The 144,179-nt window shown below is 39.9% G+C and overlaps 4 protein-coding genes across 7 annotated transcripts; all 4 read right to left on the reverse strand.

The window, feature by feature from the left end:
- Window positions 1-10,628: 10,628 nt before the first annotated feature.
- phf2 (PHD finger protein 2) lies at window positions 10,629-64,623 on the reverse strand. Of its 2 annotated transcripts, none has more exons than XM_017450747.3 (22): window positions 64,088-64,623; window positions 47,021-47,106; window positions 46,165-46,279; window positions 44,441-44,601; window positions 43,386-43,527; window positions 40,817-41,003; window positions 36,767-36,929; window positions 34,902-34,989; window positions 34,504-34,610; window positions 28,322-28,413; window positions 28,102-28,191; window positions 27,603-27,950; window positions 27,386-27,502; window positions 26,477-26,592; window positions 25,961-26,139; window positions 25,687-25,760; window positions 20,558-20,724; window positions 17,171-17,445; window positions 15,007-15,102; window positions 14,782-14,891; window positions 13,464-13,755; window positions 10,629-13,097 (listed from the first exon to the last, which is right to left on the reverse strand). In XM_017450747.3, exons 1-22 carry the CDS (start codon window positions 64,183-64,185, stop codon window positions 13,009-13,011), a joined length of 3,192 nt encoding a protein of 1,063 aa, XP_017306236.1. In that variant the 5' UTR covers window positions 64,186-64,623; the 3' UTR covers window positions 10,629-13,008. The 2 variants fall into 2 exon arrangements, with proteins under 2 accessions (XP_017306236.1, XP_017306235.1); XM_017450746.3 differs by having other exon boundaries at window positions 17,171-17,466; window positions 64,088-64,622.
- Window positions 64,624-68,555: 3,932 nt separating this feature from the next.
- LOC108255069 (constitutive coactivator of PPAR-gamma-like protein 1 homolog) lies at window positions 68,556-92,998 on the reverse strand. Of its 3 annotated transcripts, XM_017450719.3 has the most exons (17): window positions 92,215-92,996; window positions 88,958-89,204; window positions 88,345-88,427; window positions 87,021-87,149; window positions 86,850-86,940; window positions 84,854-84,951; window positions 83,925-84,121; window positions 82,131-82,212; window positions 81,802-82,023; window positions 81,447-81,618; window positions 78,752-79,001; window positions 77,373-77,487; window positions 74,590-74,799; window positions 73,610-73,799; window positions 72,946-73,084; window positions 72,225-72,321; window positions 68,556-70,506 (listed from the first exon to the last, which is right to left on the reverse strand). In XM_017450719.3, exons 1-17 carry the CDS (start codon window positions 92,686-92,688, stop codon window positions 70,219-70,221), a joined length of 3,084 nt encoding a protein of 1,027 aa, XP_017306208.1. In that variant the 5' UTR covers window positions 92,689-92,996; the 3' UTR covers window positions 68,556-70,218. The 3 variants fall into 3 exon arrangements, with proteins under 3 accessions (XP_017306208.1, XP_053530010.1, XP_053530011.1); XM_053674035.1 differs by lacking the exons at window positions 68,556-70,506; window positions 72,225-72,321; window positions 72,946-73,084; window positions 73,610-73,799; window positions 77,373-77,487 and having other exon boundaries at window positions 74,601-74,799; window positions 92,215-92,998; XM_053674036.1 differs by lacking the exons at window positions 68,556-70,506; window positions 72,225-72,321; window positions 72,946-73,084; ... (1 more) ...; window positions 74,590-74,799; window positions 77,373-77,487 and having other exon boundaries at window positions 78,986-79,126; window positions 92,215-92,998.
- A 4,287-nt stretch (window positions 92,999-97,285) lies between these two features.
- Window positions 97,286-113,684, reverse strand: cass4 (Cas scaffold protein family member 4). Its single transcript, XM_017496465.3, has 7 exons — window positions 113,368-113,684; window positions 104,341-104,685; window positions 103,395-103,478; window positions 103,147-103,233; window positions 101,682-102,998; window positions 101,453-101,539; window positions 97,286-101,150 (listed from the first exon to the last, which is right to left on the reverse strand). The coding sequence occupies exons 1-7, from the start codon at window positions 113,371-113,373 to the stop codon at window positions 100,740-100,742; spliced, it is 2,337 nt and encodes a 778-aa protein (XP_017351954.1). The 5' UTR covers window positions 113,374-113,684; the 3' UTR covers window positions 97,286-100,739.
- An 18,571-nt stretch (window positions 113,685-132,255) lies between these two features.
- Window positions 132,256-139,690, reverse strand: cstf1 (cleavage stimulation factor, 3' pre-RNA, subunit 1). The gene is made up of 6 exons (XM_017450500.3): window positions 139,605-139,690; window positions 138,093-138,281; window positions 136,987-137,264; window positions 136,429-136,626; window positions 135,539-135,929; window positions 132,256-132,916 (listed from the first exon to the last, which is right to left on the reverse strand). The coding sequence occupies exons 2-6, from the start codon at window positions 138,259-138,261 to the stop codon at window positions 132,657-132,659; spliced, it is 1,296 nt and encodes a 431-aa protein (XP_017305989.1). The 5' UTR covers window positions 138,262-138,281; window positions 139,605-139,690; the 3' UTR covers window positions 132,256-132,656.
- Window positions 139,691-144,179: the final 4,489 nt, after the last annotated feature.

A 144,179-nucleotide genomic window follows, 5' to 3' on the forward strand; every position in this document is an offset into this window, starting at 1 on the left:
AGACAGCTCCAAGGTGCACAAGGTCCAACATGTACGGGGCGAGAAAAAGAAAGTCATACTACGTACGGTCATTTTGTAACGTTGTTAAAGGTTTCGCCACATGTGATCACATGCACAAGGGGTATCCAGGTGATTTTCACTGTCCCCTGGCAGTCTGGATGGGTGATGGAATACTTTTTCAATGTACGACAATATGTCTTGACATGGTGTTAGTCATGGTAGTGGCGTCTTTTTGGTGGAAGCAAAAAAGTCCTTGCAACCTTAAGCTTTTTGTGTTCATTTCTTGTTCTATTGCTATATCGACCAAAATCATAGAGTTGGGCAGGGCAGGATGCAAACAGGAATGGGTTACTTGCGCTCATGGCTATGACACATTTCCATTTGTGATAGCATTGTTTACATTTGGTAGTACAGCGATACAGAAACATCTACGGTTTGGTTTTTTTTTTTTTTCTTTCAGTCTAACAATAAAGTCGAAATGTTGGGCTTACATTAGCTTGGGTGTTTGTTTTTATTAATAGGTATTTTCTTACCTTCATAGCTGTTTATGTATGACGAAACATAGTCTGACGCCTTTCTCCAGCTTACTAAATGGAGCTTTGCAAATGTTTTTACACATTGTTGATGTTCATTTTTTTAACCCCAGTGTCTCCTGCAGACACTGGGGGTAAAATAAGCCGACTATCATTATAGTAGACGAGCCGGAAGCAGGGGTACCGCTTTGATTATGATGTTTGACGAGTAGATAATTTCTCCAAACCATTTTAGTGAAGTCCTGTTGACTTTAATTTTAAATCAATAAATGCATCAGTAATAATGTTCCTAATTGTAATGTAGTTGTATTTATTGATGTATGTAAATTTAAATAAATATTTAAATGGAATTAAGCTTTTTAATTCACTCATTTATTTATTTATTTATTATTTTTTTTTTATTTTTTTTACATTGTTCCACTTCATAAAAGACAGCATAAAAATTGGGACAGCATGCATCAGGCATTCTGGGTCAGTTGTATGAGATCTTCAAGTTATACATTTTAGTTAGCCCTGCTGTGTTGTTTTAATGATTAGATTAGTCACAAAACAATTCATTGCCAAATTTTCCCCAGATATTCTGAGTTCATTGAGTTTCGTGCCGCATCTTTGGTTGTTTAAATCCTCATATCTCCCTCTGCTGGTGACCTTTGTGGGGGTTGACACATGCAGCCTTTCCCTTAGCAGAAAATTCTCCATTTTATGTTAAGAAAATACACCAAAGCAACAATACAAAACAATTAATTCATTGGATAACTTTGCATGAAAACAATTCGTGTTTGATTTGAGGCAGGAATATTTTTCTTTTTTATATTGATTAATGGAACAGGAAGTTACCAATTCATAACAATCTGTTAATCCTAATAATCTTCTCCACTTCATAATCATAACAATCTTCTCCACTTTTGGGTTTTCTATTCTATAAGAAAGTTATTATTATTATTATTATTATTATTATTATTATTATTATTTTAAACGAATAACGATGTATATTTTTTACTGTTTGTTTTTATCGCAAATAAATAAATAAATAAATAAATAAATAGCTACTGTATCACAGGGATTTATTCTGCTGGTGTAGAAACAGTATTGTTCAGTAAAACAATGTAGTACATGCAGTTTGCATATGATCACACGCTTTTAAATAATAATAATAATAATAATAATAATAATAATAATAATAATAATAATTCATAAACTATGTAACTCCTAGTGTAAAACTAAGGCAACATTTGACATGAATAAGGCAACATGAAAATGAATAAATAAATAAACATTAAAACTAAGGCAACATTTGACATGAATAAGGCAACATGAAAATGAATCACATGAAAATGAATAAATAAATAAATATTAAAACTCGCAACATTTGTGTAAGGTACATTTGAGAAAGATGGACCATGTGTGTACTTGTGTCTGAACCCTGTGTCGTTAAACCAGTAGGAATCGCTTTTCTATAAGCTAGCAATTCAGCAAATTGCCTCGGATTGCGTCTGTTTTGTAAACGCTTGCGTCCTGACAGCTCATTTATTTTGGTTTCTGCACGCGCTATTTATAGATCTAAAGCAATGCATGTGAATTCCCTTCTATCTATAGTCTCCATGCGCGCTCAGGACCATTACTGCTCGGTTTCGACGTGTTTATTTACCCAGAGGGCACGAAATTGCCACCCATTCACGCTTGGCACACCAGACGGCAATCCGTAAACCACGCATGGTTAGGACACTGACACGTGAAGAACCGAAGCGGACTGTAATTGCTCTCCGCTTTGCAACCTACAATTCACACAACACCTCAGCCATCTTCTTGAACCTTTCCTCTACGGCACAGCACAACACAGACGCGCATCAACGTTAGCCTCCACCTGACGTGTGAAGCTGCATGCGCATGCGCAAAAAGAAAGAAAGAAAAGCGTGCCGAAGCGCGCGCGTTTCTCCTCGCTCGGCCGCGCTCCATTTGCCCGTCACCATGTCTCTGAGATGATCTTCGATGATTAAAGCGGCTGGGATGCTCCAGCTGCGGCGTTGTCTGCGGTAAACTCTGCTGGAATTACACTCGAGGTGATAGGAGAACTTGAATGATTTAAAGCACCACGAGTCTGTCAGAAATGGAGATGTTGTGAAGAAAGTGTCCTTGGGTCTGTTTTTATTGGTCTCCTTGATGATGAAATGGCAAAATGAAGTGTTTATCTTGAAACAGTGATGCCTAAAGTGGGGTTTATTTATTCATTTGTTTATTTTTATTTAGTTGCAGCCAAGTGGAAAGCACACCATTATCAAAATAATTCTATTTATAATCTTAGTAATTGTCCTGCTTGACTGTTGAATTTAAATGGGATTCATCTGATAGCCTAAGAATTAACTTTGACCTGTTCTTTCAGTGGAAATTTGAGGAAAGAAAAGCCCTCGTAAATAGTCAAAAAAAAATATTATTGGACACACGTGAATAATCTTCATGAAATAAATCTATACTGAGTTGTGTGTGTGTGTGTGTGTGTGTGTGTGTGTGTGTGTGTGTGTGTGTGTAATTTATTTTACAGTTATAAGAGCCCCTGATCCTAAGCATTGATGCGAGAGTGGTGCCATCGCTGGCTGATTTCCATGCACATAGTTTTGGAAAATTCTGTTATAGTTTAGCAGATTTAGATCAAATGCAATGAAACGTGGCTGGTTTTCTACTCTTCCCTTACTAGCAAAGATTATTCCATGTGTCCGACCTGCATAGAACACCCTGCATTTTAAATCTGTCAGATTGAGCATTTAAGCAACCCAGCATGTTTATATCCCTTGATTTCATTCCCAAATCTCAGTCTTACCACAGCACAATTCCCAGATTTGAATGAACACATACAGCACTGAAATTCACATACATTCATCAGTCCAGTCAGACTTTTATAAAACAGCGTCGGTGTTAACTCAGTTTTGCTTCTTCTATAAAAAACAAACAAACAAACAAATCAGAAGGGGAGATACATGCTAATCTGAAAGGACGCATGGAACAGCGTACTGCCAAAGCAGAACACTGACTGAAGATAATGGAGACATTGTGCACTAATGACTTGGCCAAAGGTGGGGTATTACTACGCCTGTCAAGGCACCTAAGGAGACACAGGGGTCTGAGGCTGCTGCTGCTTCCTCTTGGCCTGCAATTTAGTTTAAAGAACAAGCTCCATAATTATTTACACTTTAAGAGGTCAAAGGTTAGGCAGCAGAGCTTGGCGAGTGGGCACCTTGCGCCTGCTCCATGAAAGGCACTGGACCAAACCAAGACATTTTCTATCCAGAAAATTAGTTTTAAATAAGTACTTGTTTTCTTCTCACTGTAATGAAAAAAAATAATAATAATAAAGATAATATACCTAAAGTTTCGAATGGTAGCTGAGACAAAATGTCTGCTATATGTTCATATATGATTAAGAGTGATCCAGGAGTCTTCGTTATGCTATAATCACTTTCTGTCTAATTAATGTCTACTTTTATGCCGATGAAGTGGAGAGACATCATCAACCCCACCTTGGCTAGATGAAAGCTAGATAGACGTGATCTTCCTGCCAGAAGTTCAAACTATTTCTGCAACAGATTGTCGTTCAAAGTGCCGCTAATTGTTTAGCTGGAGTGTGCAAATGGAATCCTTGTGGTAAGTAGGCGGAAATGCTCGCTTTTTAACATTCCACTTTAAACACCCCAGATTTGAGGATGTAATACCTGCTGTCAGTTGTGTTGGTCTGCCTCACATCATCTGGAATGTCTTTAATAGGAGCACACCACATATTACTCTATAACATAAACCCGAGTGTAGCGAGAGAGCAAGCGAGTTAGGAGGATTTAGGCAGAGCATTACAGCCTGTATGCATGTGACCACATCATTTCAAAACTCCCTACACTTCCTCTGTGTGAAATCATGGCGAGTTTTAATACCACTGATTGGCCAGCTTTGAAAATGAGGCAGTGTTCTATATCAGAGCTCTTGACGACATAACTAGCCTTTTAATATTCAGAGGAAGTACTGGGGGTCAGGGAGCTCGCAGCCGCTTGACCCTGTGAGTTCAGAGGTCATAGTGCCAAGGGGCGGAGAGAAAGTCCTAATCATTTAGATATCTGTTACACACACACACACACAGGGGAAAGCCAATCTGTTCATTCCAAACATTGTGTTTGCAAAAAGCAAAGTCTGGCCCTAGTAACTTCGAATGCAAATGATGATCGAGTGAGTTTTAAGTTGCATTTAAATCACCATAACTAAAAATCTTGCCAAAAATACAGATCATTTAAACCAGCTGATCACTGGCATGTGTCCGTCGGTGATCTAATTATGAATTTTAAATGACTGATTTAGTGGAAATTTAAATGTTCTCAAATGAATCCGGTTGCTTTTTTCCCCCCTGTCCTTTTCAGTCACAGGAACTGTCTTACTCCTGGTAGATTGAATTGGTGCTTGCTTGAGTGTGTCTGAAAATGAGTCCTTTTGAAAGGCTATCTCTCAGACACTTGCTGATGCGTGGCATGGCATCGAGTTTCACCTAAATACCCGGGTAAACATGTGGCTTGCGCACAGAAACAAAGCCATGTCCTTCAGAAGCAATTTCCGTCTCGTACTGCCACATGTAAACGGAGTAATTGTAGTTGGGAGACTCCCAGCACCAGCTGACTACGACCCTGCATGCTCTGAGAGAAATTTTAATTGCAGTCTTTAGTTGGAGTAGGGCTGCAATTTTCATGTATTTGTGTTGGTTGCACATGTATGTCACATGATTGCTTCTTTTATGTTCTTAGATGCTGGAAAAACAAAGGTAGTAGCTGCAGTGTATTTCATTAATAAATGTCGATTTTTTTCTTTTCAAACAAACTCTCGCTGGAATAGTAGACAAAGTTTCTTGAGAAGCATGACTTTCTGGATGGAGGGGCCTTCATTCATTCATGTTCACCGTTCTCAAAATAACCATGGCTAATTACCCACCAATGACTACTTATTCGAATTAACTCTCAATAACTCTTCTGTTGTTATTTAAAATGCTACTTCTACCCTGAAGTTACAGCTAGAAGTGTTTCCTTATGGACGTGGGGATTGCTTACATAAGAAAATGGATGGTTTCATATGTATGGGTTTTTTTTTTTTTTTTTAAAAAAAAAAAAACAACAACAACAAAAAAAAACAGTTGTTTGCATATGGAAGCCTCAAGCCTAAATTTGTAGCATTTGGTATTTGGTGTGTTTACAGAGATCTAAAAGGTTGAGATTATAGGTGTTTATTCATGTCAGATGGATGTGATCACACTGCAGTGTGAAACGCCTCACAACCATGCACATGAATGGGGGTCAGGAGGAGTTGAGCGACTTAATATGGAAAACTGGTTGGCTAATGGAACTGAAGATACGATTCATAAGATTTCTACGCACGTCTTTCTCCACACTGTAGTACTCCTGAATGTGAAAACCTCTTTAGAGTTAGGTGAGTGAATCCAAGCCTTTTACATGCACTAATCATATTATTAATGCTTTTTTTATGCAGTTGTCATAGATAGTGGATATTCTGATAACGATGGAAATAAATGGGGGGGGGGGGGGGGTATGAGTGGACAAAGAGTAGTCAAATGCTGCATTGTCCAAACATACCAGGTACCAATTCTATAGATCCTTTCTACAAACAAAACAACTGGCAGTTATACTCTGGGGAGGGTTTTGAATTGAACTATTTTCTAGTATGTAAATGTTCTTTCTTTTATTACGAAAGGGGTTACTTAGTTGCTTACTAACCAGTTCTACAACACTAATTGCCAAACCGCTCACATATTTTCCTTTCCTGGCATACAGCTGTTTTGGTTACTTAACATAACCAATTAATGTAATGAAATCATTGTCGACTAAGATGTTTTGGTGGACACCAAGTAATAATTCATGCCGAAATGTTGCTTTCCATGTTATTCTAATGTCTGTGAAACGTGTGCGTTCTCAGATGTTTATTTGCCTGCGTTCTGAATTGAATGAAATAAACTGGCAAATTTAGAAAGATTTAGAAGTCTAAATGAAGGCCAGCTATTGGCAGGCAAACATGCGAACACACAACTGGAAGTACTGGAAGTGGTCTAGTAAGGGGCCCATGCTCAGGCAAAATCAAAGTGGCTTTATCACGAACTACAGCCTTCAAGCATTGAAAGGACAAAAAGCTGCCAAGCTGTGGAGCACCCATAAGCCCTGAATAATGGTGGTCATATAGAGACACCTTCTCTGACCTGCTGGTGCAATTAAAGCATCCTTCGACAGGCAGTTTTGGCCACACCACTGAGGACTGTGTTAATAGCACATCTGTGAACACTACCCTACAAGAGTGCATACAAGAGCAATGAGATCAGCTCACACATGACACACAGCAGGCCTCATTCATGCTGCTCTGATGCTGCCCAATTATCAACCCACTTGTCCTCCTTCAATGAACTCATCATTAATTCCTCCCAGGCAAAAGGGTCAATTTAAGCTTCACAAACTTCAGCAGGTATGTACTGCATTATTTTCACTTTTCACAGACCAAAAGAGAAGTAATACTGGCGTAAATGCTCTCATTATAATCACTTTATGTGAGCAATTATAATTTAATAGGCTCCATATTTCATTTTCACTAAGTACTCAAGCTGCACTAAGCCAGCAGTGATCCTCAACTCAATTTCTTTTTCTTCTTTCCTTTGTAGGGAAGCCCTGGTCTAATGCTTTTAATCAGTGATGCTAGGCAGAGGGAATTTCCTGCAAGACTTGGGGCCACCTGCTGTTCCCAACAGAGCAGACAGAACCAAAATGTCTGTCTGAATATTATTATTATTATTATTATTATTATTATTATTATTATTATTATTATTATTATTATTATTATTTTAAATACATCATTGATGTGGTTGGACATGCATTAAATATTATCCAAGACTGGAGAAGAACATGTAATGTAATTACAAATGTTATCAAAATATTGTTGATTGTATTTACAGTATTGAACAAGATCTTTAAAGCATGACCTTCATAAAAAAATAAAAAATAATAATTAATTACAGGGCAACATACTGTATGCTGGTGAAAATTAGAAACGATCAATGGGAATATATATATATATAAAATACAGACATGAATACAGTCGAATAATAGAATTGTGCAATATATCATAAGTTAAGTATTTGACCACCATGGAAAAAAAAGTCTGTGGATGCAGTTGACTTGTACAGGCAATTTATTATTATTATTATTATTATTATTATTATTATTAAGCATTAGTATTAGTAGTAGTACATTCAAACATACACAAAATGATGTTTAACTGATGACGTGTACTAAATAGTGTTTTCCTGAGTAGTCAATAGTCAGAATGATTTTGGTATTTGATATTTGATATTAGATTAGCGGGCGCACGGTTAGCACGTTCTCCTCACACCTCCAGGGTCGGGGGTTCGATTCCCACCGTGGCCCTGTGTGTGTGGAGTTTGCATGTTCTCCCCGTGCTGCGGGGGTTTCCTCCGGGTACTCCGGTTTCCTCCCCCAGTCCAAAGACATGCATGGTAGGCTGATTGGCATGTCCAAAGTGTCCGTAGTGTATGAATGGGTGTGTGAGTGTGTATGTGATTGTGCCCTACGATGGATTGGTAGCCTGTCCAGGGTGTACCCCGCCTTGTGCCCCATGCTCCCTGGGATACGCTCCAGGTTCCCCCGTGACCCTGAAAAGGATAAAGCGGTATAGAAGATGGTTGGATGGATGAATATTAGGTTAGATAATGACTTGCAGTAGCATGATGGTGCTAGCTAGGAAGTTGGCTAGAGAGTTCCATCAACATGTTCTGGGTTTTGTTTTGTTTTTTTATTTCCAAGGAAGCTACAAAGAAATGATTAGACAAATACATTTTTGAAAATAAAAATACAATTAAAAAAATTATTTCGATATTTTAGAAGAGTTATATTTGAAGAGTTTTATCACCTAAAGGGAGATTAAACCACATTCTTATTCTTTACTAATCTGTCATACTTTATCTTTAAAAAAAAAAAAAAAAAAAATTCCTCTCTCCCTCTCTTTTTTCTTTTCTTAAAAAAAGAGAAAAAAAAACCCCTAACTGCTAAAGCTGTGTTTGCTAAACAGTGCAGTGCGGAGACAAACAAACCAGTGGCAGGAACAACCCGAGGCATGATGTAAACAGTATAAAGGCTTGATGTGAAGGCCATAAACAGCGTTAATACTTGGTTGCAGGGTTTGAACATGAATTTCTGCTCGGAGACGTGGAGATGTTGATGTCTGGGTTGGGCGTTTTCATGTTCACAGTGTAACGTCGTCGAACAATAACAAGTAGGGCCGTTTATCCCAAATTATTTTGAAATTGATGTCATGCTCATAAGATTTATGTGAGAGCGGTTGAAATGGCAGAGACCGAAGAGAAGTAAATCGAGGGAAAACAGCTAAACAGGCCACGTTTTTACAATGATTATTTACTTGTTTAAATGTGAAGATATTCCGCACACATTTTCCACTTATTAATTTAAAACGGTTGCATACTGTTTTATGCAACCCCAAACACAGTAATACAGAACAGCAGCTCAGCAGTTGGCTACTTATAAACCAACCAGGTCTGCAACTAATCCCAGTTAGCACATTATTACCTGTATAAGTGCACTACATGGGTTATTAAATAATGGAATTTATGTACAGTAGGGAGCCATTTAGGATGCAGTGTCTAATTTCACCTACATGATTAATTAACCCCTCTTTTCTGAACGAAAACCCATCTTTCTGAGCTATCTATCGCCACCTGCTGGTAGATAAACGGTAGAATTTCTCACAAACGAAAAGAAGATTCAGAGAGAGAGAGTGAGTGAGTGAGTGAGTGAGAGAGAGAGAGAGAGAGAGAGAGAGAGAGAGAGAGAGAGAGAGAGAGAGAGATGAACCAAATAGAAACTTTTAATGGCCACTGCAAACCCCAATCACCGCTTTGGTATTAATGAAAATTAGCCTATTATAAGTATAACTATAATTTAGTGATATTATAAGAATAACCAGCATTTCCGTTACTTTTACAGAGCCTGACGTGAACTTGTGTTTGTTTAACATAGCCTGACATTTTTGAATTGGCCCACCGCAGACTCCGGCTAAAGCTAATGGACTTTTAACAGTGTTGACCTTGGCGTGAATGTAGTACTCACTGGCGCTCTTACTCTCACACACACTCTTACTCTCTCACACACACACACGCACACTTTTCTCTGCTTTGGCTCCCAGTGGCCCCTGCAGTTAAAACCGGAAGTGTCTGTTTTAGAGGAAGTCGTTCCTCTGGGCCGTGGAGACCTGAGCGTAAGAACATGTCGGTAATTTACTCAGCATGTTGTGGAATAACGTAAAATCATCAGGTTGTTAATAGAGAATAGAGCACTACATGTAATGGAATATTTCAATATGAACACATTACTTGCACTAAAAGACTCCTTTGTGTTACAGTAGACCTGTGCTATCCGGGCTGACCCCAAAGACAAGCTTTTTTAAGGGTTTTACATGTTTGTGTGTGTGTTTGTAAGTAAGAAATCACTGCAGGACGTGCCGTTAAAGGAAAACAATCAGCAATAGAGTGATGTTAATGAATTATTTAAAACGTCAGTACATCCTGAAGTGTTATATCCCTCTTATACCACAGCAATTTGCCAGTGATTGTAATTTTGAATGAATTCATTGATCATACTTTTTAACCATTCATAGTTATCACTTGTGTTTAGTAGCTATAGGAAAACGTCAATCCCTCTTCAGCCTCCGTGTGAATTACGTGTTAGTGTAGAATTGAAACAATAGAACGAGCGCGTTCATAAAAGACTGATTTGAATTACAGCCAGCGCCGTTGTCACTGGCATGCTGTTATACAAAACGAATCGACACCTTCTGACCAATCAGATTCCAGCGACACCGTGATATAGTAAACCTTGCTTATTAAAGTCACTTCCAACAAGCTCTTATATCAACTAGTCCTTTTAAACGATGATTGATAATAAATAATAAATAACCTTTACGCATAAGTCATTAAAAATGACCATCTGTGCAAACATCTAGGGAAAACTTCAGTAAAATCGATGAAGTATCACATCACCACAATAAGAGGTATCATTCACTGCCCTGGTACAGTGGATGAGTTTAATTGGTTTGAACATATAAAAATAAACCACAACAAAGCAACACACATTTTTGTACAAATAAAACCTGAAATAGTTCCATTGACAAAGATCGATCCGAGTGCTTTTCACTCCAGAAAAGGTGGATACAAGATTTACATTGATAACTAAAACACTGCAATTGATCAGCAAACCTTGTTGAGAATGTACATATTCTGTTATCAAAATAAAGTTCATGGCATAAGATTTTTTTTTTTAAAAGAGCTGCATGATGATGATGATGATGATGATGATGATGATGACGATGATAAAAAAAATAATAATAACAGTAATAATAATAAACACTTAACATTTCAAATGAATGACCTGTGTCAGTTGACAAAATGAAAATTAAAGGCAAAAATGAGTTTTGTGGAACTCAACAAGGCATTTTAATGATAAGTTTCCTATGGGGCTTTCACACTGATAAAATATTTCAAACAAAATCTCATAAGAATTATACAAGTATAAAAGGCTACAAACATTAATAAATTACATCACCGACACAGACAACACTTCACAAGGTGCTAGTAAAAGAACTGTGACTCCCAGTACGGGCAGTTGAACCCAAAACATGAGGCTGGTTGTAGAAACTTTAACCTTGACTTGACATATCCCCCCCGTCTAAGTTGTGTAAGTGATTCAGTTCAATACATGTAGTTTTGTTTATGTAAGGCCATATGAGCTGTTATGCTATGATGATGCTTTTGTTCTCCAGGCAACACCTTTGTCTAACAAAAATGTTCAAAATAAGATGGTTAAAATAAAAAAAAAGCTCAGCTATCGTGTATCTACGGGGAAAAGAAATAAAAAATAGAAAGAAAGGACTATTTCTATATCTTTATATATATTTTTCTTGTTTACACTTTGCAAAAAACTAGTAAAAATGTATAATGAAGTATTAAGGAAAAAGGATACAAAACGTATTCATTTAAAAAGCTATATACAGGCTACATTCTACATACTGTACTGTGAAGCAATATAAATGCATATTTCAGTCTAGGGTTAATGGGTGCTGCCTGTGAGACCAACAAAAGAGAGAAAGTATCCCTAACGTAGTGATACACATCGATGTGGATGAGGCTTATCAGAGCTCACGGTCCCATGTAATTAGTGTTTTCGTTTAGATCGTTTTAGGATATGGATTAAAAAAAAAAAAAGAAAAGAAAAAAGAGAAGCTACATTTGCCAACGTTACAGTAACATGGAGCTCAATTCATATAAAAGACATAAAATTTACTCAGGGACAGACATCATGATGTAAAAAGAATTAGGGATTTTTTTAAAAAAATGCTTTGTGAGTATTGCCAACAGTTATCGGTATGACCTATTAGTGTGTCGGACATCAAATTGATCATTCTTTATAACGTGAGACAACCCTATTTTAAATAACGAACCTGATGTGGTTAATATATGATGTGCACGTACTGAGTTATCGGGACGTTTTATGAATTTGATGATTTTGGTTCCATGGAACCAAATTTGGCTGCTATCGTCTGTGAAAAAAAAATCTTCTCATCAGTTCATGGTTCACAGTAGCTGTTATAAAAAGACATTTAAAACTACTCACAATATCACAGTTTTGTGCTTTGTTGATGGATTTTAAGTGCCTTTTGAGATTCCTACATCTATCTATGACGTACAATTATATTAGGTCAATAAATATCATCAGTGATAGTGCTCAGCACGCAAAAGTAACTCATTCTAAAAGATCCTTTCACCACAAGACACTAGGAAATGTGGTGTGGTGGACAGACATGGGGCAGTCATTTTGAAAATGAATGAAAAAGTGTTCGGTAATACTTATTCAACATCAAAAGACAATGATAAGCCACATCCAAAGAGTAGAAATGAATTCCTGGATTTGAACCCCTGTCCCAGCCCTCTAAACCAATGCATGCATGCAACTGGATACATGCAAGGGATACTTTCTTTATCTTGGAATGACTGCTATTTATTATTTTATAATATCTTTGCAACCCCTGATAAACTGACAGCTGTAGTAAAACGAGACAAATTCTTCTTACAAAATATTAATAGCAGGTATTCTGTACATTTTTTAATATCTGAAAGTTATAAAGTATAAGTTGAAGCAAAAACCTATTCTGACCTAAGCTCTTCTTAGAAATCGAAAAAGTCGCGTGACTCGCACACTCCCCTTCCGTCTTTCAGTTCTTGTCCACAGTTTGAGGAAGGGGGAGGGGAAAGAGAGAGAGAGAGAGAGAGAGAGAGAGAGAGAGAGAGGGAGGGAGGGATCGGATCGGCTAGTCCATTGTGTCCATAAGAACGTCAGGAGAAAATGTCAAATCCCCTCCACTGTTCCTGTTACAGGAGGAGCTTCCCGTTCCGATGGATCTTTAAGATTTTTCCGAGTCTTTGTTTGGCTGTTGCCATGCCTTTCTTTAGCCGCTTGGCTGGGAGAGAAACAGAATAATGTTACAAGTACGTGTAAGTCTGGAATTGTTCTTATTTACCAATAAACCACTAACGCCTACAATGACCAAATTTTGACTTTAATAATCAATGTAACGCCAATCAAATAACGTGGATCCTGATCGTCAGTATTTACGTGTAGATACAATCAAGAATTAAAATAATTCGTTTGGCAGAGGTTTTATCCAAAGTAACATATGCGTGAGGCAGAATACAGTCTAAGCAGACGGCTGAGCAATTAAGCTGAAGAGCCCGACAGAGGCAGACGAACAGCCCTCTACTGTGTAATCTTAAAATGCGAGATACGACTGCTCAAAAGCAAGAACGGCAGAGAAATAGAAATTTACCTTTGGCATCTGTCGAGTTGCCACGTTCCACTTTTGCTGGCTGTGCTGAGGCACTGTTCGGAGATGAAGTGGAGGGACGTCTCTGATTGAGGAAGACTCCTGGAGCCATGGGCTGCGAGCCGCTGGCTGCCTTGACTGTTCCGCTGCCGTACTCCTGGTCGGCTGCGTTGCCCTCAGAGTCCGGGGTTGCCTCTGGAGAACTGCAGTCCTGAGAGTGTTTCTGAGGCTCCTCTACAGCCACGGGCTTCTTTTTGATACTCTTCTTTTTCTTCTTGATCTTCTGCTGCTCTTCCTGTAACATGCGCAAAGTGAAACAGGTCAAAAAGCAGCACCGGAGAGAGGAGAATGGGCTCCCCCTACTGAGTCTTGGTGCCTTCCAAAGTCCCCCCCCCCCCCCCTTCTTAGAGTTTTGTAAAAAAAAATAATAATAATAATAATAAAAAAATAAAAATTAAAAATTGAGTTTTGAAATTTTGTATTGTAAAAAGGTATACAAGTCAAATTTCTATTCTATTGTACTGTGTATTGAGATAAGGTCTTGGCTGACTCAGTTCAAATAATCAGTGATCTGCAATCAGAAAACCAAAATCCACGATCATTCAGTTAAGGTTGAACAATATTATAAAAACCAGAGCAGAGCCCTTAGGGCATTCTAGGTCGTTGGAAAAGGCCTAAAAAAAATTCCGGGAACTAAAAAGTGCATGCTGGTATTACCATTTGTATTTAATCCCTGCAAGGACTGCAACAGCAGTCTAATTTTTTTACTTACGTATTGGATAGAAACGGATGGCTTAAAAATCTTAAAATGCCACCAGGACAATAATCAAGTTCAGGATTTTCTTTTCCATGGTTTGGAAGCTGAAACACTCAAGCTAGCTCACAAATTATTAAGTACTTCAGGAGCTTTATAGAGGGCGCTACACATCTGATTAACCATCACCTATTAGACGTTTGTGTTTATAGTGCATTCCGTAAGGAAAAAGCTCACTCTTCCAGAAGAATGCACACTACACGATCACTACACCAGGTGTGAGAATCTAAAACCAGTGCAAGGAAGTAGCTAGCCACTTTACTATGTTTCTATTAAAGTAAATTTATTAAGAGTTGTCCAGTGGCAGTTAGACTTGGTCATAAATTTGCTCTCAGTGAAGAAACATGTGATCATCAGGAACGGCCATGTTTTAATTTTTAGTTAGTAGTGGCTATTCGTCCACGGTTTTCCTCACTGCTCTATTTTATATTATTTTCTTGTGCCTCTCGACAGTACACTACAGATTATGATATGTGACGGCAAAAATGGCAGGTGGAAGTTGTTAACCTGATGAGAGAGTTTGGCAGCAGCGGCGGCCAAGCCAGTCTCTATGGACGCGACCCTGGCCCCTTCACGTGTTGGTCTTTCCTGTCGTGGTACAGAAGGCCCAACACGTGCTGTAAAACACAACAGGAACAAATTAAACATTTAACACCTCTCACACCAGAGGCATCCTTTACTTCCAGCAAACCCTGAGGGGAAGATTTAGGGCAGACATGATATAATCCATACCTGTTGGACTGTACGGAGTGTCATCTGAGCTTTTCCTTTTCTTTGACCGTGATTTGAAGATGGGGCTGTCCTCTTCAGACTCCAGAGAAGGGTAAACTGAAGCACACACAGTTGAGCAGATGACAGTACTCATCAAAACAATATTGAAGCATACCAAAAAAATTTGCGGAAAAAAGTATACATTTCAAATGTGCATTTAATAAACTCTAGTACTGAAGATTTTCCAAAGGGATAGAGGCTTAGCATAGAACAGATGCAAGGCAGCTGTTTAATACGCTGCCCGATGTACCTAGTCTCTTTGAACTCCTGCAAGAAAAAACATGCAATTTCCAATAATTATCAAGGCTGAAAAAAATCTGTTTACAGTAGAGAAAAATGCCAGTGTGCTTGACAAAATGCTCCCTAGTGTGATCTAGATTGCAAATATGTGTGCTAGTAATGACTAATTAGGGTATCAGATCAAAAAGCATTTAAAACAACAGTTTAAAACGATGGCTAATGGATTATTAACGGGGCTACTAATGGTCTTGCTGTTTTTGGAAAGGGTTCACAAGAAGCGCCCAGCTGAAAAAGTAGTTCACTGGAATTGAACTCAAAGACAAGATTTGGAGATCCTTCCATGCGGAATAAACAAAACGCCTGTCACTTGGCTCTAATGAGAACCTCCGAGTCTAAATCAAAAAAACGCAACTGCAATTTTAAATGACTCTGTTTCTTTTGGTTCTGCAGGAATGTTCATTTCAAGCACTGGAGAGACAGAACTACAACGTAGCCTCAAATAGGCACCGTATGTACCTACTTTCAGTTCAAATATACACTGAGATATTTAGTAAGAAAATATGGTTAATGTTTAGGTCGCATGAAAATCTAGCCACACCCACGTGTTGTATTTAAGAAGCAAAAGTCTAGAAAAAGTGTTAGAATTTGTCCCATTTGGAAGGCAGCAAGAGGAGAACCTTCTTCATATTATTTTGGCCAGTTTAAAAATCATAGGGAATTTTCAGGTTAAGATTTCACCCAATGAAAAGAGTTTCAGATAAACCATACTTTCATTCATTCGCTCATTTTGAATAACAGCTTGGTTAGGGTCGCTGTGGATTCGGGGCCTATCCCGGGAACACTGGGTGGTGACACACTCTGAATGAATACCATCCATCCACCGCTTTTCCTTTTCAGGGTCACGGGGAACCTGGAGCCTATCTCAGGGAGCATGGGGCACAAGGCGGGGTACACCCTGGACAGGGTGCCAATCCATCGAAGTGCACACACTCACACACCCATTCATACACTACGGACACTTTGGACATGCCAATCAGCCTACCGTGCATGTATTTGGACTGGGGGAGGAAACCGGAGTACCCGGAGGAAACCCCCGCAGCACGGGGAGAACATGCAATCTCCGCACACACAGGGACACGGTGGGAATCGAACCCCAAACGGCAAACGTGCTAACCGCTAATCCACCGTGTGCCCCTTGATATATTCATTCACACCTTGGGACAATTTAGTGTAGCCAGTCTACCTACTGGCACCTACAGGTAGGAGGAATCCCACATGGAGAACATGCAGAGAAACTTTATACGGAGAGTATCCTCAGCTCAGGATCAAACCAGAGAACGTGGAACTGTGAGACTCACATTACCCGCTGCACCATAAATCACTTACCCTCCCCTCAAGACATGATCTAGTTTAAAGGTGAATCACCTTAAATGCTGCAATGCACACAAAGTTCCACTCTGCGCACATATAAACTTGTCTTTGGGAATCACGATCACTAATATAAATGTTGCTGAAAAGCTCTTGTGGTGCCAATTTGAACCAAACAGGGCAATGGACACAACAAAAAGCTCCAAAGCCTATGTTGCAGTATGGGGCAGCTGTGGCTCTATGTTGCAGTATGGGGTAGAGCGGGTTGTCCAATAATCGTAGGGTTGTCGGTTCGATTCCCGGCCCACGTGACTCCACATGCCGAACCGTCCTTGGGCAAGACACTGAATCCCAAGTTTCTCCCGATGGCGAGTTAGCGCCTTGCATGGCAGCTCTGCTACAATTGGTGTGTGTGTGTGTGTGTGTGTGTGAATGGGTGAATGAGAACCAGTGTAAAGCGTTTTGGAACCGCTAAGGTTAAAAAAGCTCTATAAGTGCAGACCATGTCAAATCTTACCATAGTCTGAGTCCTTAAAGCAGGCGTCCAAGTGGTCCTGGTCATCGTCGTCATCGAACATGTCACCACTGTCCACGCTGCTGCTTTTACGTGGTTTTTTGGGAGGCCGTTTGGCTGAGGGACGCTTGCTGTTGCTGGCTGCTGCAGGCTTTTTGCTGGCCGTCCCGCTGTGAGAGTTGCTCTTGGCCTGGCTGTTGTTCCAGGCTGGCTGCAGGCAGGTGTCCGAGGACTGCAGGTTCGCCATAGACAACATGCCCTGGATGGCCTCCTGTGTACTGGGGGATGCAGGTGGCTGACTGTAAGTCCATCGACACACATAACAAAACACAACTGCATTACTCTCAAGTTGCCAGTGCAAACACAAAAAATTCTAGGGTTTAGAGTGCAGGAAAAGGAGCCAGAGGAACATAAAAAGCACCAGAAGCTATGCAGATGGCTGTTAGTCCAGTGAGGAACCATACAGTGCACATATTACTTCCAACTTGTCAGTGAGAATTAAAAAGCTTTTCAAGTTTTAAAGAGGGAGTAAAATCAAGCCGAGGTTACAGAGAAAGCATCGAGTACGATGAGGATTGATGGTGTGGCTTGGGACGATGACAACAGTTCAGCTAAACTCGCTGAGAAAGGCTTTTCCACTATAGGCAGTGTGTGTGGTGCTGCTGCTGGGATTTCTGAGTTCGGGTTGATTTTGTCATGAATCTGTAACTGTTTGGGGGGGAAAAAAAAGAAAGCTTTTTCGACATGGAAAAGAGTGGAGGCTGTGAAAAGAACTAGGACTAATGGGATAGGTCAAAAAGTTGACAGACAAGTCCAGGAATAGCCAGCTAGAAATGCATAAACACTCAAAGTCGAGGGTGTGTCTGCATGAGCAGCATAAAAGCACAACACATGCCGCAGTTTGGATTCAAGTCACTGTATAACCTAAGGGCTAGGCAAATTCCAACTTTTCAAATGTCAACTATTTACTACAATCTCATTACATTTGCAGTGAACTGCGTGGAGACTCTGAGATGTCCCAGCTCATTTGTTCTTACCCTAAAGTTTTATCATTATAAGGTCAAATAAGACTACTAAAGTCACTATACTTACTATAGTTGTATAGTTGTTTTTTTTTAATTGACTGGTAAGACACCCAGTTGAACTTACACTTATATAACAGACTATTTGGTTTCACTGATTAGTAACATAAAGAAACACACTTGGCATAATATTTTGATGTCTTTAATTTAGGCACCACTAAGCCAGTTGTTGTTCATTTGAGTTATTGAAGCCAGGTGTTTTCATCCTTGTGCACGATATAAGAACAGTGCTTCCATCTGCCTCCTGCCTGTGGAAACCAGCCGAAAAATACAAATTTCTCCTGTCCAGATTACCACCTATTAAGTCATTAAGCAGTGAGCTGGAACAATGAAGGGGGGGGGGGGGGGGGGGGGAGTGCTTGTTTAATGTGGTTGAAATTGAGTGCAGTCATTTCCTCCACACAATCTGCAGTCTTACAAATTCGAGAAAAAATAATTTGAGAAATTAACATATTTCAGCAATGTTTTCTTTCCCTTTTGCTTAGCTTTCTGCCAATTTGCCGATTTCAGCTCAGTTGAAATAGACCATCAAAAACGGTTCAAAACAACAAGCGGTAAAATGAAGAAGAATGGCCCCAAGCATCCACTGCATTCTGACAAATTAATAGTGGAGGAATATCAAACAAATAGTGGTTATTTATGTAAACTGCTGACAAAGTGGTAACTATTCATATAAATACTACAGTGTAAACTATTACTTCAGATAGCAGTAGACTAGACATACAGTAGTGGAGGATAACTGCCTGGATGTGAATCCATTTCAGTACATGCATTCATGGGGGAAAAGAAAGCTTTTGTTCAGCCTGAAAACATACCTACTGTATTTACACAAATGCGTACATTTCAAACCACGCGTAGTAGTTTTCACACGTCACTGCATTCAGAAATAGGTCGGGGCAAAATTTAGAACGCAATACAAGCTGCATAATGCGAATGTGGGTGGGTTGTCCTATGAAGATATGCTGGTTGCCTGATTCATAATGTTCCTAACATAATTGATCCTTTGCCAAGCAATATGCTGTATGGTGAGTGATAATGATATGCTGTTGGAATTCGATGTGATATGCGCATTTTTAAAATGACACTCAAGTCTAAACCGATTGCCCGATTCCGTTCGCCTTAATTCCTTCTTTTCACCTTAGAAAGCTTTATATTATAAAAGAAAGCGTATTTCTTATAATCCAAATGTGGGGGTGTGTTCAAGCGTTGCTTGCGGAAAGGAATGAGGGTTCGGAGAGAATGAGCAGGTAATGAGTGATTGTCCACACCTGTGTGTTAATGGCAGCCTACTCATGTGCCTGTCTTTCCTCAGTCGGATGTCGATGACCCGGGAGAGAAGGAGTGATGTGGAGCTGAGTTAAAAGCGGCAGACTGAGCACAAACGTCTCTGCTGCACTGCCCGCATTGAAAAGCACTTTTTTGCGTGCCATTCACTGCCTGCATCCCGTCTCCTTATTCCCAATCTGGGTATAAGTTTTAACAATGTTGTTTTGTCATTACAGTGTGTAGAGATCGCAATGTTCCCTCAACGTGTTCGGCTTTTTAGCGTCCGCTTTCAATTAGACAGTCGTGCAAGAAAACCCTTGCTTTCGCTTATGGACAAAGAAAAAAAAACAACCTCGATTCGAGCTGACTTCGTCCCGTATATATACCAAACTACAACCACAAGCCTCTGAAAGTCCAAACTCTTCTTGTGCCCCTTTGATAAATAAAGTAATGTATATCTATATCATTAACTAATTCACTGATGCTCTACTTCTGTTTTGAGCTTCTGCGGTCACTTTCTACTGCTGCGGATGGTCTTAAACATCTGCACTTCCCAAAAACAGTTTATACCCAAGTCTCACACTTGCTTCAGCTTTTCTATCCAGCTTCTCGCCTGGATACTCTAGACTTGTACCAACAAACTGCCGCTTCTGCGCTCATTACAGGACTCTTATTCACAATATGCTCATCCTTTCAACACACTCAGTACCGTTTGACTGCGGGTGTAGAAGTGTAATGCGTTATAACTCCACTATACGGTGGTCCCTTTTGGGTCTGGTTCCTTTTACAAGGTTTCTTTCTCATCTCATCTCGGGGAGCGTTTCCTTGCCACTGTCCGCTCTTTGCTCAAGAAGGATCAAAATCTACAAACCGATTTCTTTAAAGCCCATCATGTCTATTGTGAAAAGTGCTATACACATAAAGCTGAACTGAACTGCATTACCCATCGGATATCAAACATGACCAATAATCACAGTGTTAATAAGCACAAACATGATTTATAATTATTTTTGCAGATTTGAAGAGTTTAAGGATGGTGTACCTGTTGTTGTAGTCAATGCCGCCCACTTGCTTGCTGGCCTGCAGGAGGTCTAGGATCCCTGCTGCACTGCCCCCTTTCTTTTTGCAAGCCTTGGAGTTACGGCCTTTGACCTCTGGCTTGGCCTCTGTGTCTATGTGAAGTGACTCCTCGTCTGAAGAGTCTGCACTCTGAATGAAAAGACGCAATATACTGTAAACGCACATACGGTCTTGAATGCTAAGGTATTGGAGTTTATTGGGCTTTCAGATATACTTCTATGTGTGTTTGATATTTATATTATGACCCAAATCCAGTGGGTAAAAATAGTTTGCAAATCTCTTTGTTTTGCCATACGATTTATGGCCAAACAAGTCTGGAATATGATCAGATCAAATTATGATCAATTTATTGCACTAAACACCAGCCCTAGACCAAAATAACCATTACGTTTGTAGTAGCGCTTCATGTTAGCACTTTTGACTAGCGCCATAGAATTTAATGAGGAGAGAATGAACACCGTGCAGCGTCTTTAAACCGTCCGTTTTTGCTGTGGACTTTTGTTTTTAAATAAGCCATGTTGTCAGTTTCCTAATCAGTGGGGTAAATGAAATGAAAAATCTGCGCAAAGTATGGATTTCCCTTTTCTTTAGACCTGTAGCTAGTCTCTGCTTTCAGCTAAATAATTTACACAAATGCATGTGACTGGATAAACAGAGATCTGCTACAGAAGCTAGGCTGGCTTACATTTAGAAAACTGGAGTCACTTTAAAAAAGCCCTTTTTTTTCATGTCTATCAGCTCTGCTACAGTATTCTTTCAAGTACTACGGTCTACTGAAATACTTTGCCGGGTCAGCATCCAGACCACCGTCCAGCAGTTGATTACAGGATATCTATGGGTTCACTTCTGAGCCCTGACAAGATGTTTAGTAGCTCTGTCAAGCTTTTCAAAAACATACAAGCGATTAATGTGAACTTCTGATAAAGAAACAAGGTTATAATGCGTCAGTTTTTAACCAACATTATGCTCATTGTTGCAGACAACTCGATATATATCTTTTGTATTCCTTAAAATCAAACGAACTTGCTCCTGAATTGAATCTTCTAAAATGCGTACATCCTAAAAAGTGATCAGTGATTAAAATCTAATCCTTTAATGCCGATGGATTTTAGTGGTTTCGTTGATCGTTTTTTTTTCGTGTATTACATTGCGGACTTCTGCATGCAAAGATACCTTAGCGTATGACTTGGTGTTATCTGTAGGAAATCAGTGGAAGTTCTTTAAAAAGGGAAGCGGTTCTGGAAATGCCCTGGAATATGTAGACGTTTTCAGCCACTGTTTGATTAGTTGGATGATTAGTGAGCACCAGAGGAATTTGCATTGCTCTATTAGAAAAACGAATTATACAGCTCAGTGCATCTTTTCCCTCATCAGAGGTAACACAAGCCAAGGCTTCGTCAATGACTTGTTTATCCACAGTTATAAAGAATATTCACACATCTCCTTACTTTTCTGCAGGAAGCTGACATTAGTAGAACCTCCACTAATTTCCTATAGATGACACAAAACATGCTTGTTAGGAGTGAAGAGAATGTTATGTCAAGTAATAACTATGGTACTGTTGCATGCAATGGTCAAATATGTGGAAATTGATTAAATCCAAACCCTATAGGATACTTTTTTATTTATTTATTTTTTTAAAATCAATTTGTACATCAGGGAAAACCTGAGAATTTTTGCATGAGATTTTTTTGAGGACCTTTGTATCATCAGCATTAAGAGAGTCTCCTTTCTAAAGGTTGGGCACATACCACTGGCATTACCTTTAGCATTGGTAGGTGTTGCTACTGAGAAAAATATGTAAGGAGTGAGAGGGAGGGAGTGTGTGTGTGTGCGTGTGTGTGTTTTGACTACAGTCATGAGAAAATCAGCAATCCCAGCACCACCGAGCTCATCAGACCCTTGAACAAAGTCTCAAATAAAATGATCAAATTTACAAGCAAAATATTAATTATTAAAATGTATAAAGTACATTGCAAATTCAAGTAGTGAGAATTGTTCCAAAAAGATAACGTCTGATTCATACTTGCATTTTCCTTTAGATTTTTCTGACGCAGTTTTTTGCTTTTTTTGTTTGCCTTTTTTTTTTTTTTTTTACAGGGGCTAGGGTTTAGAAGAAGACGCTCACCTTAAATCTCTATCGGTCAACTGATTTTGGAATGGGAGGTGCTCTGAAAATTAGCCACACCCACCCCATTAAAGGTGGCGCATCCTCTGACGTGGCAGAACGAGCAAAGCCGAGTGCTCAGCAGCAGGGAAACTGTATTGCTGACAAAAATCATATGTGTAGATACTGAATTGCTTGGAAATGCATTCACAAATATTTCTTTATTTCTTTACCAAGTGACTTCCTTCCATCCAGTTGAGTAGCAGTTTAAAAAGATACCAAGGTGACGAAGCTGAAGCTGGCTTCTTACTCACCGGCTTCTTATTCTGATTTTTTTTGTTCCCACTTTCTTCCTAATTCCTACACAGTTATCTCTTCATTATGAAAATGATGACAATTCTGCATGAAACTGAATATAATATACTGTCAGAATGCTCAATATGAAGAAATTTACTGTCCATTCATGCCTCTTCTATACCGCTTATCCTTTTCAGGGTCACGGGATAACCTGGAGCCTATCCCAGGGAGCATGGGGCACGAGGCGGGGTACACCCTGGACAGGGTGCCAATCCATCGCAGGGCACAATAGAAATTTACTGTCGAATTTTTTAAATAGTGTCCTGTGAACTTGGTATTTGAGAGCATTTCATATGAAAATAAGTGTAACATTATATATATTATTATGTATTATATATATTACATGTATTATATATTTTAATATTATTATAATAATGATATAATGGTGTAGGAATTAGGCCGAAAGTACAATTTGCCTGCATCTGATTTTCTGAAGTGCAATGTTCACGGGCCCATTATTTATAAAATCCTACAGTTATTTCCTCATACTGAGTATTTCTACAATACATTTTACTACTACACTTATTTTCAGATGAAACGGTCATATTTTGGGGATTTTTTTATAATGAAGAGATAATCGTGGCATGAATTATTTTCTTTTAACGACACGCACTGTGAAGGTTTGTTCCTTATGTATGGTTCGAGGCTGGAGGTGACCCCACAAAGCGACGCGCCCTTTCAAACACACCTCCTGACTTTTTGAAAGACTGTGTCAAGGCATGCAAGTTGACTGTAAGCCAGTGCAAGGAATATTAATTTGGTTTTAAGTCACGCAGAGTATGCATATGGTGGTACTAACATAATAAAACATCCTTATATGTTAGTAGTCCTAAATTTTAAATAAGGAATCGAAGAAATATAAGGTGGTGAAGGCTTGGGGTCGCAGAAATTTCATAATGTCCACTTGGGTTCGTTTGCCCAAAAAGTTTGGGAACCCCTGAGCTAGTTTAAATTGGTTTTAATATAATTCAACTCTCTTGTACCAGATCCCTTGTAACAGATTTATTTCCAGATTCGTCGTGAATCTTTAGTTATGTTTTACATGATAAACGTCCTGGAATTTAGTTTGATAAACGCTTTCAAATTACAGTTTGAAAATTTATGCTGCGGTGAACAGTTGTTTATACACAGATAAAGCTTATCCAAGGAGGGTGAAGAGACAATGACTACGTTTACATGGACAGCAGTGATCTAATTATGGACGTTACTCTGAGTAAGATAATAACGTGATTTAAGGGGTTTACATGAGTCGCTTTTAGAATACTCCTGTCATGTTCCCGTTTTACATGTTATAGAACATAATTAGATTAACGGCACACGTCATTACGTCACCGCGCCACGCCGTCCGACGTCCCTCCAGAATTTCACGTATCAACATACAGTTGGTCTTCGTTATGGCTCCTTTTATTGAATTTTTTTTACGAAAGCTTCAAGTGCGGTTGATTTTGTCGTGCTGTACGTGCAAATAGACGACTGCTTGAAGCCGTGGGCTGCGTCCCAAACTGCGTACTTACCATCTATATAGTAGCCGAGATACATGTATTTTTCCCCACTACAGGCCTATAGTAGGTAAGTACGCGGTTTGGGACACAGCCGTGCTCTCTTGTTCTCCGTAAAACAGTTGAGCACTGCCGTGTGTGATCGTGTCCTGTCGCAAAATGCGGTGAAAACTCACACACGACGTTAATAGTGTGATTAAGGTGTGTACATGTCTGTAATACACCTCCATAATGCGACTAAAACAGGAATACTGCACACGTCTTAATGCGATTAGTGTTTACTTCGAGTGTGACTTTAATCAGATTAAGGTGATTAAAAATGGCTGTTTACATGCTAGTTTCTAATCAGAGTATCGTCTTAATCGGGTTAATAGTGGATTATTGTTGTCCATGTAAACGCACTGAATGTTTCTTAACTACAGTGATGTAATGTACAGACAGGTCAACGTCTGTGTAATTAAGCCTTATTATTAATTCATCTCTTAATAAGTTTAATAAATACTGGTCTTTGTTGTATTTTATATAGAAAAGTATTGTCTCTCTGAGTGTGAAGGGACCACCAATTCAATCGGTTTCTCAAAGAATTCAAGCTTTAATCTGAACTGGGACAGACATATTGTGTAAAACATTCAATTACATAAGTACGATTTTCAGAAAAGTTCTCTCGGTGACCCCTTAAAGCCTTGCACTGTCTGTCTTTGTGTATGTTGTTGATTGTGTATGCTGTCAGTTCACACCACAGATATTTCCTTCATCAATCATGTGGTGACACTTTCCTCTGCCCTGTGGCTTTCTCTCTTTGAATTCCTCTGTGTGTTGGTTTAAGTTGGAACATTAAGGGGAATTACTGCAATGCCTGAACACCCACCCAGCGCTGGGATCTGGGTGCCAACACATATGATCTCTATTGCGGAGAGCATATTTTAAACACACCCAGAAGGAATCTATTAGTTACTTCATGAAATAATGGATGGTGATTAAGTCCCAATTTTGAAGAATTTGAAATTAATCAGCATCTTCAAGTTCATGGCATTGTCTGTTTAGAGAAAAAGGTTGCGGATGTTGATCCTTTAATTGTCCTTGGCTTCAAGTCCTCTAAGAAGAACTATAACGGATCCTCATGCTTACCTTAATATCCGAAGATTGCAATTTTGGCTTTTTTGATGTCTGGATGGGCTCCGATGTCCGGATGTTTGACAGAACTGAAAAAAAGGCAAAAGGTAACCTTTAAAAAATATATATATACCCCTGAAAACTAGTGTAAGAGATATAACTGTGTCCCAAAGGCTTTATAATTCATTTCCTGAAAAATGATCATCTCAAGTACTAACAGTAAATTGTTCCATATGGAGTAAAATGCTGCTTTTTATTCTGTATAACTTCCTACACTGGCACTACTCACAGGAAAAGTCCCTTTTAACCGGAGCCTTTTTCCTCCTGATGGGGAACTCGTCAATTTTGAGTTCGCCCTCATCTGAGACGTACTCATACTCGTCTCGGACTGGCTTGGCTTTGTCTTCTTTCACGTTCTGTAAGGAGCCAAACAAACTCGAGTTGGTCTGCGGCTTCAGTGTCTTTGCCCTGAAGGAAACATCACGCTGTTAGAACCATCAACAGAGCATCCAGAATGGATCAGAGCGTCAGAATGAATCATAAAACTAACGAGTGACAGATATAATTGCAATTTCATGAGAACTACCGGGTCAACACTTGCCGGACAGCTTCGAATGTAAAACATGCGTACGCATCCTAGATTACAATTCTCAATTCGTCCTAGATGTAGAATGTACTAAATCCATAGTAGCCCAATTTGTGTAAATGCAGCACCTACATCTGAATCATGGGGACAAACTGAGAACATTGAGAGAATATTAACGGTACATTAAGGCCATAAAACTGTACACGGTGATATACATACCCCAGCAATTTCTTGTGAGACATTGTAAAGGAAAATCTATTGTCTCTATGTCCTAGCGGTGTTTTTTCAAATTTGTGCTCTTCCTCCATTTTTAGTAATGAATCTGGTTTGCTATTCTGCAAGAGAGAAACAGATCACACCAGTCAGGCTTCATTCTGAGAAAGGTTAGAGACATCGAGAGCTAGATCGATAAAATCAGAGCGCCAGGTACTGAAAACTCTTTACTGTGAGATATGTAACACAGTCGAGATCTAAATCAGTCTGGTTAGTCCAACAGTTGTTTCAGTGTTGAAAGTGATCAAGAATGAAAGACAGAACACATGAGGTCTGATGACCATGGTGAACATATAGCCAAGACTCTCTCCATCTGTAAGTGCTTGGGGAGCTGCAAAGGAGCGTTTGGAAGGAAAGACTTGGAGCGACTACAAACATCCCAGGGCCGTTTGGCATTGACTTTTCCATGAAACCAAAGCTTTCTAATGTCTTCCGTTCACCAGAATTAAGCTTTTCCTTCAAAAGCCCTCCCATGTCATCTAACAATAATCACACAACATGCTTACGTTTTGCAGCAGAAATGGGACGCATATGTAAATACTTAGTGAGGATGTCAGGGATATGACATAGTGTAAATGCATTAGGTAAAAACTCTGAGCTGGGGTGAAGGGCTGCTGCCTTTGATGAGTTCCAAACAGAAAGGATGACTGAGCCACGGAATTATTTCTGTTGATTGCTTTAATCTGAGATGTGTAAATCACTTTTGGACCAATCCCCCGCTTCCTTTCACCACTTGGCAGGGGTTTAATACAGTTTGCATTAATGTTCAAAGCTGGCTCTGGACTGATTTTACGTTAAAGGCATGCTTTGTAGGAAACACCAGGTTCGGCTCTTTTTAATTGTAGGTTTCCTTACCTTGTATTTCCACTTTGCTTCTGTTTTGTTCTTGTTGGGTTCTCGCATCTCAAACTTCTCCACATTGTTCTGTTTATTTGTCTCTTTTTCCATGAAGCTCATCACACTCTTTGGAGCCTGGAAAATTAAGATTAGGAAATGACTAAAAGAAGTTCTCACACTTTAAATGATATCAAAATGTAGCTCGGGTCTGGCTGATTCTGTGGGTCACGTTTACTTTTTTAGGCTGATCCATCTTGCTGAGGATGTCCTTTGCATGGGACTCAAGAGCTGCCAGGCTGGACGGCTTTTTCTCTGGCAGGCCACCTTCTTTCACTTTTTTCACTTTCTTCTTGCCACCCTCCTTCACTTTGGGAACTTTGGGTGGCTTTGGGGCCTTGGGCATCTTGGGTGGTTTAGGTGGTTTTGGAGGTTTGGTGGCTTTTTTCCTGGTTGGTTTGTCCCGAGGTGGAGTGGACATAAGAGATGGAGACACTGGCTCTTCTGGTTCTGAAGGGGCTGATGGGGGTTCCTCTGCTGGAGGCTTGGAGTTGCTCAACTCACTCTTTATGGCTTTAGTTGCATTCTGAATGACAAGAGACACCATTCCTAGACTGTTTAGTTTACTGTAGCAATAAGCTTACTGATGCCAATAAAAGCTGCTAAGGTAAACATGTAAGCAAAATATGTATACAACATTCACTGTAGTTCTTAGAGGTACTTTAAATATATCTCACCTCAGCAATCCGAATCTCTTTGGCAAGGTCTTTAATAAGCTGTGTGGGTTTCATGTTTTCAGGAAGCTCATCTTCATGTTCGAGAAGGGCCTTTAGCGAGGGGAAAAAATCATTAATGAACCAATCCAGACACATTTCCAGTTTAGACAAATCAGATCAATTATAATAATAAAAATAATTTGAAAATAAATAAATAAAAAATAAACCACACAAGACCTACCTGCTTTTTAGTCCATGATCTAAAGGCCCCATTGATAATTTTGGCACCGTGCACAAGGTAAGCTGCTGGTTGTTTATTTGCCTTATGTAAACCTGCAAGATAAATAAAAGGGGGATAAAAACTTACTAGAACTAATTAAATACGTAGGTATGCTGTTAAATTTTTTTATAATAGAACCCCAATCCAGAAAAAGATGGGACAGTATGGAAAATGGCAAAAAAAAAAAAAAAAAAAAGTCATTTGGAAATTCAATTCACCCTGTACTATATTGAACACATTATTTGATGCTTTACTTTTTGAAAATACACTCTCATTTCAAATCTGATGACTGCGACACACTCCAAAAAGTTGGGACGACTGTTTACCACTGTGTAACATCACCTTTTCTTTTAATAACACTTATTAAGCGTTTGGACGCTGAGTGAAGACACCAGTTGGTTAAGTTTAGAAAGCGGAATTTTCCTCCATTCATCCATTATACATTTCTTCAGCTTGTAATCCGGGCAGAATGTGGGTTTGGCGCTGTCCTGCTCTGGATGGAGGCATATGTTGCTCAAACATATCTTTCTGCATTAATGATGCCCTCACAGATGTGCAAGTTACCAATACCATGTGAACTGACACGCCCCCATACCGTGACAGACGCTGGCTTTTGGACCTGACGCTGATAACAGCTTGGATGGTCCTTTTCCTCTTTGGCCCGGAGAACACGACGGCTGTTTTGTCCAAAAACTATTTGAAACGTTGATTCATCGGACCACAAAACACGATTCCACTGTGTTACTGTCCATCTCAGATGAGACCGAGCCCAGAGAAGTCGGGGGCACTTCTGGACAGTGTTAATGTACGGCTTCTGCTTTGCGTAGTAAAGCCTTAACTAGCATCTGTGGATGCAGCGGCGAATGGTGTCGAGTAACAAAGGTTTACCAAAGTATTCCCGATCCCATGTCAGGATCTCCATTACACACTCATGACAATTTTTAAGATAGTGACGTCTGAGGGATCGCCTGAAGGACTAGGCCTCCTTTGGAGGCTTCTTATATACTAAGATTAGATGATCGCCTCACCTGTTTCACATCACCTTCTTATTTCAACTTCTCACATCACTTTTAACCCTAAATTGCCCCGGTCCCAATTTTTTCAAAATAAACATTTATCTTTAAAAAAAAAAAAAAAAAAAAAACTATGCAGTTGATTAGGTAAACATCAAATACCTTGTCTTTATATGTTTTTTGTTTAAATACAAGTCAAAGTACATTTACAAATCACTCCTCTTGTTTTTATTAGCGTTTTCCATACTGTCCCAACTTTTTCGGAATTGGGGTTGTATAATAGAGCGGTATTTTTCATGATGCTCCACATGCATCACAATATTTACATAAAACACCATCAAAGCAGGACACGGTTTTTAAAATATATATATATATAGTCAGAAAATCATTTTTATTTAAGGGAACGGCTTGACCAAACAGCAACAAATGGGCGCTGGTAGCCACATAACAACATAATTCCAGGCGAATAATCCTAAATGATGTCTGTTCGAACTTGCAGTTTGGACGATTACCAATGTATCTGAAATGTTCTTTCATCATTAACCACATAAATTCATCACCAAGAGGGAAATAAAGCAATTTGTAGAAAATGTGGTCATGGGTAGGTTATTTTACATTTTGTTATAATAGCTAGCAAGTTACTGAGCTGAGCAAACCCAATCCAATGGTGCTCGATTTGAAATGACTATAAGAAAGAAAAAGAAGAAAAATGACAACGACTCTAGCGATATATCTAATAAATGTTTGTAAATTGAAGGCCAAAAATATCATTTTATATCCCACTATTAAAACGATGGCAAATTCTGTATGTTTGATATCTCTGTGTTCTCACTGTGTATCTTCTGTATTGCTTTAAGAACTACACTTGACATACTCATTAGAAAATAGCAAATGGGGTGACCCCTTTGACACTGCTAAGTAATTCCGAACTACTCCCTAGAAACTTGAACTGGTCCCGCAGTCGAAAGCATGACGCTCCACAAAAAGGCATGGTGATATTATATCAGAAATAAAAATAGAGTCCACTGGCAACTGCAGCCATTACTGTCCAATAACAATGACCATTCATACATCAAACTGATTGCTCCAATATGCCGAGGACTGAAACAGTTGCGTGCCTTTTTCTGAACACACGCTTCGACACTGATTACATTGGACTGGCTACATGGCCATTACAGGAAACATGCTGCTCACTGCATTAAAATTAACAACAAGAACATAAAGTGAAGGCTGAAAAGAGTGGACGGAGGGGTCTGGCAATGAGCCAGGAGGCCTGTTGGGGAAATGAGTCACACACACACACACCTGAATCACACATGGATCTCAAAAAGATGACCCTGAAAACTGACTCCCCTTGCCGAGTATCTGAACATTAGATAGGCCAGGGAGCGTGTGTTGTCGTCAAACCATCCAGCTGTGCGCGTACTACTGAGATCTGGCAAAATTAAGAAACGTGAGCGCAGTGGAGAAAATGGTGGAAAGATAAATAGAGAGCAGAAGGCCAGCTGAGAAAAGTTTAAACACCGGGTTGTAATGGAGCAAGTGATTCTGTCTTTTGAAGCTAATCATCTGTGAACTCCATGATGCACTGATCTAACAACTGCAATAATATTCTTTGCTGTATGAGTTCTCCTCATCTGCTCAGCAGGCCTCAGCTGGAAACAGGAAGATCTCTTATGACCCAACTTCTTTTGTAACTTTACTTGCCCTCGATTTGTTCTTGGAGATATAAATAAAGGAATTTAGAGATGTAAGAGGATTTTTAAAAAAAATAATAATAATAACCATACAACTGATCATAAATTACTTGGAAGCCACTAGTATATTTATAACCAGACTTACTCGGAGTTTTTAGGGCTTTAGTAGTACAGCAGAAATAAACTGTTCCTCGTGTTCACCTATTTTTAAAGCAATATGATTAAAATTTTTGGAATTTCACCGTCTGATATAAGATGAGATAAGATAAGATAATACTTTATTAATCCCCAGATGGAGAAATATAAGTCCAAACCACATTAACTAACTCTAAACAGTATGCCTATAAATTAATCGCCACAATGATATATATTGAGAAGCTATTTAGTACGACAGTATGGGGTTTGGGATGTGGCACAAGTATTCATTACTCTGAGGTTATAATTAAATGCTGCCATTTCCTCAGTATTACAGAAGCATTATGAAAAGAAAAAAAATCTTTAATGTGCTCATTAATGTGACTGTCACAGTTACTGAGTACCAGATGAAAAAACAAAACCAAGTCAAGTTGTTCCACTGTAATCTCCCAGCGTGTTGCTGTGCTGGCTAAAGTCTATCTTCATCAGAGATCTCGGTGCATCTGTGAAGCCAAAAGACCACTAACTCTAGCAAGCTAAAATATCACCTCTGCTTGCTGACAACATATGTTAATAACTAAATGATCTGTGTTCTCCGTGTATTTTATTACCTAAACAGTGCATTTTCTTCTCCAGCCTGTCAAAGACATTACACACAAGCCAAGCTAGTATTAGCACGCTAGCGAGCAGACGCCCCAGATGACTCACTCTTGCACAATGATTTAAACAGAGTTTAAATGACAAAAATAAAGAGAAACACAACAACATCTCCTGTTATGTTCGCAAGCTGGCTATCATGAGTTCTCTAGCTGAACAACTTCGCAACTGTGTAACAAGGAAACATCTTCGGACTATCGTTCACAAGCTCCCAATTAAAAACAAATCAATGCCATTCTTGTTCAGCAAGTAAACAGCTAAAACATCATCAGCCCTGGATCTTTTTTTAGTATAATATTAGTCTCTTTCAATTTTCCACTACTGTTTGTTTACACTCTCACACTCTCTCTTTCCTGATTTGCTGTGACTTCTGTCTGTCACTGTGAAGTCAGCCTTCTTTTGTGCCTAAGGTTGGAGTGTGATGATGTTTGACATATGACATATAACACATGATAGCATAACTATAAATTTCCCTCCAATTTAGTGCTGACTGTGAATTACTAATACAGGATTGTCTGGGAGACTCACAGCAACTGAACATCATCCATCCATCCTTTTTCTGCAATGCGTATCCAACACAGGGATGCGGGAAGATGGAAGTTTATCCCAGGGAGCTTTGCCCCATGAGGCGGGAGACACTGTGGGCAGGGTGCCAACCCATCACACAATCACACACTCTACAGACAAGTTGAAGATGCCTACAATGGACTGGGACTGGGAGAAGAAACCGGAGTACCCGGAGCACGGGGAGAGCATGCAAACGCCACAAACACAGGGTGGTGGTGGGAATCGAACCCCCCAACCCTGGAGGTGTGAGGCAAATGTGCTAACCACTAAGCCACCGTGCCCCTGCTGAACATTATTTTCTACAGTTTTTTTTCTATCCCTTAGTAGAAAATTTTAACCACGGCAAACTGAATAAGCACAATACAGTTTTTATTTTATTTATTTATTTTAAGGAAATAAACATTATCCCACACCTATCACTCATGTAAAAAACTATCTGCCCCCTTAAACTTAAAATCTGGTTGTGCCACATTTAGCAGTAATAACTGCAACCAAATGCTGCCGATAACTGGAGATCAGCCTTTCGTAGCGCTGTGGTGGAATTTTGGTCCATTCTTCTTTGGAGAACTGCTTCAGTTCAGCCACACTGGAGGGTTTTCGAGCATGAACTGCCCGTTTAAGGTTCTGCCACAGCATCTCAATTGGTTCAATTCAAGACTTTGACTAAGCCACTCCAAAACTTGAATTTAGCTTTTTTTTGAGCCATTCAGAGGTGGACTTATCACTATACTTTGGATCGTTGTCTTGCTGCGCAATCCAGTTGCGCTTCAGTTTCAACTTAGGGACTGAAGACCGGACATTCTCCTTTAGGATTTTCTGGTAGAGAGCAGAATTCATGTTTCCCTCAATTATTACCAGGCCCAGGCCCTGAAGCAGCAAAGCATCCCCACACCATCACACTACCTCCACCATGCTTGACCGTATGCATGATCATCTTTTTGTGAAATCTATGTTTGATTTACGTCAGATGTAATAGGACCCCTGTCTTCCAAACAGTTCCACATTCAACTCATCAATCTGCAAAACATTTTCCCAAAAGGTTTGCTGCACGTCTGGGTTAGCAGCATGTTCTTCTGGGTTAGCAGTGGTTTTCACTTCGCCTCTCTTCCATGGAGCCGTTTTCCCGCAGAGTCTTTCTGATAGTGGAGTCATGAACAGTGACCTTTACTGATGCAAGAGAGGCCTGTAGGTCCTTTGATGTTGTCCTTGGCTCTTTTGTGACTTCCTAGACGAGTCGTCGCTGTGCTCTTGGAGGAATGTTGGAAGGTCGGCCACTTCTGGGAAGGTTCACTACTGTGCAGAGTTTTTCCAGTTGGAGATAACGGCTCTCACTGTGGTTCTTTGGAGTCCCAGCGCCTTTGAAATATCTTTGTAACCCATTCCAGACAGATTTATTTCAATCACCTTCTTCCTCATCATTTCTCTACTTTCCTACAACTTTGGCATAGTGTGTTACTGAGTAAGACCTTTTATCCAACTCCATGCTGTTGAAAAGTTCTATTTAAGTGTTGATGTGATTGAACAGTGTTTGCAGTAATCAGGCCCGGTTGTGTCTAGTCCAGCTGAATCCCGTTATGAATGCAGACTCATAGATTTAAGGAATTACTAACTATGGGGGCAAATACATTTTCACACAGGCCCAGTTGGTATTGGATAACTTTTTTGCTTCAGTGAATAACATTATCATTTAAAAACTGTATTTTGTGTTTACTCGGGTTGCCTTTGTTTTATCTTAGATTCTGTTTTCATTTCCGAAACATTTTACATGTTTTTACACAAAAACAGAAGAAATCAGGGCAAATACCTTTTCACGGCACTATATGTCATTAACTAAACCTGTTTTGCATTATGTCAAGAGTATAAATATTTCAGATTACTTCACTGTAGCTATACTGTCCAGCCTTCACAGCACAAAATGATACTCGATAATACACAAACGCTAGATTCACTGCTCGCTGGTACTAAGCGTATTAGATCATTCGATTGAAATGAGTTTTACATAGGCTTGTATTTGTTCAAATGAGCTCATAAATGATCTCATCCCCAACACATCGATATACAAAGTAGCACTCACTTTTAAACCTCTCCAGGTAGTGCCTCCCCACGTACCAGCACGCTGTCTCGAAGTTGGGAAATGGAGTGAGACTCGCGACCTTGAGTCTTTTTTCCACCTCATATGCCCTGAGTGGAGAGAAGCAACTTGACATTTACAACGAGGATTAATGAAAAGTGCACTCGAATAGGCACACTTCACACCTAGATGTTCTTGAGTCTGACTCTAACATTTCAGCACCATCAGGGTTTTACACTCCATTACTTTAGTGCTCAGCATCTCATTTTTCAGTACAGATCTACAAGTAACAAATCTGGAGAAATGTTTTCCATCGTGATATACCACACACGTTATGAAAAATAATGATCACCGTCACATTGCCTTTAAAATATTGTACTGAAAGGAGAAATGTCACGGACCTCATCTGCATCTCCACACTTAGATTGTGGACGAAGTGTCCAGCGAAGGCGAGACAGTCCACGGGCGTCAATACTGCATTAATCCATCCTGCAGGGACAGATAACACGAGTTCAGCAGGGTTACACCACTTTCATTTCACTATGACACAACTATCCAACAAAGTGATCAAGGCCTGACATTCACTGTGTGAAGAGTTAGCTAGCAAAAGTTTAGACATCTTTAGGCAGATGTACTTGTTTTTGTTCTGTTTTTAACCACGGTGCTTCTTAAACTGGCTCCTTGCTCGACAGGATTTTTGGAGGAACATAATCTAGGCAAGGTAGAAAATAAATCAAATATTCTATGTTGTTGTCGTTTTTTTTTTGCTAAAATATGTTTATGGTTGAGGTATCAAAGTGTGTTATACGTAGTACAATCCAACTTTGTCCAAATCGTTTTGGCAGAATTCAGCCACAGTGAAATCTAAAGGGTTTTGCCAGACCACCACACATTTACTAGCAGTGAAACAAGTGGACTCAGGTTGTGGTTAAATCTTGAAGACCTTTCATAACTCATTTAAAGGCTTTAATCTACTCAACCATCAAGATCATACTAATTGACTTGCTTCTATTACATATTCAAAATGACCTGGATGGGTGAAAAAGGTTGTAGACATATTTTCCTTTTATATACACTATATAACCAAAAGTTTTTGGACACCTGAGCATCACACCCGTATGTGTTTCTTCCCCAAACTGTTGCTACAATGTTGGAAGCACTGAATTGTAAAGAATGTATTTGTATGCTGTCGCATTAAGATTTTTTTTTCACTAGAACTAATAGGCCCAAACCAGTCCCAGCATGACAATGCCCCTGTGCACAAAGCACAGTCCATGAAGACATGGTTGGCCAAGGTTGGTGTAGAAGAACTAAAGTGTCCTGCGCAGAACCCTGACCTCAACCCCACTGAACACATTTGGGATGAACTGGAATGCCGACTACCTTCCTAATGCTCTTGTGGCTGAATGAGCACAAATCCCCATGCTCCAAAATCTAGTGGAAAGCCTTCCCAGAACAGGGGCGTTTATTATAAGAGTAAACGAGGACTTCATCTGGAATGAGATGTTCCGAATTCCACAAAAAGATCATCATACCTATGTCAAGCATGGTGGAGGTAGTGTGATGGTGTGGGGATGCTTTGCTGCTTCAGGGTCTGGGCAACTTGCAATAATTCAGGGAAACATGAATTCTGCTCTCTACCAGAAAATCGTAAAGGAGAACATTTTGTAGTGGCCTAGTGAGACTACTGACTTGAACCAATTGAGACGCTGTGGCAGAACCTTAAACGGGCAGTTCAAGATCGAAAACCCTCCAGTTTGGCTGAACTAAAGCGGTTCTGTAAAGAAGAGTAGGCCAAAATTCCACCACAGTGCTGTCAAAGACTGATCTCCAGTTATCAGAAGTGTTTGGTTGCAGTTATTGCTGCTAAAGGTGGCACGACCAGATTTTACGTTGAAGGGGGAAATTAGTTTTTCACACAGGTGATAGGTGTTGCACTTTTTTTTTTTTTTGCTTTAATAAAAAATAAATACAAACTGTACTGTGTGTTTACTCGGGTTGCCGTTGTTTTATGTTATATTTCGTTTGAAGATCTAAAACTATTTAGTATGAGGTATACACAAAAACGGAAGAAATCAGAAAATACTTTTTCACAGTACTGTATAATAAATGTTACAAAACTACAGAGTAGTTCACGTTCTATCCCTAACCCTAGGGTAAAATAGTTTTCTACTTTCTGGAAACACTCCAACACATTGCTTTCCACTGACTGACTATTACACATGCAATGGCTTTATGATTTTCCCAAATTCATCATGTTAATCACCTGATGGAATGAAGAGTGTCTGGCCCTGCTTCAGCGTGCATTTGTAGCATTTGTCCACTTGGTCGGCGAAGAACATCTCGCAATGGTTGGAGGAGGATCTCCAGCGCTCGTAGAGAGACAGGTTGGCTGAGGTGGGCTTGATCAGGAAGAAGATCTTCTCACCCTGAGGATGAAGGCAATATGTTACATGCTATGTCGCAAATGTTATAATTAATGCCTAGTAGTGTTCTACAACCATTTTATGTCCCAAAAGCTGGAACAAATGGAATCCATTATAAGACTAATACAGTGTAGTTCCTGCCTGTATTCCCACAATGCACTGCAAGCATATGTCAATTTTAATCATAGATACTGAAAAGCTAGTTGCTGCTCTGGGTTAAAATTCCCGTGTCTACTGTGCTGCAGTCTTCCAGATTGTCCCCACTGAGTTGAAGTGAATTCAGAGCATCCATAAATGTTTGTGCAGCATTAGGATATAATAATGGTTGTTTCCTTTTCACAGGAGAGTGTTGTATTACTGTTTAATGCTGTTTAGCTTCACATTGACTCACAGTTCTTAGCTAATGTTCATAACATTTGGTAGGTCATGTGAGGTTTGCAACTGGATTTGTAATTGTTTATCATCATGTAACTATGCTAGTTTTATATATATATATATATGACTTGGAGCGAAATATTCCGAAAAGCAGCCAGTAAGAGTGCAGCCTAGGTGGGAACTTCTTTAATACTGTTTAAAAAGCATCTCAAGGGAATTCCTCAAGAAATCGGTTGAAAAAATGCCAAGAATACATTTCTGGAAATTCTCGGCAAAAGGGGTGCCTACTTTGAAGATGATACAATACTCAATTATTTTGATTTATTTTGGATTTTTTATCACAACATAATTCCCGTAGTTCCATTTGTGTTATTCCAGAGTTTTGATGACTTTATTATTATTCTAAAATATGTGTGTGTGTGTGTGTGTGTGTGTGTGTGTGCGCTCAATTATGCACTGCTACGCATGTGGTTAGGGAAAGAGTTTCAAAAGTTGATGTTTTTTTAAACAGTTTTTTGGGGTGGTCTGCCTTGGCGGTCTAGCAACGCTCGTCACTGTCAAAATGTTTGAGATGGCCAATCAAATCAAAGAAGGTGGGGCTTTACCGTTCACAGAAGCCGCCTGACGCTTCAGTTTTAAAGTTGAAAGAGACTGAGGTAAGATGTAAGCTACGTAGCTAAAGTTTCAAATTTGTTAACTGTTTTACGATAGAAACGTTAAACCAACGGTTATATTCAGGCGTGCAAACGCCTGAGAGTTATCGTCCCCAGACTTAAACTAGAACGTGTGGAAACGTGTGCATTTGACTCAATTGTGTTCTTAGGTTGTGGTTAGGACGGTGTCTTTTATCCATCCATCCATCCATCTTCTATACCGCTGATCCTTTTCAGGGTCACGGGGAAACCTGGAGACTATCCCAGGGAGCATGGGGCACAAGGCGGGGTACACCCTGGACAGGGTGCCAATCCATCACAGGGCACAATCACATACACACACTCACACACCCATTCATACACTACGGACACTTTAGACACGCCAATCAGCCTACCATGCATGTCTTTGGACTGGGGGAGGAAACCGGAGTACCCGGAGGAAACCCCCGCAGCACAGGGAGAACATGCAAACTCCGCACACACAGGGCCACGGTGGGAATCGAACCCCCGACCCTGGAGGTGTGAGGAGAACGTGCTAACAACTGTATTTTCATACTAGTCTGTATGTCCTTGTCAGGTTTATGCTCAAAAACACATAGTTCACCTAAAAATAAAAATTCTGTTATCATTTACTTGTCATTCCAAACCCAAATACTGTTACTTTGCATCACATAATAGAAGACCCCCCCCCCACACACACACACACACACACACACTCTTTTCCACTCTATTACAGCTCCATTCTATAAAATGGTAGAAGATCATGAGCTTTAAAGCTGCACTATAAAGGTACTGTAAAAACTCTACTCCAAGTGACCATCGTATGGACTGCTTTTCTGTATAGCTACGTAAACATTCTTCAAAATTCTCCTTTTGTGCTACACTGAAAACAGCACACAGGTTTGGAACAGCTCAAGGGTACGTAAAGATTCTTTTCAAGTACTTTTGTCTGGGGGTAGAGAGTGAGTAAATCTAAAATATAATAAACTATCTAAATCGAACTTTGTTTTTGTTATGTAATACATACTGACCTTATTGTAGTTATTTTGATCCTAAATATAAAGGTCTTGCATTATATATTAAAAAAAAATAACGTATAATATAAAAATGTGGACCTTTATTATATATAGAACCAAAAAAGGACTATTACATTTGTGACCCCACGCCCACCAAATGGTTCGGTCCCCCGAATGTTCAGGATGTGGTTACAGCCTTGTCCGGACTGACCCAGACTGTTATAGATTAAGTAGTCTATACTCAATAACAGTCTGGGTCAGCAGATCTCAACCCAAATGAACTCTTCTAGGAGGTGGAGGCTTTTCCCTCGCCCCCATACTAACATAATTCCACTAAATGGTGGGATTTATTGTTTCACCCCAGCAGTAAAGCTCCACACCTCGGAGGAATCTACGCCAAGGCAAACTGAAGCTGTTCTGGTACCTTGTGCTCTATTAAAATACTTGCTGTTGGTGTTTCCTTTCCCTGTTTCCTTTAGTTTGGGAGTTTACCTCCATCTTAGCAAGAACTCACAGAAAGCGTCTCACAGCTCTATATGACGTCTGTGTGTTCTTGGTGTCAGAAACACGGTGTTATGTATTTTTTTTTTATTGGCTGTTTCAGTTCGGAAACCTGTTTATTTTCGCATAATGATTTCTTAACTACTTTGACCCTGTCATTCTGCAGGATTAAATGTTACCGCTGTTAGCTGTCATAAGAAAGTGGAAAGTTTCTGGTGGCCTGTTTGATTACATATTACAGCATTAGGTCTGTGGAACAAGTGAGTAGCACAGTCTTCCTTTATGTTTACAGAGAAAACCTTGCAAATTGAGTCGACGAAACACTAAATGAGTCAGAGCCGAGAGTTTTTAAACTAAGAAACTACTGTCTTATTTTGTCAAAGGAAGTGCTTTAAACCTCACAGTAAAATAGATGGTAGTGGGATATGAGCGAAATTATAAGTTATCGTAACGACCAGCTTAACATACAGACATTACAGAGTGACAAGATACCGTCTGCTTCAGTGCTCGTGCTCCTCCAGTGAAGTTTTTAAAAATGATAATGTAGCACGTTTGCTTCAAGACTTGTTGGATTAAGGAACTGAATAACTTTGGTTTTATATGGCATGTTAACAGACCAACAAAATGGTATGACATTGGATGTCTTATGTAGATAAATAAAAACAAGTCGAATGGATCCTCCTCCGTTGCAGCACTTTTTATTAATTGATTCATTTGTTGGTTTGTTTAGTATTTGTTTACATCTTTCACATCACTATCTATCTATCTATCCATCCATCTATCTATCTACCTACCTACCTAGCGACAGATGTACAGGGAGTCCCAAAGTCATGCTGAAATCATTCTCATGGCCGGATCGTGAAGCTGTCGCAAGGTTGCGACGGACTTTAACAGGAAACATGGAAAGCACATCACACACGACACCGTCGCTTATTATCAAACAAACTCATAAAGACCGGACGTGTCGCAGACCCACCGTGAAATGGACGTCCGCGAACATCCACTCACAAAAGCACAATCGACATGGTGCGTGCATACATAGCCCACTATTTATGGGCAATTTTGGGACACCCTGTATGAATTCATTTCCCAACCTATTTATCTATCGATCCTAATTATTTATCTTTTCATTTATCTATCGACCCTACTGATGGAGCTGGACTGTAAGAAATGCAGAAATGTTTTTGTCAATGCTGACTGGTGCTAATTCATATACACAACAAATCTGTATCTGCTACTTCCACCAGCAAGCAGCAGCACTGACTTGTTGATTGATTGATTTATTTATCATCATCATAATATATAATAATGTTAAAAATGTAGAATATACTCTATGGATATTCACCTTCAGGACATGGTACCACACGGAGGCACCGGCACACTCGATGTGGAAATCGGTGTAGCTGTCCTTCACGCAGATCAGACAGTATTTGGTGACTTGGGGCTTCCCGAGCAGAGCATCATCCGGCCAGTAGTTTGCCACCCATGACAGCCTCCTTACAATCTGCGGACTCTCAACAATACTAGCCATTCTGGGGGGAAAAAAAGACACACGGCATATAAAGACAAAATGTGCTCATGTATATTTTAACACTGTATTACATTAGTGTCCACACTGTTTGGGTTCTGTATTATTGTAAACGTAGACATCACACAATACAGACACAGAGAGTCACGTTGCAGCAGTGGCTGCACAGTACAGGAATTTGTAAGCTTAATAGAAAAATCCACCCTGAATGATTTGCATGTTAATATTTACCGTTAAGATGCGATCTGGAGTGGCATCCGGGATTAGTTGGTACTGAAATCTGTTTAGTTTACACTTCTTTCGAAGACATGTTGGTCTATTTTCGGTTTAGTTAACAGACTCCTACATTACGCACGATTAGGTTCAAATACCTATCGATAGTGGTGTCGGTGGCCTTTGATTCATCTCTACCTAAAGAGAGCAGTGCAGCAGCGCTTTAGTCTCTTATTCTGTCCAACTCTGTCATCTTCTCATCTGTACACTCGGCTCAAAAAGATCAGCTTACATAACAAGCAGGACCGTCCCATTCTTCATTAGCAGCATACACATACACATACATGGTGCTACAAACACACTGCACTGTAGCTATTAGACTTAGTACCCAAGTGCATTAACGGTTTAAACTCTAGCTGCGTTTACATGGACAACAATAATCCACTATTAACACGATTAAGACGATACTCTGATTAAGAAACTAGCATGTAAACAGCAATTTTTTATTACCTTAATCTGATTAAAGTCACACTCGAAGTAAACACTAATCGCATTAAGACGTGTGGAGTACTCCTGTTTTAGTCGCATTATGGAGGTGTATTACAGACATGTACACACCTTAAGCACACTATTAACGTCGTGTGAGAGTTTTCACTGCATTTTGCGACAGGACACGATCACACACGGCAGCGCTCGACCGTTTTACGGAGAACAAGAGAGCACGGCTGTGTCCCAAACCGCGTACTTACCTACTATAGGCCTGTAGTGGGGAAAAACACATGTATCTCTGCTTCTATACAGACGGTAAGTACGCGGTGTGGGACGCAGCCCACGGCTTCAAGCAGTTGTCTATTTGCACGTACAGCATGACAAAATCAACCGCACTTGAAGCTTTCGTAAAAAAAATTAAATAAATAAAAACCAAAACTGTATAGGGTACCATAACGAAGACAAACTGTATGTTGATACGTGAAATTCTGGAGGGACGGCGTGGCGCGGTGACGTAATGACGTGTGCTGTTAATCTAATTATGTTCTATAACATGTAAAACGGGTACATGACAGGAGTATTCTAAAAGCGACTCATGTAAACACCTTAATCACATTATTATCTTACTCAGAGTAACGTCAATAATTAGATCACTGCTGTCCATGTAAACGTAGTCACTGTTGGGTATATGATGTAACTAAACCCATGTACTAGCAATCTAAGTAACAATAGATGCTAGATTATTATATTGCGTAAGCAGGCAGCTAAATTTGACGCTTGACGGTTAAGGCTCTGGGTTACTGATCGGAAGGTCGGGGGTTCGAGCCCCCACACTGCCAAGCTGCCATTATTGGGCCCTTGAGCAAGGCCCTTAACCCTCTCTGCTCCACCGAGGCTGATCCTAACCTCCTAATATGCTGGGATATGCGAAGAAAAAATAATTGAACTGTGCTGTAATGTATACGTGACCGATAAAGACTCATTATAATATTAGGCTAGCTTATATATTCTAAACCAGTAGCCTAAGTAGCAAGCTAACGAAAGCTTGCTACATACACTGGTTTGTTGTGGGGAGCACGGTGGCTTAGTGGTTACACGTTTGCCTCACACCTCCAGGGTTGTGGGTTTGATTCTCGGAGGTTTCCTCCGGGTACTCCGGTTTCCTCCCCCAGTCCAGAGACATGCATGGTAGGCTGATTGGCGTGTCTGTAGTGTATTAATGGGTGTGTGAATATGTGTGTGTGTCCAGGGTGTACTCCGCCTTGTGCCTCATGCTCCCTGGGATAGACTCCAGGTTCCCCGCGAGCCTGAAGGACAAGCGGTATAGAAGATGGATGGATGGTATGTTGTGTAAGACGGTAGCCAAGGTCGCCAACGGACAAATTGTGAACTTGTATTAACTTCACTAGCATGTGTTCGGTGCTGCAAACTCTTTTCAGGAATTTTTACCGTATTTTTATGGGTTTAAAATGTATTTATTTTTATAACAATAGAAGGTGTTTCAACAAGAGATAGAAAGAGAAGGTCACGTATCGCTTTTGAGTTTTATTTACGTCACGAAAATACATTTCTGGACAGTTTTGACTATACGAGTGACATGTTTTAATAAGAAAGCTTTACAAGTGAACCTGTAGTTTATTGTTTGCGATGCTGTTTGAACACACCATGCCGTTAACGTGCTCACCTTGTTTCTGAGAATTCCAGATTGATGACGTTTAACACTTTCTTTCTGTTTGTGCTGTAATAATAATCCACAAATTCTTTTAACTTCATCTTGCTGTCTGTCTGTTTAGTGACATCGATAACGTCCACGAGAACATCAGGCCCTGGAATAGGAAAGAGAAATATTTCATTACCATTGATTATGATTCAAAACACTGACTCAGCATTACCCGTTTCAGAGTTAAACCTTTGTGATGCACTGGCGCCCTCTAGTGGACACTAATGAGGGCAGCTTCATGTATGCCACTGTAAATAATGATCAATAATTCATATTTTTAAGTCGAGGTACCAGGTAACAGGCTAAAAATAATAATATATCTTTTTAACAATTACAAACTGCATTTTAATTACAATACCCTTTTTAAAAACAAATATTTCATGAAGTTTACGGAATTATCTTAAAAAAAATAAAAATAAAAACACACACACACACACACACACACACACACACACATACATTGTGGCAAGTGCATACTGTGCATAATTTTATAGGATAAATGTCCCTTAAAATCAAAATTACTCAAAACTTAAAAACCCTATGGCAAAGTCTGGCTTTAAGATGTATGACCCATTGGAGCTGTTAAGAGAATCACTCAGCCATGTATCATAACAATATAATAATCATTTGGGGGGTTTTTCCCCTAAACATTGCATCAGCTAATGTTTTAGTGACATGTTAATCTATACTGGAATATCACACTGTGACCTGTATTACTATTTCGGGTTTTCAAATCACAGTACCTGTACATCGTCACACCCCTATAAAATATATATATATATATATATATATATATATATATATATATATATATATATATATATATATATATATATATATAATTTTTTTAAACCTCTCTCTATAGTTCTCACTGATGCGTTTCATTATAAGAAGCAGGAAGCTCTTAGAGTCATCAGCATATCTGGATATAATTACTGAGTTCTCACATCTATGAGTTAATAAACAGATATGAAACAAACCTTAAATAATATGAACCTTTGAAAGATCTGAGTTCTTACCAACATAGTTTTCGACGTCACTGACGTAGAAGGTAGGAGCAGGCATGGTCATCCCAAGACCCTCTTTCTTCTGGATCAGGATGGGCTCGTTGAAACCATTTTCTTCTAGATAGTCCAAGGTCAGCTGATTCCCACTGAGCTTGACCACCACATCTTCTGAACTGCAAGGAAGCACAATGCTACAGTCTAAACGGTGCCAATACTACTTCACATACTGGAGATTCAAGAGCTCACTGTAGAACACTTACGAAAGAGAATTCTGTTGTATGAACACGACAGGAAATTTGTCTCTGTCCTAATGGATATGAAGTGACGCGTCTCAAACCAAACCCTATTCACTGTATGGATTGTGGCTGATATTTAAATGGTACGGTGTGCTATTAATATCATATAGCCAGAATTGAACATCAGTCACAGTGCAGCCATTATTAAATATGCCAGGGTTATTACGAATCTGTCACACCCCGCACATAGTGTATTTCAGGTAGATATTTCCAATTTCTTACATTCAAATCTTCACAATTCAAAAAGTTTTTCTTCCCCAATGCTGACAGGCTAAACAATTCCTAATCCCCTGATAACATTTATGGGACTATGACCAATTTCTACTTCTATACATAATATGTACAGTATCTGACAAAAGTGAGTACACCCCTCACGTTTTTGTAAATATTTGATGATATCTTTTGATGTGACAGCACTGAAGCAGTGACACTTTGCTACAATGTAAAGTAGTGAGTGTACAGCTTGTGTAACAGTGTAAATGAGCGGACAGCAAATGTACACTGTTCCACAAGCTGTACACTCACTACTTTACATTGTAGCAAAGTGTCACTTCTTCAGTGTCGTCACGTGAAACGATATCATCAAATATTTACAAAAACGTGAGGGGTGTACTCTTTTGTCAGATACTGCTCAATTTGTATTTCATAGGAATCTATGCCATGTATTGAGTATGAGGCATACTCTAATATGAATTATGAATTGTGTATTTGTATTTTATCTGTATCAGCACCATGTACATGTATCAATCCTGTACTGTTGCTCTGTATGCTTTCCTACTTTTGTATGCTCGGTGATAATGTGCCAATATCCGGGCAATGTGACTTTAAAGCGCATTTTTTAAATAGCAGTTACAAACTCTTCAGGGTAAATTTCTAAAAATGCTTTTAAAAAAAAAAAAATAAATAAAATTTAAATAAAAATTCTAAAAATGTACATCCTTAAAATTGCATATTTTATTTAAATTGTCAAATTTATTTTTTACTGAACTTTGTATTTTTCCTAATGTTCCATGTGGAATCATTTATTTTTAGACACATTAACAGCATAGTGAAATCAGTTTTTCCAGGGTTTTTTTTTTTTTTTTTTGGTTGTTTTATAACAAGCCTACTGTATATATTGTGCATCGTAGAAATGTCTGTGATACACTTAAAGTGTGTGATAAATTTTTCACGTTGCTGTGTGTGCAGTTAAGACTTTTCTATTCTATTCTATTCTGCATGACCTTGTTTTTTTGTTTTGTTTTGTTTTGTTTTGTTTTTGTTTTTTTGCACGATCGTACGTTGAGGTCAGAATTATGATCAGAGAACGCCATGCGTTGATGGTCACAAGGCACTGAAAAACTTGCACATTGCTGTTCTAGATCTACACATTATTAAAAAACAATATTAATCAACTATAAAGTATTTATAAAGACGAATACTGAGCAAACGCAGCTGTACCTGGGGAACGTCCTGCTGCGCAACTCCTTTATGAACACCTGACTGCCATTCTGAACCGGTTTGACGTCTCCGCTTTGCCCCGTGTCGTGTTTATTCCAGTTCTTTTTCTTTTTCACTGCAAAGAAAAGTGCCCAGGCAGAGAAATCTGAAGTTCCTGAGAAGAGGCGTTGCTATTGTGCATTTACTGCACTCACTCACTCGCTGAATTCATAATTAAAATGACATTTTTCACACACACAAAAAAAAAACACCAATGCAATATTATATTCAGAACTAATTCATAAATCTATGCACTCACGTATAAACGATTACATGCAACAGACGGAAAGGCGGTTTCCGAGGAAAAGGTTGAGAGATAAATCGCTCAGAGGACCAAACCAAATCATTAATAGTATCAATAAACTGTAATCACTAACAATAAGTTGTTATTTGCATGTACGCCTATGAAGGTTGAATTATGAATATGAATTATGTCAAACACAATAAACAATACAGCAAGGGCTGCGCAATATAACGTCCGTTAATGATCACAAATGAATTATAATTCTATCACTGAGGGTGGGAATATATAAATGAATCTTCTCACAAATCCCAAATCTAAAGCCAGTGTTGTTTGTTGTGAGCAGCTGGCGCTACAGATCACAGTTTCCGTGCTTTTGAGGAATCACAGCATTTACATAAATAATCAGCAAAACTCTAGTCTCATCTCCCGACGCCTTCCCACGGCGTATAGAGCGTCTCTCGCTCGTAATCCAGCGAAGGAAACGTTCCAACACAGTAACACGAGGAAATTTTAGAACCCAAACACAGTTCCAAGCGCGGTTCACTGAAGCGGTGGAGGTTTGAAAGTACTCACAGGTGGATTTGCCGTGTGTCTTCTCGCAGTTGGGGCAGTGGTAAATGTCGATGTCCGGTGCATCGTCCTCATCCACTCCCACACAGCTACAACACAATGAAAACATAAAAACATGGAGCAGCGTGAGACATTTAAAGTCGACCGAAACGTACAAAACAAAGTCTCCAAATTCAATTCACTTCAAACATGAGCTTAGAATTGGATATTACTACACTGGGGCGTTCAATTATTATTATTTTTTTTTTAAATAATAAAAATCTCGGCGCATGTAATCGCATATACTCTATTTATTATACCCAACACATCATGACTTTCGCTATACTCTATACGAGCATGTGGCCATTCGTAACATCTCAGCCAACGTGAATAATGAACCGTGAAGCTACGTCGTATAAAAAACAGCAAAACAAATCATTAAGGATTAGATCTATACTCGCATCTATATGCATCTCGTAACTGCAAATCACACGATCCGAACGCACGTATTATATTCATAGTATACAACACACAGGAATTAGCATTATGCTATGTAGTGTGCATAGTAAACACGCTGTATCATACGCCAGCTGCTGTTACTGCACACATACACACCTTCACAGCTAGAGGCAATTAAGACTCACGACTACACCTACACCATCATGGTTTTGGGAGGTGAGAGGAAACTGGAAAACCCGGAAGAAACCCATACGGACACGGGGAGAACAAGCAATAACCTGAGCTCAGGGTCGAGCCTGGAGCACTGGAGATGTAAGGTATCAGTGCTACCCATTACACCAACTGCCATCCACCTTCAAATTTTGTAACACTTTAAAGACATGTTTGTCTTTGTTTCGCTTAAGCTTGTACTTTTTAAAGCTAAAAGGAATGAAATGCACGGTGAATAGTTCAGTGAAAGATAACCGCGACAGCAAAATATACAAGTTCCTAGAAAGACCCTGAACTCAACTCGATTCATTCACCAGTGTAAAGAAAAAGAAAACGCTGAGTGTTAACAGGACTCTCCATGCAAACCTTCCACATTCCTGACAGAAGAGGGAGCCATACAGAGCAGGAAGTAAATATTGCATTAGGAGTCACCCATGTGGGCTGCTCTCCAGCAGGATATTACTGCCATATGCCCCGAACATAATATTTTGTGTTCACTTTATTCAGAGTGGGAAGTGTGGACCTTAAAATGGAGAAAGGTGAGAAGCCAGTATGAAGCATAAATAAAATCCTTTATGCATTCTAATCACATGTCAGCAACATGGGTCCTCAATCATCAGCGTCTCAGAGGACACAAGCGCCTTCACTGGGAAATACAGGACACATCCTGAATCAGGTAGCAGGTTAGTATCACCGTTCACCTCTCTTCTGCTCTAACATCAACTTTCACTGCTTCAATCAAAACAACTATTTGTTCAACTGGGCTTCCTGTTAAACAGCTTTGCAGATATATATATATATATATAGTCAACTGCAGAGTTATTGGCACCCTTGGTAAAGATCCATCCATCCATCTTCTATAGCGCTTATCCTTTTCAGGGTCACGGGGAACCTGGAGTCTGTCCCAGGGAGCATGGGGCACAAGGCGGGGTACACCCTGGACAGGGTGACAATCCATCACAGGGTACAATCACACACACACACTCACACACTCATTCATACACTACGGACACTTCAGACACGCCAATCAGTCTACCAGAATCTCTCCACCTCCAGGGTGTTTGGTCCTTTTCTTGTGGACTCTCCTCTTCAGCTCACCCCATATCATATTTTCAGTGGGGTTTAGGTCCGGGGACTGAGGTGGCCATGACAAAAGTTTGATTCTGTGATAACTTCTGTGTGGATATGGACGTATGTTTTGGATGAGTGTCATTTAAATGTAGCTTATTGTCAGAGGCAGCGAGACGGGAGTCTCACAGTGATGCCATGTATCCTCACAATATTCCAAGGGCCTTTGGATTAAACACTGCCCCACAACATCAAAGATCTCCCACCATACTAATCTGTAGGGACTGGGCACATTACAGTTTGTACTGTAATGGAGTCGACCAGCAGCCAAGCAAACAGCATTTAAAATGATTTTCTAATTATCATTACCATTGAAATTACTTGTAAAGTGTTAGATTTGATGCTTTGTTGTACGTCTAATTAGTCGCATAATATTCCGCCTTTTTTTCTTTCAGTTTTTGACCGGCTAAACGCTTTTGGTGCCACCGTTAACAGATATAATTACTGATGCGAAATGTATTCTTGTCTAACGTTGGCTACCGTAAGCCAAACATACACTGACAGGGTTGATTTCACCTTAACAAACTCGAAACATATTCCATTTCCCGGGACCGCATCCTTCAAGAAGTAAAATCGAGTTAAGAGAGGCGCACCGAGCAAAAGATTACAAATGTGAGATGGGAGGAAGGGGTGGGGCTTCCAGGGGTATCAGGAGTCGGAAACATCTGGGGATCTGTCAATCATTCCCGATTCCTTCGTCGATCGGCTGCCGCTTTTATCGCGGAAAAAAAAGTCTGCTCTTTCGGGGTGTTTTATGAGTCATAACTCATAGCAGTGTAAAATGTTCAATTTAATGTAGGCAGGTCTGCGTTTGCCTTTAAATGAAATCTAACGCCTTCTTCTGGCATGCCTTCCAAATAGTTCGTTTTCATGGACGCGGTGCCTCATTGTAAATTTTGGAGACTTGGTGAGCGTAAAATAATGCCATCTTCTGCAGATCTCAGTGATACTTCGGTGAACCATCCTACTCGTCCTGTGCATAGGAGCAAAATACTTTCTGTCACCTCTTCCAGGCAAGTTTGTCACAGTTCCAGTTATTTTAAACTTCTTAAATACTGCCCTAAGAATGGACGCCTGATTTAATGTAGGCCAACACACTCTTAGTCTCATTTCATTTGTGTATTCTCTAACGTCCCCCTAGCTGATGAACAGAAGGGAATTGGGTCTCTATGTCATCTCATATTTATTCCCGAGTGAAACAGGAAGTCATGGTTGACCATTTATGCTTTCCCAAAGACCCAGGTGAAGAAACTAAAATATACACAGGAACATGCTTCAGTTCAGAATAGCGTTACTTGTACTTCTGACACATCTGATTGTGTTGAAATCTATATCTTGTGATAGGGTTCTTTTCTTAGTATAAATTTACTTCCTTTTTTTTTTTATTATTATTCTTTTCAATTCCAGATTGAAATTTCAGTGTCACATTAACCACAATTAACCACAAAGACGAAACCAAAAACCTCAACGAAAATTACAGTCAGCTCTCAAATGATTGGCACCCATGGTAAAAAATAAATAAATAAATAAATAAAAATGGGTAAAAAGGGTTATGGGAAAAAAAAAATCCTGAAAGTTCGCCAACAATTCTGAAGCTTCTGCACTGAGCGCAGGATGCTTCGTGGTAATGCATTTTCATAGCTCTCTTGAGCATCAAGAACAGTCATAATAAAAAGCATGCTGCTGGAGAATCTCAGACAGTTGTCTAAAGTTAGCGAGAGGGGAAGATGGTGACTCTAGAATGCTTTTTATACATTACTAATGCTCACTTACAGCCTCGGTAATAACAGGAACTCACCGGAGCACATTTAATAAAGATAGAACAGCAATAAATGTTTTAAGTAACTGATAATTGCTTCCAACTGGGCAAGAAGATGAAAGTGAAACTATGATGAATCAACCAGGCGATGCTTTAAACACTTCACCGTGTAGGACTAGGTTGCGTTCCCTATACTGGTGTACATCTTCCTGATCGGCATGGCTGGTGGAGCTGGAGAAAAGCGCGTTGATGAATTATTCACTCGACTGGCAAGTCCCTCTACAAACCTCCTTCGCCTTCCACTGAAACTGAAAATGCTTGATCTCAGACATAATAAGCGATATTTTTCTGTTATGACTGTGCTACATATTTCTGACTCACTCCTGGTCACATGGTTGGTCACAAGGGAATAAGAGTGAGAGTGACGACATATTTCTTTGAGGTTTAGCACTAAACTACATCTCTAAACAGTGGACAACTCCACTGAAACTTAACAGTTCTCACCAAGTAGCCTTAAAATGAATAGCAAAGTTATATCTAGGGATGAGAGTTTATACTGTAATAAGGGAATATGAAATACTTTTACTAGGAGAGATCAAGGAGTGCACGTCTACATACCCAGGATTATCAGAGATCGGCACAACCAAGGGTTAGTAATGCAAGTGATGTAATTAACCCATGCCAAACTTCACATATCTTGTCATGGTTGAACAATTTCCTGTTCCCAGGTGTACTAAAGAATGTAAAATATCAATGGGAATACACTTCAAATATATTTTTCTCGTATGAATTCATAGGGGTGTCAATAACTGTTGCGAACCTATATTTAACATAGTTGTGGGGGGGGTTTTGTTGATAAACCGGTGTTGTGTTTGTAAAATCAATGAGAGTATTTTTGTGATTTTTTTTTTTTTTTAAATATGTGAAGGGCACTGTATATATGATTTTGTTTTCTGGTGTATTTAATAACTTTACATTTGTACCCGTGTATGTTCTTTATTTTGTATTTGCTAAGAGTAAAATCTGCCTTTAAAACCACATATATTAAAATTATGGGTTATAGATGTGCAATTTTTTTTTAAAAATAATAAAAATAAAAGCCCACATACAAAAATTTTCAAAAATTCAAATCGCAAAAAAGTGCAGCTTTTATGTAAATTAGGCCAAAGGTGAAGTAGACACTTTCAGTGGGCCTGAAATCACTTAGCAATTTTAGCTGTCTGTCACGATCCATGAAGTGAAGAAATGTGGAGTAGAGTTAAGCAGAGACGAGATGGAAGGTATGAACCGTAATGTGCATCTATGTTCTACTGCGTTTTTTATGTTCTACTGAAATAGCCAGATTCGTATTAAGCAGCTAACTTTGGCTGTCAGCTGTTAAAAATTGCCAGTAAATTAAAATGAACACTAGAGCAGTGGTTTTCAAAGTAGCGGCCACCAGGGGGCGTCCGGGGGGCCTCAACAATTTGGTGTGAAAATAAATAAATACATGATTTTTTTTACATGATTTTTTTTTCAGACACACACACACACACACACACACACACACACACACACACACACAATCAATTCCTAATGTAATGTAATGTAAAGATGTAAGATGTAATTATTAATTTTTAAAAAAGAGGGATATATTCAGAAGTCTGTATTTTTAATGTGTTTTAAAGACATCTTGGAAAAGGGGGGCCTCGGTCAAATGTTAATGCCATTTGGGAGGCCTCGCCCTGGAAAGGTTTGGGAACCCCTGAGCTAGAGCAGTACCTAAATAGTTACGCTGGGCATAACTAGCATCGAGTGTTTAACATCTTCATTAAACTTGCTATTGCAGTAGAACATAAAAAAAAAGTTTTTAATTTGTTTGACCACTATGAAAGTGTTTCTCTGGGAATCCGGATGCTTCACCTCTGACCTACGTTCTGTATTTTTGTGATTTGGATTTTTGAGATTTTAAATTTAGGATTCAGATTTTTGTTGTTGTTGTTGTTGTCTCAAAATCTATAACATGTTATTTTAAATTCTATGCTTAGAAAGACAAATCTTACCCCTAGCAAAGCAACGCAAAAAAAAAAAAATCATTTTTTATTTACACTGTATATTTAATGTGAGGTGTATATAATTGAAATATCCAAAATCATGATATCTTTCGTCAGTTCCAAGTTAGCTTGCAATCTACATTCCTCAATCATCACAAACTCACTTCAAACCCGTCCAGTGGTTCAGTATCGCAACCACACGCGCGTATCTGATTTCTGACGCTGTACCACAAAATGATCTTCGAACACGGCCAAAAGTACAATGCAATAATGTCGTGTCCTCCATATTTATTTGCACCCTTCATATAAATGAGCAAAAATGACTGTATGAAATAAACACAATAACCTCAAACAACAGGAGAAACTATATTCTGTGTTTCTGTGTATTTCTTCTAACAAAAAAAGAATCATTTTCAATAGTATTTTCTCTGAAAAACATATTGCTTTTGGTTTGCTCTCAGTCTCCAGGAACTCTGTTGTTGTACTTTTCTATTTACTATTTACACAAAACGTGTCTTGTCTTGTCTTGGTTTAGTCTGATTGAATAAAAAGGAGAAAATCCCAGTATATTATCCAGTTATTCATCTTACACCATGTTACTCAGTAAATATTGGGTAACTAATGGTTAATGGTTATTAACCAGGAAGTTACAAGAGGCTAAAATTTAGGAGTGGACCCACCCAAATATCCTGAGACTTTAAGGAATTAAGGGTGTAACCTAATCACTCTCTGATATTAGAATTAACAGGGCTCACAGTTAGTGCAACAGCAAAGTGTTCACCCTATGGATTGTTTTCACAAGTGACTGACCTACGCACTTACCCACAATGCAACACGTTTGAACTATGCAGCCATTTTGAATCCCTAGCTAAATACCCAATGCATTAGTCATGTCATGCAGATTGGCGTTCTTGCCTGAAATTCAAAATATTTCAGTGTCATTTCTTTTTTTAACTCTCCAATTAGTTAAAAAAAAAAAAACAACAACATGAAATACTTGTGCAAACGTCCTACATCCAACTCTCTCACCCCAAGTGACAATTTACCTAAATGTACTTTAGGAGCAAGATGGGTGTGGAGATCTCTCCTGGAAGATCTTTGCTGTTTGCCAATACTGTTGAGATTTTTTTTTAGATTAAAATTGTATAATTAAGTTTCATATCAAATTTTGATTAATCCACCACGTCTACTGAGTTCTGAGGATGAAACAGCGCACGGCATTTCATTTTACCCTAACGAGGTAATGTAATCAATATGCTGTAGTTTGGAATTCACCACATACATTCGCATTGGCAAAAATTTTATGTGTCATGAGAGTAAAAAACAAATATCGAAAGAGCAAAATGTTTGAACAGACGATTGTTCAATCCAACTTGGTTGTGATATGCTTACAGTTAACAGCAGCTTTCAATAACGTATGCCTTTCTGCAGATAATATCTGAGTCTCAGGGCCCTGATTCTGACTGTATATACCACATGTACTAGGGCTGCTCAATTATGGCAAAAATCATAATCACGATTATTTTGGTCAGTATTGAGATCACGAGTATTAAACACAATTACTCATAGACATTGGAAACATCATGCCTTTGATGAACTTTCACAAAAAAATACTGCATTATTAACAGTGGATTTTCCTAGAATATAATTCAACTTAAAAAAAAAACTGTAAAACAAAATTTAAATATTTACACACACACACACACACACACATATATATATATATATATATACACAAATATATATTACACACATATTATATATATATATATATATATACACAAATATTACATATATATAATTATGTGTGTGTGTGTGTATATATATATACTTGAATAACGTAAAAAATAAATTAGATCGCTATGCCTCTACATGTACTTCACTTACTTATTCGAGGTATGGATTGCTGCTTACATTCGTTCATTTTTTTTATGCTTTCGCACTAAATTTCTGCGTTTCCCGCATCTCTTTTTACTGTACTGATGTCTCTCTTGTAAGCTAGCATAGCACGTCGCGTGATTCATTTCTGTGAACGGCTTCGGCAGAAATGAACTTTGAACTTCCTTAGCCAATGAAATTCTGTCTCCTGGTTTAGAACAGCCTGTAGTTTCTAACTATTACTGAGCTCTAGAAAGGAAATGACCAGACTTATTCCAGCTTTCATGACACTAGAGGAAATGATCCCGAATGAGCCCAGTGATACCAAACATTATTTCTTTCTGTTCCACATCGGACTCCTTGGAACCAGATCGTTTCCAAATGGCTGAAATGGTTTAACCTTTCTTGTCGACCAAAGGCTCTGTTTCTGTCATCTTGGCTCAAGCTGAACTAAAAATGCCACAGCCTGGCGGGGAGTGAGTTTGGCCTTTTAGGGAGGGGCGAAAGCGCATCGCTGGAAAGAAAAATGGCACGTGGTTTTTAAAAAGACAAGACGAGAACATTGCGAAACGGGACGTGGAACAATTATTGTTTTCATACTTTCATACATTTGAAACTTTTTTTAATTCCTACTAACAAGTCTTACAGTCATTGAGGAAACATTATTATTAACTTAGCTATGTAACCCATATTCTACCAATTGATTAATTTATCGTCAGTAACAGCTTCATCCTGGTCAGTGTCATGGTGGATCTGGAGTCTATACTGAGAACAAGTGTGCAAAGTGGGAATACACCCTGGATAGGATGCCAGTTCATTGTAGGGCACCATGCACAAAGGGCAATTTAGACCAGAATGTTTGTGGACAGTGGGAGGAAACCGGAAAATGCTGATGAAACCCACATGGACAAGGGGAGAACACACAGTAACCTGAGCTCAGGGCTGAAGCAGGGACGCTGGAGCTGTGAGCCAGTAACACTACCCACTGCACCACCGTGCCACCTATATCACATATAACAGCTTACTTTACAATTTAATACAAAATCTTTAGAATCATATGGATTTTGGCTGGCAGCCATTTTGTCAGTAGTAAAGCTAACGTAGATTCGCTTTGCATCATGTGATTACAGTGAGCCTATTGCCATCAAGACTACACCGTTGGAATATAATGGCTCAGGTGTGATGTACTGTAAAAAGTAGAGTGTATTACAAATGATAAACTAGCTACACACTAAATGCTAGTGTTTGGTCCCTATTCTCTATTTCATCTTATTCCGTACAATGTACAGTGTCCTGCACTAAGATTGGCACCCTTGATAAATATGAGCAAAGAAGGCTGTGAAAGAGGGATGTGACGGTGAGAAAATGTTCTCACCGGTTAATCGACGTGTGAATGCCCCTGTGGCCATGTGTGTTTTACTTTCACTTTCGAATTAGCGGCAATTCGGGGGCAGCAACGGCTTGAATGGTGGGTTCATTTTTATTCTTAATGAAAAACGCAACGAAACAGTACAATGACAAACTCACTTATATTAAACACAGAACTTCTGAAACCCAAAAATCAGTTTTTACTTTTAGTGTCCATTGTCTAACTGAACTAAAAAAGCAAAACTACAGTTCGGGCGGTGCCGCAGTGGACAAGTGATGCAATCAGAGTGCGTGTGTGTGTGTATGTATGTATATATATATATATATATATATATATATATATATATATATATATATATATATATATATATATATATATATATACACATACACACACACAATGGGGGAAATAAGTATTGAACGCATCAACATGTTTTTCAGTAAATATATTTCCAATGAGGTTATTCACATGAAATTTTCACCAGACTTTGGTATTAACTCAAGAAATCTGGAAATATATAGAAATCCAAACATTAAAGTCCACGAATGAAGTTCTGTGTAATAAAGAGGAATGAGACGGGAAAAAAGTATTGAACACGCTAAGTGAAATGTATTTAATACTTAGTGGAGAAGTCTTTGTTTGTAATGACGCTTCAAGACGCTTCCTGTATGAAGAGATTAATGGTCGCAGTATTCAGGTGTGATTTTGGTCCGTTCTTCTAAACATATTGTCTTTAAATCTTGTTCAACTGGATTCGAGTCAGGTGATTGACTGGGTCATTCTAACACCTTGATTTATTTCTCTGAAACCAACTGAAGTTTACACTTGTAACACTCAGTTTGTGGATTTTTTTTTTAAATAAACAAAAGAAATGGTACTGAAAGTTTGCCCCGCCCCATCCGATTAATCGAAAAATAATCGCCCAATTAATCGATTATGAAAATATTCAAAATATTCGTCAGTTGCAGCCATAATTTGAAGTTTATTCCCATTGATATTTTACATTTTTTAGAACACCTGTGTGACTAGGAACAGGAAATTGTTCAACCATAACTTCCTGTTTCACAGGCGTATAAATATGAGGTAACACATAGGCCAAATTCCCTTAGTCATTCATAACAATGGGTAAGACCAAGGAATACAGCTGTGATGTGCAGCAAAAGGTTGTTGAGCTTCACACAATGGGGCGTGGCTATAAGAAAATAGCACAAGCATTGAAAACGCCCATTTCACCATCAGGGCAATAATTACGAAGTTCCAGTCAACTGGAAATGTTATGAATCATCCTGGAATTGGACATGTGTCTGTATCGTCTCAACACACTGTGAAGAGGACAAAAAATCTCCAAGGATCACAGCTGGAGAACTGCACAAGTTAGTTGTGTCTTGGGGGCAGAAAGTCTCCAAAACTACAATCCGAAGTCACCTACATCAGGGGTTCCCAAACTTTTCCATGGCGAGGCCCCCCAAATGGCATTAACATTTGACCGAGGCCCCCCTTTTGCAAGATGTCTTTAAAACACATTAAAAATACAGACTTCTGAATATATCCCCCTTTTTTTATATTAATAATTACATCTTACATCTTTACATTACATTACGTTAGGAATTGATTGTGTGTGTGTGTGTGTGTCTGAGAGTGAGAAAGAGAAAACATACTAGTGGGAGGGACGGGCAGACCAAATTGTTGGGGCCCCCCAGGTTCCCCCTGGTGGCCCCCCAGACGGCCCTCACTTTGAAAACCACTGACCTACATCACCGCAAGTTGTTTGGAAGGGTTTCAAGAAAAAAGTCTCTACATTCATCCAAAATCGTCAGATGAAACAAAAAAAAAGAAGCTTTTTGGTAATAAACACAGAGGTGGTTTTGGTACACAGAGAGGTAGCCGTATGGAAAAGTCCCTCATGCCCACGGTTAAATATGGAGGAGGATCTTTAATGTTTTGTAGCTGTTTTTCTGCCAGAGGACCTGGACATTTTGTTAGGATACATGGCATCATGGACTCCATCAAATATCAACAGATATTAAATGAAATCCTGACTGCCTCTGCCAGAAAGCTTCAAATGGGCCGTGGTTGGATCTTCCAGCAGGATAATGATCCAAAACATCATCAAAATCAACACAGAAATGGTTTACTGACCACAAAATCAAGATCCTGCCCTGACCATCCCAGTCCCCTGACCTGAACCCATAGAAACCCTGTGGGGTGAACTGAAGAGGAGAGTCCACCAGCGTGGACCTCGAAATGTGAAGAGATTCTGTATGGAGGAACGCTCTCAGATCCCTCGCCATGTATTCTCCAACCTCATCAGCGTTATAGGAGAAGACTCAGAGCTGTTATCTTGGCAAAGGGAAGTAGCACAAAATATTGACTAAAAGGGTGCCAATAATTGTTACACACCTATATTTAATAAATATATTTTATTGATAAACCTGTGGGGGTTTCTTTTGCAACTGTTGTTAAAATTATTTTAACAAGAGATCAAAAGGTTAATCAATAGAGACAAATTTTCACAGCCTTCTTTGCTCATATTTACAGTTACAATCAAAATGATTCAACCCCCACTGGAAATCAGGTTTATTATCAAAATTTCAGACTTTCAGCTGTTTGTGATGAACAAATCAAACAAAAGCAATTGAAATAGTTCGACACAGCAAACGCTTCAGGTGGTTTCCCCAAATTCAACTGAAAATGCTACTTATAATGATTTCTCCAGTCTCAAAATTATTCAGCTTCTTCATGGCGTCCTTTTGCTGTTATGACCTTCTGCAAACGAGATGCAGAGCTTCAGGCAGCGTTCCTGAGGAATCTTCTCCCGTTCCTCATGAGCAATGGCCTCCAGTTCAGTAATATTCTTGGGTTTGCGTGCTGGACCGCCTTCTTCAAATCCCACCAGAGATTTTCTATTTCTAAGTCAGGTGACTGTGATGGGACTGTAGAACCTTCCAGGACTTCTGCAATCAAGAATGGGGGAATTTGAGGTGTGCTTGGGATCATTGTCCTGTTGGAAGGTCCGATGACGCCCAAGCTTCAGCTTCCTCACAGACAGCATGATGTTTTCTCCTAGGATTTCCTGATACTTCAATGAATCCATCTCGCCTTCCACACGCTGCAGGTTTCCAGTGCCAGAGGATGCAAAGCAGCCGCAGAGCATCACCGAGCCTCCACCATGCTCGACTGTGGACAGAGTGTTCTTTCTTCATTCTTCTTCCTCCAGACATACCGCTGATCCATCGTACTGAAAAGTTCCAGTTTTGTTTCACCGCTCCACAGAACAGAATCACATAACTTCTGTGGTTTATTTATATGATTTTTTATGAGCTTGTGTTCTTGGGTGAGTAGTGGTGAACGTCTTGGAGTTCTGGCATGGAAACCTTCTGCGTTTAGTATGTGAAGTATATTAGTACTGTGCTCACTGAAACCTCAGTGCCTGTTACACTAAGTCTCGCTGCAGGTCTTTTGCAGTCACTCGAAGGTTTTTCACAACCTGCTTTCTCAGAAATCTGCTTGCAGCCTTAATAGCTTCCTTTTTCTGCCCTGTCCGAGTATTTCATACATTTTCTACCCCTAGCCAGTTCAGGTATTTCATGTGTTCCAGCTCAAGCACACCTGCTGCAACTAATGAAGCCCTTGATTACTTATATCAGGTGTGCTTGAGACAACACCTGTTTTGCATATTCTATTCGGGGGGTTGAATAATTTTGAAAGTCATTATAAGTTGCATTTTCAGTGGAATTTGGGGAAAATACTTGACGCGTCCGTCGTGTTGAACTATTTCAATCGCTTTTGTTTGATTTGTTCATCGCAAACAGCTGAAAGTCTGTACATTTTTATTGCAACTCTACCAAGGGTGCCAATAATAGTGGATGGCACTGTATGTGTCATGTATGTTTTGAGGGAGGATCTTGTGTCCTACAGTGAATAACATGTAGCTAATGTGTGTTTGTGCTTATAAACTCACTGTTATGAATGGTTTTTGTTCGTCTCTGTTGATTTTTTGTGGCTTGCACAGGCAGGATGTGCAGCTTGAGGCATGTTTTCTTTTGTTTTTTTTGTTTTTTTGTAAACTAGACTCAAGACTAGACTCAAGTTGAGTTTGATTCTTGATGATGCAGTGATAATACTGAAAGCAAATGTTGCTATAACACATGGTCATTGATGCTTGTAGTTTTGCCTGTGATGTCCGGCCTTTAAACGATTTCAGTTACATAACTGAAAACATGTACGTGTTAAAATGACTTAAACGCCACATAATGCTCTTCTCTGTTTATGGAGTACGCTGCAGATAATAAGCTTCTCTTGTTGTTAATGGGATACACCTCGGAGTCTGCAACGCACAGTTTCTCAGACTGGCTCTGTGCCTGGCAGACTGAGACGGGGAGAGAGCGATGATGTCATTCATTGCTACCTCAAAAGAAGAAGTCACACAACAAACAGGACCATGCAGGGCTGAGCTAGAAGGCCAAGAGCTGCAGAAATCTGTTTTCCTCTGACTCAGCCACTGTAAGAGAATATGTCTGTGAAGGCTTTGAATTACTAACAGTAGTATGTCGTGGCAAATGGGCTCGCGTTATAATCTTGAAAACATTACGGCATTCATTCGAAGGGCTTTGTCGGTTCTGTGCGGCTGAGGGATAATACCACAAACACAGGAATAACTCAGTGGTTACGTTCCTGTGCTTGTGACCGGAAGGTTGTATGGTAAAAACCCATGAATGCCGGAGAGTGACCCAAACACAAAGACTTCTAGGGTATTCTGTATTCCGCCACACTTGCTTGTCACGTTGAATAAAAAACCGAAATGCAAACCACAAAACTGATGTCAGATCAGTGATGCAGGCTACATCCACATCTGGTACTGCACAGGAAACCTGATGCTGTGTTTTCCAAACCAGATCATGGTTTTACATAAACGGCGATTCAGAGCAAACTGCAAATTAATTTTGAGTACACGATCAGCTGCAAGGTGATGGGACTGAAGGTCACATAACCCAGTTCTTTAATTAGAGTCAACAAACAACAATATGCAGATTGTCATATATATATATATATATATATATATATATATATATATATATATATATATATATATATATACACACATATATATATAGTAACATGTCAAATGGAGAGGCATCACTTATCAGTGGTGAGCAAATAAGTGGATTATTTACTCTGGTACTCTGGCCTATTTTTTTTTCCCCACCGAAAAGCCTTTGGGGAGAAACTAAAAGTAGATAGACTAAACAGATATTGTCCAATGAAAAGGACAGATGACAGAACTGCAACAGGTTTGTTGTTTGCGTTTCTTTTATTTTTTTTATTTAACAAAAGTGCTACTTGTTTACTATGTTTGGTAGTCAGAAGAAACATGGCATGAACCTAGTAGGGCATTACCGACTCGAAATAGTCCAAAAATCTGAAATCACCGCACCTAAGTGGAGCAACGGAAAAGTATTTGCCCTGTCATTGGGACTTCTCGATAACACCACAGCCATCTGAGGCTAGGAGCCAAGGAAGCAAAACTGGCCATGCTCTCCTAGTGGGAGGAGTGGCGTACTCTATCTGCTGTCAATCACAGCGACATTAGCCAATCGAGGGAGTTTGTGAGCTCATGTATGCCGAAGACAGCAGACAGCCCTTGCCTCGGAGTGTGTTACAATGCCCTGACACAGCATAAGCAGCAGTTTGAAAAAAATTGCGTTTGCTGTTGGATGATACGGGAGAGCAGGCTGTTGGTTGGGAATTTGCAGGTGACCAATGAGGGGGGGGGAATTATAAATCATAAATGCAACTAGGTGTGAGTTTATGTGTGTGAGTGTAAAATAGTTTACCCTAATAGTTTCACTCTCGAGCTATTGAAAGAAATGAGATTTTAGCCTTCCCATCTAATATCACACTAACATACATCATCATAACCAAAGTATTCAGTTCCTATGATTAATGACTTACATAACATAATCATAACCTGTCAATGCACACACCCACATACACACACAGTCCTAATTTAAAACAGAGAACAAGTCAGTCAGGAGCAATTTTTCAGAATTAACGCAGATTTTCCACAGATTTGGGCCAAGACACATCATGTGACGTGCATTTAGCCAAAGCTCTCTTCGATTCATGTGCGTCCAAAATGTGTACGGCTAAAAGGTCTAATTTACCAACAAACATCATTGTGAAAGACACTTTTGTCCAACTGTAATTTCGCCAATTCTTTCCAAAAAAAAAAAAAAAGCACAAAAAATTTGTTACTTTTTAAAAAATAAATAAAGCCACAGCCCAAATTTTGGGTGGAACACTCACAAAAAAAAATTATAAAATAATAACAATAATAATAATAATAATAATAATAATAATAATAATAATAATAATAATAATAATAATATTTAAATCCTGTATGCACTGATAAGTGTTCATTAAAGTTGTTGTGTTCACAAAACACTATAATCTAAATTCAACACTGTTGCTGTTAACACATTAATAGCTACTAATAAATAAGGGATGGCCTCGACAATCTAGGCATGAAACAACACTGTAGGTGTTCATTCAACACTGTAGTGGGTTTACTCAACACACCGCATGTTTATTCAGCATTGCAGGTCCCAGTGCACGTGAATACCGAAATCAACACTCGGCTTTTCTATGAATTGCATAAAACAGATTGAGGCTTCACGTGCAATGAAGATGGAGCACGCTTGTTTATCTGTGCATCACTGATCAACCATGTTCACACACACACACACACACACACACACACACACACACACACACACACACACCATTGTTGGGAGAGACAGTATACATGCTGAATGTGTTCATTAAAGAGACAGACTAGAGTCACTTTCCACCTTCACAAGGTATCAGACATGCATTACGCAGCATCATGTACAGTACACACAGGGCACTCAGGGCCAGGCCATTGTCTGACCAGCACAATAACTCATGTGTCACGTGCGTCCATGGAGTGATGCCTTTATCAGGCTTTACTGAGACTGTCCATGCTCGTTATGCGTTTTCAAATCCTAATAATCGCTGGCTTTAACCAAACCCTTCAAGCAGTAAGCATTTCCCAACCTCCCCTCAGAGTAAGTATACATAAGCATGCCATTTTATGACCCACTTTCATCACAATTTCTCCAACTACAACAACAATAACGTGATCAGGCTTTCTAAATCATCACCAAAGAGATGATCTACGGCTAGATGAGATATTTTTCCCCCCTTTTGATCACGAAAGGGTTAAAACAGGCGCGTAAATGTGTCTCTGTCAATGAGCTGTAACTCTCCTTCAACTGTTTACATGAACAACACGCTGTTATAGGAGAGCCCTGGAGGGTCCGAGCGGGCTCGCGCGCAAAAACATCTGCGTTCTTCAGATCCACAAAATGGGAGGGAATATATACACACACACATATACATATACATATATATATATATATATATATATATATATATATATATATATATATATATATATAAAACCAAACGACTTCCATTATTGGACTCATTTCGTACGACGAGCCTACACGCCGCTGTCAGTGCACGGGTTCCGTTGCCTACACGTTTGTAGACTCCGATAGCAGCAAGCAAAAGAAGTGGGTTTAATTTGCTAAAAATGATCGATGAACGTTCGTGTGTGTGTGTGTGTGTGTGTGTGTGTGTGTGTAGTGATAGAAGAGCTGTGAATGTGCAGTCTCTGGCACAAGTAGCCTATTATTCCTCCAACACGAAGCGACCTCATAGACGCGCTAGCGCAGGTTCAAGCTCTATAAATACCCCCCCGAGTGTGTTTAAACCCCCGCGAAGCTGCTCGGACATATCAATGTTGAGGTGAAAAACACTATGAAAGCGACATATATATCAGTTGGAAATGAAACGCAAGGAAATGAAGTGCGCGAAAAGCCCCAGCAGGCTCTCACGCGCTGCTCTCTGCTCTCCCCCGACAACAGTGCACGAGCTCAGACACACCGAGTGTGCGACTCGAAGCGCACAAAAAGCACCAAATATACGAGATATTACCCCGCAAATACGACTAGCGACGACGCTAATACTCCCCGAGCTGACCAAATGTTGCCCAAAATGTCTCTTAGAAAGACAGCTAGATGTAACTCCGCCTTCTTCTTCTTCAAGCGGCCTCTCGCGCTTTTGGGCGAACACAAACGTCGAGCTGTTATACCGCGAGACTAAAGCACACAAGGACGAAATAAGAGGACAACAAATAGGAAATATTTCAAAAGATTTAAAGCTGTTACCTTCCGTGAAACCAGTCTTTGCAGGCATCGCACTCGATCATGAACTGGGTTACGTCGTACGGTAATCTGCAGATGCAATACACTGGTACAGTCGCCATGTTAGCTCAGTTCCCAACAGCGGAGGGAAAGAGAAGGAGAAAGAGAAAGACACGGGGGAAGAAGGGAAGGCAACCGACACGGCGATATGAAGACCGTCAGCACGCTCGCGCCTCCGCCGGACATGCATTCATACCCGAGCAGATCCCGAATCACGCGCAGAGGCTGAATTATTCCGCGAGCGCATCGCAGAGGTTACAGTGTTTCCTGAAGCGCGTGCCCCCTGGTGACTACACTCTACTGTAGTGTTTCCGAAAACGCATGAGACAATGTAGCTATGTTTTCCTTATGATATCGCTCGGGCGGGCTGAGAGATGAGTGGATATGGCGTTAGTGCGGCTCCTTGCGGGAGGTTTTTGGGGGGCGGTTAGAGCGCGAGATCTCCCCGCGAGCATCTGCGCCGCTGCACCGAATGCACGCTTCATCACCGGAGAAAACGGCGGAACCGTCCGCCGAGCTCACCGTCAGCTGTGCTCACTGAGGGAGGTGATCTGGAGGAAACCCAACGCGCTAGGGTTATTTGCAAGTGACCGGGATTATACCATACCGGATAATATAATTGGCAAGCCTTATAAATAACCGTAGAATACATACACGTGGTGTTTTTGTTGTTTGTTTGTTTGTTTTTTAGAACTGTATTGAGTAGCTGCAGTATTTCAATAGTACGTGTAGAAGTTAGGGAGGGAATCTAAAGTACACAATTTCATGAGCAACAGCAAAATGCAAAATATACTTATCAGTATATACTGAAGAAGGTTCATTTTGTAGGGTGTCAATTTATTGAACCTCAAATATTTTGCAGTCGGTAACCCCTTTAACTGTAAAAGAAATTCCAAGGTTTGAAATGAGTACAGTAATTTTCTTAGTACTTATAGGAGACGCATGCATGTTCATTCCTGAAATTTCTACCAACAGTGCACATTATGTCCAGTTAGGCACTGATATGATAAGGGAAAGTTAGTGTGTGTCGTGCGGCTATGCATAAAATCATGCAAATACAGGTCAAAAGTTTCCGTTAATGTCCACAGCAGACAGCAGAACTCGAATGTGGAGAATGCCATCTCAGTGACTTTGACCTTGGTTGGTACTAGAGACTGCTTGGAGTATTTCAGAAAGTGCTGATCGGGTATACATGCACAACGGTCTGTAGAGTTTACACAAAATGGTGCAGAAAACAACAACAAAAAAAAAACATCCATTGAGTAGCAGTTCTGCGGGTAGAAAAGCTTTGTTGAGAGAGGTCAAAGGAGAATGACCGGACTCGAATAACTACTCTTTACAATCATGGTGAGCAGAAAAGCATCTCAAAGTGTACATCAAACCTTGAGGTAGATGGGCTGTAAGTCCAGAAGACCACATCGGGTTCCACTCCTGTCATTCAAGAACAGGAATCTACGGTTACTTACACAGTTACAATAAGTTCGGACACTAAAGAGACCTTTCTAGTGACTCTGAAAAACACCAGAAGAAAGATGTCTAGGGTTCCTGCTGACCTGCGTGAACATGCCATAGACCTGCTGCAGGGAGGCATGAGGACTGCAGATGTGTCCAGAGCAATAAACTGTAATGTCTGTAATGTAAGACGCCTGAGACAGTGCTACAGGGAGACAGGAAGGACAGCTGATCGTCCTCGCAGTGGAAAATTACATGTAACCGTGTGTCCCACCAGACGTGATGGAGAACTTGCAGACGCCTTGGTGGAAGAGTGGAGGAACATCTCACTGCAAGAACTGACCAATCTGGTGCAGTCCATGAGGATGAGATGCTCTGTAGTGCTTAAAGCAGCTGGAGGAGACACCACATACCGACTGTTACTTTTAATATTGACCCCCCCTTTGTTCAGGGACTCGTTATTGAATTTCTGTTCCTCAAACGTCTGTGAAACGTGTCTCAGTTGATGAATCTTTTTATGTTAAGAAATTTTCTGGAAATAAAAGCAGTTGAATGTGAGAGGATGTTTCTTTTCTTTTGCTGAGTTTTTTATATATATATATATATATATATATATATATATATATATATATATATATATATATATATTAGTGCTGTGAAAAAGTATTCTGTTTCTTCTAATTTTGTGCATCTCATACTCAAATGTTTCATAAATTAAAAGAAAATCTAAGATAAAACAAAGGCAACCTGAGTAAACACAAAATGCAGTTTTTAAGTGATAATGTTATTTACTGACGTAAAAAATGTTATCCAATACCAGCTGGGCCTGTGTGAAAATGTTTTTACCCCCGTAGTTACTAATTCCCCAACTCTATGAAACTGCATTGATAACGGGGTTCAGCTGGTCTAGACACAACCGGGCCTGATTACTGCAAACCCTGTTCAATCACATCAACACTTAAATAGAACTTTTCAACAGCATGAAGTTGGTTAAAAGGTCTTACCCGGTAACACACTCTGCCAAAGTTGAAAGGAATTCCAGAAATGATGAGGAAGAAGGTGATTGAAATACATCAGTCTGGAATGGGTTACAAAGCTATTTCAAGTGCTCTGGGACTCCAAAGAACCACAGCGAGAGCCGTTATCTCCAAATGGAAAAACTCTGCACAGTAGTGAACCTTCCCAGAAGTGGTACTTTTATATACACACCCCTGTTGAAAAAGCAGGCAAGTTTTTGTGTTGTAAAAAAAAAGAGAAAATTATGGAGGGGAAAAAAAGAAGAATAGGAAATGTACAGTAACCTACTTGCATAAGTTTAAGTTTAAGTTTTACACACCCCTAAACTAACAGTTGAAGAACCTTTAGAGTTTATCATCACATTCAATCAGCTTGGCACATCTTGACTTAACAATACTTTGCCAATCTTCCTTGCAAAAGCATTCTTCCTTTGTCAGGTCGGCATCTCCTGTGCATATCCGGTCACCACATAGAGTTTCGACTGGATTCAAATCTGGGCCATTCAAAAACCTCAATCTATTTTTTTTAGGCGTCATTCCTTTCTTGATTTGTTTTGGGTCGTTATCATGCTGCAAAGGTGAAATTGGAAGGTAAAATTCCCATCGTAAGTGTTTTAACAGAAGCCTTAAGGTTTCGAACCAAAACTGACTGGTATATGGAGCTATTCATTATTCCCTACACCCTGATTAAAACCCTAGTCCCAGTTGACGAAAAGCAGCCCCAGTGCATGATGCTGCCACCTGTATGCGTCTTTGGGTGATGTGCTGTTTTTTAATTTTTACGCCAAACATATTATGCTTTGTATATGTATAATATAATATTATATTATACATATAATACTTTTAGTATTATATGTAGATCTCATCAGACAAGAACACATTATTCCACATGGTTTTGGGAGATTGGATGTATTTTTATTTTTTGCAAACTTGAGCCAGGCTTGGATTTTTGTCGTTGCTGTTAAAAAGGGTTCCGTCTTGCCACCCAACCCAGTACTCAGACATATGAAGAATTCAGGAGATTGTTGTCACATGTAGGGAGCAACCTGTACTTGCCAGGAATTGCTGCAATTCTTTTAATGTTACTGGAGGCCTCTGGGCTGCCTCGCTGACCAAGAGGGTGTCCTGTTCTTAGTAATGTCACGGTTGTGCCACTCCCCCCCCCCCCATATAATCCAATGCCCTGGAATGTTTTTTTTAACCCTCTCCTCATTGATATTTTGCAAAAAGATCCAATACCTGCTTTGTAAGCTCTTTGCAGCCCATGGTTTTTCCAATTAGATGTTACCAAGATGATCCTAACAGGAACATCAACAGGAAAATCCTATAGGGAACAGGTGTCCATCCATCCATCCATCCTCTACCACTTACTCCTTCTTCAGTGTCACGGGGGAACCTGGAGCCTATCCCAGGAAGCATCAGGCACAAGGCGGGGTACACCCTGGACAGAGTGCCAGTCCATCGCAGAGGCACAATCATAGACACTCACACACCCATTCATACACTACGGACACTTTAGACACGCCAATCAGCCTACCGTGCATGTCTTTGGACTGGGGGAGGAATAGGAACAGGTGTGTTATTTGTTAATGCAGTCACTTTAACTGATGGCAGACGTACAATAATTAGTATTTATCAGGAGTTTGAACGTGATTGGTCGAGTCTAAACACTAACACATTCCCAATATGCAAGCTGTGTAATGGAACCCCCCCCAACATTTCTGCTTGTTTGTGACTTGATTTTTATATGTTGCAATATCACAATAAAGGTGAAAAAGATTCTGACACGGTTTATTCCCAGGAAATGCTCCGACATCCAGAGCATATCCTGGGAATACCGAGCATGAGGCAACGATGTAATATGATCTAACATTCTGACCGAAAAGTAGGATTTAACACAAATGGGTAAGCGTACGAAACGTTGACCTAAAAGGCGTGGGTGAAAAAATATCCACACACAAGAATTATCCTAAAAGAATAGACTTTTATTAAGCATTGTAAGTTGCATTCAATTTCCTTCAAGTACATCACACCACAAGCCATCAACAATCACTCAAACCCAACAGTAGATCATTCTTTGACACCCCATGAGTAAGGAACAAACTCCGATCAACTTACATTAAGGTAGCCTATTTAGTCTTGCGGGCAGGGAAATACACCATATTTCTGATCACTAATGTGCAATGGAAAGCATCAGGAGGATTAGGTGGAAAACTTGAAGTAATGATTCTTATCCAGAAGTACAATAATCTCTGAAAACACTAAACAAAACACCAAAATGATTCAAAGATTAACTGCTTAGGCTAAACTCTCAAAATGGGAAGGTCATATAATTTCACTGCTTTGTTTTCCAGCTAAGAAAAAGGGAGGGGAAGGGAAGGGCGGGTCATTTGAAGACTGAATCTTGTTTCCCCCCCAGAGATTTTTTTCTCTCTCCCCCTCCCTCCCCAGACATATGGTTGGCTAAATCGAATGCAGAAAACAGCAACAAAGTACAATAACGGATACAGAGATGGATGTGTATACCAGGGTTAACAATATTTAAAGTGGCTAGATAACATCTGATATTTTGGAGTAAATGCAACAGAGGGCAATAATCACACAAATTTAAGGTTAGAGCAAATCAGTTACTGACTAACAATTAACACATTTTTAGGACTATTACGGTTTATTAGCCTTTTTAAGATTTTGCAAATGGGCACAGTACTTGTAGAGATGGAAGAAAAAGGACAACATGCATAATAACTACACACCATTTTTTTTTTTTTTTTTTTTAAAGTTGTGAACCATGCAAAAAGTTGCTGAAACCATCATACTAATGTTCTACAATTGATTCAAGAAACCACACTAATATCGTTCATCGATGCATGGAAATTCCTGACAAAGAAAACACTGGCATGTCATTGGATCTTTTGCATCTGTTCTGCGATTTTTTTCTGTTTCTTGACACTTCTTACGATGCTAGTAGCATGACACTGAGATCATCAGAACTAAGCTGCAGTATTTTTTTTTTCCCCCCACTAGTTACTTAATTTCCAAAAAATTTCTCATTTTAGCTCAAGTAAACCCACAGCGATGACCCAGGTGAGAAATGTGTTCTTGCTTCTCTCTTTTTTTTTTCCCCTGTTGTTTCACTTCTTAAAAGAAAGAAAGAAAAAAAAAAAAAGCATTTACTGTGACAACACAAAATCTGTTACAATGGCAAATATATATGGTGCCTACTATTGGTAAAACGTCTCAACCTATGAGTATAAAAAGACCGCCAAAATGATTTTTGGCTTCGGTAATTCAAGAGAATGTAAAATAAAGTCTGCGTAAGCAGTTTGAGACAGGTACGTAATTAGTGAGGAGGGAGTAGACCTAACTCCTTATATACTGGTAGTATTCTCTAAAAACTGGTATACTTTATATGTCTATGCTTTTCTTGAGAAACATTGCCTTTAACCTGTACTTGCTTGCTGACATCACAGAGGGAGTCCAAAAACATAAAAAATAAAATCATACACTAAGTCCTCATTAATCGCTTTTCGGAGAGGAAAAAATGTACACCAACTGTAGGCTTTCCATCTTTCCAGATTTTCCTTAACCCTAAACCATCCATCCTTCACCCTCTCTATAAAAATAGGTTTACTCTTCTGTTTTTAAGACAGCAGCGCTGAGAGCTTCGTCTCTGTGGCACTCGCTGTCTGTATTTAGTGCATTTAAATGAGGATTCATATTGCACATTTTGGAGTCGTTGCTAAAGGCACTTTCTGGTTGGTTGGGAGCTACTTTGTTCCCATTAAGCTCCGCCTCTTTGCCCTCCACCCCGTTTTCAGCCACGTCGGAGCCTTCGGACGATGTTTTACACTCTGCCTTGGGCTTCTTCTGTTCTTTCCCTATGTCATTGGTGGAGTTAGCATACACAAGTTTACTCTGGGGAAAGGGAAGAAGAAGAAAAAAAGGACCCCTTTATCATTTCATTTCAATAATTAAGAATGTCAATGACTATGAACACATCAAATAACTCACAACATGCCATGTTAATTAACTATAGACTTGACTGATGGGAGAAGTGAAGAAGAAATGAATTGTTATTCAGTTTATGGTGCGACAATATGCCAGTATGATTATTATACCGTGATCAACAGATCTGAAATAGTCTTATTAACATCAAGTACGCTGGTATAAATAATGATGTCAAAATACTATTTAATGTCAAGTTCGCAGATAATTAGAGCTGGTGGTGCGGGATAATGTAATACGATTCTCATAGTCCAGTCCTTAGACTAAAACGTGTGGTGGTCAGGGAAAACGCTTCCCACAGTGAAATCTTGAGATTTTCTACTATGTATTGTTTTGAGAAGTACAGGTTTCCCTTTCGCATGCATCTCAAGCACAATCAAAGTTCTTGCATTTTAAAGTCTGGTTAGCTCCAAAGTGAAATTAAAGCCTCCATTAAAGACCCCAATACACTGACTGTCTGAAAGCAACTGCTATTTATTCAAGTTTAATTAAAGATAAACTGTAATAAATAAGATATACAAATGATAAATATGACGTCGCACCCATGTACCCGTTTCATGCTTAACGTATTATATTCTACAAGGGATGCGCCGAAATGTTTGTACACTGTACTGCGCCGCGGGACGCAGCTCAAATCACTTAAATCATCGCGCGAGATAATATCACCACGACGCTACCAAGCGAAGAGTGATCACGTGAGCAGTGTGGAACTATTTAAAAGTTTCCGATAAGGACGTCAGAACAGCGATTTTCAGTGTTTGCTCAGCTGATGTTTCACGAAGGCGTACAATCGCCCAAGCACTTTTCTACAACAGGTCTGATACACCACCTGAAAGCACGACGTCCGATTCAGTACGAGGAGCACACGGCAACAGAGGCAATAAAAGGTTAACAGTATCCAAACTAGCACGCCGACACCATCTGTCACCAGAGGACTTGAAAAGGCAAAGATATTCAAAGAATTGTTTCATTGTTATTTTATTGCTGTTTATGACTTTTAATAAAAGTGCTGTTAATTTCATTGCCTTGCACTTTATCCAACTGGTTTTCATTCAAACATAAGAAAACGATTAAAAAGCACAATATTTATACAATTATACTAAATGGCAGTTATTTTAAACTAAGGCTCTTTTGTTGTCGATGTCTATGTAATTTCCAGACAAAATGTTTCATTTCGGTGCGTCGCTATTTTTTTTTATATAAAAACATGTTCGGAACATGAACAGGTTAACATTATATTTCCATTATAAACTACGGCAAATATTAAATATATTGTAAGTTAGCTGAATTTCCCATATTTTAATTAGGTCATTCGAACATGTCAAAACTTCGTCCACGGCTATCTGTAAAGTGTGCATGTGCTTCTTTCTTTGATGATTATGTTAAGGCACAAATGCACCATGAACGACTGAAACGCCAATATGAACAAACCGAATAGATTAGGTGCATGTCCATTCCGCTATGGCATGTGACTACTCCATCACAGTGTGACATTTCCAGTGCAAAAGCCATTCTTGACGATTTGCCTGAATTCAGCTAGAGCAATGTCAGACAGGTTTTCCAAGGCCAGCGCAGGTTTGGTATGAAAAGCAAGGAACAGGAGAAAAATAATGATTAGTGTCACTAACCTGGTATGATCCCTGACTTTTGAAACCTCTGCCATGGTATCTGGCTCCACGACCAAAGGTCCTTATAAGGGGGGTTGAAATCACACCTCTCGGTCGTCTACACAAAACACCGAAACAAGGTTCGAGTTCATGGAAGCATTCTAGAGATATTCAAACATATTGTTGCTGTAAAGCAGGACGGCATGACCCCGGTCCTGGAGGGACAGAGTCCAGGATTTCCTTCTTGTAACACATATACTAGGACCGTGAAGGGATGGGATAACGGCTGGGGAAAAATAGCGCCACTGAAACTGCTTTACCCGCAAACAATCTTGTGCACACAGGAGACATGATTAGTGTAGCACTGCAGAGTCAAAAACACACTTGAACAGCCAAAAGCACAGACATTGTTTATTAGACTGAAACAGGCAAGGAGTGAGAATGCAAGTGAAAAGCAGATACACATTTGTAGTCCAGCGCTTTTGAAAAAATAAGCTAACTCGGTCCCGAGTTTTGTGTACAATTTGCCAAAATATTGTTTATATTATTGCTAGGAAAACATGTGTGTGTAATATTGATATGCAGGAATTGTAGACATTTATCCATATCCCAAACACAGACTAAATCAAATAATTCATGTGTGAGATGAATCATGGAAATCAACAGATTTGGATATGAGCAATGGATATTTATCAATTTGTTTAAAATGAACCCATTTAAGTCAAACGTCACTGGGACTCACCCTCTGCCCGGTCCTCCAACTGACACCACCTGAAAAGGGAAGGAGCCCCGGCCCCTGCCACGCCGAGAGCCCGCCCACTGCCCCACCACCGTGCCAGCGATCTCAAGTTTGCCCCCTTGTGACGAGATGGCCTGGAGTCCTGATAATACACAGATACACGATTCGGTGATTAATAGCGCTGCTTATTATGCAATCATTCGACAAACAGAAGCAGCAACAACAAGCATCTCTCAAATCCTCTCCATTTACACTGGTTCACTTAGCCTGTGAATTGTATTCTTGAACATTTAAAACTCAACAAACTTTCTCTAACTGCTCCAATCGAATTTTTATATCTATGTAATGCCACTGGTTTAAAGAGAAAGCCAACAACTCTTTGAAATAAATAAATAAATAAATAAATAAATAAATTTAGGTGAAATAAAAGCATTCTCGCAACATCTTTGCAGTGCTGCCTGTGCACACACACTTGGCACCAGGAGCACTCACAATCACGTCTAATTCCATAAATATTGCTAGTAACTAATTTGTAGACATAGTTTTCTGAATAAATTTTACAATTGCATTAAAACACACACACACACACACACACACACACACAAAGTGGGCTTGAGTCAACAGGACAACCATCATTAAGTAGTGAACAGGGTTAACATACTCTTACCTGGCATGGCCCTGCTTCGCCCTGGTGGAGGGGGCAGAGGAGGAGGCGGATAGAAGGTGCTGTTGGGGGGGTAGAAGGGCATGGCGTGTGGCGGTGGAGGTGGGAATGGGAGGGGGTGTGGAGGCCGAGAGAAGTTCAGACCCTCCGTAATACTCTGCCGCATCTTCTCCAGTTTGGCAACCAGCTCAGCCTACACATAAGAGGAGAAAATAAGCGGGCAGATTGAGCAGAATTTGTGTATGTGACACCCCCCCCCCCCCCCAAAAAAAAAGCTCCGCACACCCCTTTACTTCAGGACAGTACACAATCACATGGCCCTGGATGTATTATGTAAGAATGTTGCATATTTTCCTCCTATTTGATGTCAATTTTGAGATTCATTTATACATGGAAGTAATTTTATTTAATAATAATCACCACCACCACCATCATCATCATGATGAAATAAGGGATATTTCGTCAAACAGTGACATTAAATCGGGAATCATAATGGAAATACCTAATGTTTCATAATGGATGAAAACTTTTCTCTCTTTTTTGGTTAAATATGTAACTACAGAAAGTAGGTTTTTTTTAAACTCAAGTGAACTTCAGTTAAAAAATATTTTTTATAAATAAATAAATACATAATAATAAATAAATAAAAAGCTCATGGTCTTTTCTTACAATATTTTCATCTCTCTTCTATTTCTCTTCTTTACATCCGTGGCAGTGAGGGCGTGGTCAAGTGTCAGCTGTGGACAGAGAGGAGGCGGGGCCAACCAGCAGGTAACACGTGATGATTATCACCTGTGTCTTGTTACCACTAGCCTAATTATTTGTGTCTCTTTTTTGCCGTAACGGGACTCACTGAAAGCACAGAGAGTGGTACAACTGGCGGAGCTTGCGAGGTACTCCACATCCTTACACACCAGGTTCTACAACCTCCTTTCGAAAATATTTACCAGGAATTTTAGGTAAGTGGTTGTGATTATTATTACCTGACCGTCACAGAGGTCGAGGAGTGGGACCTTTTCTCGCATGGCCCCGATCAGCTTGCTCTGCAGCAGCTTGCCATCAAAGTACATCCACGGGCAGCAGTGCTCCCAGGGAATTGGCTGACCGCACACGTCATTCGCCAGCAGAGCCATGTCTACGCCACACATGAAGAGCGCTGCCAGCTGCACACCTCGTGCATCCAAATTCTCAATCTGGAGACAAGAAATGGGTTATTAGTTCGGAGGAGAAAATGTCAAAAAAAAGAAAAAAAAAGAAAAAAGAAAGTAAAAAAATAGCCAGCATCCAAATCAAGCAGCAGCGAAGCACGAAGTGAGAGGCAAGAACCAAGCACGAGGGGGAAGGCACAGAGCCAGCACGGGCAACCTACACAGCCAGCCAAGCAGCACAGAGCAAATACAGAGACACAAATTCAACACAGGCGCACGCACGCACGCACACACGGCCTGTCATGATAACTACTTTTATTGGATGATATTTTGCCCCAGAAATAACTGCAATAAATGAAATCATTTATTGTCAATGATATAATGATAAATTAAACATTCGTTGCTATTTGAAAGGGTGAATTTGCATAATAATGCAAGTACACCCTTTCAAATAGCAACGAATGTTTAATTTAATTAAGAATATCCAGACGTCAGAATCGGAATGTTTGTTTTAATTAAAATTGGTGCTAGTGCTTGCTCCGCATCTTAAATTTGACTACACCGTTTTTGCATTCGAACGTGCGTTTCCCCCCTTAGACTCTATGAAGGATCAAAGTTTGAATTCAAATCCGAGATGATGAGAGGACAGGAGCGGCATGAATGGCTGACATGTTGGTGACATTCATTCTTATGGAAACGAACACAATGGGCAATATCGAGGTCAGCAAAAACCATCGAGGCCATGTCCGTATAGCGTTTCGATAAGTCGATAATGTAATTATCATAACAAGCCTAACATATAAACATACACACACGCATATACACACACACACACACACTACCGGTCAACAGTTTGGAGACACTCGACTGAAATGTTTCTCTTTCTGATCTGAAGGTGTGTGATTAAATGTCTGAAATCGGTGTTGTAGACAAAAATATAATTGTGCCGACGTTTTCATTTCTTTCGTTAGAAAACTGACATTTTATTTACAAATAATATTTATTTTAAATGGATGACGTGGGAGCGAGATATTCCAAAAAGCAGCCGATAAGAGTCCGGCGTAGGCGGGAACTTCTTTAATGCTGTTTAAAAAGCATCTCGGGGAAATTCCTCAAGAAATCGCTCGAGAAAACGCCAAGAACACATTTCTGGAGATTCTAGGCGAAAAGGGCGTCTACTTTGAAGAGGCTAAATATTAAATTATTTTGATTTATTTAGGCTTTTTTATTACAACATAATTCCCATAGTTCCATTTGTGTTACTCCAGAGTTTTGATGACTTTATTATTATTATTCTTATTATTATTATAAAATGTGGGGAAAAAATAAAAAAAATAAAATAAAAATAAAGAATGAGTGTGTCTAAACCTTTGACTGGTAGTGCATATATACACACATACATTTTATTTTTTTCATATATATATATATATATATATATATATATATATATATATATATATATATATATATATATATAAAAAATATATATATATATATATATATATATATATATATATATATATATATATATATATATATATATATATAAAAAATATATATATATACATACACACACGGGCTGGGAAATACGTAGAAAATAGGTATAACAACGTTCTTCTGTTTTCATTATTATTATAATAATCTAATTACATCACCCCACGCTATATGTAAGTTACTTTGTAGCAGGGTTGTCGTGGTAACCTGCGATGTAACCTCTCACTGATCACGTTGGTTTCCAACTTTTCCCCCCAAACTCCACAAGTTTCCAAAGCTACGCACAAACAGAAAACATTACGTGCTTTTTCAGTCTACACCTGGCAACCGAGACCGAGACAACCCAGAAATGCAGTCAGATCACGTCAGCCCCTGCTCATTAGGTTGCAACGATCGCTTGTGTTTAGTGTAAATACCCAGCTGAGGACAGAGACGACAACGAAGTAGAAGCGCATGAATAAGTTATTTTTTATTTCACTGTATTTTCCGTTGAAATTACAGGCCTTAAATATAAGAAAGTCTTTGTCCTGCAATTTGCTATAGCTAAATCCTTCAACAACAACAAAAAATGCTTATATAATAAAACCTCCTCCTTGTCTTGTTTTTTTTTCCTCATGCGTTTGTGATCATTTTAGGAGGAGTTTATCCATCATGCCTACTGAAGCTCCATTTGTATGTTACTCAATTTCCTACGCTTTTTAACAGCAGGACTCTGTAGCTTTACTATCTGCTTTTATTCCCAAAACGAGCGATCATCATCCCCCAAGCGTTAGCCGATAACTATATCACTCTGACATATTGCCCAGCCCTTTTACACACGCTACCGATGAAAGAAACATACACAGACACAAATTTCCCTATATACAAGGTCAATAAAAAAAAAGATGCAGCATCTTTGCCTACAAAGCCAGCTAATATATTAAAGCATGCTTTAACGTTGTGCACTTAGCACATTACTTTGGAATATGTGGAGCGTCCTGGGAAAGCTAACTTCTGCTCCGTGTTGGACGGGTAATTCCCTTTAAACCCAAAATAACCAGAGACTTTAAATGGCACTGAAAATAAGTCTCGGGTCAGCGTTTTTCCCCAGGACATTCCGCATACAACAGTCGCCGCACAATCACCTTCAGTTCCTGCAGCTGGTCAGGCTCATAAAGTTTAGGAGAAAGTGCTTGGGCTAGGAAAGCGTCAAGTTCGTTACGACGTAAAATTCTTACTCCTGGCCATTGTAACATAAACCTGAAGCAAAACACAAAGGAGTGAAATACAACAACAGAATGTACAGGATCCAATTAGTTCTCCTGCTGCTACGGACTGGTTTTCTGGATGCAGAATTCTAAGTAATAAAATCGGCATAACTGTGCAGATTATAAGAATATCTGAACCAGATGAGTAATCATAAATAATGACCCCAAACTTTCATTTAAAGCTGCAGAACTGAACTTTTGCCTCTCTATCGCCATCTCTGTTTGAAACATAAAACTGCAAGTTACATGCAGACTTGATTTTAAGTTACATGGGTTGTGCTTCGGCACGGCTCCTCTCTGTGGATGAATCTGATGGTTTGAGGTATTCATATGTGGTGCGTATTAACTACAATTCTTGACAATAGAGGTGGCGCGGATACAGTTTTCTTCGAGTAGAGGCGAGTTGCTCTCTTATAGCATGCAGAAAATAAGTGCAATTTACCACATTGACCATAGCAACAAAAACATAGGAAACTCTATACGTAGCTGAATCAAGCGAGCAAGTGCGCTGATGTTAGCTAGCTCCCTATTGAGCCACTGAAATGTCTTACCTGTTCAGCAGGAAAAAGCCATCTCTGCTTCAGTCTTTAAACCCTTCAGTTCTCAGAGTTCACCTCTCAAAAGCCATGCCGACAGTTATTCTCATATTAGCACGGGCTCTGTCGTGTTCCCTTTTTGAATGAAGGCTCTCCACAGTTCGAGACTTCTTGGTTTTGACAACAACCGATTCCCCAGATGTCAACGATGATTGCGTTTAGAACTATCCAGATTAAAGCAGCCATCTAGATGACCAAGTTTAAATGCTAAGCAACCGTTGTAAGAACAGGCTACAAACACTCCACCATCCTCGGCTCCAACGCGCGATATAGATCATCTTTCCACGCGAATGACGTCAAACTGACGTTTCCCACGAAATCCGACTCGACAGCTCATATTATAAATCATTATTATAAGCTTACCATTGTGAATTGGGGTAATGTAAGGAGAACACTGATTTTTATTTTATTTTATTTTTTACGTACTCAACATTTCCTTTTTGTTCATTTTTTACCAAAAAAAAAAAAAAAGGTAGATACTGCAGCTTTAATATAAATAACACAGTCATTTTTGGGTGAAGTATTCATTTAATCTTCATCTAGAAAACCAGCCACTGAAAGTCTGTAAGTCTTGTGTAATTCTCAAAACATTCAAGTTGGGCTGGGATATAGGCCTGCAGCGGCGTGTGTTTGTGTATGTATGTGTGCGAATTCTCTCACCGCAGTACGCAGCAGAGCACCATGAGATGAGTGGGCACATTGGCGGGGTTCAGCATGGCTGGAGTATCAGACCTCATGCAGGCCAGGAAAGCCCTTATGCGCCGGTTCTTGTCCTCCACGGCCTTGCCCAACCACAGCTTCTTCAGGTTGGGGCAGGTCCACTCGCGGAAGGAAAGAGCCTCCACCAGCTCGGGGGTGTGTGGAGATTTACCCTTGTAGGCTGCCCACTCTTTTATAATAACAGGCTGATCTGTGATTAGATGGAACAGGCAACTAGAGACGGTTGGATTTCTGTGGCTGCTGGGGTATATTTACTGCAGTCATTTCTGCCTTGTGCAAGGTCGCTTTTATAAAATGGCTACAATCATGTTACACCTACAGAAGTAGAAAGGCACTAATGAATACATCAATTATAAATAGATTTATTTATAAAGCTTGTGCAAAACAAACCTGCACACTGATTTCTAGCCATCACAAACAATATATTTTCAAATACTTTCAACACAATACTATTTGAACATAGCAGCACCTTAAAAAAAAAAAAAAAAAAACTCTAAGACGACCAACTTTCCGTATTTAAGCACATGAAACTTGGGATGTTTAGTGGGATACACGAGGTCTTAGTGCAGTTTGTTTAATGTTTAATGAGGCTTTCTGCTAAGAGCAAGCAGGGCACCAGTGTCTCTTTGTTTATGTTGTTACAGTAGCCTAAAATACTGCCTTCTGAATGGCCAGAAGCACTCAAATGACATGGTTTCTGTCTTTTGTCAAATTAAATATTAAATGTATTTGCTGGTTTAAAAAAGGGGGATTTGGTGTGGAATGCCTGCGCTTAGAGGACATGGTTAACTACTGTTATTGCTTTTTCCTTTACAGACAATCATTGTAATCCAGGAAAAGCCAGAGGAGGGCCAGCCTATGTTGAGGGCTGTGCGGTTTGACTATTATAAACGAGTACATGGGTACAATTCTTCCCAACCCTTATCCACCATTTCTGAGGTAACTACGATGGCATTGAGCTCTGTACAGTAACTCATTTCCCATCAGACTTACAAATGTATTTCTAAAACATTTTACTTAATATTATTAACGTTTATAGCAATTTATAACAGACAATTTATGTACAGCCAACCTACTCTGTGTAAAGATCTGTACATTTATTTACATTGTAGACAGCCACTTTAATAGGAACACCTGAATATCAGCTTTCATGCAGTTATCCAATCAGCCAATCATGTGGCAGCAGTGCGGTGCGTAAAATCATGCAGATACAGGTTAGGAGCTTCAGATAAATGTTCACATCAAGCTTCAGAATGGGGGGGGGGGCGGGGGGGGGGGGGCGGGGGGGTGATGTGTGAGACGTTGATCGCTGCATGGTTGTTAGTACCAGAAGGGCCGGTTTGAGTATTTCAGACAGTGGTGATCTCCTGGGATTTTCACAAACGACAGTCTCTAAAGTTCACACAGAATGGTGCGAAAAACAAAAAAACATCCTGTGTGCCGAGGGTCTGCAGGCTGAAACTCCTTGATGATGAGAGAGGTCAGAGGAGAATGACCAGACTGGTCTGAGCTGACAGGAATTCTGGGTCCCTCCAGGATTTTGTGATGGAAGAAATTAACGCAAAATCAAGCAAACTCCACAATATTTGGAGGCGGTTGCGATTTTTCAAAAATGACTGCAGATTTTCTACAGATTTGGGCCAAGACGCGTCACGTGATGTCATCACAACGCGTGTTCAGCCAAAGCCCTCCGAGTCACATGCGTCAAACCTGAGCTAAATGGTCTCATTTTCCCAATAAACATCACTGTGGAAAAAACGTGCAATTCTATTACTTTTCCAAAAAAAAAAAAAAAAAAAAAAAAAAAAAAAACTCCACAAATTGCATTGCAAAATTCTGAAAAAAGCTGCAGCTAAATCAAGCATTTTCGGCACCAACAATCACAAATCAAAACTCCTCAAAATCCTGTACAGACTGTATACACTAACTCAATCACTCTTTACAATGGTGGTCATTCGTAAAGCATCTCAGTATGCGCATCAAACCGTGAGGTGGATGAGCTACAACGGCAGAAGACCACATCAGGTTCGACTCCTGTCGGCCAAGAACAACAATCTGAGGCCATCATGGGCGGAAAAGTTGGTCCACCAGGTGATTACTTTTTTTTTTCTTTTCTTGCATGGATGAGCAGATGTATGCCAGGAGAGCAGCAGTTTCTGAAATACTCAAACCAGCCCAAACCCTTGACCTGTATATGCATGATTATGCATTATGACCGGTATCTGTATATGCACTGCACTGCTGTCACATGACTGGCACACACACATATACATACACAGCTTAGCGTTCTCAATGAAAATGAGCAGTAGTAATTGTAGTATAGTTATGCAAATTGCTCTTATAGCCTTCACTAGCTTTTCAGTGCAATGTAGAAGCAGCATTTTCTGTTTTTACTTAATTATTTTTTTTATACTGTTAAAAAATTACAATTAACCTAATCATTTTCGTGCCATCATTCCTTCTATGCGTGTCTACAACACACCAAAATAAGTCTACAATATACCAGCACCGGTCTAAACCGGATCCAGGCAACGTCTGGGCTACATTAGAACATTGCTGACGTGAGCAAAGAAAGATGGGTAATTGATTCTATTTGCCTATGTTCGCAATGCATGATTTTGTTCATGCTACTTACACTCAGGGAGGCGATTTCTCCTCATTGCAAGCCTCTCTGCTTTCTTCTTGGCCTCAGCCAGGCTGAAGAGCACACCATAAACATACTGGCGGACTGGCCGGTACAGCTGCACGGCGGATGGCAGCTCCTTATTAGCTTCATCTTCAATTGCAACTGACAACTTAATCTCTCCCTGCAGGTAGGGATGAAAAACCAAGCTGGCAATCACTTGTGAGAGAACTTGACAACAACCGTGTTTACAACTACATGAGGATTCATCAGTTTTTAATTCTCATCAAGCTCACAGCTATAAAATCTACACAAGCTACTGTATATATTTAAAGCTCATAGGTGACGTTACAGCCTGGAAACCAACCTTAGTGAGGATGTGGTAGATGTAAGGGTGCATGAGACCCTTCTTGTGTCGGTGTTCGGCTACTCGTAGCACCTCTGGTGCCACCGAAGGCAAAGGAGGCGTGGTGATGTCCATGTGGTTTCTGGTTGGCATTGAGAGCAGTGACGGGATATGGGCATTGACTCCATGATGACCTCCGCCCTCCGTGCTTTGACCCACAGGGGAAATCACAGAAGGGTCAGGCTGAATGGAGAGAATGAAAAGACCGTTATGTGGGAAGGAAATAACATTACCACATTATAAGCATCTCAACTATGGCGCATTTGCTACTGGGAGTGTACATCACCTACTTTATTTTGGTCCTCCAGGTCTCCTTCTGGGACGCTGTTCACCTCTCTTTTTTTATCCCATCCTTTATGGTCACTTACATGACTGAAAAAAAGATAAGAATCAAAACAATATCAAATCTGAAAAGAGCAGAAATGAAAATGTGGCGAGTTTTTTTAAACTTCATAAATGGCCCCGTAGTCGGCAACGTAATCCACCCGGTGTGGTTTACAGTGTTGTGGAAAAAATTGGGGTTGGCACAAGAATAATGTTTATATCATGCCATGGGAAATCCCTCAGTTTTATTTGCAGGCGACAAAGAATTAGATTCAAACTAGTATAATAACAGGCAGGCAAAGTACTCTCAAAAGGTCATCTAATATGTTTTGAACATTAGATATTTACAGACTTAATATTACTACTACTACTACTGTTATTCTACCTTTTCTTCTTCTTCTGGCTAGGGTGTCTATGACACCCCATAGAACTGTCTGGTAAAATGTGAAATTTGGCACATTGATTGGAGAGGTTCCAAGGAACATTCTGACCAAATCTGGGTCGAGTACTGCCAACGCTCTAGCATCACCATCGGGTCAAATTTGGGCCTAATTTGAAAGTACGCTTATGGTCATAACTTTCAAACTGTGTCCAAATTTTAAAAGCCCTAGACTCCCTAGGTCGAGACGAGTTGACATCACTTTCCACCTAATTAGATTTTCCGCCATGTTGGAAAAAGTTTTTTCGTTTCTCCTCCTACAGATTTTGTCCAATCACCACCAAATTTGGCACCCTTCATCTTCAGAGTAAGCTTCACAAAAGGTGCCAAAAGAATTTTGAATATTCCAAAGGGTTTGGGCCAAATAATATGACTGCGCAGCCACCAAACAGGAAGTGAGGCCTATGGTTACGGCTCTGTTTTCCTGCGATTGCTTATGCAACAATTGTAGCATGTCTGTGAATGTGCGGCGCCCAGAATCTGGGTGCTTGGCCCCCGGAAAATGCTTCTTGCAGCTTTTATTATTATTATTATTTTCCTTCTGATAATATACTCGGTCCTTTCTGCAGATAAGTCATGAATGCAATACTGACACACTAGAGCTCTGGGATTTGTGTACTGGAGAGAAAGGTTAACTAAATGGTTTGTACCACAAGTGTGAATGCCTCTGCATTAACCATTAAAATCAGAAAATATGTTAAAAAAAAAAAAAAAAAAAAAAGTTAGGACAACAGCACTAATAGATGTATTAATGAGATTACTAGCCAAACAATGGCATTTATAGCATGTTTGATGATTTCAGATTGCATCATTTCATCACCCATTTATTTGTATGATGTTAAATGATCAAAGCAAGAGGAATACATTTACCTTCTGATTTTGCTTTCCTCCCAGAAACATGCTATTTAAAGAGTATAAACAGTGACTGAATTGCCGGGCATTATGTTCGACCACGTTGTGCCAAAAAACACATTCGGCAGAAAAAGAGGGCTGGATTGTTTACTAAAGACTGAGAGCTTTTTCTTTCTGTGCAAAACATACTGTTTTAGGACGCCAAAAACAGTACAGTTCGATTTTAACAATGTACTGTTAGTTAATAGTATTTGATAAAAGCAGCAGGAGGTCAAGTAAACTAAAATAGATTTAGTATCGCTTTGAAGAGCACCTCTGTTTTCACAGATGATCAAATTCTTACTGCTCCTTATCAGGTGGCACAATAATGAATTCCTATCTCTAAAGCAAAAGCAAAAAATAACACTGTCCGTGATATTTGCAGAAAGCTATTTGCAGTGGCGGGTTTCTCAGACATTTCACTACTCACTTGGCAGTGGGGCCCGTGTTCTCCTCGTTCTCGGACGACGAGGAAGTGGACGAGGCGTTGAAGAAGGCTGGCTCTGCATGGTTTGGAGAAGCCCTCTCGTACAGCGGCGTGTGCGGCTTGCCTTCGTGCGGAATGTTGCTGAAGCTATTCTGATCGGACGACCCTTTAGCCGCCAGCCCAGAGGAGTTCTGCTGGCTCTGAGAACGAAGAGGAGGAAAAAGAAAAAAAAAAGACAGCAGCGTCATTCACTCTGGCAATTTGAAGGTTATTTTGAACAGCCCAAAGCTCTGTACTCGTTATAAATCGATGTTCAATGCCTCTCAATTAATAAAATCCTGTATCTTAGCTACAGCATGTGCAACAAGTTCTGGTTTACACTTGGTTTGCAACAACGGCAAATAGTCTCTATGGACCTGGTAAAGACCCTGTCCTTTCTGAATTATGTGGAAGATTTGCTCCTTGCTTGTGGGTTCTCTCTTGAGCAGGAGCATGTCAAACGCATATTTAACCTGCACTTACTAAACGATTCCTATGTTTCACCATCCAATAAGTTTAAACTTGGGACCAATTCTAACCATTTACTGTGTTCCCAACACTCTTCATCATGAAAAGCAAGCCTGGCTTGTGTCCTGCCCCCAAAAGCCGCAAACATTAACTAACCAAGCATACCGTAGTCATTACACAAAGTGCCATTTTTTTGGAAAAGTGTCCAATTTCAAAAAGATAAGTGATGATTATGGTTTTATTATGGATGTTTGACACTGCCCTGTTGAGCAACTTTTGAGAAAAGAAGAAAGAAAAAAAAATGAGAACCATTAGTCTAACAATTGATTGTGCTGTCAAGAATGATGGCTGCTGTCTCCTGTGTGAACTCACACTCATCGCTTAGGATCAGATATGTGTAGGTGGGGCATGAGCGTAGCACTCACCACAGGCTGCTGAGGGAGGGAGGGCTGCGGAATGTTGGGCATTGGTGGATGTGCATACGGTGGCACAGTTTCAGGGACTCCAAGCCACTTTGGTCTGGCTGCAGGAACACAGAAGAAAAATATGCAGTAGTATGTATTCAAATGCAAGACCTTATTCCCACTGCGAATTAGAGTGGTGCTTGAAAGTTTGTGAACCCTTTAGAAATTTTCTACATATATGCATATATATGACCTAAAACATCATCAGATTTTCACAGGAGACCTCAACGTGAACAAAGAGAACCCAATTAAACAAACGAGACAAAAAGGCTATACTAAAACGATCCAACATTACATCCAATTGGCAAAAGTATGTGAACCTCTAGGATTAGCAGCTACTTTGAAGGTGAAATTAGCTTGAGTGAGTGAGTCAGGAATGAGTCAGGTGTTTTCAATCAATGGGACGACAATCAGGGGTGAGTGAGCGTCCTGTTTTCTTTAAAGAACGGGGATCTATCAAGGTCTCATCTTCACAACACGTTTGTGGAAGTGTATCATGGCATGTACAAAGGAGATTTCTGAGGACCTCAGAGAAAAAAAAAGAGAGAGGAAAAAAAAAAAAAAAAAAAAGAGTTGATGCTCATCCGGCTGGAAACGGTTATAAAAAAGTTTGGACTCCACCAATCCAGTCAGACAGATTTTGTACAAATGGAGGAAATTCAAGACCATTGTTACCCTCAATCAGGAGTCTGGACCAACAAAGATCACTCCAAGAGCAAGACGTGTAACAGACCACGAGGTCACAAAAGAACATTTTGTTTTAAATGAGAAGGGTTATGTTTGGACACAGGAAAACACCGCATTCCAGCATCCCATTTGTGAAACATGGTGGTGGTAGTCTCCTGGTTTGGGCTTGTTTTGATGCATCTGGGCCAGGACGGCTTGCCATCATTGATGGAACAGTGAATTCTGAATGATCAGGTTCTGAAACTGTATAATTCATCCTTTCAGAGCCAGGTCTACTTATTTAGAAAAAAGAATTCAGCTACCAATGTACCTCATAGTAAACACTAAAACTTGGCTCGTTCTATAGGTCATGTGCTGTTTACGATACGCCTGAGAGAGCAGTTACATTACAGCATATAACTGACGCACGGGCACTGCCGCTTGAACAGACAGTCGCTGTAAGAACAAACCAGGTGACAGCGTCTAAAAGACAAAGCCTTTTCGAGACGTTTTGCCCTGCATCAAAGATAAAGTTACTTTATTCTAATAACACTTTGGGATGCAGCCTCAATGTTTATTACTTGGCAAGAAAAGCCATGAGATTAATGTGTGCGGCACAGGACAGTGCAAAACAACACGTTATGAAATTCTACTACGAGTAGTACATTTTTTCATCAGAATTACAAAATGTTACACCCAACAGCTTTAAACAAAGGTTTAGATTTGAGAATTATTAAGCATGTTATAAAATTATTATTATTTTTTTTTTTTTTAAATCAACACATACTAATATAATACATAAACATTGCAAAATTAAAAACCCAAACACATGCAAGATTTAAAACAGTGCTGAGAACTTATCAGGTTCGTTCTACAACTTGCAACAGATTGCAATTTGGAAACCAATATCAAATGAATATTATTTAATACATTCTTTAATGTCCCTTTATGAAGAAACTGCTCAAATTGTTTGTGTTCTCCGCTGCATATTTTTTCCTCCACACTAGCAACTTTGTTGCAAGAAGCCATTCTGAAGAGGCCTATTTGTATGCATGGGGCATAGCAGCCATTCCAAAGTGCACACAAGGTCTGGGGGCTAGTGGGAAAATTTCAAGCATTACTGAGAGGTCTGAGGCTGGAAGGCTGCTTAGAAAGACAGAGCCTGTCTGTCCAACCTGGATTCGAGCAAGCCACAAAAAAAACAAAAAAAACAACAAAAAACAAGGAACAAGACTGGAACAAGCACTGTGAGGAAAGAAATAGTCGGAAATTATAGTAAACACAAGCTTACCTATATAAGAGGAGGACTGCGGGGGCTTACTGGCAGCTGAGTAATACTCCACTGCCTTCTTGAAGCGTACAAGTTTGTCATCAGTCCTGGACTGGAAACAGCAAACAAAAAAAGTTGATCAAAATGTTTAAAATTCCCAAAGAGAGATACTAGATAAACAGGTGAGCTTACCTGGGAGTGCTTGAATATGTCTTTAGCGATGCCTTCCAGGTCATTGACATCCTGCAAGTTGCGCACATACTCTGCCACAGCCCTTATCACGACATCACAGGGAGGAAGTACCAGCTGATGGGCTCGGACCTAAGGCAAAACCAACTACCTGTCAGATCTCCAGACCGTTGTCTTGCCATGACGGCGACAGGGCAAAACATTCGGGTCTTGAATCATTCATCACTAGTCCTCATTCTCACTGAACCAGTAAAAGCATCAGCCAGGAGAGAGAACATTGAAGAAAACCACAGGAAAACATGACCAAAGCTTTAACTACTGCACATACACCGAATCCCTTACGCACTGGCTTACATACATATTCACCTCCGCTGACCTATATGTAGTATTATATCCAGGAACTGAAATGTACTCAATAGGGATTACAGCTCATCTGCCAAACCTTTGATTGATGAAAAAAAAAAAATCAACAGTTTGCAAAATTATTTAGGAATTTTTTTTTTAGAAAATAAAATCAATAAAACCTAAGTAGGAGTTGTGACTGCTTCTGTTACCTCATTATAGTGAAACCCCTAAATGAGGGAATAATAAAGTCCCTAAATAACGTAATCAGTTAACATCAGAAGTCACATAATGCGTGTCGTACGATTTCGACATAGATACACCAGTTCCTGGAAGAACCCTCAATCAGAACTGAGAAAACCAAGAAGCAATCAAAACAAAGTTCAGGAAAACTATCAGTTAGGGTTTGGCTATAAATAAACAACCCAAAGAATATGGCACGGCCATGAATCTGCTTAAAGGAGCCTGTCCACCAAAAGTCAGGGACTGGGCAAGGTGAAGCAAACGAGACGCAAACAAGAGGCCATTTCAGTCCTCTGGGCTATTTTGTGTTGATTCATGATACTTAATCTCAAGAAGTTCACTTCAGTTCCAGGTTGAAGCAATACAAAATGTAGAAAGGTTCAAGGGGGGGAATAGTTATGCAAGGCACTTAAAGACAGTGTTTTTAAGATTAAAAGAGACACTAGGGTTTAGGGCTAAACAAGCAAATAAGGTTAAAGTGATTTCACACAGTCCTAAATTACTCGCCAGACCTCATTTCAATCTGGTTGCCAAGGAACCCGAGCTCACTGCCGCAGGAATCTCAAGCAAGTACGAGTCTTACTTTCAAACACTTTTAAACTCTTACGCAAGCTCACTTGGTCTTCGATGGCATGCAGGGACCGTGCACGCAAAAATCGTTTATATTCACAGAATAAACCAGGAAACAAAAACAAGACCGTGAACAGACATACCCTTGTTTTTGAGCGGATGATTACTGTACCTTCAGGGATGCTAAAGGGTGCTCTGGGCCGAGTAAACTCCAATGAAAGGCAGCAAGATCCTCATCAGGCAAAATGTGATTCCCTGCAAACAAACAACACACGGGCACATTTTAAACGAGGGGCAGATTCCAAACACTTTGTTCACAGAAATCACTCATGTCAAGTTTTCTTGTGCTCATGTAGTGACTTGCTATTGTCACTCGTGTGAGTACCTGGTCCAGGGGGTTTAGCAATTCTAAGTTCCATATTTGTGCATCAAAAACTAACTACAGGTAGGAACTAAAGTTGGTTTTGCATGGGGAACTGAAAAAAAGTCGGACTAGATGTGCCAAGCAATCTGTCCAAGGAATCATTTGGATTTGTATACCTCATTTGCATAGAAAATTGAAGGCCAAATATCAGTCATAACACTGGCGTCAATTTGTTGTTTACTGCGGTCACTGGAATCGTGGTGCCGTGTCACTCACGTACATAGAAAATAAACGGTCGCTTTGTCGCTGACTAGTGTGAACGTAGTATAACATGAATAAACTGTTAGCCTCAGATACCACTACAGCGACAAAAAGTCAAACTCATTCCAACTAACTCTAATTTCATGAACATACGGCTTACCTAAGAGTGAAGCAAAAATGACAAAGCGATTTGGATTGAGATCCAGCTGCTTGGCAACTTCGTGCATCAGGTACTGGCTGGTGGTGAGGCTCTTGCCGTTGCGGCTGAGTTTTAGGGCGTGGGCACTGAAGTAGTACGGGATGTTGCACAGAGCATAATCGGAATCATAGGCTACCAAGCCGTGGAACCCGTTCTCTCTATATAAGGCAATTACTTCCTGGTGATGATCCTCAACGCTCTGCACAACCTGGGGAAAGAAACAAACACTACTAGAAATATTCTAACCTAGAATGTGGACTTGTACTTTTACAATCCCAAAATCATTACTAGCATTACGTTCAGAAATTCACAGCAGATATGTCCAGAGAATACCATTAACATCCCACAATATCAAACATCAACCAACATTAATATGTGAACGGTTATTTCTTACTCCATTATATTGACCAAACGCAATAATTCAACAGTGAGCGCTATCTTCAGCGGCATCCAATATTTATTTCATAATTAAATTCCAGATTGACTTATTAGCTTAAACTGTATTCATTGACATGTTGGTCTAGTTTCACTTTGGTTAATGGTTTTCCGGCAATACCCACAATGCCCTTAAACTTCTCCCTGATAGAAATGACAGTGGGATTTAGCCCTTGCATCATCTCGAACCAAAGAGAGAGATTCAGCAGTGCTTCAGTCCTTTAGTTTGTCCAGCTCGCACCTTTTCCTCTTTACACTCTGCTCAAATAGATCAGCTTCCAAAGCTTCAACATTCGTGCTAATACTGCCATCATCACCTACATGCTCATTCATCGCCAACTAGGCGAGCCAAGTCTCTGCTGTAGCTTAGAGCAACTGTTTTGTATAGCTATACTGCACTCGGGATCTTCGAATACAACATTAGATTTCTCTTTACTATGACACTGAAAAATGGTGAGGGACAAAAGAAACTTGCACTTTTATTTTCAGGAGACACCATGAAACCTGACCATTATCTCTTATGTCTGAGGTCGCTGAAATATTTTCTATTAAACACTTCTCACTGGAATATTAATAATAATAATAATACAGCATCAGCCAATAAATTAGCACAAGAATCACTAACACACAACCAATTTCATTATAAACACTAAGCTTGTGCAACATAATGAATTAATCATCCCTACATGGCATTAAACTGCCTCAATATCCAGTGATGTTTGCCCTGATTATTTATATATAACGTTACCAGACCTGCCGAACGTTTGCGTATGTATTTTGTGTAGGAGCTCGGCAATTTAACATCAGAGTACACTACTACGAGCTACCACTTAAAATATGCCAAAGAGCAGTCTTATTCTCCCCAAATAAAAACAGCAGACGAGCAAATCTACATACGAATCTGAAATGATCTGCGCCGGTGTTTTGTCTGCTTCCGTACTGACAGTACCTTTCCCCTAATCTCACGCTCCCTTGCTTTCGGTGATGGAAAACTGAGAACGTTTCGAGTTCATTAATGTGAAATAAAACCTATCAAGTAGGTTCGAATGACCTAAATTTAGACAACAGTAACTAAATGTATCCCAGGTAAGTATATTTATTAGGGAAGCCATCAAAAATACGTTTTTGGGGGGCTGAAAGAGAAAAGATTACCCAGGCCTACAATAAAGTGCCAAATCGAACACTTAACTAACGAATAATATTAATAATGTAAAATGTGCTGTAATGATAATAATGTAAATCCACCACAGCTGCGATTTCACGATTAGTGGTGACTGCAAGCAGTTCCCGACCGTACAGCTGATTACACTACATCCTCCCCCACTCTCGCTTAAATCTGAAAGAGTGCAAATGCTCCATTTTGTTGGCTTTTTAGGCTTTCGGGCAGTTAAATCTCTTATCACTAAATATATTTTTAACAGTACATCAAGAGCAGAGAAAAAGCAATATCTCACAAGCCTAACAGACACTTTTAATATGTTTCAAGATTGAAGTTTCTTTTAATACCCAAGCACTTTGATCATTATTAGATCATTACTAAATCTCACTAGATTCAAAGTGTAGTGTAAAGAAAGAGGACAGTGCTTGTTTATTTTTAAAGACAACAGGATTGTATGTCTCCTCAACCATTTCAGGGAAAGGCTCACGAGCTCCATCAGGGCCTGTTTGCTGTGTGGCTCTGAAACGCAGCTCATGTGATGTACATCTGCTTGGCCTATCAGAGTGCAGGGTTTCCTATCGTGCTGACGTAAGAACTCCAAGGAGTAGCCTATCAGAGCACGACAGAGGCGGGGCAACCCAGACAGCCTAATGCTAACATGACATCCCGACAATTTAGTCTGATTCATTTGGTCTCTCTGTGAAGCGACTAATCTCAGTTTGAAAGTACACGAAAAATAGTGACACGCCAACTATAAAACGCCTTTAAGTTAAGTTTAGAGACAAACTGACCAATTCTGTGAGGTAATTTGCAAATGGGAACATTTTTTTAAAATTTATTTATCTGGAAAGAGAAAAAGAAAGTAAAGTCAATAAATATTAAGTTGTAATTAAATAAACTGTCGTTTACTCTGAATGTCAAGGAGAACGTGAAAGCATTCATACACTTAGATATGTAACTTCAGCAGGCTAAACAAGGCCCGGAATGCTAGCATGTTCTGAGGCCAGGTTAACTTAGCCAACTTATCATTTCAGCTAACTGACAGCTTGGACTTTTGACAGTTGTAATGATTTGGGAGGGTGAAGCACTCTCGAACTGGATTTACCGAACATTTATTAAACATAATAATGAAGACCGTACTTTTAAACGTTTAATAGTGTGCTTGAACGCAGCCTAAACGACAAGTTCAACAGCTGAAGAGCTACTAGCTAATATGTCCAATATATGAGCAGAGTAGAAGAGGCGGTTTAATTCGGAGTAAAATAAAAGCAGTTAGTGTGGACTGTAACTGACTTGGCATTGCTCGAATTGGATTTTTCTTAGGGGAATAAATGTCATGTGTGTGTTGACAAGTTGTCAGAAGACAATGTTGTGAAAACCTGTTAACAAGTTTGCTACTAGTAGCTTCTACCAGTACACGGCTATAGCTAGTTTGCTAACTAACCTGGGAGTTTATGAGGAGAACCTAGTAAAGCTGGATTAATGAACATTATGCGGTGTTTCTCAGTCAAATTCGATCAAATTCAGACTCGTTCGCTTCTCCAAGGGAAAACTGTACACGAAGGTACCATGTAGGTAAGCCAGCTTTCCTCCGGTTAAGTGACGCTAACGGTAGCTAACTTACTTCAATCCGGAACCTGAGGAGCGCCAGGCGGATGCAGTGTGCCATACACACGGGTGGCAGGAACCAAACTTTGGGTGGCGGGGTGCCCTTGTTCTGGACGTGGCTGATAATCTGCTGCGCCGTCTGCCGCTCGTTCACCTGCCGCTTGACCCACTCGTGCAGGCGGCCCTTCTCCAGCGCGCCGTTGAAGCACACCTGCAGCTGGATGTTACCGCTGAAGCAGGCCTTGGCCAGCGCAGCCAGGTAGCCGAGCATGTGGTTCCACTGGCCGCCGCCGACCCAGTCGGTGTAGAAGCCGCCGTAGAGCCGGTGCACGCAGTTCTCCGCGTCCACTAGCAAGCGCAGCGGGCCCTGCGGCGGCCTCTGCCTGCCGCCTCCCACCAAACTCCCCCGCGCCAGCTTCTGCAGCTCCACCGGCACCACGGAGCTCGGGCAGTGCTTCTCGATGTACTCCTGAAAGCCTTGCACACCCATGACTGCTCTCTGTTGAGGGGGGATACTTAAAACTAGGGCTGTAAAGATGCAAGTTGGAAAAGCGAGGAGTTTCAAGCAGCCTCTGCTTCACTCTCGCCTACGCTGGGGGGTGGGGGGAAAAAAAACCCCAAAACAAATATTGCCAAGGCTGGAACTGATGAGTCCGAAATGAATCAAATCGTGTTTCTTAGAAATGCATTTGTTGTTATTTTGGTGAGTTGTGGGGGTATTTTGGTTCATGGCCGTTGGCCGCCATGTGCAGTCCTATGGAGCCATGTCTGTGGTCTGGAGTGCAGTGAGCTGAGTGGAGAGACGGAGCGCGGTGACGCAACACGAGGGGGCGGAGTCTAATCCAATACGTCACGAGGGACCAATCTCAAACGGCACCCTATTCCCTTTACCAGTACACTTTACATGCTATAAAATAATAGCTTCGTCCACACCCAATATAGTGCACTATGCGTCAAATTGGAAAATGTAAACTGAAAAAGCGGTCCTGAAACTTTCCCTGACTCCGGTACATGTGGCTCTTCCTTTCAGAAGAGAGTTCAGTTGTCAGTCTGTTACTGTAGTTCTTGCACAAGCATTATGTTATCAGTAGAAACGTCATTCTGCCTTGTACACTAGGCAGCGCCTGGGTTGTTAACAGGACACCAAGTGTATAAGCGTGCTTAATAACGCTGTTATCAATATTATTTAAAATGTGTGTGTGTATATATATATATATATATATATATATATATATATATATATGTATGTATATATATATATATATATATATATATATATATATATATTTATATATATATATATATATATATATATATATATATATATATATATATATATATATATATACAGAAAGTGTTTTCAATGTGTGTTTTTCGTTATTTGTAAATATGTAAACTTGTTAGCAAGGACATTTTATTTATACGGAGAATTTCCAGACATAGACAACTCTGGGAACGTGTAATAAACAAATTGTTATTTCTTGTGAATCGACAGATGGCGCCAAAGCTCTGTTTGGAAATCACAGTTTACTGGGTTCTACACAGGTTCTGGAGCCGAGGCGGGGACACCCTGGACACGGTGCCAACCCATCGCAGGGCACAATCGCACACACATTCACACACCACGCACAATTTAGAGATGTCAATCATCAACACGTGTCTTTGGACCTGGGGAGGAAAGCCCCGAAGCACATGGAGAACATGCAAACTTCACACACACACACACACACACACACACACACACACACACACACACACAGGGAGGAGGTGGGATTTGAACCCTCAACCCCAGCGGTGCTAGCAAATGTGCTAACCACTAAGCCAAGACCTGAAGTCTGTATTTGCTTCTGGACAATGCGGTGACTCCTCTATTCCTAAAACATGGCTACACACCACTGCACACTGATGATATACTCACTTGGTCACTTTCAGTAACCATTCGCAGTGGATCCTGGGTCTATCCTGGGAAGACTGAGTATAATGTGGAAATACACCATGCATACACACACTCACATACTGTACAGTGCCCTCCACTAATATTGGCACCGTTGGTAAATATGAGCAAAGAAGGCTGTGAAAAATTGTCTTTATTATTTAACCTTTTGATCTTTTGCTTAAAAAATTCACAAAATTTCTCTGCTTTCATGGATATCAAACAATTGCAAACACAACACAGGTTTATAATTTTAAAAAAAAAACTTTGTTAAATATAGGTGTGCAACAATTATTGGCACCCTTTTAGTCAATACTTTGCACTACTTCCCTTTGCCAAGATAACAGCTCTGAGTCTTCTCCTATAACGCTGATGAGGTTGGAGAATACATGGCGAGGGATCTGAGAGCGTTCCTCCATACAGAATCTCTTCACATTTCAAGGTCCACGCTGGTGGACTCTCCTCTTCAGTTCACCCCACAGGTTTTCTATGGGGTTCAGGTCAGGGGACTGGGATGGTCATGGCAGGACCTTGATTTTGTGGTCAGTAAACCATTTCTGTGTTGATTTTGATGATGTTTTGGATCATTGTCCTGCTGGAAGAATCAACCACGGCCCATTTGAAGCTTTCTGGCAGAGGCAGTGATGCCATGATGCCATGTATCCTTATCCTAACAAAATATCCATCCCCAAAACATTAAAGATCCTCCACCATATTTAACCGTGAGCATGAGGTAATTTTCCATATGGCTACCTCTCTGTGTGCCAAAACCACCTCTGTGTTTATTACCAAAAAGCTCTATTTTGGTTTCATCTGACCATAGAACCCGATCCCATTTGAAGTTCCAGTAGTGTCTGCACACTGAAGACGCTCGAGTTTGTTTTTGGATGAGAGTAGAGGCTTTTTTCTTGAAACCCTTCCAAACAACTTGTGGTGATGTAGGAGACTTCGGATTGTAGTTTTGGAAACTTTCTGACCCCAAGACACTAATAACTTCTGCAGTTCTCCAGCTGTGATCCTTGGAGATTTTTTGTCCTCTTCACAGTGTGTTGAGACGATATAGACACACGTCCAATTCCAGGTTGATTCATAACATTTCCAGTTGACTGGAACATCTTAATTATTGCCTTGATGGTGGAAATGGACGTTTTCAATGCTTGTGCTATTTTCTCATAGCCATTTCAAATGTTGTGAAGCTCAACAACCTTTTGCCACACAGCAGTAATAAGGGAATATTCCTTGGTCTTACCCATTGTTATGAATGACTAAGGGAATTTGGCCTATGTGTTACCTCATATTTATACGCCTGTGAAACAGGAAGTCATGGTTGAACAATATACTTTACCTAGTCACCCATGTGTACTAAAAAATGTAAAACATCAATGGGAATAAACTTCACATATATTTTTTCATATGCATTCATAGGGGTACCAATAATTGTTGCACACCTATATGTTAAAAAAGTTTTTTTTTTAAAAATAAAAACGTGTTGTGTTTTCAATTGTTTGATATCCATGAGAGCAGAATATTTTTGTGAATTCTTTTAACAAAAGATCAAAAGAAACAATAAAGACAATTTCTCACAGACTTCTTTGCTCATATTTACCAAGGGTGCCAATATTAGTGGAGGGCACTGTACTCATTTACAACAAGGGGCAATTTATTAGCCAGTCCACCTATTTGATGTGTTTTTCGGAGGTTGGAGGAAACCATAAAACACAGAGGAAGCCCACGCAGACACAAGGAGAACATGCACTAGAACTCCACACAGACAGGATCCTGAGCTCAGGATCGAATCAGGAAGCCTGGAGCTGTGAGTTGGCACCATAAACCCAAATCTGTTCATTCAAATTGAGACCATGCTGATGTGTGTTTTGATGTTTGACAGTATTTTTAGTCCAGTCCTTCTCTGATAATGATTATGAGCAATGTGTTTAGCAGTTACACAGGCTGACATCATTACAGATAAAGTCTGAAAACAAGTTAACTTTATTCTGTTCAAGCTACAGTTGAGTGCAAAAGTCTGCGCTGCCCATTTACCAGTGTCTGGGTAAATATATATATATATATATATATATATTTACCCAGACACTGGTAAATGGGCAGCGCAGACTTATATATATATATATATATATATATATATATATATATATATATATATATATATATATATATATATATATATATATATATATATATAATATAGATAGATAGATACTTATAGTTGAGGTCACAAGTTTACATATGCCTTGCAGAATGTAAATACTACTACTACTACTACTACTACTAATAATAATAATAATAATAATAATAATAATAATAATAATAATAATAAAAGGGGATCATAAAAATTACATTTTGTTTAGCATTATTTTGTCTTCTGGGAATATCTTATGTAGCATCTGAGGGGCAGTAATAAATGAAAAAAAATAAGATCTTTAAACAATATTACAACAGTTTATACCGATCATCCTGTTCAAAAGTTTACATCCCCCTGGCACTTAATGTAGTGTGGTGCCATCTTGAGCATCAGTGAATGTTTGCACCTTTTGTAATAGTCGTGTAAGAGTCGTGTCACTTGTCCTCAGTGTGAAACGCTGGATCTCAACATCACATAGTCACAGTTGGAAAGAGGTCAAATATGCCGAAGATGCTGGAAAAGTAAAGAATGTGCAGGACCTGGAGGATTTTTCTGAAGAACAGTGGGGCAGTTTAACTGCTCAGGACAAACAAGGGACTCGTGAACGACTCTCACAGAACATAAACACAGTCTCTGATCATCCAGGTAACGACACACGGTATTAATAATCAAGAGTGTGTAAACTTTTGAACTGGTTCATTTGTGTAAATTCAGTTTTTATTGTGCTTTGTGGACTATATGTAAACATCTGTTATGTGAAATAGCGTATTGATGTACTGTGGCTAAGTGTGGCAGTGTTTTGCTACTGTTCAAAACCATAGGGATTGTTCCTGTGATGCATTTTTTTTGACCACACAATATATTTATTTAAAACAGGTTATATTTAGTCAAGCAATACATTATTTGATAGCCAGAGATTTGGCTGAAATTATATATATATATATATATATATATATATATATATATATATATATATATATATATATATATATATATATATATATAAAATGTGAAACTTGACAATAAAATTTAAAGAAACATATTTACACAGTGCATAGGAAGAGGGGGAAAGAGAGAAAGAGAGTGTGTGAAATGTCATAAAATGTACAAAAGTATAGTATAGTTATAGTATCCCTACAATATACAGTAGCTTCCAGAACCATTTGTACTCCTGATGAAAATAAGCAGTATAAATGTATAAATGCATATATGTATATATACATATATATATATTTTTAAAAGAATAACCAATGCAATAAGTACTATTTTGTGCTCAAATATACATTGTATATGTTTCGTTAAAAAAAATAATTTTTTTTCTTTTTCAAATGAAATGTTTTTAAGGCGAGACATTGCAGGTGAATAGGCGAAAATGTTTAATATGAAGATATTATCATGAAACTTTACCAATAAATTATATACATTATTACAGCAATTTTTTTTTGCATGAAGTTTTCTGAAAAAATACGTTTAGATATGCAAATAAGATACTCTCATTAAATATGCACTTATTTACATACCTTTAAAAAGCAAAAATCTAGTTATTGAAAAGTTATATTAAAAATATGTATATTTAATTTTAACAAATGTATTTTTTTTTTTTTTACTTGTACTTTCCTTGCTTATTGAATTATTTCCGTACTATGGATAGCTGCTTACATCTTTTTAATCCTCTCTGCATGGAATTTCGGCGTATTCATCTCTGTGTTTTTACTGTGCCGAGGTCTCTGTTGTAAAGTAGCGGAGCATGCCACGTGACGCATTTCGGCGAATCACATCCCCAGAAGTAAACTTTAAACTTCCACAGCCAATGAAATTCTGTCTCTTGGTTTAGAACAGCCTGTAGTTTCTCAATATTGGTGAGCTCTAGAAAGGAAATGTCTTTTTTGCCTGCCGTGTCTCGCCTTAAGTAGTAATGTTTTTAACCACAAAACACTGGTTTCAAAATGACCAGCATCCTTAAAAACATTAATATTTTATGACGCTTGCCTTGGACAGAATAACACAAAAGTGTCTTCCTATAATGTGTAAGAAAGGTTTATAAAAAGGTTGGAGGGATCATGCACCTCTCCTCTGTCTCTTTTGTGTTAGAAAATCGTTTCCAGGGTAACAGGCCATAAAAGATTTTTACATGTAGGCAACCTCATATTTATACCCCAGGGAAACAGACCATGGCTACTGCGTTCACGGTGAAAGAGAGCATCTGAAAAAGAATAACAATTTGTTTGCATTTATTGAAAATATTTCTTAGGCTGTCGATAATTTTGGCACATATAGTGCTGTGAAAAAGTATTTGCCCCCATCTTGATTTCTTCTGTTTGTATGTATATCTCATACTAAATAATTTTAGATCTTCAAACCAAATACAACGTAAATCAAAGGCAACCTGAGTAAACACATTACAGTTTTCATTTATTTATTATTTTTATTGAAGCAAAATAATCACCCATGTGAAAAACTAATTGCCCCATTAAACTTAAAATCTGCTTGTGCCACCTTTAGCAGCAATAACTGCAACCAAACGCTTCTGATAACTGGAGATCAGTCTTTCACTTACTTCTAGGACTAGGACTTACTCCAATACTTTGGATCATTGTCTTGCTGTATAATCCAGTCATGCTTGAGTTTCAACTTACAGACTGAAGACAGGACATTATCCTTTAGGATTTTCTGGTAGAGAGCAGAATTCATGTTTCCCTCAATCATTGCAAGTTGCCCAGGCCCTGAAGCAGTAAAGCATCCCCACACTATCACACTGCCTCCACCATGCTTGACCGTAGGTATGATGATCTTTTTGTGAGATTCTGTGTTTGATTTACGCCAGATGTAATGGGACCCCTGTCTTCCAAACAGTTCCACTTTCAACACATCAATACACAAGTCATTCTCCCAAAATATTTGAGAATCAGTAAGGTGTGTTCTGGCAAAATTCAGATGAGCCTTAATGTTCTTCTGGGTTAACAGTGGTTTTCACCTCACCATTTTTGCCCAGTGTCTTTCTGATAGTGGAGTCATGAACAGTGATTTTTATTGATGCAGGAGAGGCCTGTAGTTTCCTCGATGTTGTCCTTGTCTCTTTTGTGACTTCCTGGATGAGTCGTCGCTGTGCTCTTGGAGGAATGTTGGAAGGTCGGACACTTCTGGGAAGGGTCACCACTGTGCAGAGTTTTTCCATTTGGAGATAACGGCTCTCACTGTGGTTCTTTGGAGTCCCAGAGCCTTTGAAATAGCTTTGTGGGCAGCTGTGGGTCAGGTGGTAGAGCGGGTTGTCCACTAATCGTAGGGTTGGCGGTTCGATTCCCGGCCCACGTGACTCCACATGCCGAAGTGTCCTTGGGCAAGACACTGAACCCCAAGTTGCTCCCGATGGCAAGTTAGCGCCTTGCATGGCAGCTCTGCTACCATTGGTGTGTGTGTGAGTGTGTGTGTGAATGGGTGAATGAGACACAGTGTAAAGCGCTTTGGAACCACTAAGGTTAAAAAAGTGCTACATAAGTGCAGACCATTTACCATTACTTTGTAACCCTTCCCAGACTGATGTATTTCAATCACCATCTTCCTCATCATTTATGGAATTACTTTCAATTCTGGCATATCTGTAATCAGACCTGGTTGCTGAACCCCATTATGAATGCAGTTTCATAGATTTGGGGAATTAGTAACTACGGGAGCAGATACATTTTCACACAGGCCCAGCTGGTAATGGATAAGTTTTTTGCTTCAATAAAAAAAAAAACATTATAATTTAAAAACTGCATTTTGTGTTTACTCAGGTTGCCTTTGTTTTATCCTAAATTTTGTTTTAATTTCTGAAATAATTTAGTATGAGATAGACACCAAAAACAGAAGAAATCAGGATGGGGTAAATACTATTATTTAAAGAAAACAGTTCTACAGAAGGGTGATTTTGGTTTGGACAATGATAAACAGTTTCTCCTATTGTTTGCGTGGAAAAGCAGAATTATTGTGTGTAATGTTTATCTTCTACAGTCTTTATTTTTGCTCGTTTTGAGAAGGATGACAGTAATTTTGAAGGGCGCTGCTTATTATTCTCACTGAAATTCCGGCTACAACATCCGATGTCGAAAAACGTGCACGTTCTGCTTAAGTGAAAAGAATAAACCCTACTATCTCAAGATGTAGTCAACTGTAGTCAATACACTTATTTACGCAATGGCACATTTGTACGCTGCTTGTGGAAGATGCTATAGTCTTAATTTTAGACTAGTGCTAGTCTAACGATTTCTCCACCTAGTCTTGTATTTTATTGCTTTTTCCAGTGTTGCTTTAATAAATATGCATTATACATAGCTGAACGTGTCACATAATTGCACTTTACTTTTTGTTGCCTCACGTTGTTATTTTTTCTGACACACTTATAGAAGAACTGACAGAATAAAACTAAAAAAGAGAAAGCTGCCGGTATGAATCGGACTGAATGCACCACCGCTGTCCTTTCACAGACCCCTTAGCTGTCCAGAGATATGCGAAAATGGTGTGCCCTCTGAGCCAGCTCTTTGGCAAAGTCCTTTGCTTCCTGGATTGCCACTTTGTCAGGAAAGTGCAGCGCTGCTTTCTTGGTGGCTACTGCCAGTTGCTTGAGGAGAGCACACAAGTGGTTGCTTTTATACAGTAGTTCATGACTGTCCTGCATCTTCTGGGCTTCACAAAAAAGTGTGTCTATTAGCCTCTGGCCCGCCATGATAACCAGCTTACTGTGGGATATGAACTTCTCAGGGGGCTGTTGCTCCTCCAGGCTATTAACAAACACAGCAATGGCCTTCCTAATGGCCCCAAAATACAGACGGCAGTGGTCAGAAATAACGGGTCTAGGGGGTTGGCTTGTGCTGTCAGGGCATGTAGGCTCTGGTTTGGAAGTCTGAAAATTACAAGCATAAAGAAAACATTGAGACATTCCATTACAAAGTTGTGTGTGTGTGTGTGTGTGTGTGTGTGTGTGTGTGTGTGTGTGTGTGTGTGTGTGTGTGCACGCACACAGGATGGATGCAGTTGTAGTTAAGAAGGAAATAAGCAGTTGTGATGAAAGGGTCGACCTCCAACTTTAGCATCTACAGCAAATTTGTAAGCATTCAAGAATTATGGCCAGGGATCCTGCTGACTCTGATGTCGGTTCCTTTTCAGGACACAGAATTGGCACATATAAATGGATAAAATCATTACCTGTTCTCTCTCGTTTCCTCCATTTGTGTCCGATTTTATGTTGTTTTTTGCTTCACTTTGCTGTTGCTTTTCGAATTCTGTCTTGGCCTGTAAAAATGATGAGAACAGACGAAATAAAAAATATGCAAAGGTCAATGTCTAAGCATATAGAGCCGGATTTTTTAACTTGACAGACACCAGAGGTATTCAGATGCAAACTCTTGAAACATTTTAGAAAAGGCCTGTTTACCTGAAGTTTTACATAATCATCATCCCCCTGTGTATCTAGCAGTGGTTCGTTCTTGTCGAGGTTTTTTATCACATGTGGTGGACTGGTGTTCTTTGGCATTTCTGGCTCTTTCGAGGAGTTTCTGAACAGAAGCTTGCTGTTGGCATTTATAATAGACACCAACCGTTTAATGTCTTCTGGCAAAGTGCGGGCCACCATGACGAAGCGCTCTAGCTGGTCTGAAGACTGCTGCTGCCCGAGATCCTGAGCCAGGACATCCAGAGCCCAGCCCAAGCCACCAAGAGCATCCACAGATGTCTGCAGTATCAGTCCTGAGTCCTCCACGATAGAGAGCTGCTTCTGGAGCCTGGCCTGCAGGTTAGAGTCAGTGAGCCGCTGCGCATTACCTCGAATATCCAGAACAAAGTTGAGAAAGGACGTGACTGAGTTGGCCACATCCTCTGAGGCTGCACGGATCTCCCGGAGGTGCTGGTCCAGGTGCTCACGGCTTCTCCAGTGGCTACTTACGAAGTTCATGAGTTTGGGCACAGCCTGGCAGACTGTTTCCTGGAGCTGCAAAAGCCTTTGGGTCGTTTCCTCCGGGGACAGTGTGATCTCGCGCAGTGGCTCTGGTGAGGGGGAGGCCAGCAGCAGAGAGTCACAGGAGCTCCTGGAAGAGCTAGAGGTGGTGGAGGAGGTGGACACTGTGGAGTTCCGTTGGTTCTTGGAAAGAGGCAGACCTCTGCCATTCTTCACCTCGTTTTCAATGGTTATTGCCCCCCTCTCCTGTAGTTCTCTGGACAACATAATATTTCTGCCCCATAATGAACGTCCTCGAGGATGATCAGGCCTTGGTCCAGGTTTGCACCTGTATTCCAGAGGTTTAGAAACATTTTCAGAATCACCTGGGTTTATAACTTGCTGATTTGGGAGTGTTAGTCCATTCAGAATGGGTTCTCTTTGCTTGAGGCTAGGTGGTACATCATAGATACATTCTTTCTCTGGTGGGGTAGAGTCTATCCTTTGTTGTGCTTTCTCACTACATTTTGGGAAGTCGTAGAGCAAGCCATCAGAGACTGCTGCGGGAAGAGCACATTTTGGGGGCGTATCATAGAGCTCTTTTCCAGAATGCGCACCTTTGGACGAGATTGTGCCATGGATACCACGTTCACTGATAGGTATTTCAGGCGCTACAGGCACATCATATATCTGCTCAAACTTCCGTGGGTTAGGCAAAGAGCTGTATTTGGAAAGCAGCTTTAGGTGTTGCTGACTTTTGGAAGGAACAGGAATATCATAATTGTGGTCTTTGGATGGTGTGGGTGGTACAGCATAAATCTGTAAAACATTAGGAGACTTTGTTACAATGGAAAGATTTTTGTATTACACTTATAATATGCTACACGCGGTAAAACTTTGAGAAAACGTTGATTTTACTGCAGATATTTAAGACAAAATAGAACTGACTACTGTATTCTGCACATACATTTTTGCATGGTGTCCATATGCTGTTGTCCATGATTTCATATGTCCTCTGAATGTTAGCAGCTGGTGTAGGCCGTGTCGATAGGGGCTGTATTTATGGACAGATATAAATCGTTGCTCATATTATTATTAGTCAATCATTAAGAGAAATAAAGTAGTGTATGAAAGTGTTCGTATAATAATATTGAATCAAGTATTAACAGTAATACACGTTAACTTAATTGTTCCATTGAAAAAAGAGAGTCTTACTAGGCACAAAGTGCCCTTTCTCCCAAGGTTAGGAACAGCATACACATCTGCATTGGGACTGGAGCGATCACGAGCAATCAGCATCTTTAAAACACAAAACCAAATGTACAGTTACATTTATGGCGTTCGACAGACGCTCTTATCCAGAGCCATTGACACAAGTGCTTTGAAGTCTCTACCAATAAATACATACTGATAGTGGTTCACTAGGTAATGGAGTAAGAATACCAGCAGTCTAAAAACCCTGTTTGGGAGGGAATATGGTAACAAAAGCACACAGAAACCACCATTAAAATAATAATAATAATAAATAAATAAAAGTGCTAATTTAAGTATTTTCTCAAAATCAAATCTTTATGTCACCTTTGTACCATCGTATTGTTTTCCCCCTCAGGGAGCCATATTAGGACCTGTTTTTGAGCAGACATGCTAAGCTCGGTATGTCTGCCGATTTAACCCAGTTCTCTAATTAAAAACACAAAGCACATTAACTGGAAGAGAACTACCGTAAAGGTAAAATTTCTCCCTGGAGCATGGAGGGAAATCAGCAATGTGGGCTTGCCAGCCTGACACCTCTCTATCCCCCTCTGTCCTTCTGCTGGTTGTAGTTAACGGTGTCTGAAGTCTGTCCTCTGGGTTATTTTATGGGCCCATAAAAATGCTCAGGCAGAGGCCGAGTCAGAGCATCTGCTAGTGCTTTATCCAGCAGGGGTCACCACATAACTGCCTATTAACCTGCAGTTGTATCGCTACCAGCTCTTTTCTTTTCTGTGGCGTAATCTTGATGTTTTGCGACTTAAACCGTACTAGTGAATCCTGTCAAGTTATTAACTGTTTACCTTTTCTCATTAAAAACCTGAAGGGTGCATATCTTTTTATCTCCACTACACCAACATGCACTCTTCTTTTTAAAAAAAAAAAAAAGAAAAAAAAAAAGGATGTATACCTTGTTTAGAGAGCGGGTTCTGTCCAGTGTTGCAGCTTTCCGTGGGGAAAGGACAGGACTGTGCACACTGTGCGTGGATGGCGCCCTGTAGACCTGTCCCATGGCCTCGTAAGTTGGGTTTGCATCTAATAATGGACGTGGGATTTGATAGATAGTCTCGGATGGCGAGAGGAGCCGCAGTCGATTGGCCGGCGCCAGGCCTTCCTGGCCATGCAGAGAGCATTTCCACCAGCCTACACTGCCCTCAACAGTTTGCTCTATCACCACAACAACATCACCCTTGTGGAAGGCCAGCTCATCTGGGCTTTCAGCTGTGTTGTCATAGAGTGCTTTGGCGAGGATGGTCTAGGGAGAAAACGTGACATCATTTATATTCACAATACAAAAACTCTGCACAGAGACAATGCACAGGCACAGGGGCTAACGGGGATGCTAGTGCCTTCCCGAAGTAATGATCAGAACAAACAAGGCCTTTGTGTGATGATGATAATAGGCCCGGCCATAGCTAGGCACTACTAGGAATGTTAGTGACTTTATTCCTTAGATTCTTTGTGGCCTGAAACAGAGCCTCACAACATATGAAGTCATAGCCATGTAATCCAGTGTATAATCCTTCCTGGGACAACAGAATGTAAAATCAGGTCTGGTTTCACCCTCCTGTTATGTTGGGGGAAAAAAGGTACATCCGTTATGTTATGGGTCAAAATGACTTCCACACTTTAAATACACACAAAAACAGCAAAAAAAAAACAGTAAGCTTTTATAACGGCGTGTCTGAGACAAGCCGAAGAAATATGTGCATATAAGTCCGTGAATGTATTTCAGAAAACTCTCAAGCTGACCCATAACATAATCGGAGGGTTAAAATTCTCACTCCATTCTGAAATGTCTAATAACAGATTGTCGATGAATCATGGTTAGCATTCTGTTTTTATCTGTTGTCTGTCATCTTGTTCCTATGAAAGCCTGGTTGTCAAATAAAGATAAACATATTTAGATAATTAGTCATTCGTTAGTAATCCATCACAGTCCATTTAGCTGCAGTAGGATGGCAGTAGTTACAGGCAGGTGTAACTAGCTACAAGAGTTACTTCATGTGTCTGGCTTTTTGCTTCCTGTCACAGTTTCCGTTGGGGAAATAAAAGGAAGTTGTTTCCCCAGTACTTCTCCAAATAAAAGTTCCTGTATATCTCAGAAACCCCCAAAACTACATGATATAGAGAGCAAAAAGCAAAACAGACCTGTCCAGTAAATCAATCGCTAATATTACAATTCGAACTACTGTTCTGCTGTTTATTCAGGAACTTATGTACAAGGTTTTGTAGACATACACACCACCACCTGCAAATCCTAAATTCAGCACAAACATATGCTACGTCCAATATGCACAAACACACGTGCACATGGACATGCACGCACACTTGTGCATGTGTCCCTTTATCCCGGGTCCCATGTGTTCAGAAATTCCTCAGCAGCAACAGTTACACACACTCATTAACTCTACGCTATCTTCTCCATGGCCAGTGTAGGGTGGAGACACTGATATGTATATATATATATATATATATATATATATATATATATATATATATATATATATATGTGTGTGTGTGTGTGTGTGTGTGTGTGTGTGTGTATATATATATATATATATATATATATATATATATATACACATATATGCATACAGAGCCCTCCACTAATATTGGCACCCTTGGTAAAAATAAGTAAAGAAAGCTTTGAAAAATTGTTTTTCGTTGTTTAACCTTTGATGTTTTGTTTAATAAAATCCTAAAAATACTCTCCTCTCATGGATGTCAAACAATTGCAAACAAAACACAGGTTTATAAAAAAAATTTTTTTTTTAAATCTTTGCAACAATTATTGGCACCCTTTTAGTCAATACTTTGCGCTACCTCCCTTTGCCAAGATAACAGCTCTGAGTCTTCTCCTATAACGCTGATGAGGTTGGAGAATACATGGCGAGGGATCTGAGAGCGTTCCTCCATACAGAATCTCTTCACATTTAGAGGTCCACGCTGGTGGACTCTCCTCTTCAGTTCACCCCACAGGTTTTCTATGGGGTTCAGGTCAGGGGACTGGGATGGTCATGGCAGGATCTTGATTTTGTGGTCAGTAAACCATTTCTGTGTTGATTTTGATGATGCTTTGGATCATTGTCCTGCTGGAAGATCCAACCACGGCCCATTTGAAGATTTCTGGCAGAGGCAGTCAGGTTTTCATTTTTTATTTTTCCATGTGGCTACCACTCTGTGTGTGCCAAAACTGCCAATGCTTGTGTATTTTCTTATAGCCACGCCCCATTGTGTGAAGCTCGACAACCTTTTGCCGCACATCACAGCTACATTCCTTGCTCTTACCCATCGTTATGAATGACTAAGGGAATTTGGCCTGTGTGTTACCTCATATTTATACCCTTGTGAAACAGGAAGTCAAGGTTGAACAATATCCTGTTCCTAGTCACCCAGGTGTATGAAAAAAGTAACATATCAATGGGGAGTATACTTCAAATATATTTTTTTCATATGAATTCATAGGGGTGCCAATTATTGTTGCACACCTATATTTAACAAACTTTTTTTTTTCTTTTATAAACCTCTGTTGTGTTTGTAATTGTTTGAAATCCATGAGAGTAGAGTATTTTTGTGAACTGTTTGAAGAAAAGATCAAAAGGTTCAACAATAAAGACGATTTTTCACAGCCTTCTCTGCTCATATTTACCAACGGTGCCAATATTAGTGGAGGGAACTGTATATGTGTGTGTATATATATATATATATATTAGTCTTATATCTGTTCAGTGACCGACAAATGCAGCAGCTATGAAAACCATTTGGACTTTTCCTGTGAATCATAGCTTAAATGAATAAGTGATGAAATATTAAGAGGAATTCAGCAGAGTTCTCAGTGATGGAGTTCTCTACCCACTCTGTCATATGTCATGAACTTCTCAGTGTGCTGTGAATTCCCCCAGCTTCCGTTAAAATGCTATTTTCATGTACCCGATATGAGGATGTGCTTCTGACATTCGAATTCGAAGTGACCAATTACTCTGAGGGTGGACAGTACTGATCTGCAAGTTGTTCGGATCCCACGGCTCACCCTATCCTCACTCCCCACACGCGGCTGCCTTCCTTCCTCAGTCGTCAGCCTCCCACTGATAAGTCCTACCAGCGACCTTAAATGGAGCTGGCCTCTTTTTGTAGATGAATCTTTGACAACAAAGGCTCTATTGAGTTCAGCAGGCTGACATGACAAGCACCTGTTGTACTGCACTGCTTTTAGCGTACCAATCACAACAGCCATACAGCTACAGTGTGACTCATGCGACACGTCCCAGGTGGTGGGCAACACATATCCTGAGAGAAAACCACTATTACACACAAAGTGTCAGAATATGCGATGTATTTTAATTGTTAAAAAAAACAAAACAAGTATGATCTCTGTTTCTGCTGTTGATTTAGACTTCAGAGTACTCTTTTTATGAGACAATGCTTAGATGGTATGTGGAGGTGCCTTCGAGTGTGTGTGTGTGTGTGTATGCACACTATACTGTTGCTGACTGAGAACATTTCCAAGTCTGTGTGCCGTGTGCGACGTGGTCACAGTCAGCTGTGAGGTGTTGGGATTTCTCCACGTGTGTTTGTGGGGATGAGGGTGAGACAGCTGGCCGGAACTTTCTTTCAGCAGCTGTCTCTCTCTCTCTCTCTCTCTCTCTCTCTCTCGCCCTCTCTCTGAGTCATACGGACAAATAAGTATGTTACACTGTGGGTAACATGAAAACTATGATATCATGCTTTGACACTATACTAGTGTCTCATCCTTCTTCTAGTCTAATTATGGCTTGCTTGCAGTTGTGTGTCAGAGGCTTCCTGTAGAAAGATACAGTTCCAAAATACTCCATTTAGCAGTGAGCTGTTCTTTTTTTTCCTCAGTTAGGAATTACTATGAAAACACTGTGTGTGTTTGTGCGTGCGTGCGTGCGTGCATGCGTGTGTGTGCGCGCGCAGGGTTGCCAGGTCTCATCAAAATTTCCAGCCCAAATGCATATCGAATCTGCAAAAAAAAAAGAAAAAAAAAAAAAGACCTGAAACCAGCCCAAAACCATTGGGCATGAAAAAAGAGAGATGCAATTTTCTTCTTTTTCTCAGTTTTGCATGGGAAGCAGTGGTGCGTGTGTGTGTGTGTGTGTGTGTGTGTGTGTGTGTGTGTGTGTGTGTGTGTGTGTTTGTTTGCAATATCTGCCATTTTTATCATCGCCTATTGCTCTCACTGACTTTCCGTATCCGTTTGCTCATTTTCAGGTTCGAGGTGGATGCAGGGTCTATCCTGGAACTACTGGGTGAGGCGGAAGTTCAGCCTGGATGAGATGCCAATCCACTGCAGGGCTGGAACAGCCATTATTCACTCCATAATCCCATTTTCCCTCTCCTAATCTTTGCAATATGTCTTATAATAGAAATGGTTCTGGACATTGTAGAGGCTGTCTGTAGGTGGGTTTTTTTTTTTTTTTTTTTGGTGTTTCAGCCCCCAAAAACCACCACTTATTGATTTGCTTTTTCCACCCACAACTTTGTTCCATAACAAGCCAAATTTGGCATAAAAACTGACTGCACACTGACACACTGTGTATTGTACATGTGTCAGTTTGTGTGCCGTGTGAACTTGTACTAGCACATCCTGTGTGCTGCGTTATGACGACAATCAAAGTCCATTAACTGGCTCCAAAGGGGTAATTCCTATGGGAATTATGCCCTCCCCCCCACCACCCCCAATTCACTTTAACCTACGACCTTGGGAGTGAGAAATGTCTTGCGCCAGCTCCGCACCTCTCCACAAAATAAACACATAATTATGGCAACCCCAGCAAAGGAATCTAGGTGTAAGGCAATAAGGATGCAATGCAAAGAATGACAAAGACATAAAGAGGATCCTCACTTTTATGAGAATAGTTTCAAGAGTTATGTGACCAGCGGTCATAGTGTGCACCCACGTCATCCAGGTCAGCCATCTTAGGAACGTAAATGGGGATACGGAGGGAGGATGCTGGGACTTATGGCCCCTTCAGGCCCCAGCTTGTCTGTGTTACTTGCCTTATTAGCTGCGCTGGTATTTCCTGTCTCTGAACTATGACAAATATCATACACAAACACCATGTTTCTCAGAGTCTGCTTTCCGGGCTCCGATGTTTTAATTCATTCAGCAGTAGGATGCTATTCCTCTGAATGATCGAACGCTGTTTAGATTTGGATAGTGAACGCTGCACATCGCTCAGCTGCAGGCTTCATTTACAGACCGGACTGTGGTGAAGAACACCTGCTGAGCCGTAACAAACACAAGATTTATGACACATTTTCCATTTTCTTGACCACATGCTACATAGAGAACAGAATAGAGATATGCAGAAGATATTAGACTTCCAGTGCAGACCAACACTTTGCTTGGTCGTACCAAACGAAAAGGGTACAAAGTTGGTACGAAGTGGTCTATGACAGATGCGTTATGCCAGATGCGCTGGTGGGATAGAGTCTCTCCTATACAGTAAATTCATGAGTGCATGCAAGTTATTCTAGAAGAAGCGATGCCTTGAGTGAGTGGGCCTTCTGCTGCCACATATGCTTATCAGTTCTTGTGGTTTAGCTTAAAGCTGACTTCCTGGACCCGCATGCCTTCTGTCTTTGCGCTGTCTTTACCCTCACCACAGTTTAAACCTCTTCCTGCTACCATGCTTTCCACAGTGAAGTGACACTGTGTGAACTATAATCTGAGCCACAAATATCGCTTTTTTCCTTGACCCATATATAACAAGGTTAGTTTTATTAGTGAAAAGTAAAACTAAAAAAAAAAAAAAAAAAAAAGGTTTGTTCCGAACAATTCAGACAAATCGATTATTATTGTAGATTAAACAATGCATCATTTTCTACCAAGCAAGTTAGTCGTGTTTGCATATAATCAGCATTATCTAGTTAACTAGCAGCCAGTAGTGTGTGTCTGTCATAGGTCATTAATAATACTGTATAACAGAAGAGCAATGCTCATTACAGACCACATTCTCAAGCTGTTTTTGACCAGATTGGCCAAATGAAAAGGGAGAAATCAGAAATGTTTGCAAAAAAAAAAGAAAAAAAAAAGAAGAGGTTAATATGAGCAAGATTACTGAAACTGAGAAGCCACGCGTGGTTCGCAGTCGGTTGCACATGCAGGCTAAAGATAAAGTTTCGCAGTATGAGAACTGATAAGAAGAATGAAAAAAAAAATACTATGGCATTCAAGTAGCTATGTGATGTTTAGTGTTGGGTGGAGTAGAAAGAAACGTACTGGTACTATAGGATAAGCGGTAAAGAAAATGGATGGATGGACTAGATGGATTGCAAGAAATCCCAGGCAACTGATGTTATGAGCACACTCAGGAGATGAAAAGTTTAAAATGACGATTCACAGATGCAGTAAATGCAATCAAGCAGTACATAAATAGTAAAGGGATGTTTGCTTGCTTCATGCCACCACATATTCGAATAGGCGTGTAGTCAGATTTACCGTCGTATGACGGTGCGAAGCTTGGTGCACGATTTAAATATGGAGAACCCTCGTCCCATAGCAACCCATATTTAGATCAAATATCATAAATAATCGGATTATTTAGGTCTCAAAATTTGAACAGTAAACACAGCGGACTTTTCAGGGTCAATTTGAACCATATTTCAACACCAATACAGCACAACCAAGCTGATAATACTGTACTGTATGTCTGAACTCGTGACCATGAACCAGGTGAAGAAGAAAACTGATCTGATTGAGCAGTTCACCCTGACTCCTGACTCTGAATCCAATCACTTGGATTCCATACAGCTTCACTAGTATTCCACACAGCTCCAGCTATAGTTTACGCGATAGCCAAGACGATGCTCACACAGTCAGAGACTGAGACAAACATCTGGAGACCCAGACGTCCATACAGGAATCGGTTTAGACACGAATCAGGTCACTGGTTGAATCCAAAGTACGCATCGCGTTCTTGTTGTGCTTTTTATAGTTGCAACTGGAGGATGAATCATTGAACATCTCGCATGGTGAGAACAAGATGGGAAATGAAAGTAGTTGCAAAAGTGCTCAGTAATTTAGTAATTTAGCTCACGAGGACAGAATAGAATGATTCATGATCTTTCGTGACAATTTATAGCAACAGTAACCTTTCAAATTCAAAGGGTCCAGTGAGATTTGCCAATTCATGGTGAATTTAATATCTCTTAATATATCCACGGTGATTTTGCGACCGTGACACAAAATTCGTAGTCAGAACGAACACTTCTCGTTCTCAAAATGGAAATTGTTTCGCACAGTGCTGTGCAAAAGTCTTGTAAAGGCATGTGTGAAGTTGGTGTGACCTCACTCTGCAATTAAAACCACCTTGCGCAGTTGTTTTTTTTATCTATTTATTTTTTTTAAAATAATTGGCTGGTAAGTTTTAGAAGCTGCCACAATTCTCCAAAACACTTAAGCTGTTGCACTTGCTTCTTTTTCCTGCTCCTATACAAAACAATACAAGTCTTCATTATGTTTTTATCTAAAGAAAGTGCGGAAATACTGAATGCTTAGAAACCTAAAATGAGCTCTTATCTGCTAAAGACATAAAACAAACATCTGGCAACAACAACAACAACAAAAACATCATCTTGGCAAGTGAAAATATCTGAATATAGTCAAATGTATCTTTACGATTACAATAAATCAAATATAAGATCATTAAACTTATTTCTGGACATTTCAAGCTTGTAGTTTTGTTTTGTTTCGTTTTTACTCTATTGGCAGGTAATTTTTTTTTACTTCTTTTTAGAAATAAATGCATAAAATTAGCTAAATTATCTGCCAGTAGAGCAAGACTATTTCAAGCTAGAAGTGAGTATACACGCCTTGAAATAGGTTTAATAATCTCTGATTTGTTGTAATCTTATAATATACATTTGACTATGTTCTAGGTATTTCCACTCGCTAAGATGTCAAGTTTTGCAGTGAAGACAAAAGTTATATAAAAATGTGCCGGATAGTGTCTGAGACTTTTACACAGTACTGTATGTCAAATCTGTGTCAGTCGGTTACAGCAGCCTCAGCACAACATTTAGCCCAGACTGCTGACTTCCACTCGTCTGCACGTCGATTTCACATATTCTAACGGAAAGCATCTAGTTAACGACACCCGTAAAATCCAGTCTCAGCACTCTCTCTGTCTCAGCCAGAGGATCATATTACACTGCACTAATGCAGGACCTAAACAAGGCTGGGGTGGGTGGGGGGGCTGGCGTGTTGAAAGGAGGTCAGTGGGGCGCATGGGCTCGCAGCACATCCTGAAGACCTATATACTGACAGCTGGAGGTCCAGGGACAAAATATGACGCTTATAAAGTCATGAGGTGAAAAAGTAGCCACATTTCTCCAGTCCTTTACAATGAGAATCCAGTTCATTTGCCAAGCGGATTAACATACTTCTATAGTGATTTGCTTGGCAAAGGGTTTTGAATACAGTGCAAGAGTACAGGTGAGTACTTGAGGGGAAAAGGTCCTGCAGTTGCTCACTGGTGGTTCAGGGATCTGAACACATAACCTTCCAGTCACTAGCATATTACAGCTAAACAGTGACCGGGCTGCTGCTCTCCATGATACATCAACAAGCAAACCAGTGTTATTCTTGAAACAACAATGAATCATTTGAACGATTAACAGTTAGTCCTTCTTTCATCTATTCCGTAAGAGTGTTCATGCATACTGTCCACATCTACAATTTATAACAGAACAAGGTACAGCTAATTATATCTGCAGTATACTGTACCCTGGCTGTGTATAGAGAAATAAATCATTGGCGTGTGCAAAAACGTTTGCATTTATTTACAACCAAATCATATGAACGGCTTCGTAAACCTTTAAGCTTGATATGAAAAATATACATATTACAATGCAGTTCACGTCTTATCCGAGAGAGACAAATTATTGGGTTTATATAAACAGTGCTTACCTCCATTTTTGATGAAGGGAAAAGTACAATTCCACCCAGAGGTCAGTTCAGAGCTTAAACATGTCTGACAGATGAATTAAAGTCTGCTTTTCTGACTAAATAAAAATCCCCCTGTAGCTGTGCATCTGTCTCTCTCTCCCTCTATCACTCTCTCTCACGCACACACACACGCACACGCACGCACACACTGTCTGAGACTCAGACTTTACAATAAGGGGCGGGGCAGAGAAGCATGCGGCAACATCATATACTCTGCCTAACAAACAGCTCCGCCAATCACACATTCCTCTACAGTTTTCCCAGCCCCATGTGCTATGTCACTCCCTCCACTTTTCAGCGAAAACATCAAGCCTGGGTTGTGAACTGGGGAAGAACGTACTTGCGGTCGTTTTTCCTCGGTGAAAAGAAGAAATCGTCTGGTCGATTCCTGATAAGTTTAAGAAACATTTTACACTGAACTATTCGCACGGTACTCTGTGTTAAAATTTTCCATTCTGTGGGAACTTATCTTCTGCTTTTGTCTCTCTGCAGCTCGGCGTCCGGGTGATTTATTCTGAATGCTTTATTTAAAAGGCTGACATTCCCAGGCGTCTGAGCTTTGCTGTCAGGACACACACAATGAAGCAAAGCCTTAAGAATGACCTGCTGGGGGTTGGGAGGCATAGAGAAAGACATTAGAGGAGATTTTACACACTGACCTTGTATTTACTGACAACAAGAGTGTGAGGCACACACACAGTACTTTACTGACCAAATTCTACCAGTTTAGTTGTGTGACAGAAACTAATCCAAGCACAGAGCTGTGCAGTGTGAAGGTGAAGGCCTGATGGCTTTCTTGGGATTGAAAGTCATAACCTTTCGAGATTTAGTCGAGAATCTTAAATGCCGGGTGCAGAAGAGGAAAGAAAGCTCCGTGTACCAGACGTTCTGGCAAGAACACTAAGTAGGCATGAATAACAGTGTTTGGAACGGAGTACTTGTAGTTACGGACAAAAATCTTGCAGAAAACCCGGTGAGCAAATCCTCAGCGATGCTTCAAATGAAGAAAACCCGCACACAAAATCTCTCTGCAGTCCATCTGTGATTTTAATCGAATGTAGAATAGTAAAGTGAACTAATAATGGTGGTTCTATGCTGGTCGTTTTCCAATAACAGCATGTCTCAAAGTGTCTTATTCCTCTTGTACACACAGCAATTATATAACGTGTGTTATTTATTAAAGGAGGACATGTCAGGTTGTTAATCTAATGTTGTGGAACATCCATGAAAGAAATTCTTGTTATAGTTTCCGTTATAAACAGCTATAATCCGTCTTTCTCTAGTCTTATTAAGATAGAAACAGCAGCCTGTCACATAACTGAGAAACTAACGTCTTGAAGACTCTCACCGTGCCAGTGAACTTAAAGTAACTGAAGTGTTCGCTCATGAATGTTAAATAAAAGTCTCCTCACGGAAAGCTTCCCCACAGCAGTGTTTACATATTTTTCGTTGCTAAAGTACACTTAAAAAAAAAAAAAAAAAGTATCCACTTATAGACCCCTGTGTTTTTGCATTTTTTCCATTGATAAATTACATTTGAATAAAAAAAAAAAAATGCACTTATACATCTCTGAGTGTGAAACAGCTTGCTAGAGAGCTAATATGCTTAATTTACTGTATATCGTTTTAACAAACCTACATAGCTCACCTAAACTCTAGAAACTAGCCAGCTAACAGATAACCACATTACATTCTTACTGAGGAGTTGCCTATAATGGACACATTTAGCTTCTCGACTCAGGAAAATGGGCCAAAATTTAAAAAAAAAAAAAACATTTTAATTTTTTTATTTTTTTTAAAGATTTAACTAAGACTAAAAAGTCAAAAGTTGTAAAATGCCTGGAAGAGGAATGCAGCACACTACAGATTTCGAAACCTTTGAGGCGTGACCACCAGACAATCAAACGCTTTGATATGAATATGCATGGTCGCAAAAAACGTGTGGAGTAGAAAAGGCGCAAGTTGATTGCGAGCGCGTTAGTCTCCAGTACCGCCATATTTCAGAACTGCAACCTTCCAGGAGTGCCCAGATGTACGAGGTGTCAGGCGCTCAGACACATGGCTAAGGTAAAGAAGGCTGAAACATGACCACCACTGAATAAGTCTCACAAGCTTAAGTGTCATGACAGGGCCAAGAAATACCAGAAGAGCAATTTCTCAAAGGTTTTATGGACAGATGAATGAACAGTGACTCTAGATGGCCCAGATGGGTGGGCCCGTGTGTGGATCACTAATGAACACGGAGTACCAGTTTGAGTGGAGGGGTACTGCTGTGGGCTGGTTATTATTAATGATGAGCTAGTTGGACCTTTTTGGGTCCAAAAAAAAAAAAAAAAAAAAAAAATTGGACTGAAAATCAACTCCCAAACCTACTGCAAGGTTCTAGAAGACACTTTCTTTAAGAAGTGGTACAGGAAGAAAGCAACATTCAAGAAGGCCATGACCTTTATGCAGGACAATGCATGGAGGTACACCACGGCTTGGCTAGTCAGCCGAGGCATCAATGATGACCTGGACTCCTACCTCACCTGACTTAAATCCTACTGAGACCTTCTGGGCCATTCTCAAACAGAAGATTTACAATGAGGTAAACAATTCGCCTCTTTGAGCAGCATTTGGTAGGCTGTGGTGACTACCTTAGACCAAATTTATCATGAAAAAAACACAGATTGGTTCAATGAGAAGTCTCATGGTGGCTATATTCATCACTGTATAGTTTTGAAGGGTCAAAATTGTTTTTGTTAATTGTTATATGCTATTGTATGTTAGTTATTTGTTAAACAAGTGACAAAAATATTTGAAATGTAGTTGCCTGATAACTGTGCAGCTAATAATTTCAAATCTCCATTTTTCTTGGTTAAACATTCTATTTCACTGTGAAATGAACATTTAGGATCAACTGAGACAATTGTATTTGTTCACCAATAAAGTTAAGCTGAGAAATAGCATTTGCCATTTAAAAGCCAAAAGTCAGCAATGAGCCAAATATGGTCCACTGCCTCGCTTCATTCAGACCACGTGAACCTGAAACTAAAAATAATGTTTGTATCGGCACCCTGTCCAGGGTGTACCCCGCCTTGTGCCCCATGCTCCCTGGGATAGGCTCCAGGTTCCCCGTGACCCTGAAAAGGATAAGCGCTATAGAAGATGGATGGATGGATGGACTGTACTGTTTGTGAGTTTCGTGTATATGCATTTTTGCCTATTCAAGTAGTTTCCTACAAAAAAAGCACAAAAAACTCTGCAAGTCGCATCGTAAATTTTGGAGAAAAAAACCCTCACAGCAAAATCAACCATTTTTGCCTGCAACGATCATGAAAAAAAACCCTCCATGAAATCCTCTATGGACTCCCTGTTATGTGCCTATAACACTTTCTCTTACTGCAGTACACTCCAGCAGGTTACTTCACCAGCTCTCACCTTCATATCGCTATTCTTATAGTGTAGCTCTCTGGCAAGTAGCTTTCTGAGAGAAACAGAAAGAACCCATGATCCCAATTGGTCAGTCTTGTTCCTCATTATACGAACTGATAGCCATTAAAGAAAGGAAAGCGTTCATTAAAAAAAGTTTTAATCAGTGTAATAACTGTCGTGATGCAATAGTGCATATACAACCCCAATTCCAAAAAAGTCGGGACACCGCGTAAAATGTAAATGAAACGGAATGCAATGATTTGCAAATCTCACAACACCACATGTTATTCACAATAGAACATAGAAAACATACCAAAGGTTTAAACCGAGGAAGAAATTTTAAAGAAAAAAAATAAGGTCATTATGAATTTCGTGGTCGCAACACATCTCAAAAAGTTGGGACGGGGGCAATGAAAGGCTGGGAAAGTAAGTGTTACTAAAAAGAAACAGCTGGAGGAATATTTTGCAAGTAATTAGGTTAATTGGCAGGTCAGTAACGTGATTGGGTATAAAAAGAGGATCTTAGAGAAGCAGAGACTCTCAGAAGTAAAGATGGGATGGAATCTGGATTTAAGCATGCACATCTGTTTCTTTTTAGCAACACTTACTTCTGCCACCTTTTGTTGCTCCCGTCCCAACTTCGGGACGTATTTCAGCCAGCAAATTCAAAATTACCTTATTTTCTCCTTAAAACGGTACATTTCCTCCATTTAAACATTTGATGTGTTTTCTATGTTCCATTGTGAACAACACATGCGTTTATAAGATTCGCAAATCATCGCATTCCGTTTTTATTGACATCTTATAGAGTGTCCCAACTTTTTTGGAATTGGGGTTGTACTTAAATAGTTTCTGTTAGCTCTTCTTTATCCTAGAAACATCTCGTTCTAATTTTAGAGCCGAGGTTATTGGTGTTACTTAATAGAATATACATTAAATAAGTTAACAATGAAATAGCCTTAGAACTTCAGGTAGAAAACGTCCCTGAAACCCTTGACTTGGATAAAAAATAATAATAATAATAATAAAAAACCCAAACAAACAAATAGAATTTACATGTCAACCTGAATAGCTACAGAAACACTACCCCACTGTGGCTGTGCAGAAATGAAAAGTAAAATGACATTTAGTTCTTCATTACGATACAAATATATTATTTCATTGTCAAGCATGATTGTAAACGGTGCCCACCGGACATGTTGACTGCACGCAAGATCAAGACTCCCACCCTACCAAAATAGTAACCCAAGAATATCTTTAGCCCACACAAGTCTCCTTTTCTTGAAAGATGATGATCTGCAACTACAGGAGACATCCTCTGAAGCAGTGGGGCCTTATTAATTATTACCATAAATATCATCATCATCATCATCATCATATGTTCATGTCAAGAAGTTTATTTGTTCCAGTTTATGTAGGTTACCTGGTATGCATACTATTTCACCACGCAGCACTCTCAGCACCTCTAACAGCCCACACGGCCCTGCAAAAAATCAACTCTATAGTCAAGTGACAACGCAGGTGTATTGTGGTCTGCAGGACCATGCTGTTCTATTAGTATCAGAATCAAAATCACCTTTATTGCCAAGTTCTGTGGGTTTACATGTACAAGGAATTTGTTTTGGTGTACTAGTGCTTATCAATAACTGTAAAATACAAGACATAAAATAATATTAATAAGATAAACAAGAGAGAAGAAATGAGAAGCATTTAAAAACCTATAAAAAGCTAAGAAAATGATCAGCATAAATGTAAATAATATAAAGATTTAGGTTGAATAAAAATAAAGATGTTAACTGTATATTAGTGCAGGATGTGCGAAAGTGGGCCAGTGCAAATGCTCAGAGTTTGAGTTGTGTGTGTTAATGTAATGCTGATGAAACAGTGTTGTGTGATTGTTTGTTAATGTAGTGTCCATAGAGGTGGATAAGAGACCATGGTGGGTCTTGAGTATTGTTGATGAGGACAGTTGCGGATGGATAGAAACTGTTCTGGCGTGAGGTTTTGGTCTTGATGGACCGCAGCCTCCTGCCAGAGGGGAGTGGCTTGAAAAGTTTGTGTCCAGGGAGAGAGGGGTCAGCCACAATCTTAACTTCCTGCTTCAGGCAGATTGCAACCAATCACCTTCTCAACAGAGTGATTGACAGGCTGAAGTCTGCCCTTGTCCTTGGCAATGGCAGCAGCGTACCAGCTGGTGATTGAGGAGGTGAGCATGGACTCAGTGATGAGGTGTAGAAGTGCACCATCGTTGTTTTTGGTATGTTGAACTTCTTCAGCTGCAACAGACAGTACATCCTCTGGTGCGCTTTTTTAATCAGAGAGCTGATTATGTGTTAGGGGGCGCTATTCAGTCAGATCGGTGTGGAAAAAGACGTGCAGCATCTTCACGAACCATGCCTTTAGGTAAGCTTCACATTTATATTTATTTATTGTATCGGACGGGGGTGTCTGTATATTTCTCTCCGGACACTGCTCTAAAGCCCCTTTGAGCTTCTAATGGAGTTTTTGAATTTCTGTTCACAAAGATGGAGGGTGCATATTGAATGGCATCAAAAACAGAGGATTCAGGTCCCCAAAATCCTACAGAAACCTAAAGTGATAAACACTCACATTGAAGATATAATGATGGGTTCTTTCTTGATATCTTCAAAGTTATAGTGTAAGCTATTTCTTCAGTTTTCAGTTTTCATGGACACTTTTGGGCAGCCTGACTCGTCTTGAATTTTTTTTAAAAATCTGATTATAAACAATTAGTGCCCGGTAGTAAGAGTAGTCGTAGTAGTAGTGCACTAACTTTTGCAATAAGCATACGAGTACGTCTCTTTTTGTTTACACATACCAAAGGGATCCATTGTAAAAGTGATTATTATGTGATTATGTAATATAGCATATGAGTCCCTATGAATGAGCTGCTACTATAGAAACTATAAAATACTAGAAGAAGTGCATTTAAGGTGCATTAAGCAAGATTTGTCACAATTTGGCAAGATTATGGATAAGTAGGCTAACGGTTAAGTAGGTGGAGTTAACAAGTACATAGTAGTTCTGTTCCCAGACACTCCAGTGGTTCAATTAGAATTAGCATGCTATCTAGAGTTAGCATTAGTGAGGACTGTCATGACATCACTCCCAAGCATTTCACCGACATTCAGCTGAAAGCCAAATTACAACACTGTAAGCAAAATTCATCTCATGATGATTTATGAGGATGTTCACATATACCTTCACTGTGTGTTTTTCTTTGTAATAAAGCTCTACTCATGTAAAGCTGGCCATTCAAACAGTTCAAAAGGTTTTATACAGATTGCGTTTACAGACCTGCCCAGGAGCAATGTCGATAACCCTGTGTCCAGCTTTATCTCCTTCACCAATAATTGATTATTCCATCTTGTTAAAGTACTGCCAGTATTTATTCTGGTTTCACTGAATTTCTCAGCTAAGATCTTTTGAAGCACAGCATGGTTTTATGATCGCAGGAGAATTATCTGGCTGTACTGGGTGATTGCCAATTTCAGCCTGAAATCCAGACCATGGTTTAAACTGTTTTTTTTTTTTTTTTGTCATGCTATCCATATTTTTTAATATTAAGAAAAAAAATGGCTATTACACCGTTACTATACAGGGATCATCCATAACATTAAAACTACTGACAGGTGACCTGAATAACACTGATTATCTCATTACAGTGTCACCTGTCAAAGTGGGGTATATTAGGCAGCAAGTGAACAGTCAGTTCTCAAAGTTATTGTAGTTTATAATAATATAAAGATTAGCAGCTTTGACAAGGGCCAAATTGTGATGGACAACTGGGTCAGAGCATCTCCAAAATGGCAGGTCTTGTGGGATGTTCAAGGTATGCAGTGGTTAGTACCTACCAAAAGTGATCCAAGGAAGGACAACCAGTGAACCGGTGACAGGGTCATGGGCGCCCAAGTCTCACTGATGGATGCCAGTGGAGCAAGTATGATGTTCTACTGGGAAACCTTGGGTCCTGGCAGTCATGTGGATATAACTTTGACATGTACCACCTACCTAAACATTGTTGCAGACCAAATACAACCCCTTCATTGCAACAGAATTTCCTAATATCAGTGGCCTTTTTCAGCAGGATAATGCTGCCACACTGCAAATATTTTTCAGGAATGGTTTGAGGAAGAGAAACATGATAAAGCGTTCAAGGTGTTGACTTGGCCGCCGAATTCCCCAGATCTCAATCCAATCGAGAGTCTGTGAGATGTGCAAGTTCGATCCATGGAGGCCTCACTCCACGACTTGCAGGACTTAAGGGATCTGCTGCTAACGTCTTGGTGTGAAGATACCACAGCACACCTTCAGAGGTCTTGTGGAGTCCATGCCTCAATGGGGCATGACCTGTTTTGGCGGCACAAGCGGGAACTACACAATATTAGTTAGTTAGTTAGAGTTACATTTATATAGCGCTTTTCTAGACACTCAAGCGCTTTACATAGTATGAGGGCAGGGGAAATCTCCTCAACCACCACTAGCGTGTAGCGTCCACCTGTAACAGCCATAGTGCGCCAGAACGTCCACCACACACCAGCTATTAGTGGAGAGGAGAGATTGATGTAGAGGTGGGGATTATTAGGGGGCCATGTTCTTTATCACTGGCCATGCTAGAGAAGGGCCAATGGGGCCAATTATACCCCTACTCTTTTACGAGAAGTGTCCTGGGATTTTTAATGACCACAGAGAGTCAGGACAGAGTTTAACGTCTCATCTAAAAGACCATACTGTTTTTACACTGCAGTGTCCTCCTCACTATACTGGGGCATTAGGCCCCACCCAGAGTACCCCCTTCTGACCTCAACAAGACCACTTCCAGCAGACCCCATGAGGTCTCCCATCCAGGTACTGGCCAGGCTAAAACCTGCTTAGCTTCAGTGGGAAACCAGGCAAGAACTGCAGGGAGATATGGCTTTGGCAGGAGGTTTCAATGTTATGGCTAATTGGTGTATCCCTGTGATTTCCCTTGCAGTCAACACTACATCATATCTGTGCAGTTAAGAAAATACTATTTAGCAAAACTCTGGAGCCTTTTTTGAACACCATCAACATGTTTGGAGACAAAAGGGGAAAGGGTTCAAATCTGGTGATGGATCGTTAATATTTTATGGCTGCAGGCCTAGGGGTTATCATATAGTGCTGTGAAAAAGTATTTGCCCCATCCTGATATCTTCTGTTTTTGTGTATATCTCATACTAAATTGTTACACAAATGAAAACAAAATCTAAGATAAAACCAAGGCAACCCGAGTAAACACAAAATACAGTTTTTAAATGATAATGTTATTTACTGAAGCAAAAAAGTTATCCAATACCAACTGGGCCTGTGTGAAAATGTATTTGCCCCCATAGTCACTGATTCCCCAAGTCTATGAAACTGCATTGATAACGGGGTTCAGCTGGACTAGACACAACCAGACCTGATTACTGCAAACCCTGTTCAATCACATCAACACTTAAATAGAACTTTTCAACAGCATGAAGTTGGTTAAAAGGTCTTACCCAGTAACACACTATGCCAGAATTAAAAGAAATTCCAGAACTGATGATGAAGAAAGTGATTAAAAAACATCAGTCTGTAAAGTTATTTCAAAGGCTCTGGGACTCCAAAGAACCACAGACAGAGCCATTATCTCCAAAGAGAAAAAGTTGGCACAGTAGTGAACCTTCCCAGAAGTGCGTGACCTTCCAACATTCCTCCAAGAGCACAGCAATGACTCATCCAGGAAGTCACAAAAGAGGCAAGGACAACATCAAAGGACCTACAGGCCTCTCTTGCATCAATAAAGGTCATTGTTCATGACCTCACTATCAGAAAGTCACTGGGGAAAAAAAAGGTTTTCATGTAAGAGAGGCGAGATGCAAACTAGCCAAAAAACATCAAGGCTCATCTGAATTTTTGCCAAAACACACCTTGATGATCCTCAAACCTTTTGGGAGAATGTTCTGTGGACTTATGAGTCGAAAGTGGAACTGGTTGGAAGACAGGAGTCCCGTTACATCTGGCATAAACCAAACACCGAATTCCACAAAAGGAACATCATTATACGGTCAAGCATGTTGGAGGAAGTGTGATGGTGTGTTGTAATAATTGAGGAAAACATGAATTCTGCTCTCTACATAAAATCCTAAAGGAGAATGTCCGGTCTTCAGTCAGTAATTTGAAACTCAAGTGTGACTGGATTATGCAGCAAGACAATGATCCAAAGTGTAGGAGTAAGTCCTAGTCCTAGATTGTAAGTTTAAGGGTTCAATTAGTTTTTCACATTGGTGATAGGTTTGGGCAACTTTTCTTTGCTTCAATAAAAATAAATAAATAAATATAAGTATTTATTTATAAGTATTGTGCATAAGTATTGTGTGTTTACTCAGGTTGCCTTCATTTGAAGATCGAAAACTATTTAGTATGAGATATACACAAAAACAGAAGAAAATACCTTTTCACAGAACTGTAATTTCATAGCTTAAGATTTGCCCGTAGCTCTTTCAACAAGATGACGGCTGCAGATATCCATACAAGTACAGTGACTGTTTGAAGAAATCAGTCCACGTGTGCAAACTTAAAAATATAACACATCTTCACATCACAGAAACTCAGTGCTGTTATTTGATCTTATGCGAGGCTTCAGCGAAAATGAATTGCCAAGAATATTGAAACAGTATATTGCAGAACTTTTGCACACTTTCGCTATTTGGGGAAAAAATATGTTAAAATGTGTTAAACTAACATCCCAATATGTTTAAGTGAAACTATCATTAATTGCCTGTGTTATTAACTTTTTATACAACAGTTAGTTCCAGTCCACTAATTTGACTGGTCGAGCAGCATTCCAGGAGTGCCTATATTATCTATAATCACACTGAGACATTTGACTGTGTATATCACTCCGCTTGTGTGTCTTCGTGATATTAAATTCCACTTCCTAGTTACAAACAATTACTACAGTAGTTTTAGCGACATCAGCAGACATGGCAAACGATACTTTTCAGGAATATAACTTTCGGCATAAAATATGGATGGCACCCTGTCCAGGGTGTACCCCGCCTTGTGCCCCGCGCTCCCTGGGATAGGCTCCAGGTTCCCCGTGACCCTGAAAAGGATAAACGGTATAGAAGATGGATGGATGGATGGATGGCTTAAAATATGAATGCTCATAAATTGAAGATGAAATTAAGGAAGGACCAATGTTATCGGAAGGACCTTTAATGGGAACGTACAAATCAACGTGAGCTAGCTAGTAAGCTAGCCAGTGTGCTATAAAGTGAGTCTGGCTTCTTTGGGTTCTATTTCCACTAGCGGAACAAAAATAAACAGAACCTTTGGCTAATTTCTTGTTTATAGAATTTTATATAATATTGCATGAGCAAGAGTGCAGTTATACTGAATATCGGCACGGCTGTGAGCGCCCCCCCCCCCCGGCCTCGATATTCAGTACAACCACACTCGTGCTTATGTGATATTGCATAATTATACTGAACTATGCAAATGGTGGCAGTAATTAGGTATCTTACTCCATGAAGTGCTCCATGAAATCCTGACATACAGAGAGACTCCAGTTTCATCACTGATCCGAATCAAGCTGTTGAAGACGCTACATTTCTGAGGACACATTAGCATATATTATAGAGTAAAACTCAGTGTCATTAAAGCAATCCAAAAAAAGAATAACAAATGAGGAACTACAAACTATTATTAGGAAAGTTATTCCCATTATCTATGAATACATTTACAAGTATGCTATATATTTTTTTTTTAATTAAACCTGAAGACAACAGACACACAGGCCAAAGACGTGAATGATATCAGATATTATCCAGTTCCCAGATATTTAGGATGCAGAACTGCATGATACAAAAGTTGTACATTTCCCAAAATGGTTTAGGATACACTAGATGGACAAAATTTGTGGAAACCTGACCAATCACACCCATATGTGTGTGTTGTCTTCTCTTCTGCGAACATTTTCACTAGATTTTGATGAGGTCAGGCACTGATGGGTGAGGACTCCTGGTGCACAGTCAGAGTTCCAGTTCATCCCAAAGGTGTTCAATGGGGTTGAGATCAGGGCTCTGTGTAGGCCACTCAAGTTCTTCCACTCCAACCTTAGCAAACCATGTCTTCTTGGACTTTATTTTGTGCACAGGGGCATCGTCATGTTGAAAAATGTTTTGGCTCCTTAGTTCCAGTGAAAGGAAACTGTAATTGTATAGCACACGAAGACATTTTATACAATGATGTACTTCCAACTTTGTGGAATCAGTTTGGGGAGAACCATATATAACTGTGAAGCTCCAAAATGATTGGAATGGCAAGGCCAATTATATTATTTTTGCTTTACACTGAAGAAATTTGGGCTCAAAAGATGAATATGAGTAAATAAATAAGAAGTTCAACTTTTATTTGCTGATACATCTAGATGAGTTAAACTACCTGCCACCTTTTGTTTTTTGAACCCACTGATTGGAACATGTGACTGACAGTTGCCCAAGTGTGCCATGTTCGACTGATTGCTTAAATAATTAATAGCTCTGAATGTCTACTCTTGGTTTTAGTGCTTGATTCTGCCTTTGAAGACTGCATTTCTTCTTTAAAAAAAGAATAAACCAACATGAAGACCAGAGAGCTGTCTATGGGAGGAAAGCAAGCCATTTTGAAGTTGAGAAAAGAGCAGAGATCTATCAGAGCCATTGCACAATCACTGGGCATAGCCAATACAACAATTTTGTAATGTCCTGAAAAAGAAAGAAACCACTGGTGTGATAACAACTAGACATCAAACAGGTCAGCCAAGGAAAATAACAGCAGTTTGTGAGAACTGTGAAGAAAAACCAAAAAACAAAAGGCAGTGACAACACCAACAACCTCCACAGGGCAGGGGTGAAGGTATCACAATCCACCGTTCAAAGAAGACTTAGAGAGCAGAAATATCTAGAGTCCAGAACAGAAAATGCAAACCACACATGAGCAGAAAGAATCAAGAGGCCAGGTTCGAATTCGCAAAAAAATATATGGATTATGTTAGAAAAGTTCTAGAACCAAGATTCACATATACCAAAGTGATGGAAATGTGTGGAGAAAGAAAGGATTTGCTCATGTGAAAAAAACAAAAAACATTTGATCCTCTTTAAAATATTGCCTATTAATACACATGTAAATGACATAAAATTGACATTTTTAGTAATTTTCACATTTAAATTAACAAAGAAAAAAACTGATCAGTCACATGTACACCCCTACATTTATCACACCTTCAAATCCATAAAATTAGAATCAGGTGTTCAAGAGTGGGAGCCAGTGATTAGAACCTGTTTAGGGAGTGCAGGTGGAACGGGTCTTATTCATACCCCTCTCATATCTAGTGTCTGGTGTGCCCTTTGCTATTGAGGTGTGTGGTGTCATCATGCCAAGATCTAAAGAGTTCTGTAAGGCCTTCAGAAAAAAGTTTGTGGATGTCTGAGTCTGGCAAGGGATTTAAAAAGATCTCCATATTATTTGTAATGAAACTATTCCACTGTAAGGAAAATCATCTACAATGGTGCAGATTTCAAATGCCAATTGATCCAGGACTCGTTGCCCCAGCGAATTCAGCTGAAGAGCTGTCTGATGCAAAAAGAAGTCTCCAAGAACCACAAAATTTCATCACAGGATCTGATAGTAAGTCTTGCTACTGTTGGTGTCAAAGTGCACGCTTCTCCAATCAGAAAGAGATTGTACAGATTTGACCTGCATGGGAGGCGTGCCAGGAAAAAGCCACTGCTGTCTAAAAAGAACATTAGGGCACGACTAGGCCTTTTGGAATAATGTGCTCTGGACAGACAAATCAAAGATAGAGTTGTTTGGCCACAATGACAGCAGACAGCTTTTCTGGAGAAGTGGTGGAAATGTGATGGTTTGGGGTTGCTTCACTGCCTCAGGGACTGGACAGCTTGCATTCATTGATGCAGCTATGAATTCTGCATCATATCAAAGAGTGCTTGAAGATAATGTGAGGCCATCTGTCCAAAAGCTGAAGTTGAACCAAAAGTTTGACTTTTCAACAGGCTAATGATCCTAAGCACACGAGCAAATCCACCAAGGAACGGCTCAAAGAGAAGAAATGCAGGGTTATGGAATGGCCGAATCAACACCCGGATTCGAATCCCATTGAGATGTTGTGGGGGGATTTGAAACGGGGGCAGTACATGCAAGAAACCCCTCAAACATCTCGTAACTGAAAGAATATCACATGGAAGAGTGGTCAGAAATTCCAGCAAGCCTAGTGGACAGTTATACAAAACGCCTATAAGTTATTTCTGCTAAAGGGGGCAATACTAGCTTCTGAGGAAAAGGGTGTACTTACTTTTTCCACAGAAGAAAATCACATCTATTAATATTTCTGTTGAATAAATGATTGAAAAAGCTCATCTTTCCTTGTTGTTTTGTTCAGGTACATCAACTTCATTAATTATTCACTGTTTCATAGAGGATCAAATGTTTCCCGAAAAAAAGCCAACAGTTTCCATGGGGTCTACTTATTTTTTCACTTGACGGTACGAGCTCATCAGTCAAGCATGGTGGAGGTGGTGTCACGGCTTGGGCTTGCACGGCTGCTTCTGGGAACGGGCTCAGTAATCTTCATTGATGATCTAACTCATGATGTAACAGCAGAATGAATTCAGACGTCTACAGAAACACTGTGTGCCAATGTACAGAGAAATAAACTTCATCAGGGGGGAAAAGTGTTTTAAAAAAGGTTTTGAATACATTATTGTTTTTATAGTAACACTTAATTCACAGGGACTTGCATGGCAGACATTCTACATAATCTAACGCTAATAATAAACAGATAAAAACTTTTGTTATGCAAAAGACATACAGTGCCCAAATATTGGCACCCTTGGTAAATATGAGCAAAGGCGGCTGTGAAAAATCGTCTCTATTGTTGAACCTTTTGATCTTTTGTTAAAAACATTAACAAAAATATTCTGCTCTCATGGATATCAAACAATTATAACCAAAAAAATATATATTTGTTAAATATAGGTGTGCAACAATTATTGGCACCCTTTTATTCAATACTTTGTGCTACCTCCCTTTACCAAGATAACAGCTCTGAGTCTTCTCCTATAACGCTGATGAGATTGGAGAATACATGGCGAGGGATCTGAGAGCGTTCCTCCATACAGAATCTCTCCAGATCCTTCACATTTCGAGGTCCACGCTGGTGGACTCTCCTCTTCAGTTCACCCCACAGGGTTTCTATAGGGTTCAGGTCAGGGGACTGGGATGGTCATGGCAGGACCTTGATTTTGTGGTCAGTAAACCATTTTTGTGTTGATTTTGATGATGTTTTGGATCATTGTCCTGCTGGAAGATCCAACCACGGCTCATTTGAAGCTTTCTGGCAGAAAAACAGACCCAAAACATTAAAGAGCCACCACCATATTTAACCGTGGGCATGAGGTTCTTTTCCATATGGCTACCTCTCTGTGTGCCAAAACCACCTCTGTGTTTATTACCAAAAAGCTCCATTTTGGTTTCATCTGACCGTAGAACCCGATCCCATTTGAAGTTCCAGTAGTGTCAGCACACTGAAGACGCTCGAGTTTGTTTTTGGATGAGAGTAGAGGCTTTTTTCTTGAAACCCTTCCAAACAGCTTGTGGTGATGTAGGTGACTTCGGATTGTAGTTTTGGAGACTTTCTGACCCCAAGACACGACTAACTTCTGCAGTTCTCCAGCTGTGATCCTCTGAGATTTCTTCACAGTGTGTTGAGACGATATAGACACATGTCCAATTCCAGGTCGATTCATAACATTTCCTGTTGACTGGAACTTCTTAATTATTGCCCTGATGGTGAAATGGGCATTTTCAATGCTTGTGTAGACACTTCCCATTTTGTAAAGCGGAACAACCTTTTGCCGCACATCACAGGTATGGTCTTGGTCTTACCCATTGTTATGAATGACTAAGGGAATTTGGCCTATATCTTGCCTCATAATTATACCCCTGTGAAACAGGAAGTCATGGTTGTACAATTTCCTGTTCCTAGTCACCCAGGTGTACTAAAAAATGTAAAATATCAATTTGAATATACTTCAAATATATGTTCCTCATATGAATTCACAAGGGTGCCAATAATTGTTGCACACCTATATTTAATAAATATATTTTTGTTTGGATAAACCTGTGCTGAAACCGAAAGCGTTCTGTTAGATATTTAACAAATATGTAATGAGTCACCGGTGTCACCACTCTGTGACAGTCAGTACATTTTCCACCATGGGAAAGTCATCATGACAAAAGAGGTTGCAATTTCTGCTTTCTCAGTAACATGTCTCATTAACTCCGACAGAGAGAAAAGAGATACTGGTCAGAGAGGAAATAACTGCTCATAGCTGCTATAATGTACAGAACTGGAGGTTACACAACATTAAATGTAACTACAAATGAAAAAAAGTGTGTGTCGTGTTTTAATAAATATACCATTGTAATTGTTGGTAAATTGCTGTGGCATGAAAGAATAAAACACCTTGGGACATGCTCTTATTGGAAAATAATCAACTCCGGGTAGGTAGCAGTATCAGCGCTTCGTGTATCTTCCTATAACAGCACACCGCATCTGTTTTTATTACATCTAGAATTATATTCCAGAAGCAGCAGAAACATTTGTAACGATTTACCATTTTACAATGCTGAAATTTTGCATAAGTACTCCCTAAAACATCTGGATTACAAAGTTTATATATCGATATATTCTACTTCTATGCAACCTGTATATACAGTATCTGACAAAAGTGAGTACACTGCTCACATTTTTGTAAATATTTGATGATATGTTTTCATGTGACAACACTGAAGAAGTGACACTTTGCTACAATGTAAAGTAGTGAGTGTACAGCTTGTGTAACAGTGTAAATTTGCTGTCCCCTCAAAATAACTCAACACACAGCCATTAATGTCTAAACCGCTGGCAACAAAAGTGAGTACACCCCTAAGTGAAAATGTCCAAATTGGGCCCAGTTAGACATTTGTTCTACTGATATAGATATATATATATATATAGATATATAGATATATATATATAGTGTGTGTGTGTATATGTGTATGTATGTGTATATATATATATATACATACATACACATATATACACACACACTAATATATATATATATATATATATATATATATATATATATATATACACACACTTTGACAGACCTACTTTCACCATACACTGCATTATAGGCACGCAGGTAACAAAATAATCTGTCTAATTTGAGTGGCTGCTGTTGAAAGGTCATACACCTTGTAAAGAGGCCAACCACAAAGTATTCGTGCCATGGTTGTAGCTCATCAGAATGACCAAAACCGTTCCAAGGCTGCACAGAGCAACAAGCCACAAACCATGTTGTTAGATACGCACGAAGCCTTGCGTGCTTGGAGAGAGAAGAATGGTATCAGCAAGAATGGTAAAAGTCAGTTTCATATTTCAGGATTCTTTTTTTTTTTTTTTTTTTTTTTTAAGGCCACAGACAAACCAAATAGCACATGCTTTTCATGTAATTACAACAAAAGGATGGTTTTAATTTGATCTTTGAGTCGACTGAAGTCGGCTTGATATCCAGTTATTACAGCTTCCACAGCTGCAGATGGGAATTTCAAGGTAGATTCTAACTAAAACATGTTCACGGTAAATATTAAAACTCCTCAACATTGGAGCTATGTCGATGCATGATGATGGCCATTCTCTCAATTTGACCATGAAATGATGCTCATATTCTGCCTAGGAAAATATTTTCACATTCATATGCAGTGGTGCTTGAACGTTCATGAACCCTTTAGAATTTTCTATATATCTGCATAAATATGACCTAAAAGCATCATCGTATTTTCACAGAAGTAAGAAGTCGGAAAGGCAGACAAAGAGAACCCAATTAAACAAACGAGACTAAAATATTATACTTTTTCATTTACTGATCAAGGAGAATAAATATTCCCAATGAATGTAATCCAATATTTGTGAGTGGCAAAAAAGTACGAGTGAGCATCTTGTTTTCTTTAAAGAACAGAGATCTATCAACGTCTGATCTTCACAACACGTGTTAGAGGGAGTGTATCATGGCACAAAGCAAGCAGATTTTTGAGGAACAATAGTAACAACTCTTTTTAGAATTGTTGTTGCTCATCGGGCTGGAAAAGGTTACAAATCCTTTGGAGTTTGAACTCCACCAGTCCACATTCAAACAGATTGTGTACAAATGGAGGAAATTTAAGACCATTATTAACCTCCTCAGGAGTGGAGACCAACAAAGATCACTCCAAGAGCAAGACGTGTAATATTCCACGAGGTCACAATGGAATCCAGGGTAACTTCTAAGCAACTAACAGCCTCTCTCACTTTGGCTAGTTTTAATGTTCATGAGTCCACCATCAGAACAACACTGAGGAACAATGGTGTGCATGGCAGTGTTGCAAGGAGAAAACCACAGCGCTCCAAAAAGAACATTGCTGCACGTCTGCATGAACAAAAGAACATTGCTGCAGTTCGCTAAAGATCACGTGGACGAGCCAGAAGGCTGTTGGAAAAATGTTTTGTGGACGGATGAGACCAAAATAGAAGTTTTTGGTTTAAATGAGAAGCGTTATATTTGTAGAAAGGAAAACACTGCATTCCAGCATAAGAACCTTCTGCCACCCGTGAAACATGGTGGTGGTAGTGTCATGTTTTGCTGTATCTGTGCCAGGAAGGCTTTCCATCATTGATGGAACAATGAATTCTGAATTATACCAGCGAATTCTAAAGGAGAATGTCAGGACATCCGTCAATGATCTGAATCTGAAGAGAAAGTGGGTCATGCAGTAAGACAATAACCCTAAACACACGAGTCATTCTACCAGAGAACGGTTAAAGAAGAATAAAGTGAATGTTTGGGAATGACCGAGTCAAAGTCCTGATCTTAATCCAATAGAAATGTTGTGGAAGAACCTGAAGCAAGCAGTTCATGTGAGGAAACACACCAACATCCCAGCGTCAATGCTGTTCCACATTGAGGAACGGGCTAAAATTCCTCCTAGCTGATGTGCAGGTCTGATCAAGTTACCCCAAACGTTTAGTTGCAGTTATTGCTGCACAAGGGGGTCACACCAGATACTGAAAGCAAACATTCACATACTTTTGCCACTCAGATATGCAATACTGGATCATTTTCCTCAATAAATACATTAATAACCAAGTATAATATTCATCTCATTTGCTTAATATGGTTCTCTTCGTATACTTTTAGGACTTACGACCTAAAACTTCATCAGATTTTCACATAAAGAAGAAATTTAGAAAATTCTATAACAAAAATTTTCAAGCACCACTGCATTTTCACTAAAATTACCGTATATTGGTTTGGATGAACGCATTACTGATATTATATAGTCTTATGTTTTCAAAATTCTTTAATCCCCTTTTGATTGATTTGCTTCACTAGAGGTTTAATTTACAATGGACAATTTTTCTTTTATAAAAAAAAAAAAAAAAATCAAATGTATCAAACGAACTGAAAAAGTGACAAATTCACTCATCCCTCACAAAGAACTCATGTCATATCACACAGATAACAACTTCATTAAAGCTCAGATATCGGACACGGACAGCTTAAAAATGCAAGAGTTCCGCTGCAAGTTCCTCGGAGAACAATAGTGCTCTCTAGAGGTGCAGTTCAGACACAACAACTACAGTTCTGACACCTCTGAGACCACATTATCTGCTCAACCACTTACAGTACATCTAAGCATTTTCTACACATAGACCTGAAACTCATGTGCAGCCCAACGGCGGCTCAGTCGGTGGTGGTCCGGCGGTACCAGAAGCGCGCGCGGAAGTCATCGCTGCACGTCATGAAACCCGGGTTAGTGGGAGAGTGCACGATGCAACGCACAATATTATTATGGCCGAGTGAGAGCAGGTTCTTCCGCTCGGCTGTGCGCGAGTCCCAACAGCACAGACTGACCGTTCGCTCATCTGGCAACAGCACATAGTCCTCAGTGTGGTTAAAGACACCCTGCGTGCGGTGTGTCTGACGGCCACTCAGTCCTGCTCCTGTAACACACACACACACACACACACACACACCACAAGAAACATGAGTATACTACTACTAGAATAAATGTTTTGGAGGAAAGCAAGGTCTCTGGGTTTGTAGTAGGACCTGGTGATATGAGGACGTTGTTAATATTGTGATATTTACATCACTTTCTCAGATATCACAGGAATTGTCAGTATTTTTATAATACAGATTGACTTAATACAGCAACAAAAAAAAACTACTTTTTTTGGAGCACCACTGATTTGCAGGCATTACGTTCGCAAACCTAAACATTTTAGTAGCGTATATTGCATATGGTGAAGATTTTCTGTATTATGATGTGTGATATTTGATTTTTTGACATATCCCCAGCATAACCATTTTCTTCCTAATTTGGTCAGGCTAACTGCTCTCAAGACACTCATGAGCTCACCAACACCCACACGTGGCTAGTGTCACTGTGATTGACAGGAGGGGGGGGGGATAAAGAGGGGGAGGGAGGGAGGGAGGGAGAGAGAGAGAGAATGTATGCAATTCTTCCCACCCAGAGAGCATGGACAGTTTTGCTATCTTGGACTCCCAGCTACAGGACGGTGCAGCATTACCGGGATTCAAACTCATGATCTCTGGACTATACGGCAGCATAAACGTCAAGACGCTTCACAACTCACTCCTTTGAAGACCAAAATCATAACACAAGTCTAGTCCTGTACATTCACTACTGCTAGAGATTCACATTAACTGGCAGGTTTTGAAACCATAAAGGAACAAGAAGTGAATATACACTTTAAATGTCTGAGTTGAATACATATCTGATTTCTACATCATCTACAGTCCCATCTGGAAGTACTCGAGCAGCAAGGCCAATTCTATTGTTTTCGCGGTACAATGACGTCATTTGGGGTCGAGATCAAAAGATCAGAGGACCCATCAACCTTCATTTCTTGATATCTACATCTAAATGTGATAAACAACATAAAACATAGAACCTTTTGTATCAGACCACCCAATTTTTAGGTGAGCAAAAGTATAGGAACAGATAGTCTTAAAGTACATTATACAACACTTAATATTTGGTTGCATATCCCTTGCGTGCAATAACTGCATCGTGAGCTGGTGACCCACTGACATCACCAAACCATTGTGTTTTTCTTTTGTGATGCTTTTCCAGGCGTTTACTGCAGCTTGTTTTAATTGTTGTGTGTTTCGGGGTGGTTTCCCCCTTCACATGCTCAACTTGGTTAAGGTCTGGTGATTGATTTGGCCAGTCTAAAACCTGCCATTTACCCCCATTTAATTTTTAAATGCATTTCTCTCTAACTTGGCAGACAAAATGTTCCTGTAAACTTCTGAATGCATTCTGCTGCTACCATCATGAGGTACATCATCAATAAAGATTAGTGAGCCCGTTCCAGAAGCAGTCGTGCAAGCCCAAACCATGACACTACCTCCACCACTATTGACTAATAACCTTCTATGTTTTGGATCATGAGCAGATCCTTTCTTTCTCCAAACTTCAGCCTTTCGTTCACTTTGTTGGAGGTTAATCCTGGTTCCAGAACTTTTGTGGCTCATCTCTGTATTTCTCTGTGAATTCCAATCTGGCTTTCTGATTTTTGCTGCTGATGAGTGGTCTGCATCTTGTGGTATGACCTTTATATTTCTGCACTTGTAGTCTTATTTGAATGGTGGATTGTGATACCATTAAACCTGCCCTGTGAAGCTGCTGGTGATGTCACTAACTGCTGTTTTGGGGTTCTTCTTCACAGCTCTTAAAATGACTACGTTTACACACAAATCGATTTCCATTTAAGGTTGCAGCCATATTCCGAATACGATGTTTATACCTTGCATCTGAATTTTCCTGTGTACGTGGTTGTTGTAAGTATGCCTGAGTTGGCATTCCTAAATACCTAACCTACAGCTAAGCATCTGTTAGCAGTCCCAATTCCTTATGGACTGAGCATGTGCATATATCTCCTTTCAATGGATTTCACAGGTGTACAAATTTCCGATTAAAACAGGCATATTCCAGGAGTGGGAATCAGAATTTGGGGGCTCAGAAAATTATTAAATTAAATTTTCCATCTTCTCTAAGCTTCATGTCTTGCGTTTCTCCCATACACAGCTATCTCGTCTTCATATTGGTTTATCCTTTATAACAACAAATGCAGTCTTCACAGGCGAAACCTATGGCTCAAACCAAGTCAAACCATTCAGTGCAATTAATTCTTTAAAGAATCAATTTAACAGGGCTCACCTGGGCAGCAAGATGCACCAATTGCGTTCCAATATTTTTTGATCAGTTGACAAAATGGGTGGGTTCAAACAAAAGGTGCCATGTTTTAAGCTCGTTAACACATCTAGATGTGAATACGAGGAAATGACAGCTGAAATTCTTATCTGTTGTCTCTTATTCATCTTTTGATCACAAACCCAAATGTCTTCAGTGTATAGCGAAAACAATAGAATTGGCCTTGCTGTTCCAATACTTTCAGAGCAGTTTCTGTTCAGCAACTTTTTTTTTTATTATTATTTTTTTTTTTTATAAAGTCCAACTTCTTGATCACTATTCCTTAAAAAAAGTGTGACAATCGCACAGTGCTGACATATTCTGTAATCGATCGAAATCTTACCGGTGTACTTGACCAGTGTGCGACCAGTGGAGATCTCCCACAGCTTGGCCACAGAGTCCTTGCCACTGGAAAGAATGTACTTTGAGTTTTTGGAGAAGACTGCCGAGCAGACCTCAGCCCCATCATGTGCCTTATCGAATGTGGACACGCATCGGTTGGAGACGCCGTCCCACAGCTTGATGCTGCCGTCCTTGCTGCACGTGACATAGGTGTTGGCTCCTGGGTTGTAGCTCACGCTGCAGATGGCATCCGTGTGCTGATCCAGAGGGTTGCAAGACACAAAACACTGGAATGTATTGACGTCGTAAAGGCGCAGTGTCGGATGCTGTGTGCCCACCAGCAAGTAATCTCCTGATGGGTGGAAGGAGATGGAGCGCAGCATTTCTGCTTCCTGTTGAGGAAAAAGAAGTTACAAACCTCCACCCAACAAGAACACTTAGAGGTTTATTTTCCCGTTTATTTATACATTACTTTTAGTGGTTTACGATCACGTACAGTTTGTTCAGTACAATTGTGGTCAAGTTGATCATGACCTCATATTAATGACCCGTACTGTTCTGAGTGAGTGAGTGAGTGAGTGTGTGTGAGAGAGAGAGATAGAGAGAGAGTGTATTCTTTCCAAAGGTATTCATGCTAAAATATTTTTGATCAGCTCTTGGCAAAATAGAGCCCAGAATACACCTGTGGTGAAAAAAAAACATCAAGGAAAAGCTCTAATGTACTCTCCTAATCTGCCCGGAAACCTAAATTGACTTAAAAAAAAAAAAAAAAAAAAAAAAAAAAAAAAAAAAAAGATGGTGTTAATGTTGTTGATATTGTCCACCCCTGATACATACATACATACATACATACATACATACATACATATTGTAACTCCTAGAAAGCAGTACCTGGATGTGTTTGAAAGCTCTCTTTGCTGAGGGCTTGGAGTAGTCAAACAGTTTGAGTGTGTAATCGCGGGATCCCGAGGCCAGGATCTGCTCGGTGGGGTGGAAGGCCAGGCATGTGACCTCATCAACATGGTCATACAGGGTTCGGATAACCGGGTGATTCTCCATGTTCTGCTGTGCTGTCTCGTTCATCATCACCTGAAAAGGTCAGAGTTACAAGCCTGAAATGACTCCACTACTCTGTACTCCTCTTTAGCATTTTGACAGAGGGGGAAGCCTGAAAAGGAGCTAATAAAACACTTCATTTAGATGTACGTTGTTGCTGCCGTTCAAACAAACGTATACACGTAGAAATATTACAAATCACAGCCGCACTGATCATCACATCTTCAGGTTTGCTATGGCAATTTCTGTGGTAAGACATGCACAGTACTGCCAGTGGACATCATAATAATTCAAAACAATTTTTCTCCGATAACAATAATTCATCACAATAACTCCAAACAATCTTCTCAGCACTTTCTGTAGACTGTTGTGTTGAACTTCGTTTGTGCTCACCTCCAGGGGCATTGCGCTCTTGGCCAGCATACGTTCTGTGTCCAGGATTTTAATGGAGGCGTCTGCAGAGCCGGTGGCAATGAGCTGTCCGTCTCGGCTGTACGTGGCCACGCGACACGGCCCTTTGTGTGAGGTCACATAACACGTCTCGTACTCCGAGGCCTCCGGAGACATGGTCTGCACGTCAGCATCGAACTCCAGGTCGATGCCCACACCGGGAGCCACCGTGTCTGAGCGTCCGATAGCATACTGCACTGCGCTGTCATCATTCTCCATTCCTGCAATCACACAAATCATAGTCGACAAGCTAACTATTTACATGTATACTATAATATAGGGTCAAAAGTTTGTGGACACCTGACCATCACACCCATTTCTAGATTTAGTGCCCCAATTTGCTGTTATGTTAACCTCCACACTTCTACTAGATTTTGGAGCGTGGTTTGTGCCCATTCAGCCAAAAGAGAATTAGTGAGGTCGGGCGCTGACGTTTAGCGAGGAGGAATGGGGTGCAGGTGGTGTTCAGGGCTCTGTGCAGGAGTTCTTCTGCTCCTCGTACCATGGCAAACCATGTTTTCATCAACCTCACTTTGTGCACAGGGGCACTGCCATGCTGGAACAGGTTTGGGCCCCAGGTTGGGAAAATTGTAACACTACAGCATACAAAGACAATTTGGGGAAGGCCCACATATGGGTGTGATGGCCAGGTGTCAACAAACTCTTGGGCATAAAGTGTACATTTGCTCATATGGCTAACGCTTTAATCCAAAGTGACTTACAATTGAGAAAGAAGAACGTGTTAATGGTTTTGCACAAGAACCCAACCTGGTGGTGCTAAAGCTTTTTATATTATATTCATTGATTTATTGACTTCTCAATTATAATGTGCTTTCTTATTACCTTGCAGTTATTTATTTCTTATTGTGTCCTGATAAGAATTGTGTCCTGTCATTTCACTTGTAAATATTTTATTTTAGTGCATCTCTAAAAATCTATTATAAAATTAACTGGTTGCCAATGAAATATTGCAGCATAATAGAAGTAACTGTGGTGGTGGTGTTTGTTTCCTCCCAGCAGAAGATCAGTCTTCACTGGAGGTATCTTACCGATCTTGGCGAGCTGCATAAGCTGCTCAGATGGAGACACCACACTCGGCGGCTTCACTTCGCTTATGAGGCTGTTGGCGATGTTGGTGTAGCCGTCATAAAGCAGCTGGCTGATGATCAGGTTATACAAGTGCTGTCTGTCTTTCAGAGTCGGTTTAGGACGATACATCTTTGTGATATGAGACGTTTCTGAGCAAAAGTAACAAGACAGAATATGAACGGTTTCAATGACATACCAAAAGGGTACATGTAATTAATGATGTGTCCTTCATGAATGATGCGTCCATTTTGACCGAATCTTTACTATGACTCAGGAACGAGTTGTCTTAAGAGAGTGATTCGTTACCGGAGAGAGTGAGAGAGACAGGAAGAGAGAGACAGACAGAAAGAGACAGAGAGAGAGACAGCCAGAGAGAGACAGTGAAAGAGAGACAGACAGACAGAAAGAGGTAGACAGAAAGAGAGACAGTGAGACAGACGGACAGACAAAAAGAGAGAGAGACAGACAGAGACATGTAGAGAGGGACAGATAGAGAGACAGTGAGAGAGAGACAGAGTGAGATTGACAGAAAGAGAGACAGACACAAAGAGAGAGAGACAGCCAGAGAGAGACAGTGAAAGAGAGAGAGACAGACAGAGAGATAGACAGAAAGAGAGAGTGACAGACAGTGAGATAGACAGAAAGAGAGAGTGAGAGAGCCAGAAAGAGAGAAAGACAGACAAAGAGCCAGAAAGAGAGACAGTGAAAGAGAGAGACAGAAACAGAGAGAGAGACAGACAGATAGAGAGAGACAGACAGAAAGAGAGACAGAAATACGGACAGAGAGAGATTTTAATTATATTCTGCTGAAATGAATGACTCGAAAAAAGAATCGTTCATTTTGCTAAACGAGATTGAAAGATCCGAGTCAGTAAAATGATCCGAACTTCACTACATGTAAACACAACCTTCAAATTGAATCAAAATAAAGCACTGCTAAGGGCAGAGAGCTTTCAAATGTAAAAGTCATTATCTTTAGGAGTGTGAACATGCTGCCTAGCCAAGTAGTGGGCCGATTTGAACATGACAGAGGATAATAGAGGATATTATACAAACATATACTAACAGACCACTTTATTAGGAACACCAACGCTGTTTTATTCAAGTTATTAAAACGCCTTATTGTCATATTTATGTCTTGTATGAAGTTTGCAGGTTCTCACGGATACCTCGGCAGATTCTACATTAAAATCTACTCCTACACAGACTGTATATTTCCCTGAGGTATCTGTGCAACATTAACTAGCGTTAGTTAGCTAGCAGGCTAGCGTACTGTATGCTGTGTCCTCGGTAACGCGAGCTAGCAGTTAGCTGTTCACACTTAGCTTGGTATCTTGAGAAACTTCAGCATCACTCAGTTTCGTAACAAACCAAATAAACATAATTCAGTGTTATTTATCAAATACAGTGACATTCTGGCAGCGCAAGTAAACTTTTTTTCTTTCTCTCTCCAAAATGAATGAATGTCTTACCAGAATTAGCAACACACACATACACCTCTTAAAAGCGCGAGAGCCACGCACAGAACTATGGGAAATTACCCGCTAAGGTAATTTTGCTTTAACCCAAATGACTGCACGATGCCTACGCATGCGCACTACCTAGGGTGTGAAATAACGGACTAGACTTCAAACGTAGTGCACTAGGCTTCCAACGGGAAGCAATTTGGGATCTAACCACCGCTTATAATTACAGTATAATGTGAAGCTTTTGCGTCTTTAAGTGCACCGGCTTGTGAAGCTCCTACTTGTTAATACGTATTAACAATTAATTATATTAAGGTTAATTATGTAGTAGTGCGGGTTTAATGCCAACAATTATTTCATGGTAAAGTTTAAAACTTACACGATGTTGTGCCGAAATCGGTGACCTATCGAAAACTGTGGCCAGGGGTCGCTGTTCAGCAAATGTTCGCACGGTAACGCGCTAGACGCTCGTGCACGTGACCGTGAGCGCGCAGACCTTCGAGCAGAGAACAGACGCTGGAGCGGAATGCGGTGTCTGAGGAGCCGAGCGGTAAAAACATGTCTTAAAGAAACACGTCCACTGGACGAGCTAGAGCATCAATTCATTCAAAATGATTTACATAGGCAGCACTTCCAGTCAACCGTTTGAACCCTCAACTTCTCTGTCACAAGAATAATCCTGGTCCTTCCTTTCCTCTGTACCATTCTGCTTATTGTGCCCTGAACTTTCATCTTCATCTCATCCTCATCTGCAGTGTTCCTGTCTCCAGCCTCATCTTCCCTGTCACAAGGATAGTCTTCATCTCTTCCTTCCTTTGTTTCATTGAGTTTATGGTGCCCTTCACTCAGCTCATCAATTTCATCTTTCTCAACATTTTCCCTATCTTTGAATAATAATAATAATAAAGTTTGGGTCAATAACTAACTGCATTTTCTAAACCAGGCCTCAAAACTTAGAACATTTCCACAGGAATAATGCTTGGTGTTTTGGTAGTGGCAGTAAGAGTGTGTGTGTGTGTAGTGTGTATGTTTTATACGTATGAGATTATATGTGTATTTGTGTAGCTACACATGAGAGCTCTCTATGTAGCCAACCTCCTCCCCAGCACCACCTGTATAGACCTGCTACAGGGTTCCCCTTTAATCCATCTTTGCAGCAGCGTTTCTTTATTTCAGGATGTTGATTATTTCAGCTGAGTAAGTCTCAGTACATGCTCAGCAGCAGCAGAGCATATCTAATCCACCAAAACTGAACATACGTACATTCCATGCCATGTCAGTATAAGCTGATTAAATTCATAAAACAATTGTCAGGAGTTGAAGAAGTTACAATGATTTTTAATACTGTTGTCTGTCTGTCTGTCCGTCTATCTGTCTGTCTGTCTGTCCATCTATCTGTCTGTCTATCTATCTGTCTGTCTATCTATCTATCTATCTATCTACCTATCTATCTAGCTACTTATTTACCTATTTATCTGTCTGTCTGTCTATCTATCTATCTATCTACCTACCTATCTAGCTACTTATCTATCTATCTATCTACCTGTCTGTCTGTCTGTCTGTCTATCTATCTATCTATCTGCCCCGTCCCAAATTTTTTTTAGATGTCTTGGCCATGGAAGTCAAAAACGACCTTATTTTGTTCTTAATATGGTACATTCACACGGTTTAAACATTTGATATGTTTTCTATGTTCCATTGTGAATAACATATGGGGTTTATGAGATTTGCGAATCATTGCATTCTGTTTTTATTCACATTTATTTACATTTTACACAGCGTCCCAACTTTTTGGTAATTGGGGTTGTACATTCACTCAAGACATAACCGACTGTGTTTGCATGAATTCACGGCCAGACCTGCATTTTGACATGATGTGTGTACCGTCCAAGTGTAATAAGCTACTAAAGAGAATTCAATTTAGTTCTCGCACTATGAGGCACCGGGGGTCTCCCTGGCCAGGCAGGAGACATTTATTAATTTCTTGTTGTCTTCATTTTATATATATAAATAAATAAATAAATAACAGTATTAAAAATCAATTTAAACTCAAGAAAAACCAACACATGTGTTTCTATGCATGCTGTGAGCAACTCGCCGTACCTGTCATTGTGCAAAATTAAAATCAATATTAAGTGAAAATAAAATAGCTTTGGCCAAGCTGCTTAGTTACTGAGGCAAATGGTTAAGCTACTGTCAAGCTAATGAGGGGGAAAAAAAGTTAAGTTAGTTCTTTAGCTATTTATATCTAGCGACTCCCTAAAACTGAGAAACATTACATTGTCAAATAAATACATTTACCAGAACTTCTGTCTGTTTGAAGCACCTGTCCTCGAACACCTCTCCTGTCCTCTGTCCAAACGGTTCGCAACCATGCTGCCAAATTCTAATTCGGTGGATTGGAGTTGAGAATGTAGACAGCTAGGATGGGCCACTTTGCCTTTCCTTTTCCAACGCCATGTCTAACAAATGCCTTAACTATTTGATTCCTGCTACCAGCCTTCGCCCAAAGGTCATTTTCTCTTTTACGTTTCCCCTTTTTAAATCTGGCCATGATGCCTACTGCAGCCTGCTAACAGCATGCAGATCTTAATTGACTCTTGAGCTTATCCCCCCTTTGGTAAGAGTTCCAGCAGTCTAGAACTTAGCACACTATCTCTGGAAAATGACTGAGAGTTTACCCTTAAGAGATCATGGACCTTTTTTTTTTTTTTTTAAAACAAACAAACAAACAAAAAAACATTCGGTAGTGAAATACATGGCAATATTTAAATATGATTTGATAGTAAATTTTATTGAATATCAAACATCTAAAAGGTGTGCGTCGTACCTGACACCTAGTCAAACACTTTACAGTTGGTTATATCAGTGGTTTTCAAAGTGGGGGCCACCAGGGGGCGCCCAGGGGGCCTCAACAATTTGGTGTGAAAAATAACACGCACACAATCAATTCCTAATGTAATGTAATGTAAAGATGTAATTATTAATAAGTAAAAAAAAGGGGGGATATTTTCAGAAGTCTGTATTTTTAATGTGTTTTAAAGACATCTTGTTAAAAGGGGGCCTCGGACAAATGTTAATGCGAGTTGTGGGGGGCCTCGCCCTGGAAAAGTTTGGGAACCCCTGGGTTGTTTGACTGTAAGTCATTCCCTTCAAATGCTATTGAAGTTAGAAACGCGTTTAACAATGTCGTATGTAAGTTTAGAGACGGTCCCTTAATTTCCGCACATCTGCGAATGTCGACCGTCCGTCACGCCAACTTTATACCAGTTGTGTCGGAACGTCTTCTTTCTATTTTATGAAGCATATTGTTCAGATATTGATATATTTATAGATACAGTACGGATATTATAGCATTAAAGCTACTGAAATGTGTTACCCTGCTTTATTCAAAGTCTATAAGTTTAAGATCCTCAAACTCATTCAGGTGGTGTAAAATATTCTCCTTGTTCTTACAGGTTTACTGTTACTCCTCCAGTTTCTGCAGGCTTTTTCCTCATGGAGAAGAAAGGAGGTGGACTCAGAGGTTTGAACCAGTGCACAGTAACTGCTCAGATTGCTGTTCTTGGCTGGAGTGAAACCTGACGTGGTCTTCTGTCGTCGTAGTCCGTCCGCCCTGAAAGCGAGTGTCGTTGCGTTCCAAAATGTTTTTCTGCTCACCACGGTTGTAGAGAGTTATTCGCTCACCAAGGTTATTTGAGTTATCGTAGCTTCCCTCTCAGCTCGAACCAGTCAGGCCATTCTCCTCAAACCTCTCTACAAGACAAGACGTTTCCACCTCCAGAACTGCCACGCACTGGATGTTGTCTGGTTTTTGCGCCATTCTGTGTAAACTTTAGAGACGTAAGTGTATGAAAATCCCAGGAGAGCAGCAGTTTCTGAAACACTCACCACCAACCTTTCTGGCACCAACAGCCATGCCACAGTTCACGTCATCGTTTTCCCCTAATTCTTGTTTATGAACAAAAACAAAGCTCTAGACCTGTATCTGCATGATTTTATGCACTGTACGTCTGCCACATGATTGATCTATTGGATAATTGCATGAATGAGGTGTTCCTAATAAAGTGGTCTATGTATTATATATAACATACACTTACAAAGCACTTTAGTAGGAACACTATGCTAATACTGGGTAGGGCCTTACTTTGCTCGCAAAACAGCTTCAATTCTTCATGGCATGGATTCTACAAGACGTTGGAAACATTCCTCTGAGAGTCTGGTCCATGTTGACGTGATTGCGTCACGCAATCCCTGCAGATTTTCCAGGTGCACTTGCATGCTGCGAATCTCCCGTTCTACCACATCCCCAAGGTGTTCCACTGGATTCAGGTCTGGTGACTGGGAAGGCCACTGAAGAACATAAATCTCATTGTCATGTTCATGAAACCAGTTTGGGACGACCTTTGCTTTATGACATGGTGCATTGTCATGCTGGACGGAGCCATTAGAAGATGGGTAAACTGTGGCCATGAAGGGATGCACGTAGTCAGCAACAATGCTCAAATATGCTGTGGCACTCAGACTGATACTGATTGGTATTAATGAGCCCAATGTGTGCCAAAAAAAAGAAAAAGAAAA

This window comes from Ictalurus punctatus, chromosome 21, assembly GCF_001660625.3.
Source record: "Ictalurus punctatus breed USDA103 chromosome 21, Coco_2.0, whole genome shotgun sequence".
In the NCBI taxonomy this organism is placed as follows: domain Eukaryota; kingdom Metazoa; phylum Chordata; class Actinopteri; order Siluriformes; family Ictaluridae; genus Ictalurus; species Ictalurus punctatus.

What these genes read in the sequence shown, in the direction of transcription:
- phf2 (XM_017450746.3), bottom strand. Translation starts at nt 64,185, where the DNA reads ATGGCGACTGTACCAGTGTATTGCATCTGCAGATTACCGTACGACGTA. An exon ending in GATCATGGACTAAAAAGCAG is followed by an intron (nt 28,192 to 28,321) that starts GTAGGTCTTGTG and finishes CCCTCGCTAAAG; the next exon opens with GCCCTTCTCGAACATGAAGA. An exon ending in GGTTAAAAGGGACTTTTCCT is followed by an intron (nt 25,761 to 25,960) that starts GTGAGTAGTGCC and finishes CCTTTTTTTCAG; the next exon opens with TTCTGTCAAACATCCGGACA.
- cstf1 (XM_017450500.3), bottom strand. Translation starts at nt 138,261, where the DNA reads ATGTATCGTCCTAAACCGACTCTGAAAGACAGACAGCACTTGTATAAC. An exon ending in TATGCAGCTCGCCAAGATCG is followed by an intron (nt 137,265 to 138,092) that starts GTAAGATACCTC and finishes GTGTGATTGCAG; the next exon opens with GAATGGAGAATGATGACAGC. An exon ending in AGAGCGCAATGCCCCTGGAG is followed by an intron (nt 136,627 to 136,986) that starts GTGAGCACAAAC and finishes TGACCTTTTCAG; the next exon opens with GTGATGATGAACGAGACAGC.
- LOC108255069 (XM_017450719.3), bottom strand. Translation starts at nt 92,688, where the DNA reads ATGGGTGTGCAAGGCTTTCAGGAGTACATCGAGAAGCACTGCCCGAGC. An exon ending in CATTTTTGCTTCACTCTTAG is followed by an intron (nt 88,428 to 88,957) that starts GTAAGCCGTATG and finishes GTTTGTTTGCAG; the next exon opens with GGAATCACATTTTGCCTGAT. An exon ending in ACCCTTTAGCATCCCTGAAG is followed by an intron (nt 87,150 to 88,344) that starts GTACAGTAATCA and finishes GTTTTGCCTTAG; the next exon opens with GTCCGAGCCCATCAGCTGGT.
- cass4 (XM_017496465.3), bottom strand. An exon ending in GAAAGGGCACTTTGTGCCTA is followed by an intron (nt 103,234 to 103,394) that starts GTAAGACTCTCT and finishes CCATAAATACAG; the next exon opens with CCCCTATCGACACGGCCTAC. An exon ending in ATGATTATGTAAAACTTCAG is followed by an intron (nt 101,540 to 101,681) that starts GTAAACAGGCCT and finishes TCATTTTTACAG; the next exon opens with GCCAAGACAGAATTCGAAAA.